Below are 128,615 nucleotides of genomic sequence, written 5' to 3' on the forward strand. Positions count from 1 at the left end.
TGGAGGTGGGGCGGGAGGGGGGGATGTGGGGCAGGGGGGGACGGAGGCGGGTTAGGGGGATGGAGGTGGGGCGGGAGGGGGGATGTGGAGCAGGGGGGGACGGAGGAGGGTTAGGGGGATGGGGGTGGGGCAGGCGGGGGGGATGTGGGGCAGAGGGGGGACGGAGGCGGGTTGGGGGATGGAGGTGGGGCGGGAGGGGGATGTGGGGCAGAGGGGGGACGGAGGCGGGTTAGGGGGATGGAGGTGGGGCGGGAGGGGGATGTGGGGCAGGGGGGGACGGAGGAGGGTTAGGGGGATGGAGGTGGGGCGGGAGGGGGGTGTGGAGCAGAGGGGGACGGAGGCGGGTTAGGGGGATGGGGGTGGGGCAGGAGGGGGGGATGTGGGGCAGAGGGGGGACGGAGGCGGGTTAGGGGGATGGAGGTGGAGTGGGAGGGGGGATGTGGGGCAGAGGGGGACGGAGGCGGGTTAGGGGGATGGAGGTGGGGCGGGAGGGGGATGTGGGGCAGAGGGGGGACGGAGGTGGGTTAGGGGGATGGAGGTGGGGCGGGAGGGGGGATGTGGGGCAGAGGGGGGACGGAGGAGGGTTGGGGGATGGAGGTGTGGGAGGGGGGATGTGGAGCAGAGGGGGACGGAGGCGGGTTAGGGGGATGGAGGTGGGGCGGGAGGGGGGATGTGGAGCAGGGGGGGACGGAGGAGGGTTAGGGGGATGGAGGTGAGGCGGGAGGGGGGTGTGGAGCAGAGGGGGATGGAGGCGGGTTAGGGGGATGGGGGTGGGGCAGGAGGGGGGGATGTGGGGCAGAGGGGGACGGAGGTGGGTTAGGGGGATAGAGGTGGGGCGGGAGGGGGGATGTGGGGCAGAGGGGGGACGGAGGTGGGTTAGGGGGATGGAGGTGGGGCGGGAGGGGGATGTGGGGCAGAGGAGGGACGGAGGCGGGTTAGGGGGATGGAGGTGGGGCGGGAGGGGGGGATGTGGGGCAGAGGGGGGACGGAGGAGGGTTAGGGGGATGGAGGTGTGGTGGGAGGGGGGATGTGGAGCAGAGGGGGGACGGAGGAGGGTTGGGGGATGGAGGTGTGGCGGGAGGGGGGATGTGGAGCAGAGGGGGACGGAGGCGGGTTAGGGGGATGGAGGTGGGGCGGGAGGGGGGATGTGGAGCAGAGGGGGACGGAGGCGGGTTAGGGGGATGGAGGTGGGGCGGGAGGGGGGATGTGGGGCAGAGGGGGGACGGAGGCGAGTTAGGGGGATGGAGGTGGGGCGGGAGGGGGGGATTTGGAGCAGAGGGGGGACGGAGGCGGGTTAGGGAGATGGAGGTGGGGCGGGAGGGGGGATGTGGAGCAGAGGGGGGACGGAGGCGGGTTAGGGCAATAGAGGTGGGGCAGGAGGAGGCTGTGGGGCAGAGCGGGGGTGGAGGTAATGGATGGAGATGTCTGGCTTCTCCCTTAGCCTAATGGACATGGCTGGGGGTGTCTGGTTCCCCCTTTAACCTGATGGATGCGGCCGGGGGTGTCCGGCTCCCCCTTAGCCCAGTGGACGAGGCCGGGGGGATCTGGGCTCCACCATTGGAGTCAGCCCAAGTCGCGTGTTCAGCGGCTGTTCACACTTGGCCCAAGTGGAGCAGTCACAGCTGGGGCAGGCTGGTTTGGCCTTGCTGGGACTCAGGAGGCCTGAGCTCTGCCCCCAGCTCTACCTCAGCGCCCCGCCTGGGCCCATGATCCTCCTGGGGAGTCCCAGCTGTGTCCCTAAGTCCGTTTCATGAAGCGGGGGGGGGGGGGTTTGAGGCGGAATGTGGGGTGATGAGGTCACAGGCTAAGGTCATAGATGTCACCGAGGTGTGGGGGAGTCCCTGGGCCCTGCCCCCCACCCGCAGCCAGAGGGGACCCCCAGCCGGCAGGGCGCACAAGAGAGTTCTTGGGACCCAGCGCAGCACAGACTGGTCAGCGCAGGGACTGGAAGCAGCCAGGCCAGCCCAGCCTGGGGGAGGGAATTCACAGCCAGGGCTCTGGGCCCCTCCCTGCATCATTAAACCAGCTGAGACCCCCTCACACAGCGAGCGTCGGCCCCAGCCCTGCAGGCAGCCCCGCTGTGACAGGGTGAGGTCACAGACGCCCTGAGGGTGATTCCCGGGGTGCTGACAGCCACTGCCACTGGCAGGCGTGCTCTCTGGGGCTCCGCACCGCCCGGTCCTGCTGGGCAGCTCCCTGATCTCCCCCAGCCGAAGCCTGAGCCGAGGTCCCTGCCCCCACCGAGGAGCAACAGAGACACTGAACCTCCTCAGGTCCAAGGAGAGGACAGTTTGGGGCCCAGCCCCCTGGGTTCCCCTCCCTGGATGGGATCAAGCCCCAAAGAATTAGGTGAGCCCTGTTAGCAGGGAAGGGGGAGTGTGCCCCCAGGTAACAATTATTGACACTGGCATTGACAGAAAGTACCGGTGGTTTTATTCCGCCCAAGCGGGATGATTGACGTGGGGATGGGCGCGAACAGGCGGAGCAAAGTCAGTTACAAATCAAAAGACACAAAACACTTGGCTACTTCCACACTGAAATCCCAGCACAGACTTACTCAGACTCACCCTAAAACCTCCTTCCGGCCGCCCCTCCAAACCAGGGCCCCCCTTCCCTCAAGTGCAGTCCAGACAAAAGACTCCGGCCCCCACTTCCCTATCTGTTTTAAGGAATTCAGGCCACACCCCACCACACCCTGCTCAGACTTAGGGACAAAAGAGATTGTTTAACTGTCGAGGGTAACACCCTCCATGCCTCATTCGCGCATGTAAACCCCCAAAGTATCCCCCACTCCACGTGGCTAATGGCACACACGATACACACATCAGCGTAGGATCAGCAAGGCCAGCGGATCACGACAGGGACTTGATGGGTTACATGAAATAATTCATTCACAGCACCTTTGCGTGATGTATATTCCTGTCCATATGCCCATCTCATAAAGGGGGGGGGGATCCGTCACACCCACCTCCTCCTTTGTCCTGCACCCTGAATTCCCATCTCCATCTAGGTACTGGTGCAGTGCTCAGGGAAACTGAGGCACACAGATGGGGCTACTGCAGGACAGTAGAAATCACAGTAACATACTGAGAACAGAGTGAATACAATCCCCACTTCTCACAATAGGGCACTGGGGCGAGGCCCTGGGGCCAGAGTGCGAGGCTGAACTCTGAGTGCGAGGGATGTGCACAGCATGTGTCCGTGGCTGCAGTGTCCATCAGGCTCACTGCCCAGGGCCTGACCCCTCGGGGCCCCACTAAGCCCAGTGGCTGGCACAAGGACTGACCCCCGGCCCTGCCAGCCCTTCCTACTGCTCTGGGCGGTGCCCTGTAGCAGGGCCCGAGGTGCTGATGGGGGCACATCCCAGTGCTGCCCTGGGGCCAGCCGGGCGAGAGGGACACGCTGCAGCCAGCCCAGCCCGCTGCAGAGAGGCAGAGAACAAACATCCCGGCTGCGGCTAGGCCCTCGCTCTCTATGGGGCTCCCCGGTGGGAGGAAGGGGCAGCCGGGGGGCTCCTGCTCTCCCGGGACAGAGGGCCCCTGTAGAAGCCCTGTGGGGAGGGATAGGAGGCGGGTCAGATGGTGTTGGAAGCCAGGGGTGGGCAGCTGAGGTTGGTGTGGGTTTGAAGGAGAGGTGTGTGTGTAGGGGGGGTGAGACACACACACACACACACACACACACACACACACACACACACAGAGCGTATGTGCAGCTCATCTCTGTGCACTGGCTGGCTGGGTTGTGGAGCAGCCCTGCTATCTGGGCGGGTTACTGTGGAGCACGTCTGGGTCCACCCTACCCCCGTCCTTCCCCAGAGCCACGTGTGCAGGGTCGGGATTGCCCCTTCCGTGACTCTGCCGCAGGACGCGACCCAGCCAGGACCGCGCTAACTGCCTGTTCCCCTCCCCTCCCTTCCCTGCACAAAGGTGATCTGGAGAAAGGGGTAAGCAGTGAGGTGGTAAAGTTTACAGATGATACCAAACTGTTTAGGATAGTCAAGACAGAAGCAGGCTGTGAGGGACTCCAAGAAGATCTCACCAAACTGAGTGATTGGGCAACAAAATGGCAAAGGAAATTTAATGTGGATAAGTGTAAAGTAATGCACATTGGGAAAAATAACCCCAACTATACGTACAGTATGATGGGGGCTAATTTGGCTACGACAAATCAGGAAAGAGATCTTGGAGTTATCGTGGACAGTTCCCTTAAAACTTCCATGCAGTGTGCAGCAGCAATCAAAAAGGCAAATAGGATGTTAGGAATTATTAAGAAAGGGATAGAAAATAAGACCCAGAATATCTGGGCTCTGAGCCCTGGCTGCTCCAAGTTCCTGCACGGACAAGTCTGTTCTACTCTGTCCCCCTTCTGTTCTCCCTGCCGTCTGGGAGCCTGTCTGGCTGCGGGTGGGGGCAGGGCCCTGTGACTCCCTGCACCTCAGCAACACTGGTGGCAGGAGTGGGATGGCTGCACCCCGTGGATAGAACATCCAGCAGTAAGTGACGGGGCGCAGTAGAAAGCAGGGGGACGAGCAAGAGCCAGCTGTGCTGGAGGCCAGGAGGAGCAGTTCCAGGAAGCACAGGGGCGTGCAGTCTGGCCAGAGTTTGATCCGCGACAAGGGCAGCAGCCAACAGGGAAATGTCCGAGAGGAGCTCAGGTAGGTGTGGCTTTTGGGAGGCGGAGTTGGGAGCTGGGGGGGTGAGTATCAAAGTGTTTGTCTGTCTGTGAGCATTTGTTTGCCTGTGCGTTTGGGGACTGGAAAGGAGCGGCAGCTGGAAAAGTGTGAATCAGGAGTGCTTTGTTCCAGGAGAGCCCTCGGGACGATTGGATTAGAGGCAAGGCTTTGAGATAGGCCTAGCCAGCAGACTTACAAGAAAGCAGCCAGAGCAAATGCAGTGAGCAGCCAACAGGGGAGTTCGCCCTGGGGGGAGCCCCATAGGGTATGTCTAGGATACATGGCTCTGTCGACGGAGCCATGTAGATGAGTTTACTAGACATAGGGAACTGAAGCAGCGATTTAAATAATCGCCGCTTCATTTACATCAAAATGACCGCCGCGCTGTGCCGATCAGCTGTTTGGCGGCACACCGTGGTCGACAAGGGAAGCCTTTGTCAATCGCCCCAGTATGCCTCGTGAAATGAGGTTTACTAGGACGGTCAACAAAGGCTTCCCTTGTCAACCGCGGCACGTCCAGACTGCCCCGCTGTGCCGCCAAACAGCTGATTGGCACAGTGCGGCAGCCATTTTAATGTAAATGAAGCGGCGATTATTTAAATTGCCGCTTCAGTTCCTTATGTCTAGTAAACTCATCTACATGGCTCCGTCGACAGAGCCATGTAGTGTAGACGTACCCACAGTGTTTGGTGGGTTTTTTCTTCTTCTGCCCTTCTGAGGAATCTCTCCGAAGGCAGGCAGGGATAGATGGTGATAGATGGTGATCGCTCTGCTGTTGGGCCCTCACAGCATGCATGATGTTTGTCTTCCTCCTGGAAGATAGAAGGGATTTCGTCTGCACTAAGTGCAAGCTGCTCGCCATTTTGGAAGAAAAAATGAGAGGACTTGAGAGCCAAGTATCAACCCTACGTTCCATCAGAGAGGATGCAGACTTCCTTGAGAGAAGGCAGCGTTTAATCCTGCAGGCACAGCAGGCTGAACAGCCAGGGAGGGCAGTGCAGGACAGGGAAGAGAACTGGCAGCATGTAACCTCCAGGAGGAGAAAGCCAGTTCAAGTATCCCCCGTTCCTGTAGGGGTAAGTAACCGCTTTCAGGATCTCTCCACAGGCACTGCAGTGGAGAATGCTTTGGCAGGGACCTCTCAGGGAAGAAATCAGAAGGGAACACCATCCACTGGAAGGCATGGGGTGTGTAGTCCTAGGGATGGGGGTTCCACAACCACCACCCCCAAAAGAAGACGATGGGTAGTGGTGGTCGGGGAGCTCTCCTAAGAGGGACAAAGTCATCCATCTGCCGCCCAGACCTGCAATCTCTAGAGGTGCGCTGCTTACCAGGAGCTCGCATTCAGGATGTGATTGAGACTCTTCCAGAACTGATCAAAGCTTCGGATCGCTGCCCCTTCCTGCTTCTCCATATAGGAACTAACGATACGGCCAAGAATGACCTTGAGCGGGTCACAGTGGATTATGTAGCACTGGGAAAGAAGGAGCAAGGAATTTGAAGCGCGAGTGGGGTTCTCGTCCATCCTCCCTGTTGAGGGAAAAGGTCAAGGTAGAGATTGATGAATCGTAGAAGTAAATGCGTGGGTGCGCAGATGGTGTCACAGAGAGGACTTTGGTTTCTTCGACCATGGGACTCTGTTCTGGGCACAAGGATTGTTAGGAAGATGGGATCCACCTAACCAAGGGTATGTCTACACTACCACCCTAGTTCGAACTAGGGTGGTTAATGTAGTCATACGGAGTTGCAAATGAAGCCCGGGATTTGAATTTCCCGGGCTTCATTTGCATAAAGCCGGGCGCCGCCATTTCACGAGGAGTAACGGTAGTTCAGACTAGGAAGCCTAGTCCGAACTACCTAGTCCGTGCTGCGTGTAGCCGCATGGCACGGAGTCCGCACTAGCGGACATTTAAAAATGGCAGCGCCCGGCTTTATGCAAATGAAGCCCGGGAAATTCAAATCCCGGGCTTCATTTGCAACTCCGTATGACTACATTAACCACCCTAGTTCAAACTAGGGTGGTAGTGTAGACAGACCCCAAGAGAGGAAGGAGCATCTTTGCAGGCAGGCTTGCAAACCTAGTGAGGAGGCTTTAAACTAGGTTCATTGGGGGACGGTGACCTAAGCCCTGAGGTAAGTGGGGAGGTCGGATACTGGGAAGAAACACAAGGAGGAACGAGCAACAAAGGAGGACCCCTGATCTGAATGGAGAAGGCAGGGCAATCAAATCAAATCTCTGAGGTATTTGAAGGGTAACAAGAAAGGTTTCTACAGCCATATTAGCAAGAAGAGGGTGATCAGAGAGGGGGTGGGGGCCTTACTGGATGGGGGAGGTAACTTAGGGTGTGTCTACACTACGTGCCTCTGGCAACAGAGCCATGTAGATTTGTTTACTCACCATAGGGAAATGAAGCGGAAATGATTTAAATAATCGCCGCTTCATTTCAATTTACATGGCTGCCGCCCTGTGCCGATTTGGGCTTGTTCTGCAGAAGAGAAGAGTGGGGGGGGGATTTGAGAGCAGCCTTCAACTTCCTGAAGGGGGGGGTTCCAAAGAGGCTGGAGAGAGGCTGTTCTCAGTGGGGGCAGAACAAGGAGCAATGGGCTCAAGTTGTGGTGGGAGAGGTCCAGGTTGGATATTAGGAAAAACTCTTTCCCTAGGTGGGTGGGGAAGCGCTGGGCTGGGCTCCCTGGGGTGGGGGGGGGGGGGAATCTCCGTCCCTAGAGGTGTTTAAGTCCTTGCTCGACACAGCCCTGGCTGGGATCTAAGCAGGGGGTCGTGGTGCTCAGGGAGGCTGGTGCAGCACGGCCTGTGAGTCCGCGCTCCGGGAACAGCGGGGAGCTGGCCGAGCCCCATCTCCCGAGGGGCCGTGGTCGAGCTGGGCAAGGAGAGAGGCTGCAGACGGGGAAGTTCAGCAAAGCCCCGCGAATCGCCCGGCTGGAAGGGAATGGTCCCTCTGCGCCCGGGCTGGGTCCCGTCCCCGCTGGGAGCAGCCAGACAGCCCGGTGGGTTTTATTGTTTTATCTAAACTCCCCCCCCCCCCCTCACAGAAAGTGAAGAATTGTTCCCTGGAGAGAGACGGGTCTGTCTGCCTCAGGAGCTGGAGGGAACGGCCCAGGGAAAAGGGAGAGGGAACAAACAAAACGTCCTTTGTCCCAGTTTGAAATTCCTACCTCCATTCCTATTGGCCAGCTCTACCCGAGTTAGGTCTAGTTAACCCCTTAGTCCCCAGGCTGCTGGACAGCTCTCTGATCCTGCCAGACGCCTTCCCCATGGCTAGGCCTGACGAGCTCCTGGACAAACTGGGGGGAGCTCGCTACCTCACCACCCTGCACTGCACCAAGGGCTGTTGGCAGGTGCCCTGGACCCTGAGGCCCGGCTGAAATCTGCATTTATCACCCTGGTGGGGCTCTATGAGTTCCTGGTCCTGCCGTTCGGCCTCCAGGGGGCACTGGCCACCTTCCAGTGGGATGGAGAGCTTTGCCCTGGCTCACATCCACGATATTTGTGTCTTCAGCCAGTCCTGGGAGGAGCAGGGGTCCCAGGTCAGCCGGGTGCTGGACCAGCTGCGGGAGGCTGGCTGACTGTAAAGCCTGGGAAGTGCAAAGTCGGGATGGCCGAGGTGCCCTACCTGGGCCATAAGCTGGGGGCGGCTGCTTGAAGCCAGAACCAGCCAAGGTGGAGGCCATCTGAGACTGGGCTGTTCCCCAGACCAAGAAGCAGGTCCAGGCTTTCATTGGGCTGGGGGGTATGACCAGAGGTTTGAGCCCCACGTCAGCTCCATCGCTGCCCCGATCACAGAGCTGTGCAGGAAGGGGAGGCCAGACGGGGGTATCTGGATGGAGCACTGCCAGAGGGCTCTCTGTGCACTGACGGAGGCCCTGGCCAGAGCCCCAGTGCTGAGAAATCCAGACTGGGACAAGCCCTTTGAGGGTCTGTAACAAACACACACGGCACAGGCCTGAAACTTAACGAGCAAGACTTCTGCTCAGTGAAACTGCAAACACGGAGCATGCAGCTGCCCCTCTGGTCGGCAGGAAGCCTCACAAGCAAATCCCCTCAGACACCCCTGTGCCCCCCAGCCCCCTTACACAGGGGAGAGGTTATAACCCATCCCCCCCCCTCCCCTCACACACCCCAGTGCTCCCTGTGCCCCCCAGCCCCTCTTACACAGGGGAGAGGTTATAACCCATCCCCCCACCTCCCCTCACACACCCCAGTGCTCCCTGTGCCCCCCCAGCCCCCCTTACACAGGGGAGAGGTTATAACCCATCCCCCACCTCCCCTCAGACACCCCAGTGCTCCCTATGCCCCCCAGCCCCCCCTTACACAGGGGAGAGGTTATAACCCATCCCCCACCTCCCCTCAGACACCCCAGTGCTCCCTATGCCCCCCCAGCCCCCCTTACACAGGGGAGAGGTTCTAACCCATCCCCCACCTCCCCTCAGACACCCCAGTGCTCCCTGTGCCCCCCCCCCAGCCCCCCTCACACAGGGGAGAGGTTATAACCCATCTCCCACCTCCCCTCAGACACCCCAGTGCTCCCTGTGCCCCCCCCCCCCAGCCCCTCTTACACAGGGGAGAGGTTATAACCCATCCCTTCCCCCCCCCCCCCCCATCTCCAGACAAGTTCTCTCAGTCCCAAAGGACCAGCCACAGTCCTGGGGCAATAGATACCTTGGATCTCACCCACACAAGCTCGCTGGGCCAGCCCTTTAGCATCTGCCATTGGAGGGGTTATTGACAGAGGAAGGACAATTTAGGTGAGGCAGGTAATTTATTCGCTTCAACAGTCTCCAAGTTCCTGGTGCGCGCTCTCAGCGGAGCTGGAGCCAACTGCCGGCTTACCAGTCACTGTGGCCTGGTCTGTGGAGCTGGGCACGTTTCTGCCCGGCCTTGCGGTGGACAGTGAGGAAGTCTCCTTTCCTTCCCCTCCAGCAGATCCCTGGGCACTGGCTGTCAGCGTGGGGAGCGGCTGGCACTTCAGACAATTGCTTAAATGGAGGGAGAGCTCCAGTGGGGGACGGCTCCCTCACCCGCCTGGTGGCTCCCCTCGTGGTGCCGGCCGGCTCCAGTCCCATGACCGGGGGCTCCGACTACCTTGCTAAGGCCAGACACGTGCCGACGGGTGAACCCTTCGCTGCTGGAACCCGCCCAGCTCAGAGGGGCCTGTCAAGTGCCCAGGCTGAGTTTTCCTCGCTCCCCCTGGGGCCAATGTCGCCTGCAGCTGATGGGAACGGGTCTGTGGATTTCCTGGGCAGGCTGAGACCAACAGCTCATTGCCAAGTTATCTGCAGCCCCTTCTAGAGCTTCCAGGTGCCTCAAAGCCCCCTCTGGGGGGGCCATGGGCTCTGGCAAGATGCTGCTCCCGTGTGCCAGCGTGAAGCCCCACCAGCCCCAGCACCGATGTGAGGGGGCAATGCAGGCTTGTGAGGAAGTGGGGAATTTGGAGGTTCAAAGGGGGGCTGCATGCAGGGGGCGCTCAGTGCCCCTGGGGGTTACTGGGTTAATGTGGCAATGGGAGAGGGAGCTTGTCACTGCAGGGAACAGTCCAGAACTGGATCCAGGCGCCTGGTGCCCAGCAGATCCAGCTCGGAGGACACGGCCGGGTCTGCCCAGAGGGAGGCCAAGGGGATGCAGAGAGGAGACCCCGGTGCCCAACTGGTTCCACCCAGGGGAGAACATTGGGTGGAGGAAAGGAGAGGAGAGGGAGCAGGCGATCCTGTTACCTGGAGAGTCGCTGGCCGGGGAGGGGCTGTTGTCGGGGGCTTCTGAAGGGGACAGGGAGGGAGCAGGCAGAGCCCACCCAGCTGCAGAGGAAGCTCAGACGTGCGGGGCTGGGGGGAGCCAGGCCGAGAAGCCTGAGGGATCCTTCGCTGGGTTCAAAGCTCCATAAACTCTTCTGTCTGGTGCTGACAGGGAATCGCTCTGGGCAGGATCACAGGGCTGCGCTGTTCCCTCTGGAGAAGGGGGCCTGTAACGTAGTGGGAGGTACCTTGCTGGTTGCTATGCTGGGCAGTGGGTTGTGAGTGACCTCCACTGGCTGCAGCCCGGCCCAGCAGGGCAGGGGATGAGTCATTATGCAAGGGGGCTTCGAACCTGTCTGACCAGTGATCTCCCAGGGAGCGGATCAATGAGAAGAAGGGGAGTGGAGCCCTGGCTGGGGGCAGGGCTGGAAGTGAGGGAGTTTGGTTTCTGGCTGGGATCATGGAGGAAGCAGCCTAGACAATGGGCTGGGATTTAGGGGCCCAGGATCCCCCATTTCAAGGGGGGCTAAGGCATCCTAGGCCTGCCCTGTAACCAGATTACATCTGTGCTGTATCCTGGAGGAGCAATAAACTCCCTCTAGTCTACTGGCTGATGGAGTCTGTCCGTGCCATTACAGGGGTGCAGGAGGCAGGGGAACCCCAACGCGCCATCACACTGGTGTCAGAAGTGGGATGCACTGCACCCCGTGGATGGAGCTTCCAGCGGCGAGCGACAAGGCGCAGTAGAAGCAAGAGCCGTGGAGCCAGGCATGCTGGAGACAGAGTGAAGCGGTTCCTGGGAATCGTGGGGCGCTGCAGCACTAGACTGGCGAGTCTGCACCGAGGGGCCCAGCGGGCAGATGGCCTACGCCCGACTCTTGAAGGCAGAGCTGGTAGAGCTGTGCAGAGAGAGGGGCTTGCCTGTGCAGAAAGCAACCAAGGCCCAGCTGATTGTCCAACTGGAAGAGAATGACCAGCCACAGGGCTGGGATCCTGTCCCAGTGGAGAGCAGCCAGACCCCTCCTGGGAGCGTGTCAGGCGCTGAGAGGGGGCAGAGTACTGGAACCCGCCGGAGAGACGGGACAGCCTCCCAGGGGAACCCTGCAGGCTGTAGTCCTTGTAGGGCAGGGGCCAACTCAGCAGAGCTGCGGCGGCTGGAGATCCAGCTACGGATGAAGGAATTGGAAGTAGAGGACAGAGAGAAGGAGCGCCAAGATTGAGAAAGGGACCTCCAGGACCAAGAGAAGCAGCAACAGCATGAGCTGGCCATGGCAGAGCGGAGAAGCGGCGGGGCCCTGGCTGCGCCAAGTACAGATGGGCCCCAAGGGCCCAGGGCTGCCAGAGGCTTGGAGAGGCTCGTGGTGGCCCAATTGAAGGACGTGGGCGACATAGACGGGTTCCTCAGCTACTTTGAGAGGGCCTGTGGACTGCAACGGGTCCCCCCAGCTGACTGGCTGCAGGAGCTCGTCCCCGCACTGAACCAGGAGGCGGCCGGAGTGCTCAGTCAGCTGGAGGACCTACAGCCAGGGGATTACAACCGAGTCAAGGAGGCCCTGCTGCACAAGTTCGGGCTGACCCCCGAGATGTACAGGAAGAAGTTCCGGGGGGTACAGAAAGGGCCACGGGAGACCTATGTGGATCTGGCCGCCCGCCTGGCGCAATACTGCCGCAAGTGGGTGTCTGGAGTCGGAGCCCAGACCGCAGAGGAGCTGCTCAAGCTGGTCATGATGGAGCAGTTCTATGAAGCGTGCCCACCCAGACTGATGCTGTGGCTCAAGGACTGGAGACCAGAGACCCCCCAGGAGGCCGGGAGGCTGGCGGATGAGTTCACGGAGAGCCGGTCCGGGTGTGAACGGGAGTCCCGGAGAGAAAGGGAATCGCGCAGAGGCCGGATCTCGGCTGAGCGACAGCGGGAGTCAACTACGAGGCGAGCCCAAGAGACAAGTCGTCTGCGCCCCAGAGAACCAGCCATGGCCTGGACAGAGACAGCCCAAAGGGGCCCACAGGACCTAACTTGCCAGAAGCTGAGGGACCAGGCTGGCCTCCATGCAGCTCAGCCCCTGGGGAGAGTTGGCCAGGAGAGATCCCTGTGGAAGCATGGGTCCCTGTTCCGGGAATGGCTTCCCCCCAGGAAGGTGAGGGCATGGGGGGGTCCAGTGGCAGCCGGTAGTCCCTCAAGAGTATTGCCTCAAGCTGCTGTATTTGGCCCACGACGTCCCCGTTGCGGGCCACCGGGGGATCCGGAGCACCCTGCTGAGGCTGCTCCAACACTTCTACTGGCCGGGAATGTTTGCAGCCATGCAGCAGTACTGCCGGTCCTGTCACTCCTGCCAGAGGGGCGGGAAGGCCCAAGATAGGAGGAAAGCTGCTAGAGGGTCTCTACCCCAGATAGAGGACCCTCTGGGCTTGCTGAGAGAGTTATGGGAGGGGAAGACCCCCCTGGATGGAGCGTCGGGGGTGGAAGACGCCCTGGCTTTCCTGGAAAAGCTCGCTGGACTCTTGGGCCCAGCCAGAGAGACCCGGGACAGAGATCAAGAGTAGTGGAAGGGCTGGTACAGCCACCGAAGACGGGCCCGTGCCAGCCCTCAGGGAGCTGTGCAGCAACGGGACAGGGGAGAGCTGGCCCCTGCAGGGCATCACCGCAGCCAACCCGAGCCAAGGGGTGTGCCAATGTCACCACAGAGGCTTTCCCGTGCAGAGGACCCGAACTTCCCTAGGTCACGAGTGGAGTGACCCTGCTCAGTTCGCTCTCGGAGGAGGGAGAACTGTGACGTAGTGGGGGTACCTTGCTGGTTGCTATGCTGGGCAGTGGGTTGTAAGTGACCTCCACTGGCTGCTGGCTGCAGCCCGGCCCAGCAGGGCAGGGGATGAGTCATTATGCGAGGGGGCTTCGAACCTGTCTGACCAGTTATCTCCCAGGGAGCGGAACAATGGGAAGAAGGGGAGTGGAGCCCTGGCTGGGGGCAGGGCTGGAAGTGAGGGAGTTTCTGGCTGGGATCATGGAGGAAACAGCCTAGGCAACGGGCTGGGATTTAGGGTCCCAGTCTCCCCCATCTCAAGGGGGGCTGAGGCATCCTAGGCCTGCCCTGGAACCAGATTACATCTGTGCTGTGCTGTGTCCTGGAGAAGCAATAAACTCCCTCTGTTCTACTGGCTGGGGGAGTCTGTCCATGCCACTACGGGGGTGCAGGAGGTGGGAAAACCCCAACGCACCGTCACAGGGCCCAGGGGGCCAGAGGAGTGCTCATGAATGAGACGTGCTGAAGGCCCTCAAAGGTGCCAGCCTGAGGCAGAGGGGTGACCCCCAAGTGAGGGTGGCCCCCCCAAGAAGGGGCCGTTGCACTGGAGGGGCGCTCCACCCAGGACCGATGGGCTAAGGGCGGGCAGGGCCTGTGAGCCGGGCCACCCTGCCATCTGTGCTGCTGGTCTCAGAGCTGGGCGCTGGCCAGTGCTCACTGGCACCAGGTCGCCGTGCCAGGGCTGAGCTCCAGCAGCGCTTTCCAAATGAATGTAACACGGAGGGAGGCAGCAGGGCCCAGGGGCCTGGGGCAGGGTACCCAGGGGGCCCATGGCTGTTGCCTTTGGGCAGTGCCCTCTCTAAGTTCACCAAGGGGGCCGTGTTCCCTATGGCCGGCCCTATGCCCACAGAGGCAGTGACCCAGGCGCAGAGTGAGGCTGGGGGCCGTGTTATGGGGCTGGAGTTGGGGGTCTCACGGGGTGGCTTGGGGTCCCTGGATTGGGCGCTGGGGCTGCCTGGCCAGGCTGCACGGAGGCCAGTGGGGCTGGAGAGTGGGGCAAAGCGAGAGGCTGGGGCTGGGCCAGAGAGGAGCAGCAGTTCTGGGCCCTGTCGCTGTGGGGGAAGGCTGCTACCATGGGGCTGTGAGAGGCACCATTGCCCCATAGCCTCCTCCATTACACAATCCCTGCCACAGCAGATGGGAACCAGGGGCCAGACAGATAAACAAGAGAGAAGTGGGGAGCACAAAGGCACCGCAGCAAGGAAATGAGGGTTTCACAACCCCAACGACAGGAGGGTCCTTGCCAGACACGCAGCTGCCAGCCCTGGGACCGTGGCAGGTGGCCGCTCTCACAGCCCCAAATGGCCACGTGTCACCGTGACTGGCTTGGGTCAGCCCAGGACAGCAGGTCCCAGCTCGTGGCTGCCCCGTGGCTCAGCCCAAGGCCCTCAGCCTGTCCCCTGCACACACGCAGGCTCCGTGCGACCGTCCTCGTGCCCCTGCAAGTTGCTAGCTGGTAAGAACACACCTGCCTTCGCTCTCCCGACCCCGACACCCCATCTCGCTCCATCAACCTGTGACAGCGCGTTGGGGGTCCCCTGTCCCCCCGGAATGGCACGAACAGACTCCCCCAGCCAGTAGAACAGAGGTGGTTTATTGCTTCTCCAGGATACAGCCCAGCACAGATGTCATCAGGTTACAGGGCAGGCCTAGGATGCCTCAGCCCCCCTTGATATGGGGCAGGGGTCTCGGCTTCTAAACCCCCCAGCCTGTAGCTGAGGCTGCTTCCTCCATGCTCCCAGCCAGCAACTAACCCACCCTCTTCCAGCCCTGCCCCCCAGCCAGGGCAGCATCCACCTTCCTTTGTTCCTCTCCATGGGGGGTAGCTGGTCGGACCGGTTGAGAGATCCCTTTGCATAATGACCCATCCCTGTCCTTCTGGGCTGTGGTACCGGCGGCAGCCAGTGGGGTTACCACAGACCCATAGAAACCAGTAAATTCCCCCCCACTAAGTCACACCCCCCTTCGGCAGCACTTCCCCCGCGAGTCAGGCCGGTGCCAGCCAGGTGCTTCCCAGTGCTCAGCCAGCGCCACAGGGCTTGACATGAGCTGGCACCTGGTTTGAGAGCGCCACGGGGCGCTCGCTCCCACACTGCACCGTGGCTCTGAGCTCCACAGAGACAGGCTCAAAGGGGAACGGGCTGCGACGGACTGGGCCGTGTCTGGGCACGGCTGAGGGCGTCCACTCAGGGCAAATTGCTCAAATCCAGGGCTCCTTACAGCCCCCAGACTGGTGACCTCTCCAAACCGGCCACAAACCAGTCCCACAGAGCGCTTCAGCTGCCTGCCTGAAGCCTCACGAGCAAAACCCCTCTGGCACCCCAGCAATATCCGTGCCCCAGATGGCTCCGGGCCTCATACACAGGTGGGGGGTTCTAGCACCCAATCCCACCTACCCCGAACAAGTTCTGTCTGGTTCCAAGAAACCAGCCACAGATCCCTGGTCAATTTACCCTCCGGATCTTACCCACAAATCATGCTGGGCCAATCCTTTAGCATCTAACAACTAAAGGTTTATTATCACAAGCAAGAAAAGCCTGAGAGTAAGGTTATTAAAGTACAGTACGTTACATGCACCGAATCTCCCAGTTCTCGATGCAGGCTCTAGCAGAGATGTCACAGCTGCTGGTTTAAAAGTTCTTGTTGCACATCCTAGCATCAGGATGGGTTCACAGGTCTTCCGGGCTCTTCAATCCCTGCAGTGCTGCCTCTGGGATGAAGTGCTGAGCTGAGAACAAAATGGAGTCCCCCACATGGCCTCTTTATCCCTCCTTCCTCGTCTCTCCTTGGCCGCAGCTGGTCACCTGGCCATCAGCCTCTCTCTGCTGCAGCTCTTAGGCCTCCGCCCTCATGCTTTAGGTGTGTCCTTGGCCCATCGAGTATCATTGTCCCACAGAGCCTCACTAATTAGCATGTTCATAGGTCAAGCTCTGTCCAATGCTCAGCCACATTCAGAGAAATATTCAGTTTCCACACAGATTACAGATTCCTACCCACACACACAGACATTAAACACTCACATAAATAGCGTACACAGGATCAGCAGACAATAAGCTTCTATTCAATACCTCACATGGCCCCCTTCTATACCATTTTTGGGGCCAACACCCCCACCTATGGGTGCATCAGTGATCTGGCTGCTCCCCTCAAGATCCAGTAACGTGACACCCCCAACGCAAAATTGATGCAGGAAGTGATGCCAGTAACATCACTGAGGGCATCACAGGCCTCCCCATGCTTTGGCTCTGTGTCATCACATGTTCTAACCCAATGTTAGAAACAACAGTACAGAGCTGGATCAGTGTATGAGAACCCAGTTCGCCAAAAATAGGCTTCATTACTGCCAGGTCTGTCATAGCGACAACCACGTCCTTGCATTGTCTTAGAATCCCAAGGTAAAACTTGGTAAGACCCAGAACTAATTGGATCTGCCTTTGTAGCATGATCCTCATGTATGTCAGGTGATTTTGCCCAGAGCTAAATAAATTCACTACTTTCTTCTGACCAGCTCTGGCAACTCTCTGAACCACAATTAACATTGTGTGAATGCAGGTATTCTCATCCCAAATAGTGTAGGCATTTTTGCACTTATCCATGAAAACAAGATGGTGGCGTGCCTCAGTTTCCCTTTTCACACAGGACCTTTTGGCTGGATCCTTTTTTGTCCTGTAAGAAGTTCCTGGATCAGTTACAAGCATTAACCATGAAATATCAACATCACAATGTCCTTTTACGTACAGTCTGTCACTGGACACATGCCCTGACAAGTTACAAGGTGTTTCCATAAGATCAGGCACATCATACATCCTTACAATTCTCTGCAACAATAATCCATTGGTTACAAGAATTAACATCAGTAACAAGAACAATCCTATACCCGGTGTATACTGAAATTCTCCGTCAGGCCCCTTCTCTGGCCCCACACCATTGCAGTTTTGGCCCTTCAGGCTTAAACTGCAAATCTTCTTGGCCAAAGCAAGTCCTGCCCCTCCCCCTTGTCCTCTGGGCTCCAGGCCTGAAACCTCTGGCCAGACCAAGACAATGGGCTGGCTGGGTGTGACTCCCTGGCTCACAATGGCCCTGGAATTCTCCCCCTTCCCCCACTCAGTGGGGTAACAGCAGTAAGCTGTAGACCTCCAAGTCTCTCCTCTGGCCACCTCCAACCTCTGTTTCCACATGGAACCAGATATCAACCTCCCTGATTGATTATGAGTGTCCACCGTGTCCAGAGATGGGAGCATAACTGCCATGTCCTGCATCCTAGGGAGAGTGACCACACAGCTGTTCTGCTCTGCACACTTAGCTACCCAGCCCTTCTCCTGAATCTGAGACACTAACTTCCCACTCTCCTCATTCACCTGGGAACAATCCTGTCCCACACACACTGACTTCCCAGCAAGCTGGTCACACACAGTCACTGGGTTAGCAGCCTGCTCCAGTTCTCTGGATGTTCCTGCCTCATCTGGAACAACCCTCAGTCCCTCCGAGACTTCCCCACAACCCTCCACACTGGATTTGTCTACATCCAAGTGGAGTCACTGCTAATGGACAAATTCTGTCTGTCAGGCACTGCAACAAGTGCCTCACACACCAAGCTGCTGCCGTTTACAGGCAGAGCTTTCTCCTGAATGCCTTCTCCCAGCAAGGCATCGTCACCTCTCTCAGTTACTGCAAACTGCTTGCTACAAGCACTGCCAGGACTCTCCTCCCTATGAGCTTCCTTAAGCAGCAGTTCACCCTTCCCTGGCTCTGCAGCAGCATTGCCCTGCTGAGCCACAACCAACTCCTCCTGCAATTCCCTTACTCCCTGAGTTATCTCTGGCCCCTCAGGTGGATTCACAGACAATCCCCTCTCAGGCACACACACAGACTCACAAGATACAAGGTCAGAGGCACCTTTTCTCGCTTTGCAGCTGTCTAGATGGCTGTAAACTGCCACCATCATTAGGCTCCAGAGTTAACATGCTCTGATTCCCTCCTTGTGCCTGGGCTAAGGGGTCACCCTGGTCCCACAGAGTCACTCCCCCCTCTTCCAGCCACACAGCAGCATCAAGCACACCATCGGGGTCCCCACTGTCTGGTCTCTGGGGTTCTGGCAAGACACTGCCTAGATCTACCCAAGTCACAGCATCCTCCTCCCCAGCAGACACAAACTTATAGACACCTCCTTTCTGGGCCTTCTTTGTATCCAGACCCAACGCTGGGACAGCAGCCCTGCTCTCAGCCAACACAGGCCATGGGGCACCTTCCTCAGACAAAGGAAGAAACTCTTCCCCACACACAGACAGACAACCAGAGACAGTTTCTCCCTTGTCCCAACACCCCTGGCTAATTTCAGGCATACAGCTAGCCACTGGGACAGCTTCCTTCACTTCCCCATAGCTACTTCCACCAGCCATATTGCCAGCTTGCACACACTGTGCTTCTCCACACAACTCAATTTCAGCTTGTGCAGGTTCAATTTCACAAACCTCACCAGCCACCAACTCCTCAACTAAAACTTCACTCTGGCCAGCCCCTCCAGACTGCCCCAGAGAAACATTTCCCTGACTTCTGGGCTCTTCCTGCCCTGGTTCTGATTCCAGCCTCACCTCTGAGGCAGCAGATGGGCCCTCACCCACAGGCTCACTGCCCCCCTGCACAGACACACAGCCATCTGCCACAGGCACACATGTAGAGACACTTTCCCCTTGGTTACAGGGAGACTGACCAGCTCCAGGAAACTTTCCATACCCACATGCACCCCCTTCCCAAACCTCCCTGTTAGCTACAGGTAACACAAAAGGTTTGCATTCACACATGCTTTGGGGTTGGGTTCTCACATCAGCTGGGCAAAATACGTCTGCCATATCATAAGCACACCGCATACCCACAGAGTTATACATTGAACCTTCAGGAGGATACAGTCTCTCTTGCTCTTTTAGTCTCTTACGCTGGAGGTCAAGCCTAGCATGTTCCTCCTTGGCTAGGGCCATCTTCTTTGCATGCTCTGCCCTTCTCTCTGCATGTTCTGCCATTCTCATCTCAAGTTTCCGATCCATCTCCTGCTTTCTCTTAGCAATTTCTTCATCTGCCTTCTGTCAGCAGTTTCCTTGGCTTGCTTCTGCTCCCTTTTAGCCACATCTCTGGTTAGTAACAACACTACCAGATCTAGTTTAGAGGCCCTTTTCCTAAAGGCAATGCCTCTCCCCAAGCACAAATCCTTCAGAGCCTCTCTACTTCGGCTCTCATACTGGTGCTGACTCATTTCAGCTGCCCTTTAACCAACCGCACTCTCAGTACCACAAATCAAATTTACACAGCGTGGGGTCGTGATCCCAAAGCTCAATTGACCAAGATCTGTGGATCCTGCCGACTACACCACTGTGACGGACCGCGCCGTGTCTGGGCACAACTGCGGGCATCCGCTCAGGGCGAATTGCTCAACTTCGGGGCTCCTTACAGCCCCAAACTGGTGACTTCCCCACACAGGCCACAAACCAGTCCCACAGAGCGCTTCAGCTGCCTGCCTGAAGCCTCCCGAGCAAAACCCCTCCGACACCCCAGCAATATCCGTGCCCCAGATGGCCCCGGGCCTCATACACAGGTGGGGGGTCCTAGCACCCAATCCCACCTACCCCGAACAAGTTCTGTCTGGTTCCAAGAAACCAGCCACAGATCCCTGGTCAATTTACCCTCTGGACCTTACCCACAAATCACGCTGGGCCAATCCCTTAGCATCTAACAACTAAAGGTTTATTATCACAAGCAAGAAAAGCCTGAGAGTGAGGTTGTTAAAGGATAGTACGTTACATGCACCGAATCTCCCAGTTCTCGATGCAGGCTCTAGCAGAGATGTTGCAGCTGCTGGTTAAAAGTTCTTATTGCACATCCTACGATCAGGATGGGTTCACAGGTCTTCCGGGCTCTTCAATCCCTGCAATGCTGCCTCTGGGATGAAGTGCTGAGCTGAGAACAAGATGGAGTCCCCCACATGGCCTCTTTATCCCTCCTTCCTGGCCTCTCCTTGGCCGCAGCCGGTCACCTGGTCCTCAGCCTCTCTCTGCTGCAGCTCTTAGGCCTCCGCCCTCCTGCTTTAGGTGTGTCCTTGGGCCATCAAGTGTCATTGTCCCACAGGGCCTCACTAAGTAGCCTGTCCATAGATCAGGCTCTGCCCAATGCTCAACCACATACAGAGAAATATTCAATTTCCACACAGATTACAGATTCCTACCCACACACAGACATTCTACACTCACATAAATAGCGTACACAGGATCAGCAGACAGTAGCTTCTATTCAATACCCCACATGGCCCCCTTCTATACCATTCTTGGGGCCAACACCCCCACCTAGGGGTGCAGCAGTGATCTGGCTGCTCCCCTCAAGATCCAGTAACGTGACACTGGCTCAGAGCAACAATCAGACCATGGGGGAACCTTTGCTGGGTCAGGGCCCGTAACCCACACAAATATTTGTCAGGGGCCATGCACAAGTGAGAAGCAAAAACCAAAACCCACCCAGGTGCGGCCCCCAGGCGAGATGTGGAAGAAGAGACGCTCACCTGGCTCAGGCAACTTGGGGCGCCTGGGTCCCCTCGATCTCCAGGTCTGTTGGAGAGGTGGGAGCCAAGGCTCAGGACTTGGCCCAGGGCTGGTAGATTTTGTGGGCTCTGAGGTGGGGGCAGAATTGAGGGGCTCAGTGTGCAGGCAGGGGCTGCTGGGGAGCAGGGCTTGGGAGGGGGAGGGGTATTGAGCAGTGTTGCCTGTAAGCAGCGTGGCCACGCCAACCCACAGCTGTTCAATCAGCCCCGTCCGCTCAGGGCTGGTGCAGGGAACTGCCTGGCTGGGTGGGGCCACGCAGCTTAGAGCAGGGTCACCAGCCAGGAGCTTGGGGTCTCTGGCTGGGATCCTGGCTGGTTTGGACAAGAGGTACCAAGTGCAGCACGTCAGCTGCTCCCCCCCCCCCCCCCCGCTGCACCCGCCTGCCCTTTGCCTTGGGGCTGCCCTTCCCCCACCCCTGGGAGCCTCTTGCTTGCTGGGCTGAGCTGGGGAGGGTGCTGCTGTCAGGGTGCCCCCTCCCACCCTGTATCCTGGCACAGCAGGAGTTGGGAGGGAGTTTGCTGGCTGCTTTTGGGAGTGGTTCAGGGCCAGGGCAGGGGTCAGCCTGCCTCAGCCCCACTGCACCCCACCCAGGAGCCAACAGCAGGGCCCAGCTGGAGCCCACATCCTGAAGCCCTACCCCAGTCATGAACCCCTCCTGCCCCCCAAGTCCCTGCCCAAGCACCCTGCATCCAAACACCCTCCCAGAGCCTGCACCTAGACCCGCTCTGCCACCCCAACTGCCTGCCCCAAGCTCAGCTCAGAGCCCCTCCCGCACTACAAAGCCCTTAATCCAAGAGCAGAGCCTGCACCCCACCCCTCTGCCCAGCCTGGTGAAAGGGAGGGAGGGGGAAGGAGTGAGCAGGGGCGGGGCCTCGGAGAAGGGGCGGGAAGAAGGCGGGGCAAGGGGATTTGGGTTTGAGGTAGATCTTGGATCGCACGTCAATTCAAACAGTGACCTCATTCGTAAAAAGCTTGGAGCCCCCTGGCTTAGCGGGACGCTGGTCGTAAGGGAGGCTGGGTGCAGGGACATCAGAGCGGCCAGCCTGGCTCAGAGCAAAGGCCCATCCAGCCCAGTTGGCCAGCAGCAGCCAGTGCCAGATCCCCCAGAGGGAGGGAACAGAGCAGGGAACCATCCAGCGATCCCTCCCCCTGTTGCCTGTTCCCAGCCCCTGAGCCACGGACACCAGGGACACCAGCCCCACCCACCTGGCTAATAGCCACTGATGGACCCAGCCTCCATGGATCTGTAAGCAGGGTCTGACCCACTGCTTCCAGTGCAGCCAGCTGGAAGGGGGGAGGGATCCAGGCTGTGGTTATGCTCACCCAGTTGTTTAGCCCCGCAGGTTAACCAACCGTTGCAGTGTAAATACAGCTCCTGCGGGAAGGGGGAAGGGTCCAGGGTGCGGCTCTAACTCCAGCTCAGCCAGTGGGATGGCCAGTTGTTGGAATGGAATGTGGGGTCTTGTAACTCAGGTGGCTGTTGTGGGGTCACAGACCTTGTTAACCCTAACTGTAGGAATTGTAAAATATGACCCCAGCGCTTTTAGGAGTCTCGGCTGCACACGCCTGCCCCTTCCAGACTCACGTGGACTGGATTGAGTGCGGGGGGAGCTGGAGCCGGAGCCAGCAGGCTACATGTCCTCCTGGTGTGAGCTGTGAGACTGGTTCAACCTGTCTCTCCTCCCCCCCATTCTAAGGACAGACCTGAAACAGACTCCGTAAGGGGTCTCTTGGTCTCTTTGTTATTTGGAAATATTATTCCAAGAGCTGGAATCTTTTGGCCAGCCTAGGTGGTGGGCCATGAGCTGAAATCACTGAGGGGACGTCTACACTAGCCCCCTAGATCGATCTAGGAAGGCTAATGAGGGCAACCAGAATTGCAAATCAAGCCCAGGATTTATCCTACTCTTGATTTGCATGTTCCTGGCCGGTCGCCATTTTAGAAATTGACTAGCCCAGAGTAACTGCCCGCGTCTACACGTGGCAGTAAAATGGGATTCCGATTTAAAGCCCGAACTCGAATTAGCTCGTATTCCTCCTGCAATGAGGAGTAACGGTAGTCTGAATTAGGGGCTTCAGTTCGAACTACCTAGCCCGTACCGTGCGTAGCCGCGGGCAGGGAGTCCAAACTACCGGGCATTTAAAAATGGCAGCACCCAGGAACACGCAAGTGTGACGGCGCGTTGGGGTCCCCCGTCTCCTGCACCCCGAAATGGCACAGACAGACTCCACCAGCCAGTAGAATTGAGGGTGGTTTATTGCTCCTCCAGGATACAGCGCAGCACAGATGTAATCTGGTTACAGGAACTGGGACTAAGAGGCCTCAGTGCCCCCTTTGAGATGGGGGGATCCCAGCCCCCTCCCCAGTTCCTTCTTCCCTGCTTTCCAGCCAGGAACTAACCCACACTTCTCCAGCCCTGTCCCCCAGCCAGGGCAGCATCCACCTCCCTTTGTTCCTCTCCATGGGGGTCAGCTGGCCAAACCAGTCAGGATACCCTCTTTGCATAGTAACTCATCGCTTGTCTGCTCGGTGGTGCTACAGACAGCAGCCAGAGAGTTACCAGGTTACCCCCCACTACGTCACAGCAAGTAAAGCATGTTTGAATGACATTTGCAAGTTTGAATGACTATATTAGCCACCTTAGTTCGAACTAGGGAGCTAGTATAGACAGACCCTGAATCTCCCCTGCAGCCCGGGGGCTCTTGTGACAGACCGGGAGAGATCTGGGCGGTGCTGAGGGTGTCTGCTCAGGGTGAATTGCTCAGAACCAGGGCTGTTCACAGCCCCAGACTGGAGACCTTCCCCAACAGGCCACAAACCAGTTGCACCGAGTGCTCCAGCTGCCAGCAGGAAGCCTCACGAGCAAAACCCCTCGGGCACCCCTGTGACGGACCGGGCCGTGTCTGGGCACAGCTGAGAGCATCCGCTCAGGGCGAATTGCTCAAATCCGGGGCTTTTTACAGCCCCCGACTGGTGACCTCTCCAAATAGGCCACAAACCAGTCCCACAGAGCGCTTCAGCTGCGTGCCTGAAGCCTCCCGAGCAAAACCCCTCCGACACCCCAGCAATATCCGTGCCCCAGATGGCTCCGGGCCTCATACACCAGTGGGGGTCCTAGCACCCAATCCCACCTACCCCGAACAAGTCCTGTCCAGTTCCAAGAAACCAGCCACAGATCCCTGGTCAATTTACCCTCTGGACCTTACCCACAAATCACGCTGGGCCAATCCTTTAGAATCTATATCTAAAGGTTTATTACCACAAGAAAGAAAAGCCTGAGAGTAAGGTTGTTAAAGTACAGTACGTTACATGCACCGAATCTCCCAGTTCTCGATGCAGGCTCTAGCAGAGATGTTACAGCTGCTGGTTTAAAAGTTCTTATTGCACATCCTACGATCAGGATGGGTTCACAGGTCTTCCGGGCTCTTCAATCCCTGCAGTGCTGCCTCTGGGATGAAGTGCTGAGCTGAGAACAAAATGGCATCGACCACATGGCCTCTTTATACCCCCTTCCTGGCCTCTTCTGGTATGCAGCAGGTCACCTGGTCAGAGGCCAATCTCTGTGTTTCCTGCTGGCTGCTCTCAGGTAACAGCCCCCATTCTTTGGGTGTGTCCTTGGGCCATCGAGTGCCATTGTCCCACAGGGCCTGGCTACTCAGCCTGTCCATAGCAATGCTTAACCACATTCATAGAAATATTCAGTTTCCACACAGATTACAGATTCCTACCTACACACACAGACATTATACACTCACATAAACAGTGTACACAGGATCAGAAAACAACAAGCTCCCATTCAATACCCCACATGGCTCCCTTTCATACAGATTTCTGGGGCCAACACCCCCACCTAGGGGTGCAGCAGCGATCTGGCTGCTTCCCTTCATTTCGGTAATGTGACAACCCCAGCTCTCCCTGTGCCCCAATCAGCCCCGGGCCTAACACACAGGTGAGGGGTTCTAGACCCGATCCCAACTACCCCGAACGGGTCCTCCCGGTCCCAAAGAACCAGCCACAGATTCCAGTCAATTTACACTTTTGATCTTACCCACAAGATCACGCTGGGCCGATCCTTTAGTATGTAAAATCAAAGGCTACACTGGCCGCGAGTTCTTGTGCAAGTGCACTGACATTCTAATATAAAAATCAGGGCTTCTTGTGCAAGAACTGTGATGCTCCCGCTCAGGAATAAGCCCTCTTGCACAACTGTTCTTGCACAAGAGGCCAGTGTAGACAGGCAAGATGAATTTCTTGCACAAGAAAGCCCAATGGCTAAAATGGCCATCAGAGCTTTCTTGCACAAGAGAGCATCTACACTGGCATGGATGCTCTTGTGCAAAAGCACATCTGATGTGCAAACGCACATGCCAGTGTAGACGCTCTCTTCTAGAAGAACTTTTGCACAAGAGCTCTTCCGCAAAAGAGTTCTTGCACAAGATCATGCCAGTGTAGACGTAGCCTAAAGGTTTATTAACAAAAGAAGGAAAAGATGGAGAGTGGGGTTGTCAAGGAGAATACATCACATGTACCAGTCAGTCCCCAAGTTCTCGCTGCAGGCTCTTAGCAGAGAAGTTCCAAAGTGCTAGCTTAGAAGTCTCTGGTGTCCATCCCATGTCTGGACGGGTCGGCCTCCTTTCCGGCCTCTGTCCCTCGCAAGGCTGCATCTGGGATCAGGAGCAGAACTGAAGACAAGATGGAGTCTGCCTCATGGCACTTTCTATCCATCCCTGGTACCTTTCAAGCTGGAGCAGGTCACATGGCCCAGTGACCTGTCCCTGTGCCCCTGCCAGCAGCCTTTAGATACTGACTGGTCTGCAGGTTTCCAGACACATGCCTCAGGTGTGTGCTGGGCACCTTGAGAGCCACTGTCCTTGGGGCCGTGCTAGTTAGCATAGCCACCGACTGAACGACCCTTCTTTACAACAGGCACTGCAGGCCCATGGCCCTTCTTTGCAACCTCCTTGCAGGGGGAATAACGGTAGTGCGAATTAGTCCCTGCCACGTGTAGCCGCGGGTAGTTATTCCGGACTAGTGGCATTTAAAAATGGAGACCGGACGGAAAGATGCAAATCAAGCCGGGGATATTTAAACCCCGGGCTTTGTTTGCAACTTCGAATGCCCACGTTAGCCTCCCTAGTCCGAACTAGGGGGCTAGTGTAGACGTACCCAGACCGAGAACATTCCCAGTATCAGCACAGAGTCCATGTCCATAACTCCACACACAGACTCACACACGGACACGAGTATCACACATAGAATCAGTAGAACAGAAGCTTTCATGCGACACCTCACATGGCCCCTTTGTACAGACTTTGGGGCAACTCCCCTCCCCCGTGGGTGCAGCAGTGAGCTGGCTGCTCCCCTTAAAATTCAGTAACATGACAGCTTTGCCTGCTCCCTGCCTGTCCCGTGCAACAGCCCCCTCCTTCCAGCCAAGCCTCCAATATCCCCCAGAATCAGTCCCTCCCCGGCCATTGTGTTACCAGATTTGCCCAATACTCTGGGGTATGCTCATTTATCAGGGTTACCCTTATGGGACTGGGGGAAAGTTAACAGTTCTATCAGTGTGCTGTTGGTGCTTGCTGGGGCTCTCATATGGAGCTGAATTCTCCCTGCTGCCAATTCCCCCTCCCACTGGAGCTCTCCTGCAGGAACTAGGTTCCTCAGGATGGGGTTCTTCCCACCTTAGCAACACACACAGACACTCACACACACTAGTCAGAGCACGTCTGAGAGGACTGGGTACTCAGCACTCACAAGCTGACCCCCTCATATGTCCCTGGACTCAGCTGGCTGGGTTTCACAGCAATGCCACACTGCACCCTCATGTGCCTTTGGACTCCGTGGGCTGGATTAAACAGCACTTTAAGCTGCCATCCTCATAAGCCCCCAGGTTCAGCACCCCCTATCCCCACTTTCACACCACAGTCATTCCCTGGTAAACCACACGATGAGCAAACCCCACAGGATTTTGGGCACTACAGGGATCTTTTGCTTGGGTACAAGAAGCGTTGTTGCAGAGCGAATGGGGAAGCCAAAACCACACCCCTTAAGGAAGAGTGAGCAAAAGAGAAAGAAAGAGAGAGAAGCAACCAGCTTAACAATGAAAGTGATTTATTTCTGAGTAGTGAATAGATATCAAACAGTTACAATATTAAATCTAACAATTACAATATTAAATCTAAATTGAAGCTGCTTACAAATGTTAGGTAACCATATAACAGTTTACACAGGGCAGGGTCAGGAGGCTATGCTCAGAGAGATAGTTGAGAGAGAGAGAGAGAAAGAGAGAGAGAGAGAGAGACCTCACCACTCCACGGAGCTTGCACTGATCGGGGTTCCCAGATGATGATGGTAGCCGGGGGTCCAGAGGGCAGGAGAAAAGCAGGACAGAGCCCCCAGCACGATCAGACAGGAGATGAAGAAGTCTCAGTGGAACTGATGCAGTTTAAGTCCAGGTATCAGAACAGTTTTCTTGGGGCAAGGAGAGGAGTTTTTATAGGGATAGTTCAAAGAGAAAGAGGAGAGACAATAGAGACTGATCACACCTGGTTATGGGTGATGTTCCTTGAACGAGCTCACAATGCAACTTGGCAGTTTCAGTATTTTAGATGTCAATAGGATCGTTACTAGAATTGGTCTGATAATGACTAATTTGGGTGTGAGCAGGCCTAGGTTCATTAGCATCTGGAGCAGGGATTTCCCATCAGGCAGTGCTTCTCTGCTTTCGGTTTCCCATAGTTCAGTGCGGTTCCTGCCTTGGAAGAGCTGCTCTCCATTCTGTATGCTAATGAGATGTCCCTCTGTTCCATCTTTAATGCAAATGAGGCTGGGGTGTTTCCTTAATTGTATCACCCTTGTCTGAAGCAGTTTAGGTGTGTCTTCCCTGGCCTTTTCTTTGCTTTGTCTTTGATTCTAGCAGTGGCCTGAGGGAGGGGGATGGTTTTCCATGAATGTCACTCCCTGACTCCCCAAGAGCACAAGGCTGACAGGCGACCATGTTCTGGTTCCCCAAGAATCACAGAGCTGGTGGGTAACAAGTCCCGCCGTTGATGGGGTGCTTGCGCTGAGCAAGTATCCCCATCACATCCTTAGTCCATGGTAGTGAGTCTGGTCTTCAATCCATTGTAGTTATCGCATCAGTCGTTGGATCCAGCAAACCAGTAGAATCAGACCAATTACTAGTATAATTTGGAAACCAATGATCACCACAATGGGGTGAAGCATAATATTTAAAAGACCAGTTGCACTGGGGCTCCACCCAAGCAATGTCTCCCACCAGGAGTGATGGCCTGTGTCTGCAGCTGTAGCTGCTAGCCTAGAGATCTCCAGAGTTTGGAGCTTCTGAAGCTTGTGTTGTAAGGAGAGATGATTTAATAGTACCTTAATAGCATTGAGACCCATTCCCAGTGCAATGGGAGAGATCTCCTTGTATAACTCAGGGTAGGCTTTGAGATGCTGTACAGTCCATATAGGCACAGTACACTTGCTATTGCAGCTAACAATTGTGGTTACATCTAACAATTGTAGTTATATCACAGAAATGGTGATTAATGTAAGGCACCATGAGTTGGATCCAATGTCCATTAATTAATACAATAGTACAATAATTACAAATGTAATTAGTACAATCTTGTTTTTACACGCACACATGCTTTAACAATAGACAATAACAAACCCATCTTTCTAGATAACAAAGGAACAGTGAGATTTTATTTCCCAGTTGTGGGAAGAAACAATCATGTTCCTCCAATGCTTGGTCTCCACAACCCCGTTTGGGGGACCTTGCTGAATGAGGTCACGCCCCGCTACAGTCCAGTCCAGTGGTTCCCAGTTTACAAGGAACCATGTGATATTCTTGCTGGTGGGTGTGATTAGAGACAACTGCAGCTCTGCTGCGGGTAATGGAGGTGTCTGGGTGCCAGTTACAATGATGACATGCAAGGGCATGGCTGGTACCCAAACTTCTGAAGAAACCAGGATTATTCAGTACCTTTCACCACCTGGAAGGCTGTCATTAGTGGCATCAGATGGTAGGTGTCTCTTTCGAGACCACAACGGCTTACAGAGTAAGGGGATGGAGTCTGGTGTGGTCTTAGTTTCATAGCAAAACTTGAGTGACTCTCCGGTGGCAACCTGTGTACAATTGGCCACTTTCCAGGAGTACCCTGAGGAGTTGCCAATAGCATGGAATTGATAGTGACACTGCAGGGCCAGGGGGTTGCTCCCATTTCAGCAGGCAGGCACCTCCATAGGTTCAGGGGGATCACAGGTCCAGCATAGAGCTTGTGTAGCATCAGACTCCAGATACTTAGGGCCAGCAGAGTGCTGGGGCAACAGTGGGCTGTCATGGCTCTTGTTCAGGATCTGTGAAAGGGCAGAAAAGAGAAAACAAACTCCACACTCCCCCCGTATATACGGGGAGAATCGGGAATTATTATTACAGAGTGAACATGAAATAGTGGCCTATATAAGAATGGCCATAATAAGTCCAGTACTTCTTTGGCCTGTTCCTGCTTCAGCATCAGGGTAGGCACTGACAAGCCTAGCTGACATGTATTTGTTTAACAGCCCCAAGCTGTTCCTTCTTGCTAGTCAAGAAGGGTGGCTGGCAGGATGGAGAAGTCAGTTATGCTATTCCTTGCAGGTCAGGTGGTTTATCTTTCCACTCTTTGATTTGTGAAGAATGAAACCATTTCTGCCAGAGTTTCCCATTTTTCCTATTCAGGATTTCTACCTGGTCAACACTGGGGCTAGCCCAATTCACAATCATGCAGAGGGTGTGTGTCAGAGAATGCTGTTTTGCTGAAAACTTTCTGTACATTACTGGTTGGCCTAATTCCCATACTACCAGAGGTTTTCCCCAATGTACTTTTTTGTCTTGTTTCCCTTTATGTCCCTGATCATGCACAAATTGAATCAGGTCCCCCTGTATCTGGTTGGGGACTATCCAGTGCCTTTCACTGCCTGCACCCTCTGCCCACCAGACATCTTCAACCTGCTCCATCCTGGATTTTCCTGTGTGATCTTTCCTTTTCCTGGCTAAGGACTGAATTTCTGTATCCCCATCTTGAAAAGTACCTAACTCTAAGGCATCTATTCCGTGGCCTAAAGGTTTTCCCTGAGTAGTTACTGCCTCTGTTTGTTCCACCTGGTCTGTGTCTTTGGTATGGTCACTGATAGCAGCAGCTTTGGCTAAGGCATCAGCTCTGTTGTTCCAGTGTGCTTCCTCTGAGGGATTTTTCTGATGCCCCTTTGTGTGAATCACCCAAGTGTCTCCAGTTCTTTCCATGTCCTTTCCCTCCTGAGCACAGCATTCTACTTGTCCCTGTAGTCTGTCCACTAGCAAGGGACCATCCTGCCAAACAGGTGCTTCCTGGATTTCTCCCCCACACCCACTGAGCTGAGCCTGTTTAGTGGTGGGTCTCCCTCCCGAGATCCACCGAGGACTCAGAATGTTTACTGAGGCTCCTGTGTCCACTAGCAGCTGGGCTAACGTCCCTGGATTCCCCACTGTAGCCCTTACAGTTGGTCTCCCCCACCTGTCACAATGAAGTCTTGCAATCAGCTGGGGAGGCCCACGGGGAACAGGGCACCCCTATTGATCAGCTGACTCCCTTGAAAGCCTGCACTCAGAAGAGGAGGCAGGATTCTGGTTTTGACCGGGAGTGAGTGTTGGGGACTCACTCCTCACTGGAGCAGTGGGCCGAGGTGGGGCTCCCTCCATCAACTCTGTTCTTCTTGTAACCTGAGACAAAGCATTAATTAGAGTGCTGAGGGGCTGGCGATCATATTTCCTCATGTCTTCCCCTAACTTTACTAGCTCCATCCAGATCACATTCCTAAGGGTCTCCTTGGGTCGGCGCTGCCCAATACGGTGGGAAGTAGGGGGACTACCACTGGGAGTGCGACTGGCAGAATGGGGACCATTATTTGCAAAAGTAATAGCCTGTACAGGCTCACAGTTAGTCTTTTTGCTGATCTGTTTTTTTAAAACACCAGTCTCTCTTAACAAATCTCCCACCTGTTTAATTTTTGCCACTAGCTCATTCCATGTAAGGTGTTCCAAATCCACAGCCCCCATGGTCATTTTTGTCTGGGAATTCAGACCTGCATATGTGCTCTGTACCAATTCATGTCCCTGATACTGATAAGTGATAATTTCGTTCTCTTCTGTCTGGGGCAATGAATCAGAGAGAGCTGCCAGCATCTTTTTGCGAATTAGGTAAGCTTCAGGGGCCTCTCCAGGTTTCTGCTCTTCCAGAATATAGAATTTTTTAAGGGAAGAAGCTGGCAGTAATATTTTGAGAGCACTTATCATCCATTCCCGGGGCCCAGGGGCAGTCCGCTCCCACGAACCTATGCCTATGTCCAGAGCATCTGCATCACCAGGAGAAGCACATAACTGAGCCAACTGGGTAAGGTCCATGCCATCAGCAGAGGGGTACATTTGCCAAATACGAGCCATCCATGCCACAGCTGTGTCATGGTTCAGTAGTCCCAGCCTCTCAGCAATAGCCTTGGCCTGGCTAGGAGACCACCTTGTTACATCGGTGACCAGCTCTGTTGTGGGAAGGTCAGCTCCTGCAACTATGTGTTTAACTTCCCTTGTGGAAACAGGGGCAACATTGTGCCTGTGAGACCACTGGGGGTTAAATGGGGCTTGGGGTTCAGTATCAGGGAGTATTTCTATTTTTGTAGGGGGTTCCCAATCACAGTCCTCTCTTAACCTTACAGCTGCTACCACCCCCTTATGGGCACTAAGTTGGGCATGCAGTTTACTGATCTCTGCCTCACACTTCTGATGGCTGGCTGCTGCCTTAGCTGCCTTGTTTTCATCTGCTAGAAAGCGAGTTGCTGCTCGTGCTTCCTCTAACAACATTTTAGTGTGAGACAACTCTTTTCTGTACTGTTCTGCAGCCATATTGGCCTTGTCCCTTTCCTCTTGCATATTTCTAAGTAAAGTCACCATTTTAAGCTTTTCTGCTATAAATTCACATCCATCCATCTCACTTTTATCCAAACACTGTTGTAACTGCTTTTTCTCCAGCTCCAGTTCCTGCCTTCCCTTTACCATTTCGGCCATGTCCAGACATGCATAAAACAATGCCCATGCAGCAGCTGCATCTTTTGCACTACCTCGTGGTTTAATGGTTGTGCAGTATTGTTCAAAGCTCAAACTTGCTTCAAGCAGGGGATCCTCACCCTTAAAGCACCCTCTTTCCCAGGGACATTTCCCCTTCTTCATTACCCATCTCTCTAACCTATTGCTTTTCTCCTGTCTCAAGCGAGCAGCCAAAGGGGTTCTTTCAGACATCTCTACTTTCCTTATTTCACTAGTTATCTTTTACCTGCAGTCAATATAACTCTAAAACATTTACTTTCAAGCCCAATATTTAACTTTCAATTGCACAGTCCCACAATAATTCCAAGAACAATTCAGAACTTTACCACATTAATTCCTATTCGCACAGTTCTACAAAAATTCCAAGCACAATTCAGAACTGTTACCACATTAATTCCTAGTTCCAGTTCTACAAAAATTCCAAGCACAATTCAGAACCTTTACCACATTAAGTCCTATTTGCACAACTCTGCAATAATTCTACAATAATTCCAAGCACAATTCTGACTAGTTACCACATTAATTCCAAGCACAGTTCAGAACTTTACCAAGTAGTCTATAGAAATGATAGAAGCAGCTCAATAAAAGACAACAAAAAAAGCAAAGAGAAAAGAGAAAACAAACAAACAAAAAAAAAACCCTGTGCCTCAGTTTCCCCACTCTGCAGCAACTACTCAACAAGTACCCCGTGATCAGGATCACGTGCTGCCCACATTCTCCACCAATTTGTTACCAGATTTGCCCAATACTCTGGGGTATGCTCATTTATCAGGGTTACCCTTATGGGACTGGGGGAAAGTTAACAGTTCTATCAGTGTGCTGTTGGTGCTTGCTGGGGCTCTCATATGGAGCTGAATTCTCCCTGCTGCCAATTCCCCCTCCCACTGGAGCTCTCCTGCAGGAACTAGGTTCCTCAGGATGGGGTTCTTCCCACCTTAGCAACACACACAGACACTCACACACACTAGTCAGAGCACGTCTGAGAGGACTGGGTACTCAGCACTCACAAGCTGACCCCCTCATATGTCCCTGGACTCAGCTGGCTGGGTTTCACAGCAATGCCACACTGCACCCTCATGTGCCTTTGGACTCCGTGGGCTGGATTAAACAGCACTTTAAGCTGCCATCCTCATAAGCCCCCAGGTTCAGCACCCCCTATCCCCACTTTCACACCACAGTCATTCCCTGGTAAACCACACGATGAGCAAACCCCACAGGATTTTGGGCACTACAGGGATCTTTTGCTTGGGTACAAGAAGCGTTGTTGCAGAGCGAATGGGGAAGCCAAAACCACACCCCTTAAGGAAGAGTGAGCAAAAGAGAAAGAAAGAGAGAGAAGCAACCAGCTTAACAATGAAAGTGATTTATTTCTGAGTAGTGAATAGATATCAAACAGTTACAATATTAAATCTAACAATTACAATATTAAATCTAAATTGAAGCTGCTTACAAATGTTAGGTAACCATATAACAGTTTACACAGGGCAGGGTCAGGAGGCTATGCTCAGAGAGGGTATGTCTACACTAGAAAGTTAGTTCGAACTAACGGACGTTAGTTCGAACTAACTTTCCTATGCGCTACACTAGCGCTCCGCTAGTTCGAATTTGAATCGAACTAGCGGAGCGCTTAGTTCGAACTAGGAACACCTCATTTTACGAGGACTAACGCCTAGTTCGAACTAGCTAGTTCGAACTAAGGGCTGTGTAGCCCTTTAGTTCGAACTAGTGGGAGGCTAGCCCTCCCCAGGTTTCCCTGGTGGCCACTCTGGCCAACACCAGGGAAACTCTATGCCCCCCTCCCGGCCCCGGACCCCTTAAAGGGGCACGGGCTGGCTACGGTGCCCGTGCCAGGTGCAAGCCTGCCAGCACCCAGCTAGCAGACCCTGCACCTGGCACGGCACAGAGCCACCCACCCGATGCCCCCCAGCCCACCCCCTCTTGCCGGGACCAGGCTGGCGGCTCCCGGGAGCTTGCCCTGGACCGCAAGAGGCGGGCACCTTCCTGGGCTAGTGCGGACATCGTGGACCTTGTCCACGATCTCCGCACTAGGCACAGGAAAGTGGCCGTCTAGGGCAGGAGAGCTGCCAGCCTGGCCACCCAGGACCAGGTGTGCATGAAAATCAAGGGGGTCCACTGAGACCCCCGACACTGAGCCCTGAGCTTACAATGGCCGTCCTGGGTCAGACCAAAGGTCCATCTAGCCCAGTAGCCTGTCTGCCGACAGCGGCCAACCTTAGGGACCCTGGAGGGGATGGACCGAAGACAGTGACCAAGCCATTTGTCTCGTGCCATCCCTCTCCAGCCTTCCACAAACTTTGGGCAGGGACACCACTCCTACCCTCTGGCTAATAGGACTCCATGGACCCAACCTCCATGACTTGATCTCACTTCCCTTTAAACTCTGTTCTAGTTGTAGCCTTCACAGCCTCCTGCAGCAAGGAGTTCCACAGGTTAACTATTTGCTTTGTCAACAACAACAACTTTCTCTTACTAGTTTCAAGCCTGCTACCCAGTCCTTTCCTTTGGTGTCCTCTAGTCCTTCTTTATGGGATCTCAGGAAGAACTTTTCTGAATGCACCCTCTCCACCCAACCCCTGTTTTTACAGACCTCTATCCTGTCCCCCCTCCGTCTCCTCTTTTCTAAGCTGAACAGTCCCAGTCTCTGTAGCCTCTCTTCATCTGGGACCTGTTCCCAACCCCTGATCATGTTAGTTGCCCTCCCCTCTCCCAGCCTTTCTCTTCCCCTCTCCCACCTCCTTTTCCCAGTCTCCCCCAGTTTTGTTCAATAAAGACAGAGTCAATGTTGGAAGAAACGTTATCTTTATTTTGTACATCAATAAGAAGGGGGGCTAGGGAAGGGCAAGTGGAAGGAGGTGAGGGAGGAATGGGGTACGAGCCCCCGATGGGGAGGACTGGGCTGGCTCTGCGGGCTTCTGGGGGTGGAAGCTCTCCTGCAGCCCCCCAATTACTCCCTCTCCCCAGATGGCAGCCTGCGGCAAGTGCAGCCGGGCTGATGGCCGAGTGGTGTGATGTGCCCAGTGTGGGCACTCAGGGCACTCCAAGCCAGAACTTCTTTGCAAGCGGGGCACCCCTTAGAACTGTGTGTCCGGGGTGGGGGTCGGGACCCTTTAAGCGCAGCCCTCGGCTAGCCTGAGACAGTATCTCCATGCTCTAAGTCCTCCTTTTATGCCCTGCCGGCACTGCTTCCGGCCATCCTTAAGCCCTGTTCAGAGTCCACTCAATGTGGACTTACTAGTTCGAACTAGCAAAACGCTAGTTCGAACTAGTTTTTAGTTCTAGATGCGTTAGTTCGAACTAGCTTAGTTCGAATTAACTAATTCGAACTAAGTTAGTTCGAACTAGCGCTGTAGTGTAGACGTACCCAGAGATAGTTGAGAGAGAGAGAGAGAAAGAGAGAGAGAGAGAGAGAGACCTCACCACTCCACGGAGCTTGCACTGATCGGGGTTCCCAGATGATGATGGTAGCCGGGGGTCCAGAGGGCAGGAGAAAAGCAGGACAGAGCCCCCAGCACGATCAGACAGGAGATGAAGAAGTCTCAGTGGAACTGATGCAGTTTAAGTCCAGGTATCAGAACAGTTTTCTTGGGGCAAGGAGAGGAGTTTTTATAGGGATAGTTCAAAGAGAAAGAGGAGAGACAATAGAGACTGATCACCCCTGGTTATGGGTGATGTTCCTTGAACGAGCTCACAATGCAACTTGGCAGTTTCAGTATTTTAGATGTCAATAGGATCGTTACTAGAATTGGTCTGATAATGACTAATTTGGGTGTGAGCAGGCCTAGGTTCATTAGCATCTGGAGCAGGGATTTCCCATCAGGCAGTGCTTCTCTGCTTTCGGTGTCCCATAGTTCAGTGCGGTTCCTGCCTTGGAAGAGCTGCTCTCCATTCTGTATGCTAATGAGATGTCCCTCTGTTCCATCTTTAATGCAAATGAGGCTGGGGTGTTTCCTTAATTGTATCACCTCTGTCTGAAGCAGTTTAGGTGTGTCTTCCCTGGCCTTTTCTTTGCTTTGTCTTTGATTCTAGCAGAGGCCTGAGGGAGGGGGATGGTTTTCCATGAATGTCACTCCCTGACTCCCCAAGAGCACAAGGCTGACAGGCGACCATGTTCTGGTTCCCCAAGAATCACAGAGCTGGTGGGTAACAATTGTCTCTCCAGGTAACAGGGTCACCTGGGCGCCTCTCTTCTCCCCTGCCCCCCTCCCTCCAGTGTTCTCCCCTGGCTGGAACCAGCTGGGCAGGGCACTGAGGTCTCTTCTCGGCAGCCCCTCGGCCTCTCCCTGGTCAGACCCGGCCGTGCCTCCGCACTGGGTCTGCCAGGCACCAGGCACCGGGCTCCAGCTCTCTGCCGTTCCCTGTAAGAACCATTTCCCTCCCCCCCACCTCATTAACCCAGTAACCCCCAGGGCCAGCCCCCCTTTGAGCCACCCAACTGCCCACTTCCTCACACCTCTCCCCCCACGAGACCGAACTGAGCAGGGTCACCCTGCCAGTGGCCTGGGGAGCTCAGGCCCCCGCGCCGGGGCTCGCACTTCCCTTCACGTGGACGCTCCGTCGTCCTCGGGAGCCGGCTCCGTCTCGGCGGCTTGGCGCTGGCCTGTCATCTGGTGCAGCCGGGCCAGGGGGAGGGGCGGTGACACGGTGAAAAGGCTGCCGCGTTCCCAGGGCCAGGCGCCTGCCTCTGGCCGCGTCGTGCTGCTCCCGGGCAGCAGCTCCTTGCGCAGACACGCTGGGGCGTCTCCCGCTTGGGTCAGTCTGCAGCAGCCCCGCCCGGTGTCGGAGCCGGCCGTGAGCACCGCTAATGTCCAGGCTGACCAGCACCGGGCCCTGGCCGAGGGGCCCCTGCAGCGCACAGGCTGCCCGCTGCTCCCCCTCCGCCCCGAGGGAGCCGGCGCTCGCTCCCGCCACATGGGGAGACAAGCAGCCCCATCCGGGGCACCTGACCTGCCTGGGCAGAGCCTACAATGGACCCAGGCACCCTGGCCACGGGGGGGCTGCCCCCGGTATCCGATCCCCCCGAGGAGCGAGCGTTGGGGACCCCTGTGACCCGCAGCCCGGGGCCGGCAGAGCTGGGCCCGTGTGTAAGGGGAACCCCTGCAAGCCGGGGGCGCAGGACCCGCACCCCGAGTTCCAGCCCCGTTGGGCACATCCCTTGGCCCGGCCCGGAGCAACCACAGCCCCGAAGTTACCTAGCAACAGACAACAGCTGTTACCTGGCAACCAACCACAGCTGGTCCCAGGCTGGGCCACCCTGCGTCAGGGCAGAACCCGCCATGGAGGGCGAGGAGCCCAGCGCCGAGGGCATGGGGGGCCCGCCCCCCCCACCGGGAGAGGAGCCCCAGGGCCCGCCCCCCCCACCGGGGGAGGAGCCCCAGGGCCCGCCCCCCCCACCGGGAGAGGAGCCCCAGGGCCCGCCCCCCCCACCGGGGGAGGAGCCCCAGGGCCCGCCCCCCCCACCGAGTGAGGAGCCCCAGGGCCCGCCCCCCCCACCGGGAGAGGAGCCCCAGGGCCCGCCCCCCCCACCGAGTGAGGAGCCCAAGGGCCCGCCCCCCCCACTGGGACAGGAGCCCCAGGGCCCGGGCGAGGCGCCTGGGGGGGCTGTGGGGGGGGCCGAGGAGGAGGAGGACGTGGAGGTCACTGACAGCCTCACGCAGACAAAACACAAGCCCCCGGGGGCCACGAGGAAGAAAGCAGCCAAGAGAGCAGCTCTGGGTACGTTCCCTGCCCCAGTGGGCCCGATCCTCCCTCTGCTGGGGGGGGGCAGTGGGGCGGGGGCAGCTGGCCAGACAGCCCCCAGAATGAGGCCTCGCCATGCCGGGCTGCCTCTAGCCCCAGGGCCACCTCTGGGCTCTGCCCACCAGATCTGCCCCCCTGCCGTGGAACCAAAACCGGCCCCTCCCAGCCAGCCCTGTGCCCCCTCCCCCGTGGGGCAAAGGCTGAGGGGGGCAGGCCTAGGAGTGGAGGGTGTAAATGTGTTTCAGCACCAGAGACTATGGATGGGGAGTGAGGGACACTGTGAGGTGGGGTAGCAGGGCTGTGGGTCGGGAGCAGGGGGCAGTGGCAGGGCTGTGGGTTGGGAGCGGGGGGCAGTGGCAGGGCTGTGAGTCGGGGGGAGGGCACTGACAGGGCTGTGGGTTGGGAGCGGGAGGCACTGGCAGGGCTGTGGGTTGGGAGCAGGGGAGCACTGGCAGGGCTGTGGGTCGGGAGCGGGGGGCAGTGGCAGGGCTATGGGTCAGGAGCGGGAGGCACTGGCAGGGCTGTGGGTCGGGAGCGGGAGGCACTGGCAGGGATGTGGGTCGGGAGCGGGAGACACTGGCAGGGCTGTGGGTCGGGAGCAGGGGGCAGTGGCAGGGCTGTGGGTCGGGAACGGGGGGCAGTGGCAGGGCTGTGGGTCAGGAGCGGGAGGCACTGGCAGGGCTGTGGGTCGGGAGCAGGGGGCAGTGGCAGGGCTGTGGGTCGGGAGCAGGGGGCAGTGGCAGGGCTGTGGGTCGGGAACGGGGGGCAGTGGCAGGGCTGTGGGTCGGGAGCAGGGGGGCACTGGCAGGGCTGTGGGTCGGGAGCAGGGGGAGACACTGACAGGGCTGTGGGTCGGGAGCGGGGGGCAGTGGCAGGGCTGTGGGTCGGGAGCGGGGGGCACTGGCAGGGCTGTGGGTCGGGAGCGGGAGGCACTGGCAGGGCTGTGGGTCGGGAGCGGGAGACACTGGCAGGGCTGTGGGTCGGGAGCAGGGGGCAGTGGCAGGGCTGTGGGTCGGGAACGGGGGGCAGTGGCAGGGCTGTGGGTCGGGAGCAGGGGGGCACTGGCAGGGCTGTGGGTCGGGAGCAGGGGGAGACACTGACAGGGCTGTGGGTCGGGAGCGGGGGGCAGTGGCAGGGCTGTGGGTCGGGAGCGGGGGGCAGTGGCAGGGCTGTGGGGAGACAGAGCGGGGGGGACTGGCAGGGCTGTGGGTCGGGAGCGGGGGGCACTGGCAGGGCTGTGGGTCGGGAGCGGGGGGCACTGGCAGGGCTGTGGGGAGACAGAGCGGGGGGCACTGGCAGGGCTGTGGGTCGGGAGCGGGGGGCAGTGGCAGGGCTGTGGGTCGGGAGCGGGGGGCACTGGCAGGGCTGTGGGTCGGGAGCGGGGGGCAGTGGCAGGGCTGTGGGTCGGGAGCGGGAGACACTGGCAGGGCTGTGGGTTGGGAGCGGGGGGCACTGGCAGGGCTGTGGGTCGGGAGCGGGGGGCAGTGGCAGGGCTGTGGGGAGACAGAGCGGGGGACACTGGCAGGGCTGTGGGTCGGGAGCGGGGGCACTGGCAGGGCTGTGGGGAGACAGAGCGGGCTGCCCTTGTACTACCTGGAGCCGCCGGGGAGCCGAGCCAGCTGCCCGTCTCTCTCCCGGCTCACCCGCCCGTCTCTGGCCAGGGTACACGGTGCGGCCCGTGGTCCCGGCCCGCAGGGCTGAGCTGGTGGCGGTGGCCAAGGCCATGCACCGGGAGCGCTTCGGCAAGGAGGTGCAGGAGCTGTTCCACCTGGAGCGGGAGGCGGCGCTGCAGGCCATGCAGACAGGTAGGGCCCCGGGCAGGGCAGCCCTGGGCTCACGTCCCCCAACGGGGGGGTCTGTTCAGGGCAAACTGCTGAGAGACGGGGCCACTCGCAGCCAGGCCTGGGGTCCTCCCCGCACTGCTGTCCCCACGCCGGTCAGAGCCCCGTGGCACAGCTCGTGGGCCCCGCCCGCAGCCGCCGTGGGATGCGCCAGGCTCCGGGCCGGGCTCAGGCGCCTCCACAGCCGGGGCGGCTCCTTCAGGCCTTCGTCAGAGCTTCCGCTGGGGCCAGGCTCCCCCAGAGGCGAGGGGCCGGCCTGAGGATGCAGCGGAGGGTCCCCAGGGCCCTTTGTCCCCTTGCCCGCGTGGCGGGAGCGTGTCCCCTGGCCGGGGAGGGCTCGGGGGGCGCAGGTGGGCGCCCTGGCTCCCACGCTGCTGCGAACACCCACTGAGGTGCCTTGGCACCTGCCCGGCCCATTGGCAGCCAAGAGCTGCTGTTCAGCCTGCCAGTCCCTTCCCAGGGCCTGCGGGACCTCGGGGCGTCTCCCAGCAGCAAGCCCCAGGCCCAGCCTAGAACTCACGTACACACTGAGCCGGGCACGCGGTGCGCACACAGACCCCGCCGGGCCGCGCCGGGCCGGGTGCGGGGCTCACACCGAACGGGGCTGTAGCGAGGCTCGGCAGGGCCATGGGGTGCACTGGAGGAGGGCTAGGGGGGCCAGACGGGGCTGTAGCGAGGCTCGGCAGGGCCATGGGGTGCACTGGGCACTGGAGGGGGGCTAGGGGGGCCAGACGGTTTCAGAAAAATACCAAATAACAACAAAACACACCAGGAAAAGGTTTGTTGAGCAAAACAACAACCACAACGTGGCCCCTTTAAAAACCGCGGGGGAGGCTTTTGGGCCCCAACAGGCTGCCAGCAGCTGCCCCCCATCTTGCCCCCTGCGTGGGCCAGACAGCTCCCCTGCGGAAGCACTGCAGCTGCCAGGAGCTGGACAGCCCGGGACTTTCGCCTTCTGGCCGGGAAAAAATCAGAACGTAGCGTGGGGACAGCTCAGGGCAGCCCAGGTGCCCGGTGAAAATCCCGGCCTGTCTGGTTCGATACCGGACACCTGGCAGCCTTGGGGGGTGCTGGGCCCGGCTAAGCCCCTCCTGCCTGCAGGTCTCTACATCGGCTGGCGCTGCCCCGAGTACCTGTGGGACTGCTTCCGCGTGGGCAACCGCTCCAGGTGCTTCTGCGGGCACCTCCTGGGGGAGCACCAGGCCTATGTCGGTGGGTACGGGGGCGGGGCTTGGGGCCGGGCTGGCGGGACCCAGGGGGCACCAGGCCTATGTCGGTGGGTACGGGGGCGGGGCTTGGGGCCGGGCTGGCGGGACCCAGGGGGCACCAGGCCTATGTCGGTGGGGGCGGGGGCGGGGCTTGGGGCCGGGCTGGCGGGACCCAGGGGGCACCAGGCCTATGTCGGTGGGTACGGGGGCGGGGCTTGGGGCCGGGCTGGCGGGACCCAGGGGGCACCAGGCCTATGTCGGTGGGGGCGGGGGCGGGGCTTGGGGCCGGGCTGGCGGGACCCAGGGGGCACCAGGCCTATGTCGGTGGGTATGGGGGCGGGGCTTGGGGCCGGGCTGGCGGGACCCAGGGGGCACCAGGCCTATGTCGGTGGGTACGGGGGCGGGGCTTGGGGCCGGGCTGGCGGGACCCAGGGGGCACCAGGCCTATGTCGGTGGGTACGGGGGCGGGGCTTGGGGCCGGGCTGGCGGGACCCAGGGGGCACCAGGCCTATGTCGGTGGGTACGGGGGCGGGGCTTGGGGCCGGGCTGGCGGGACCCAGGGGGCACCAGGCCTATGTCGGTGGGGGTGGGGGCGGGGCTTGGGGCTGGCGGGACCCAGGGGGCACCAGGCCTATGTCGGTGGGGGCGGGGCTTGGGGCTGGCGGGACCCAGGGGACACCATGTCTCTTTCAGAGGACATGGGGGGGTTGGGGCCGGGCTGGAGGGGCAGGACAGTACCAAGGCTGTATGGGGGTAGAGGGTGGCTGGGCCCTGGGGCACCAGGTCTCTGTTGGTGGGTTTGGGGGGGCCAGGTGCCCTTGGGAGGGGCTGGCAGGGCCTGGGGTACCGGGAGCTTCCAGGCCAGTTTCCCTGCAGCTGGGCTCCCTGCCAGATGGGGGTCAGCCCCGCTCTGTCCCAAGGACCCTGTGTGCCCAACCCCCAGGGCCCGGGCAGGGGTCTCTCAGGGTATGTCTACACTACCCCCCTAGTTCGAACTAGCGGGGTAATGTATGCATACCGAACTTGCTAATGAAGCCCGGGATTTGAATTTCCCAGGCTTCATTAGCATAAAGCTGGCGCCGCCATTTTTAAAAGCCGGCTATGCGAACCCCATGCCCGCGGCTACACGCGGCTACACGCGGCACGGACTAGATAGTTCGGATTCGGCTTCTATTCCGAACTATCTGTACACCTCGTTCCACCCCTCGGACACCCCAGCTCTCCCTGTGCCCCAACCAGCCCCAGGCCTAACACAGGTGAGGGGTCTAGAACCCGATCTCACCTACCCCCAACGGGTTCTCTGGTCCCAAGACACCAGCCACAGGTCCCTGGTCAATGTGCACTCTGGCTCTTACCCACAAACCACGCTGGGCCGATCCTTTCGAATCTAAAATCTGGGGCTACATCTACACTGCGCATTCTTGTGCAAGAAGATATGCAAATGAGCCATGGCGATGAATATCGCTGCACCTCATTTGCATACCTAATGAGCGGCCATTTTGCGCAAGGGGCTTTTGCTGTCTACACTGCTCCTTCTTGTGCCCTTGTGCAAAAATGGCAGCTCATTTGCATATCTTCTTGTGCAAGAATGCGCAGTGTACACGCAGCCCCCATGTAGGACTTGTAAACTAGGAGAGACGCTGTCAGTGGAAAGAGTCTCGGCTGGACAAGCCTCCCCCTTCCAGACTCATGTGGACTGGCTTGGGGAGGGACAGGAGCTTGAACCCACAGGCTACACGCCCTCCGGTGTGAGCTGTAAGACTGTTTCTAAGGACAGACCTAAAACAGGCCCCTCGGTGCAGACTCACCAGTCTAGTGCTGCAGCGCCCCACGATTCCCAGGAACCGCTTCGCTCTGTCTCCAGCACGCCTGGCTCCAGGGCTCTTGCTTCTACTGCGCCTTGTCGCTTGCCGCTGGAAGCTCCATCCACGGGGTGCAGTGGATCCCACTCCTGACACCAGTGTGACGGCGCGTTGGGGGTTCCCCGTCTCCTGCACCCCGAAATGGCACAAACAGACTGCACCAGCCGGTAGAATAGAGGGAGTTTATTGTTTCTCTAGGATACAGCCCAGCACAGATGTCATCTGGTTCCAGGGCAGGCCTAGGATGCCTCAGCCCCCTTGAGATGGGGGAGCCTGGGCCCCTAAATCCCAGCCCCTTGCTTAGGCTGCTTCCTCCAGGATACCAGACAGAAACTGACCCTCTTCCAGCCCTGCCCCCAGCCTGGGACTGGTCGGACAGGTTGGGAGCCCCTTGCCTAGTGACTCATCCCCTGCTCTGCTGGGCCGTGCTGCAGACAGCCGCCAGTGGGGGTCACCCACAGCCCACTGCCCAGCATAGCAGCCAGCAAGGTACCAACACTACGTCACACCCCGCCCCCCAATCCCATGGGCGCAGCAGTGATCTGGCAGCTCCCCTTAAAATCCAACAACATGACAGGGGTGCAGTGGGGCAGCGTCATGGAGGGCGCTGTGGGGCAGTGTGGTGGGAGCACCTTGGGGCAGTGTGGCAAAGGGCGCTGTGGTGCAGTGTGGTGGGGGCGCTGTGGGGCAGTGTGGTGGGGGTGTCATGGGGCAGTGTGGTGGAGGGCACCGTGGGGCAGTGTGGTGGGGGGCGCCGTGGGGCAGTGTGGTGGGGGCGCCATGGGGCAGTGTGGTGGGGGGTGCCGTGTGGTGGGGGGTGCCGTGGGGCAGTGTGATGGGGGGTGCCGTGGGGCAGTGTGGTGGGGGGGTGCCATAAGGCAGTGTGGTGGGGGGCGCTGTGGGGCAGTGTGATGGGGGCACCGTGGGGCAGTGTGGTGGGGGGGTGCCATAAGGCAGTGTGGTGGGGGGCGCTGTGGGGCAGTGTGATGGGGGGCGCCGTGGGGCAGTGTGGTGGGGGGTGCCATAAGGCAGTGTGGTGGGGGGCGCCGTGGGGCAGTGTGATGGGGGGTGCCGTGGGGCAGTGTGGTGGGGGGCGCCGTGGGGCAGTGTGATGGGGGGTGCCGTGGGGCAGTGTGGTGGGGGGCGCTATGGGGCAGTGTGGTGGGGGGTGCCATAGGGCAGTGTGGTGGATGGCGCTATGGGGCAGAGCCCCTGGCAGGCAGGGTGCTCCCTGGGCAGCTGTCCCCAGGCCGGGAGGGAGCGAGTGGCCTGGGGTGACTGGCACACGCCCCACAGAGTCGCGGGCCCGGGTGCCCTGCACCGTGCCCAGCTGCAGGTGCCCGAGCTTCCTGTTCATCCCCGCCCGGCCCGAGGACGTGGGCGAGTTCTGGCTGAGGAGGAGAGTCGGCTTCGACCCGGCCACCTGGCGCGCCACGTGCCGCTGCCGCCACAGCCACGAGGACCACGAGCCCAGCGCCGGCCGGGCCTGCCGGGCCACCGGTGAGTGAGCGCAAGAGCAGCCACCCGCAACCTGTGGGGCTGGGCAGCAGAGAGCAGGGTGTCCCGGGGGGGCTCTGTGTGTGTGTGTGTGTGTGTGTGTGTGTCTGTCTATCCCGGGGGGGCTCTGTGTGTGTGTCTGTCTGTCTATCCCGGGGGGGCTCTGTGTGTGTGTGTGTCTGTCTATCCCGGGGGGGCTCTGTGTGTGTGTCTGTCTGTCTATCCCGGGGGGGCTCTGTGTGTGTCTGTCTGTCTATCCCGGGGGGGGGCTCTGTGTGTGTGTCTGTCTGTCTATCCCGGGGGGGCTCTGTGTGTGTGTCTGTCTGTCTATCCCGGGGGGGCTCTGTGTGTGTGTCTGTCTGTCTATCCCGGGGGGGGCTCTGTGTGTGTGTCTGTCTGTCTGTCTATCCCGGGGGGGCTCTGTGTGTGTGTGTGTCTGTCTATCCCGGGGTGGCTCTGTGTGTGTGTCTGTCTGTCTATCCCGGGGGGGCTCTGTGTGTGTGTCTGTCTATCCCGGGGGGGCTCTGTGTGTGTGTCTGTCTGTCTATCCCGGGGGGGGCTCTGTGTGTGTGTCTGTCTATCCCGGGGGGGCTCTGTGTGTGTGTCTGTCTGTCTATCCCGGGGGGGGCTCTGTGTGTGTGTCTGTCTGTCTGTCTATCCCGGGGGGGCTCTGTGTGTGTGTGTGTCTGTCTATCCCGGGGTGGCTCTGTGTGTGTGTCTGTCTGTCTATCCCGGGGGGGCTCTGTGTGTGTGTCTGTCTATCCCGGGGGGGCTCTGTGTGTGTGTCTGTCTGTCTATCCCGGGGGGGCTCTGTGTGTGTGGCTGTCTGTCTGTCTATCCCAGGGGGGCTCTGTGTGTGTGGCTGTCTGTCTATCCCGGGGGGGCTCTGTGTGTGTGTGTGTCTGTCTGTCTATCCTGGGGGGGCTCTGTGTGTGTGTCCCTGGGGGGGGCATCGCTCTGTGTGTGTGTGTCTGTCTGTCTATCCTGGGGAGGCTCTGTGTGTGTGTGTGTGTGTGTCTGTCTATCCTGGGGGGGCTCTGTGTGTGTGTCTGTCTGTCTATCCCGGGGGGGCTCTGTGTGTGTGTGTCTGTCTATCCCGGGGGGGCTCTGTGTGTGTGTGTCTGTCTATCCCGGGGGGGCTCTGTGTGTGTGTGTGTGTCTGTCTATCCCGGGGGGGCTCTGTGTGTGTGTGTCTGTCTGTCTATCCCAGGGGGGCTCTGTGTGTGTGTGTGTGTCTGTCTATCCTGGGGAGGCTCTGTGTATGTGTCCCTGGGGAGGGAATCGCTCTGTGTGTGTGTACATGTGTGTACAGATGTCCCAGGGGAAGCTGTCATTGTGTGTGAGAGCATGTACTAAGGGTTGGAATGTCACTGGGGGGATGAACTGTCACGCGTGCGGGTGAGTGTGTATGCGCACGTGTGGGCTGCTGCCGTGTGTTCATGTGGGTGGGAGCGAGCGCATGTGGACTGTCACTGTGTGTACTCAGGTGCGTTTGGGCTGTCGTTCTGTGTGTGTACTCGGGTGTGGGGAGAGCTGTCGCTCTGTGTGCACAGACGTGTGTGTGTGTTTGTTGGCTGCTGCTGCGTGTGTGTGTGTGTGTGTGTGTGTGTGTGTGTGTGTGTGTGTGCACGCACTGATGCTGTGTGCACAGGGGCGTGTACTCAGGTGTGGGGGGCTGTTGCTCTGTGGGGGGGGGGCTGTTGCTCCGTGTGTGGGGGGGAGGGCTGTTGCTCCGTGTGTGTATGTGAGCCGTCATGGCACATGCTCTGGACATGGGTGAATGCGCCAGCCCTCTGGCACACAAAGCGTGTCCCTGGGGCCTGTGGGGCTGGGGGGTGCAGCTCCCCAGAGGGAGGGGGAGAGCGCTGAGGTCCCGGGTCCCCAGTCCCGGCTGGGCTGAGCCCTGCCCTCCCCGACAGGCTGCAGGTGCGTCAGCTTCGAGTCCAACTTCCTGTGCGCGGCCTGCGACCGGCGCTGGGAGGAGCACGAGACCTTCTTCGAGACGGCCGAGACGCGGCGAAAGGGGGGCCGGCCCTATGGTACGCGCAGCAGGGGGTGCACACCTGGCCCTGCTGCCTCGCTGCCATGCAGTGGGGCCCCCCGCCCAGGCCCCCCAGCTCCCTCCCCTCCGCAGCCCAGGCTTGTCACCCCACAGGGACGGCCCCCTTACCCACGGGTCCTCTGGGCCAAGCCCAGCCTCCCACCATTCCCCCAGAACAGCCCCGTGGCCCCCCACGGTGACCCTGCTGCTTGCGGGCTCCCCCGGGTGTTGGCACAGCCAGTGGGGTCAGCAGCCAGTGGCCTGCCCCCCACATACACCCTAGGGTGCCTGCTCCCTGCCCGCTGCACAAACCACTCCTGACCCCAGCCTCTGGCCCCGCTGCCGGCTGCAGAGCCCATGGGGCAGGGCTACGCCCCCGTGTTTACAGTCCTAGGATCACAGAGCCCAGGGCTGCAGGGCCCTCGGCCCCATCGCATCCAGCCCCCTGCCCAGGGCAGGACCAGCCCAGCTCCAGCCCCCCAGCCAGGGCTGTGTCCAGCGGGGACACGAACGCCTCTAGGGACGGAGATCCCCCCCCCCCCCCCCCGGGAACCCTCCCAGCGCTTCCCACCCGCCTGGGGGAATCGTTTGTCCTGATCGCCACCCTAGACCTGCCCCACTGCAACTGGAGCCCATTGCTCCGTGTTCTGCCCCCACTGAGACCAGCCTCTCTGGAACCCCCCTGCAGGGAGCTGCAGGCTGCTCTCAACCCCCCCCCCCCCCACTCTGCTCTTCTGCCGACTGAACAAACCCCAATCCCTCAGCCTCTCCTCTAGGCCATGTGCTCCAGCCCCGAATCATTCTGGTCGCCTCCGCTGGCCCCTCTCCAATGCGCCCGCGTCCTTCCTGCCCGGGGGGGGGGGCAGAACTGGACACACACTCCAGATGTGGCCGCCCCAGAGCCGAATGAGGGGGAATGATCACGTCTCTGGATCCCCGAGGACCCCTCCAGTGAACCAGCCCCGCCCCCCACAGGAGTTCTGCAGCCCCATTGCCTCCTAGCCTGAGCCCCCAGCCCCGCCCGTCCACCCTCCCCGAGACCCAGAGCACAGATGGGAGCCCCTCCCATGGGCCCTTTGGTGGGGGGGCACTAGGCTGGATCAGCCCAATGATCTGATCTGGGGAGAGGGGGACACTGGGGTGGGGGGGACACTGGGCTGGTTGGGCCCATTGGTCTGAGCGGGGGGGACGACACTGGGGCTGGGTGGGTCCATTGGTCTGAGCGGGGGGGGACACTGGGGCTGGGTGGGTCCATTGGTCTGAGCGGGGGGGGGACACTGGGGCTGGGTGGGTCCATTGGTCTGAGCGGGGGGGACGACACTGGGGCTGGGTGGGTCCATTGGTCTGAGCGGGGGGGGACACTGGGGCTGGGTGGGTCCACTGGTCTGAGCGGGGGTGCGGGCAGTAGGAAATGCTGTGGATCTATTGAACTCTAGCTACTGTGCACCCCCCAGGCTAGGCTGCCTCTGCTTCCTGCCCCTGGGGCTCCCCCCCGTTACCCCTCTGCCCCGTGGCCCCCTGGCTCCCAAGGCAGGACACTGCTCAGAGACAGGCCGGCCCCCACCAGGCCTGGGGCCCCTTCGCTCTGCAGCTCCAAGCCAGCCCCACATCTGCTCACCGCTCCGGCAGCCCCCCCGGCGCTCAGCCCCCCCCGTGTCCCCAGCAGGCCGCTGCGCGGGGGGGGAACCCAGTGCCCCCAGCTGAAGGCTCTTCCAAGCCCGCAGCACACGTGGCTTAGGCGCTTCCCAGAGCTCACACTGAAGGAGGGAAGACAGAAAGATGGACAGACAGAGAGGAACAGGGCGGAGTTACAACTGCTGAAGGAACAAGAGACACCCACCCCCCATTGCGTGCGCGCCCCCCTTTGTACACACACACATCGCATGCCCCTCCCCCACACCCATCGTACACCCCCATCACACCCCCAATACGCACATGCGCGCGCGCACACACACACACACACACACTGCATACACGCACACATTGCATGCATACACCCCCCCCAATTGAGTACACACACACACACACACACATTTCATACACGCACACATTGCATGCATACACACACACCCCAATTGCGTACACACACACACACACACACATTTCATACACGCACACATTGCATGCATACACACACACCCCAATTGCGTACACACACACACACACACACACACACACTGCATACACGCACACATTGCATGCATACACCCCCCAATTGCGTACACACACACACATGCACATTGCATACACGCACACATTGCATGCATACACACACACCCCAATTGCGTACACACACACACACACACCCATCGCAAAGTTCCTAGTTCAGGTGTGTCTCAGCAATGGGGCAGAGCCGGCTCCAGTCCCGTCTCTGGTTACTTCCCAGTTCTTGGCTGGCCTCGTTAACCCTCTCACCGGAGCGAGGCGCCGCGGGGCGCAGCCACAGGGCACTCCCGGCCGGCCGGGAACAGCCGGGTTACTGGCTCCCAGGGACCCAGCGCAGCGCAGACTGGTCAGCGCAGGGAGCAGGCGCAGCTGGGGCCGCCCAGCCTGGGGAGAGGGGCCTGGGCCCCTCCCTGCACCCCAAGCCAGCGGAGCCCCCCTCACACAGCCAGCAATGGTCCCAGCCCTGCCGGCAGCCTCGCTGTCCCCACAACAGTGCTGCCTAGTGCTGCCCCAACCTCGGCGCGCCTGAGCCATTGTACACAAGCTGGGCTGGGCAGCCTCCCTCAGCGAGTCACACCCAGAACTCCCATCCCCCGCCCGGCACCAGTGCAGTGCCCAGGGAAACTGAGGCGCGCACACACCACAGGACAGCAGAACTCCCAGGCACCAGCACACGGAACAGAGTGAAAGCAATCCCTCCCTCCCGCCCCACGCCCGGCAGCTGTCCTGGGCTGCAGCAGCGGAGAGGCCAGATGGACGCGCTCCCATGGCCTTTTGCACCTTCCGCCCTGCGCAGGGACCCCCATGGCTCTCAGGCGGGCGCCGGTCACACGGGCAAGACACCCGTCCCTGCAGGGATCGCCCTGGGCCAGGTGCTGGGCCAAGGCTCGTCACACGTGGACTGGTGTCTGCCAAGGCCCAGTGAGTCAGTCTCTCCGCCCTGGGCCAGTCAACCGGAACCGGCTGTTCCCAGCTGGCCAGGCCGGCGGGTGTTGCCCCTACAATCAAACTCACTGAAATAGAAGCACAGAGACTGCACCTGTAGCCTCACACCCGCAGGGATCTGCACACACATTGGTACAGGCGTAACGAGCCACGCAGCAGCTTTCCACGGACACCTGCGTGGCCCACCCAGTACAAGGGTTGTGCAAACGTAGACCAGTGGGTCATATTGAATCACACACTCCCCACGCCCCACTTGCTACCCCTGTGTCCTACACCGCACCAGTTACTCCCACTCTCCACCCCACACCAGTGTTATGCCCACACTCCAGGGTCCCCTCCCTTCCAGGGTTACCCCCACTTGCCACAGCCCCTCCCTCTGTTACCCCCACGGCCCCTTCCCGTGTTGTCCCCACTCCCTGTGGTCCCAGCCCCCCATATTTCCTATACCCCATGTCCGCAGGTCCTCCCGTTATTGCCTGTTAATCCTCACATTACCTCATGTCCCACGGCCCCTGGTCTCCCCTGAGTTACCCCCCATCCCCTTCCCCCCAACTCACGTTATGGCCCATGGCCCCGGTCCTGTGCCCCGCCCCTCCTCACGTTTCCCCTCCCCCCACGTCCCTGGTCCCTCCCTGTGTCACCCCCATTGCCCCCATGTTACCCCCATGCCTGCAGCCCCCATCGCCTGCCTATGGCCTTCTCCAGGGCCCCCATTCTCCCTGTGGCACCCCCAGCCTGTGGCCTCTGCCCCACGCCTGCCTCTCTCTTGTGCCCCCAGGGGAGGACTACTTGCCCTTTGCCGAGATGCCTGAGCTGCGGGACACCGTCCTGATGGGACAGCTGGGGCCCTGCGCTGCCCCCCAGGCCCTGCCGGGGGAACGCCCTGGCCCGTCCTCCAACGCTCTGCCTTTTCCCTCCCCAGGACGGCGGAGCCCACCCAAGCAGAGCGGCAAGAGGGCGGGAGGCCCAGCCCCGGGCAGCCACCAATAAAGCTACACGGCCCCGCACGCGTGGAGTGTGAGCGCCAGGGCGGGGCAGGCGGGACTGCGGGCTGTGGCGTGTCACACGCGTGGGATGGACGGGGGTGGGGTGACTGACTGGGGAGGGTGTCACGAAGTGAGGGGGAGTCACTGGGCCCTGCACCCCACTTGTGCAGCCAGTCGGGACTGTCAGCCGGCAGGGAGAACAGGCGGGTTATTGGTTCCCAGGGACACAGCGTAGCTCAGACGTGTTGTTCCAGGAGCCAGGAGCCGCCGGTACAACCCATCTCGGGGGAAGGGGACCCAGAGCCAAGGCCCTGCCCAGCCCCCCAGGCCAGCTACACACCCTCTCCCCAAGCCAGCCGAAACGAACTCGCACCCCCAGCAACTGGGGCCGCCCCGCCCCCTCCACTGTCCTTCTTCCCAGGCCCCAGGTGGTATCGGACTGTCACTGGCTGCATCTTCCCCATAGGGCCAGGTGTCAGGCCGGCCTGGGCCATTCCCGACCTGCCTCCCCCAGGAGTCCTCCCCAGCGCTCCCATCCCGCGCTGGGCGCTGGGCACGCACACACACACACACGCACACGCACGCACACGCACACACACACACGCGCACACGCACGCGCACACACACGCGCACACACACGCGCACACACACACGCAGAGTCACTGCAGAGCAGCACAGGACAGCAGTCACATCCACCGCCCCAGAGCAACCGGAGTGCACACAAAACAGAGAGAGCCCTGCCCACAAGAGTGAGACAGTCCTCCTGCGTCACAGGGTGAGACGCCAGAAGCATCCCTGCATGTTGCTCCAGGCACTGCCCATTGGCACCGCCCACTCCAGGCACCACCCACTGGCACCTCCCAGTGGCACCGCCCACTCCAGGCACCGCCCACTGGCGCCTCCCATTGGCACTGCCCACTCCAAGCACCGCCCACTGGCGCCTCCCACTGGCACCTCCAACTCCAGGCACCTCCCACTCCAGGCACCGCCCACTGGCACCTCCTATCGGCCTTCCATTGGCACCACCCACTGGCAGCTCCCACTCCAGGCACCGCCCACTGGCGCCTCCCACTGGCACCTCCCACTCCAGGCACCGCCCACTGGCACCGCCCACTGGTACCTCCCATTGGCACTGCCCACTCCAAGCACCGCCCACTGGCACCTCCTATCGGCCTCCCATTGGCACCACCCACTGGCAGCTCCCACTCCAGGCACCGCCCACTGGCACCTCCCACTGGCACCTCCCACTCCAGGCACCGCCCATTGGCACCTCCCACTCCAGGCACCGCCCACTGGCACCTCCCACTCCAGGCACCGCCCATTGGCACTGCCCACTAGCACCTCCCACTCCAGGCACCACCCACTGGCACCTCCCACTGGCACCACCCACTGGCACCACCCACTGGCACCTCCCACTGGCACCACCCACTCCAGGCACCGCCCATAGGCACCGCCCACTGGCACCTCCCATAGGCACCTCCTACTGGCACGCCCATAGGCACCGCCCACTGGCACCTCCCACTCCAGGCACCGCCCACTGGCACCTCCCACTCCAGGCACCACCCACTGGCACTGCCCATTGGCGCCGCCCACCGCCGAGGCCAGGTGCTGCCAGCAGGGCCCATAGCCCCGCAGCGCGGCTTCCCCGGACACACTAACATGGCGGGTCTCACCGCCACGGCGCCTCCTGCTGGACACTCTGGGAATTAGCTTTCCAGCCCTGGAGCACCCCCCCCCCCCCGTCAGCTGGTGTCTCACCCCCTGGGACATTTTGTTGCTCCAGCGGTGCCAGCACCCGTGGGGGTCCCACGGCAGCTCTCGCTGCACCGGGGGGCAGGTGACCAGGCCCACAGCCTGGAAAGCCAACTGGCCCATGAGCTGTCAGGGCTGCCGGGGGTATCTGTCTGCAGAACAATCACAGGGGCTGATGCTGCACAAATGCCCCAGCCAGAAGCCAAGGAGCCTGGGACCTGCCCCCTCCTGAGCCAGGGGCCTGGCCTGCCCCCCTCGTGCTCACCATGATGAGGCAGCTGGGGGCACCTGTTCACCCCACAAAGAGAGGGGCCCGGGGCCGACTGGCCAGGGACACCCCCGGCTCTGCAGCTGCTGTGCGGAGCCAGGCCAGGCAGGGCAGGGTGGCCAGGCCCGGGAGGGGCAAGGCCTGGCAGGTAGCTGGGCACAGCCCTGACCGGTCGCTGGGGGAGCGAATGGGCCCTGGTGGCCCAATGCCCAATGGCCGCACTGCCTCCCACCAGGCCCGGAAGGGGCGGCCACTGGGCTCAGTCCCCGGTGGGGAAGCGCTGTGGGGCCGTGGTCCTAGCAGTGCGTGGCCCAGCCCTGCCCCTGGCCCAGTGGGGGGGCGCTCTCCTGCCGGGGGGATGGTGGCTACAGACAGGCCGCAGCAGCCATGGGGCTTGCAGGGCAGGGCAGGGGCTCGCCTGCCCCATGCATCATGCGCCTCGCGCTGCTCACGGTGCTGAGGCGAGCGGCCACGTCCTGGCTGGGACTCACCCTGGGCCTGGTGCCCTGGGCAGGGCTGGAGCCCTGGACCCAGCCGGGAGGGCTGAGTCCTCGTGGCCTCTCGTGAAGGGCGGATGGGACCTGCGGGGTCTGGCCCCCAAGGGACCCCTCCAAGGGCCTGTTCCAAGGCTGGGGGAGCCGGGTCCCAGGGCACTGGGACAGCCAACGCATCCTGTTCAGTCGCTGGCCGTGGGCAGAGCCCAGCCCCAGGGCTGCCTGGGTCCGGGGTGGGGCAGCCCCTGGCTCTGGCTGGAGTCGCTTGCTGTGCAGGGAGGGGCCCGGACTCCCTGCAGGGCTGCCCGTTGCGATGGCTGTGTCTGGCCGTGGGTGGCTGGGTCGGGGTCTGGCTGGGACGTGGGCTAGCCACAGGGCCGCGAACGCAAGGGCTGAGCTTGCGATCATTCCCGGGACTGAGGTGAGGCCTTCACGAGAGGCCACGAGGACCCAGCCCTCCCAGCCGGAGCCGGGCACCTGGCTCAGGACAAGCTCTCAGCCAGCGGGCCCCAGATCCGGAAGCAGCCCTGAGGCCCCCCGGCCAGGCAAGAAGCCGTAGGACATGGCTCCTGTCACATGGGCACGGCCGGCTGGAGAACGTTCCCAGGGAGCCGGTCTCAAGGGCTCCAGCCCCACCGGAAGGGCAGAACGAGGGGGGAGCCGCAGGGAGCAGTTCTGGGGCGGGTTCTGTTCAATATCTTCACCAATGGCTCCCAAGTTCAAATATAGAGGAAGGAGTGACAGTGACTTGGGGTATGTCTACACTGCCACCTAGTTCCAACTAGGGTGGCTAATGTGGGCATTCGAAGTAGCAAATGAAGCCTGGGATTTAAATATCCCGGGCTTCATTTGCATCTTGCCGGGCGCCACCATTTTTAAATCCCCCTTAGTGCAGACCCCGTGCCCGCGGTGGAACGAGGTGTACCGGTAGTTCGGATTAGAGAGCCTAATTCGAACTACCTACTCCGTGTGGCGTGTAGCCGCGGATACGGAGTCCGCACTAAGGGGGATTTAAAAATGGCGGCACCCGGCAAGATGCAAATGAAGCCTGAGATATTTAAATCCCAGGCTTCATTCGCAACTTCGAATGCCGACATTAGCCACCCTAGTTGGAACTAGACAGACCCTTAGAGACAGCAGATGCCTTCAGCTCCCTGGGGTCTGATGAAATGCCGCTCGGACAGTGGGCAGCTGACTGAGGAGGTATCGGCGCCAGTAGCGATTGTCTCTGAAAGTCATGGACGTCGGAAGAGATTGCAGAAGACTGGCAAAGGGCAAATCTCGGGCCCATCTATAAACAACCCAGGAAACTACAGACCAGTCAGCTCAAGTTCTGTGTCAGGAAAGATAATGGATCAAGTAATTTAGGAATTCATCTGCAAATATCTGGAAGAAAATAAGGTGCTAGGTGTGACGTAGTGGGGGGCACCTTGCTGGTTGCTATGCTGGGGCTGTGGGTAACCCCTACTGGCTGCTGGCTGTAGCACGGCCCAGCAGGGCAGGGGATTATGCAAAGAGGGTCTCTCAACCTGTCCGACCAGCTACTTCCCAGGGAGAGAAACAAAGGAAGGGGGATGCCGCCCCTGGCTGGGAGGCAGGGCTGGAAGAGAGTTTAGTTTCTGTCTGGGAAGCAGGAGAGGAGCTAGGGAGGGGGCCTGGGATTGTAGGGCCCAGCCACCCCCCATCTCAAGGGGGGGCACTGAGGCCTCCTAGCCCCACTTCCTGTAACCAGATGACATCTGTGCTGGGCTGTATCCTGGAGAAACAATAAACTCCCTCTATTCTACTGGCTGGTGGAGTCTGTCCATGCCACTACGGGGGTGCAGGAAACAGGAAAACCCCAACGCGCCGTCACACTAGGTAACAGCCAGTATGAATTAATCAAGTACATGTCAGATCAACCTGATAGCTTTCTTTGATAGAATAACAAGCCTTTTGGATAAGGGGGAAGTGGTAGATGTGGTTTACCTAGACTTTAGTAAGGGATTTGATACAGTGTCGCATGACCTTTTCATAAATAAATTAGGGAAATGCAACCTAGATGAGACTACTTATAAGGTGGGTGCAGAACTAATTGGCTAACTGTTCCTAGAGAGTAGTTAGCTATGGTTCACAGTCAGGCTGCAAGGGCAGAACAAGTGGGGATCTGCAAGGGTCTGTTTTGGGACTGGTTCTGTTCACTATCTTCATCAACGATTTAAATAATGGCACAGAGAGGACACTTATTAAGTTTGCAGATGGTACTGTGACGGACCGGGCCGTGTCTGGGCACAACTAAGGGCGTCAGCTCAGGGCGAGTTGCTCAAATCCGGGGCTCCTTACAGTCCCCCTGACTGGCGACCTCTCCAAACAGGCCACAAACCAGTCCCACAGAGCGCTTCAGCTGCCTGCCTGAAGCCTCCCGAGCAAAACCCCTCCGACACCCCAGCAATATCCGTGCCCCAGATGGCCCCGGGCCTATGCACAGGTAGGGGGTCCTAGCACCCAATCCCACCTACCCCGAACAAGTTCTGTCCAGTTCCAAGAAACCAGCCACAGATCCCTGGTCAATTTACTCTCTGGACCTTGCCCACAAATCACGCTGGGCCAATCCTTTAGAATCTATATCTAAAGGTTTATTATTACAAGAAAGAAAAGCATGAGAGTAAGGTTATTAAAGTACAGTACGTTACATGCACCGAATCTCCCAGTCCTCGATGCAGGCTCTAGCAGAGATGTTGCAGCTGCTGGTTTAAAAGTCCTTATTGCACATCCTACGATCAGGATGGGTTCACAGGTCTTCCGGGCTCTTCAATCCCTGCAGTGCTGCCTCTGGGATGAAGTGCTGAGCTGAGAACAAAATGGCCTCGACCACATGGCCCCTTTTATTCCCTTCCTGGCCTCTTCTTGTATGCAGCAAGTCACCTGGTCAGAGGCCAAACTCTATGTTTCCTGCTGGCTGCCCTCAGGTGACAAATCCCATTCTTTGGGTGTGTCCATAGCCTATTGAGAGTCATTGTTCCACAGGGCTTTGCTACTCAGCCTGTCCATAGCCATGCTTAACCACATTCACAGAAATATTCAGCTTCTACACATATTACAGATTCCTACCTACACACACAGACATTATATACTCACATAAATAGTGTACATAAGATTAACAAACAATAATCTCCCATTCAACACCCCACATGGCTCCCCCCATACCAATTTCTGGGGCCAACACCCCCACCTAGGGGTGCAGCAGCGATCTGGCTGCTTCCCTCCAATTCAGCAACGTGACACCCCCAACGCAAAATTGATGCAGGAAGTGATGCCAGTAACATCACTGAGGGCATCACAGGCCTCCCCCAACAAAATGGTGGTGTGCCTCAGTTTCCCTTCTTACACAGGACCTTCTGGCTGGAACCCTTTTTGTCCTGTAAGAAGTTCCAAGACCAGTTACAAGTGTTAACCACGAAATATCAATATCACAAGGTCCCCTTACATACCGTCTGTCATTTGGTACATCTCCAGACAGATTACATGGTATTTTCATAGGATCATGCACATTGTATACCGTTACAATTCTCTGCAACAATAATACATTGGTTACAAGAATTAACATCAGTAACAAGAACAATCCTATCTCAGGTGTATACTGAAATTCTCCGTCAGGCCCCTTCTCTGGCCCCACACCATTGCAGTTTTGGCCTCTCAGGTTTAAACTGCAAATCTTCTTGACCAAAGCAAGTCCTGCCCCTCCACCTTGTCCTCCGGGCTCCAGGCCTGAAACCTCTGGCCTGACCAAGACAAAGGGCTGGCTGGGTGTGACTCCCTGGCTCACAATGGCCCTGGAATTCTCCCCCTTCCCCCACTCAGTGGGGTAACAGCAGTGAGCTGTAGACTCCCAAGTCTCTCCTCTGTCCCTCTCTAACCTCTGTTTCCACATGGAACCAGATATTGACCTCCCTGATTGAGTATGAGTGTCCACCGTGTCCAGAGATGGGAGCGTAACTGCCATCTCCTGCATCCTAGGGAGAGTAACCACACAGCTGTTCTGCTCTGCATACTTGGCTACACTGTCCTCCTCCTGAATCTGAGACACAAACTTCCCACTCTCCTCATCCACCTGGGAACAATCCTGTCCCACACACACTGACTTCCCAGCAAGCTGGTCACCCACAGTCACTGGGTTAACCACCTGCTCCAATTCTCCGGCTGTTCCTGCCTCATCTGGAACAACCCTCAGTCCCTCTGAGACCTCTCCACCACCATCCACACTGGGTTTCCCTAAACCCAAGTCATTGGAGTCACTGCTAACAGACAAATTCTGTCTGTCAGGCACCAAAACAAGTGCCTCACACAAGAAGCTGCTGCCTTTTACAGGCAGAGCTTTCTCCTGAATGCCTTCTCCAAGCCAGGCATCGTCACCTCCCTCAGTCACAGCAAACTGCTTGCTACAAGCACTGCCAGGACTCTCCTCCCTATGAGCTTCCTTAAGCAGCAGTTCACCCTTCCCTGGCTCTGCAGTAGCATTGCCCTGCTGAGCCCCAACCAATTCCTCCTCCACTTCCCTTACTCCCTGAGTTATCTCTGGCCCCTCAGGTGGATTCACAGACAATCCCCTCTCAGGCACACAGACAGACCCACAAGAGACAGGGTCAGAGGCATCTTCACTCCCTGTGCAGCTCTCTAGATGGCTGTAAACGTCCACACCATCATTAGGCACCAGAGTTAACACACCCTCATTCTCTCCTTGTGCCCGGGCTAAGGGGTCTCCCTGCTCCCACCGAGTAGCTCCCCCCTCTGCCAGCAACACAGCAGCATCAGGCACAATATCAGGGTCACCACTGTCTGGTCTCTGGGGTTCTGGTAAAACACTGACTGACTCTACCTGAGTCACCTCATCCCTCTCCCCAGCAGACACAAACCTTGGGTCACCCCCTTCCTGGGCCTTAGCCATATCCAGACCCAACTCTGGGACAACCACACTGCTCTCAGCCTTCACAGGCTGTGGGGCACCTTCCGCAGACATAGGAAGAAACTCTTCCCCACACACAGCCAGACAACCAGAGACAGCTTCTCCCTTGTCCCAACACCCCTGGCTAATCTCAGTCATACAGCTAGCCACTGGGACAGCTTCCTTTACTGCCCCACTGCTACTTCCACCAGCCAAATTGCCAGCTTGCACACACTGTGCTTCTTCACACAAATCACTTTCAGCTTGTGCAGGTTCAATTCCACAAACCTCACCAGCCACCAGCTCCTCAACTAAAACTTCACTCTGGCCAGCCACTCCAGGCTGCCCCAGAGAAACATTTCCCTGACTTCTGGGCTCTTCCTGCCCTGGTTCTGATTCCAGCCTCACCTCTGAGGCATCAGACGGGCCCTCACCCACAGGCTTACATGTAGAGACACTTTCCCCTTGGTTACAGGGAGACTGACCAGCTCCAGGAAACTTTCCATACCCACATGCACCCCCTTCCCAAACCTCCCTGCTAGCTACAGGTAACACAAAAGGTTTGCATTCACACATGCTTTGGGGTTGGGTCATCACATCAGCTGGGTAAAATACGTCTGCCATATCATAAGCACACCGCATACCCACAGAGTTATACATTGAACCTTCAGGAGGATACAGTCTCTCTTGTTCTTTTAGTCTCTTAAGCTGGAGGTCAAGTCTAGCATTTTCCTCCCTGGCTAGGGCCATCTTCTTTGCATGCTCTGCCCTTCTCTCTGCATGTTCTGCTTTTCTCATCTCAAGTTCCCGATCCATCTCCTGCTTTCTCTTAGCAATTTCTTCATCTGCCTTCCGCCTTCTTTCAGCAGCCTCCTTGGCTTGCTTCTGCTCCTTTTCATCCACATCTCTGGTTAATAACAGCACTACCAGATCTAGTTTAGAGGCCCTTTTCCTAAAGGCAATGCCTCTCCCCAAGCACAAATCCTTCAGAGCACTTTTGCTCAGACTCTCATATAGTTCCGGGTTCATCGCAGCGGCTCTTTAATCACCCAAACTCTCAACACCAAAAATCAAATTTAGACAGCGTGGGGTCCTGATCCCAAAGCTCAATTGACCAAGATCTGTGGATCCTGCCGACTACGCCACTGTGACGGACCGGGCCGTGTCTGGGCACAACTAAGGGCGTCCGCTCAGGGCGAGTTGCTCAAATCCGGGGCTCCTTACAGTCCCCCTGACTGGCGACCTCTCCAAACAGGCCACAAACCAGTCCCACAGAGCGCTTCAGCTGCCTGCCTGAAGCCTCCCGAGCAAAACCCCTCCGACACCCCAGCAATATCCGTGCCCCAGATGGCCCCGGGCCTATACACAGGTGGGGGGGTCCTAGCACCCAATCCCACCTACCCCGAACAAGTCCTGTCCGGTTCCAAGAAACCAGCCACAGATCCCTGGTCAATTTACCCTCTGGACCTTACCCACAAATCACGCTGGGCCAATCCTTTAGAATCTATATCCAAAGGTTTATTATTACAAGAAAGAAAAGCATGAGAGTCAGGTTATGAAAGTACAGTACGTTACATGCACCGAATCTCCCAGTCCTCGATGCAGGCTCTAGCAGAGATGTCACAGCTGCTGGTTTAAAAGTTCTTATTGCACATCCTACGATCAGGATGGGTTCACAGGTCTTCCGGGCTCTTCAGTCCCTGCAGTGCTGCCTCTGGGATGAAGTGCTGAGCTGAGAACAAAATGGCCTCGACCACATGGCCCCTTTTATTCCCTTCCTGGCCTCTTCTTGTATGCAGCAAGTCACCTGGTCAGAGGCCAAACTCTATGTTTCCTGCTGGCTGCCCTCAGGTGACAAATCCCATTCTTTGGGTGTGTCCATAGCCTATTGAGAGTCATTGTTCCACAGGGCTTTGCTACTCAGCCTGTCCATAGCCATGCTTAACCACATTCACAGAAATATTCAGCTTCCACACAGATTATAGATTCCTACCTACACACACAGACATTATATACTCACGTAAATAGTGTACATAAGATTAACAAACAATAATCTCCCATTCAATACCCCACATGGCTCCCCCCATACCAATTTCTGGGGCCAACACCCCCACCTAGGGGTGCAGCAGCGATCTGGCTGCTTCCCTCCAATTCAGCAACGTGACAGGTACCAAGCTGGGAGGGGTTGCAGGTGCTTTGGAGGACAGGGTCAGAATTCAAAATGATCTGGACCCAGTAGAGAAATGTCTGAGATCAATGGAATGAAATACAGTAAGGAGACATGCAAAGTGCTCCACGTAGGAAGGACCAAAGAGTTTCATAATCCAGCATGGGAAGCGAGGGTTCATCTACACTGCGGTGCTATTTCCGTGTTACCTCAGGGACAAAGGCAACGATAAGAATGAAGCAAACTCTGAATGTGGGTTGTCCCTGTCTCAGAAGTGCAAGCCTCCTGGCCAATACCGAATCTATCACCAGCAAGGGTCTTACCCAATGAGTGTACATGAAAAACAGACACTACAATAAGTTAACACGTGTATTGAGGGATAATTAACAATCATTAGGAAAGATGGGGGACATGATTAAACAATCACTAACAAACGGCCAGCATCCATAACCCCTTAAAACAAGCGCAGGGTCTATTACTCAGCCACGAAGCCTGGCACCCACACTATCCCAGGCGGCAGAAGGAAGAAAAGGGCGCGAGTGCAGACTCCGCACAATAAGGAAGTTTAATTGAGGGTGCGGAGGGAAGTGAAGTGCGGCGTGAAGCCTGGGACCTCAGCCGCTGAGCTCTGAGAAAGCTCGTCAGGAGGAGCCAGGAAGATCCCAGCGGAAGACAGGCGACGACTATGGACCCCGTGATGGTTTATGCTCCTTCCTCCACCCCCGCGCCACTGAGATCCGTCAGAATTGGGCTTGTTTAGTTTGGAAAGGAGCAGACTGAGAAGGGCCATGAGAGCGGTTTTCAGGTACCTAAAAGGGTGTCACGGGGGAGGGGGGGGAATTATTCTCCTTGGCCTCTGAGGACAGGACAAGCAGCAAGGGGCTTAAACTGCAGCAAGGGAGGTTTAGGTTGGACATTAGGAAAAACTCCCTGCCTGTCAGGGGGTTAAACACAGGAACGAGTTGCCCCGGGGGGTTGTGGAATCCCCGTCCCTGGGGATATTGAAGAGCAGGTTGTGCACACGCCGGTCAGGGATGCTCTAGTCTAGATGATGCTTGGTACCCACCCACCGGGGGCGGGGCTCGCTGTCCCATGCGGTGGCACTGAGACCCCTGACAGCGAGAGCGAAGAGCAAGGGACCGGGCTGCCTGAGCTGGGCGCCAGCGGGCTTGCAGCTGAAGCTGTAGAGGCTCCACAGGTGCCAGGTTTGGCTCTGCCAGTGGTTACACTTGCCCTTGCAATGAGGGCAGGGGCCAGACTAGAGACCTGGCACGGCACATCCCAGGCCTAGACCTCTCTGCTTCTGTCATTTTAAGGCCAGGGGACTGGAGCCGACGGCCTCTCGAGGTCCCTGCGATGGGGGACAGCCTGGCTCTGAGACAGTCCTTGGGAGGAGACCTGGTCTCCTTCCTCTTGGCCCCGCCCATGAGTCCCACCCAGCCAGACACCAGCTCAGAGACTTCAGAGCCCAGTGAGCCTTGGCCGGCATCTGCAGCGACGCCAGGCGCCTGTGCCAGGACAGCAGAGTGGGCCGCACGCCGGCCGGCCGGCCAGCACCCGGGCACCACCAGCCCTTCTGCACGGAGCCCTCCCTGGGGGTGCGTCTACACTAGCCCCCTAGTTCCAGCGAGGGAGGCTAATGTAGGCATTCCAGGTTGCAAATGAAGCCCAGGATTTAAATATCCCACGCTTGATTTGCATGTTCCCATCCGGGCGCCATTTTGAAATTCTACTAGCCCTAAGTAACTGCCCGCGGCTGCACAATTCCTCATTCCAGGAGTACCAGTTAATTCGACCTAAGGACTTAGTTAAAATTACCGTTTCACTGCCACGTGTAGCCGCGGGCAGTTACTTCGCCCTAGTGGAATTTCAAAACGGCGACCGGACGGGAACATGCAAATCAGTCGCGGGATATTTAAATCCCGGGCTTCATTTGCAACCTGGAATGCCTACATTAGCCTCCCTCGCTGGAACTAGGGGGCTAGTGTAGACAGACCCTGGCTTCCCTCCGCCAGCTCTGCTCCTGGCACCACGTCCCTGTGGCCATGGGGCAGACGGCCCTTGTGTTCACTTCCCCATTGCTAGCCCACGTCTCCAGCAAGGCCCTGGCCAAGCTGCCCATGGGCGGGCACAGCTGCGGCTACAGGCAGCCCTGCAGGGCCCCACCCCGAGAGGGAGCGACTCCAGCCAGAGCCAGGGGCTGCCCCACCCGGGCCCAGGCAACCCTGGAGCTGGGCTCTGCCCGCGGCCTGTGACCCAGAGCCGCATGCACCTGCTGAAGAAGTGAAAAGGGGAAGCTCCCTCCTCCTCCGTCCCCCGGGGCTGCAGAGTGTAACCCCCCCTCCACCCTGCAAAACTCTGCTAGGGGGCTGGGGACCAGGCTGGGGCCAGGGCCTGCCTGTGCCCTCCTCCACCCCATGGGTCCGTGGGGCAGGGACTGGCTGGGGCTGCCTGCATTATGGTGAGGAGGGGGTGGTGCCCCTCTGTGTATGGGCCTCTGCTGGACCCCACCCCCCGGCCCAGCCTCTTTCCCACGAGGCGAGTTTGTGGTTTTGCTGTTTCATGCGGCAGGACCCAGTGAAACAGCGAGTCGGAGACTTCCCTTTCCTGCCAAGCCAGACGCCCTGTGCCCGGGAGAGGCAGCTCTCAGCTCTGCTGCAGCGATGGACCCGCGCTGCGCCTGGCTCTGGGCTGTGCTCACAGGTACGTCCCCCCCGCGCTGCGCCTGGCTCTGGGCCGTGCTCACAGGAACGTCCCCCCCCCCCCCCACCGCGCTGCGCCTGGCTCTGGGCCGCTGTGACGGCGCGTTGGGGGTTCCCCGTCTCCTGCACCCCGAAATGGCACAAACAGACTGTACCAGCCAGTGGAATTGAGGGTGGTTTATTGCTCCTCCAGCACAGCGCAGCACAGATGTAATCTGGTTACAGGAACTGGGCTAGGATGCCTCAGGCCCCCTTGAGATGGGGGAGACTGGGCCCCTAAAACTCCAGCTCCTCTCCCTAGGCTGTCTCATCCATCCTCACAGACAGCCACCAACCCACTAACCAAATTCCCTTGCAGCCCTGCCCCCCCAGTCAGGGCCGCATCCACCTTCCTTTGTTCCTCTCCATGGGGGGTGTCTGGCCACTGGTTCAACCAGTTTGGCCTTACCTCTGCCTAGCGAGGTTTTCCCTGCTGGGTCTTGCTCCAGACAGCAGAGGTCACCACAGCCCAGCAAGTACCCCCACTACGTCACAGTTCTCCCCCCTCCGAGAGCGAACTGAGCAGGGTCACTCTGCTCGTGACCTAGGGAAGTTCGGGTCCTCTGCGTGGGAACCCGCCCTGGGGACATGGGTGCTCCCCTTGACTCAGGCCGGCCGTGGCGAGGCCCCACATGAGCTGGCTTCCCTCTGTCCACTCGCCGCCCCACTCCAGGGCGACTGGCCCAGGCCTGTCCTCGGGGGTCACACCCACCCTTCCACTGGCCTTGATCTCTGGCCAGGGTCTCTCGGGCCGGGGCCATGAGCCCAGTGAGCCTTCTCTGGACAACCAGGGCGGCTTCCACCCCCGAAGCTCCATCCAGGGAGGTCTTCCCCTCCCATAACTCTCTCAGCAAGCCCAGAGGGTCTATCTGGGGTAGAGACCCCCAAGCCGCTTTCCTCCTGTCTTGGGCCTTCCCGCCCCTCTGGCAGGAGTCACAGGACCGGCAGTACCGCTGCACGGCTGTAAAGATTCCCGGCCAATAGAAGTGCTGGAGCAGCTTCAGCCGGGTGCTCCGGATCCCCCGGTGGCCCCCAACGGGGATGTCGTGGGCCAAATACAGCAGCTTGAGGCGATACTTTCGGGGGACGACCAGCTGCCGCTGGACCCCCCATACCCTCGCCTTCCTGGGGGGGAGCCACTCACGGAACAGGAGTCCACGCTCCCGCAGGAATCTCTCCTGGCCACCTCTCCCCCGGGGCTGAGCTGCATGGAGGCCAGCCTGGTCCCTCAGCCTCTGCAAGGAGGGGTCTGCCTGCACCTCAGCCTGGAATTCAGCTGCTGAGGCAGGGATCGGGACCTGTCCCCCACCTCTGCCTAGGTCCGGAGTCCCAGCCTGGCTGGACCCCGTGTCCACTGGGATGGGACCCTGAGGACGCTGCCAGGAGTCCTTCCCTGGACCCACGTTGTCAGCCCCCCGCTGGCTCTGGCTCCGGGTAGTGACTAGAGGCCGCTGGGATTCATGGGGCCACTCCTCTAGGTCATTCCCCATCAGCACCTCGGTGGGCAAGTGCGGGTGCACCCCCACTTCCTTGAGGCCTTCCTTTGCCCCCCATTTCAGATGCACCCTGGCTACAGGCACCTTAAACGGGGACCCGTCTATGCCCTTCAGGGTCAGCTGCGCGTGGGGCAGTATCCGCTCCGGGGCCACTATGTCGGATCGGGCCAGAGTCACCTCCGCCCCCGTGTCCCAGAAGCCCGTCACCTTCCTACCATCCACCTCCAGGGGTATGAGGCACTCGCTCCGCAGGGGCCGTCCTGCCCCCACCCGGTACACGGAGAAATCCGCCTCCTGAGAATCAGACCTCCCAGGGGAGGTGCACAGAGCATCCTTCCCCTCTCTCTGAGCTGAGGTTTGCCTGCCAGCCCCTGCCTCTGGGGCAGCCTGCCCTTCCTCCCGCCCCAGCCAGTTAACCCTGGAAAGTCCCCGGTCCTGGGACCTGGTGCACTGAGCCCTCTTGTGGCCTTTTTGCCCACAGCGATGGCAAGTTAGGCTTTGGGCTGTCTCTGTCCAGGCCCTGGCTGGTTCTCTGGGGCACAGACGACCTGTTCCTTGGTCTCGCCCCGTAGTTGACTCCCTCCGTCGCTCAGCCGAGATCCGGTCTCTGCGCGGTTCCCTCTCTCTCCGGGACTCCCGTTCACACCCGGACCGGCTCTCCGTGAACTCATCCGCCAGTCTCCCGGCCTCCTGGGGGTTCTCTGGTCTCCAGTCCTTGAGCCACAGCCTCAGTTTGGGTGGGCACGCTTCATAGAACTGCTCCATCATGACCAGCTTGAGCAGCTCCTCTGCGGTCTGGGCTCCGACTCCAGACACCCACTTGCGGCCATATTGCGCCAGGCGGGAGGCCAGGTCCACATAGGTCTCCCGTGGCCCTTTCTGTACCCCCCGGAACTTCTTCCTGTACATCTCGGGGGTCAGCCCGAACTTGTGCAGCAGGGCCTCCTTGACTCGGTTGTAATCCCCTGGCTGTAGGTCCTCCAGCTGACTGAGCACTCCGGCCGCCTCCTGGTTCAGTGCGGGGATGAGCTCCTGCAGCCAGTCAGCCGGGGGAACCCGTTGCAGTCCACAGGCCCTCTCAAAGGAGCTGAGGAACCCGTCTATGTCACCCACGTCCTTCAGTTGGGCCACCACGGGCCTCTCCAAGCGCCTGGCAGCCCCGGGACCCTGGGGCCCATCCGCACTTGGCGCAGCCGGGGCCCCGCAGGTTCTCCGCTCTGCCATGGCCAGCTCATGCTGTCGCTGCCTCTCTCGATCTTGGCGCTCCCTCTCTCGGTCCTGGCGGTCCTTCTCTCGATCTTGGCGCTCCTTCTCTCGGTCCTGTACTTCCAATTCCCTGATCCGCAGCTGGATCTCCAGCCGCCGCAGCTCCGCTGGGCTGGCCCCTGCCCTAGATGGGCTACGGCTTGCAGGCCTCCCGGGAGACGCTGTCTCATCTCTCCGGTGGGTTCCAGCGCTCCTCCCCCTCTCTGAGCCTGACACACTCTCCGGGGGGGGGGGTCTGGCTGCTTCCCCTGGGGACAAGATCCTGGCCCTGTGCCTGGTCATTCTCTTCCAGCTGGGTAATCAGCTGGGCCTTGGTTGCTTTCTGCACAGGCAAGCCCCTCTCTCTGCACAGCCCCACCAGCTCTGCCTTCAAGAGTCGGGCGTAGTCCATCTGCCCGCTGGGCCCCTCGGTGCAGACTCACCAGTCTAGTGCTGCAGCGCCCCACGATTCCCAGGAACCGCTTCGCTCTGTCTCCAGCACGCCTGGCTCCAGGGCTCTTGCTTCTCCTGCGCCTTGTCGCTTGCCGCTGGGAGCTTCATCCACGGGGTGCAGTGCATCCCACTTCTGACACCAGTGTGACGGCACGTTGGGGGTTCCCCGTCTCCTGCACCCCGAAATGGCACAAACAGACTGTACCAGCCAGTGGAATTGAGGGTGGTTTATTGCTCCTCCAGCACAGCGCAGCACAGATGTCATCTGGTTACAGGAACTGGGCTAGGATGCCTCAGGCCCCCTTGAGATGGGGGAGACTGGGCCCCTAAAACTCCAGCTCCTCTCCCTAGGCTGTCTCATCCATCCTCACAGACAGCCACCAACCAACTAACTAAATTCCCTTGCAGCCCTGCCCCCCCAGTCAGGGCCGCATCCACCTTCCTTTGTTCCTCTCCATGGGGGGTGTCTGGCCACTGGTTCAACCAGTTTGGCCTTACCTCTGCCTAGCGAGGTTTTCCCTGCTGGGTCTTGCTCCAGACAGCAGGGGTCACCACAGCCCAGCAAGTACCCCCACTACGTCACAGTCGCGCTCACAGGAACGTCCCCCCCGCGCTGCGCCTGGCTCTGGGCCGCGCTCACAGGAACGTCCCCCCCGCGCTGCGCCTGGCACTGGGCCGCGCTCACAGGAACGTCCCCCCCGCGCTGCGCCTGGCTCTGGGCCGCGCTCACAGGAACGTCCCCCCCGCCCTGCGCCTGGCTCTGGGCCGCGCTCACAGGAACGTCCCCCCCGCCCTGCGCCTGGCTCTGGGCTGTGCTCACAGGTACGTCCCCCCGCGCTGCGCCTGGCTCTGGGCTGTGCTCACAGGTACGTCCCCCCCGCGCTGCGCCTGGCTCTGGGCTTTGCTCACAGGTACGTCCCCCCCCCCCCGCGCTGCGCCTGGCTCTGGGCTGTGCTCACAGGTACGTCCCCCCCCCCCCCCCGCGCTGCGCCTGGCTCTGGGCTGTGCTCACAGGTACATCCCCCCCCCCCCCGCGCTGCGCCTGGCTCTGGGCCGTGCTCACAGGTACATCCCCCCCCCCCCCCCGCGCTGCGCCTGGCTCTGGGCCGTGCTCATGTGACGACGCGTTGGGGTCCCCCGCCTCCTCCACCCCCCAAATGGCACGAACAGACTCCCCCAGCCAGTAGAATAGAGGTGGTTTATTGCTTCGCCAGCATACAGCACAGCACAGATGTCATCAGGTTACAGGGCAGGCCTAGGATGCCTCAGCCCCCCTTGATATGGGGGGGTCTCGGCTTCTAAACCCCCCAGCCTGTTGCTGAGGCTGCTTCCTCCATGATCCCAGACAGACACTAACTAACTCTCCTCCAGCCCTGCCCCCAGCCAGGGCAGCATCCACCTTCCTTTGTTCCTCTCTATGGGGGTTAGCTGGTCAGATCGGTTGAGAGACCCTCTTTGCATAATGACCCATCTCTGACCTTCTGGGCTGTGGTACCAGCGGCAGCCAGTGGGGTTACCACAGACCCATAGAAAACAGCAAGTTCCTCCCCACTAGAGCGAACTGAGCAGGGTCACTCCACTCGTGACCTAGGGAAGTTCGGGTCCTCTGCGTGGGAACCCGCCCTGGGGACATGGGTGCTCCCCTTGACTCGGGCCGGCCGTGGCGAGGCCCCACATGAGCTGGCTTCCCTCTGTCCACTCACCGCCCCGCTCCAGGGCGACTGGCACAGGCCTGTCCTCGGGGGTCACACCCACCCTTCCGCTGGCCTTGATCTCTGGCCAGGGTCTCTAGGGCCGGGGCCATGAGCCCAGCGAGCCTTCTCTGGACAGCCAGGGCGGCTTCCACACCCGACGCTCCATCCAGGGGGGTCTTCCCCTCCCATAACTGTCTCAGCAAGCCCAGAGGGTCCTCTATCTGGGGTAGAGACCCCCAAGCCGCTTTCCTCCTGTCTTGGGCCTTCCCGCCCCTCTGGCAGGAGTCACAGGACCGGCAGTACCGCTGCACGGCTGTAAAGATTCCCGGCCAATAGAAGTGCTGGAGCAGCCTCAGCCGGGTGCTCCGGATCCCCCGGTGGCCCCCAACGGGGACATCGTGGGCCAAATACAGCAGCTTGAGGCGATGCTTTTGGGGGACTACCAGCTGCCGCTGGACCCCCCTGCCCTCACCTTCCTGGGGGGAAGCCATTCCCGGAACAGGAGTCCACGCTCCTGCAGGAATCTCTCCTGGCCACCTCTCCCCCGGGGCTGAGCTGCACGGAGGCCAGCCTGGTCCCTCAGCCTCTGCAAGGAGGGGTCTGCCTGCACCTCAGCCTGGAATTCAGCTGCTGAGGCAGGGATCGGGACCTGTTCCCCACCTTTGCCTAGGTCCGGAGTCCCAGCCTGGCTGGACCCCGTGTCCACTGGGATGGGACCCTGAGGCTGCTGCCAGGAGTCCTTCCCTGAACCCACGTTGTCAGCCCCCCGCTGGCTCTGGCTCCGGGTAGTGACTAGAGGCCGCTGGGATTCATGGGGCCACTCCTCTAGGTCATTCCCCATCAGCACCTCGGTGGGCAAGTGCGGGTGCACCCCCACTTCCTTGAGGCCCTCCTTGGCCCCCCATTTCAGATGCACCCGGGCTACAGGCACCTTAAACGGGGACCCGTCTATGCCCTTCAGGGTCAGCTGGGTGTGGGGTAGTATCCGGTCTGGGGCCACTATGTAGGATCGGGCCAGAGTCACCTCCGCCCCTGTGTCCCAGAAGCCCGTCACCTTCCTACCATCCACCTCCAGGGGTATGAGGCACTCGCTCCGGAGGGGCCGCCCTGCCCCCACCCGGTACACGGAGAAATCCGCCTCCTGAGAATCAGACCTCCCAGGGGAGGTGCCCTGAGCATCCTTCCCCTCTCTCTGAGCTGAGGTTTGCCTGCCAGCCCCTGCCTCTGGGGCAGCCTGCCCTTCCTCCCGCCCCAGCCAATTAACCCTGGAAAGTCCCCGGTCCTGGGACCTGGTGCACTGAGCCCTCTTGTGGCCTTTTTGCCCACAGCGCTGGCAAGTTAGGCTTTGGGCTGTCTCGGTCCAGGCCCTGGCTGGTTCTCTGGGGCACAGACGACCTGTTCCTTGGTCTCGCCCTGTAGTTGACTCCCTCCATCGCTCAGCCGAGATCCGGTCTCTGCGCGGTTCCCTTTCCCTCCGGGACTCCCGTTCACACCCAGACCGGCTCTCCGTGAACTCATCCGCCAGCCTCCCGGCCTCCTGGGGGTTCTCTGGTCTCCAGTCCTTGAGCCACAGCCTCAGTTTGGGTGGGCACGCTTCATAGAACTGCTCCATCAGGACCAGCTTGAGCAGCTCCTCTGCGGTCTGGGCTCCGACTCCAGACACCCACTTGCGGCAGTATTGCGCCAGGCGGGAGGCCAGGTCCACATAGGTCTCCCGTGGCCCTTTCTGTACCCCCTGGAACCTCTTCCTGTATATGTCGGGGGTCAGCCCGAACTTGTGCAGCAGGGCCTCCTTGACTCGGTTGTAATCCCCTGGCTGTAGGTCCTCCAGCTGACTGAGCACTCTGGCCGCCTCCTGGTTCAGTGCGGGGATGAGCTCCTGCAGCCAGTCAGCCGGGGGACCCGTTGCAGTCCACAGGCCCTCTCAAAGGAGCTGAGGAACCCGTCTATGTCGCCCACGTCCTTCAATTGGGCCACCACGAGCCTCTCCAAGCGTCTGGCAGTCCTGGGACCCTGGGGCCCATCCGCACTTGGCACAGCCGGTGCCCCGCCGGTTCTCCGCTCTGCCATGGCCAGCTCATGCTGTCGCTGCCTCTCTCGATCCTGGCGGTCCCTCTCTCGGTCTTGGCGCTCCTTCTCTCGGTCCTGTACTTCCAATTCCTTGATCCGCAGCTGGATCTCCAGCCGCCGCAGCTCCGCTGGGCTGGCCCCTGCCCTAGATGGGCTACGGCTTGCAGGCCTCCCGGGAGATGCTGTCTCATCTCTCTGGTGGGTTCCAGCGCTCCTCCCCCTCTCTGAGCCTGACACTCTCAGGGGGGGTCTGGCTGCTTCCCCTGGGGACAAGATCCTGGCCCTGTGGCTGGTCATTCTCTTCCAGCTGGGCAATCAGCTGAGCCTTGGCTGCTTTCTGCACAGGCAAGCCCCTCTCTCTGCACAGCCCCACCAGCTCTGCCTTCAAGAGTCGGGCGTAGGCCATCTGCCCGCTGGTCCCTCGGTGCAGACTCACCAGTCTAGTGCTGCAGCGCCCCACGATTCCCAGGAACCGCTTCGCTCTGTCTCCAGCACGCCTGGCTCCAGGGCTCTTGCTTCTACTGCGCCTTGTCGCTCGCCGCTGGAAGCTCCATCCACAGGGTGCAGAGCATCCCACTCCTGACACCAGTGTGACTGCGCGATGGGGTTCCCCCGTCTCCTGCACCCCGAAATGGCACGGACAGACTCCACCAGCCAGTAGAATAGAGGTGGTTTATTGCTTCTCCAGCATACAGCACAGATGTCATCAGGTTACAGGGCAGGCTCTGGGCCGTGCTCACAGGTACGTCGCCCCCGCGCTGCGCCTGGCTCTGGGCCGTGCTCACAGATACGTCGCCCCCGCGCTGCGCCTGGCTCTGGGCCGTGCTCAGAGGTACGTCCCCCCCACGCTGCGCCTGGCTCTGGGCCGTGCTCAGAGGTACGTCCCCCCCACGCTGCGCCTGGCTCTGGGCCGTGCTCAGAGGTACGTCCCCCCCACGCTGCGCCTGGCTCTGGGCCGTGCTCACAGGTACGTCGCCCCCGCGCTGCGCCTGGCTCTGGGCCGTGCTCACAGGTACTTCCCCCCCCCCGCGCCTGGCTCTGGGCTGTGCTCACAGGTACGTCCCCCCCTCTCCGCGCTGCGCCTGGCTCTGGGCCGTGCTCACAGGTACGTTCCCCCCTCTCCACGCTGCGCCTGGCTCTGGGCCGTGCTCACAGGTACGTCGTCCCCGCGCTGCGCCTGGCTCTGGGCCGTGCTCACAGATACGTCGCCCCCGCGCTGCGCCTGGCTCTGGGCCGTGCTCAGAGGTACGTCCCCCCCGCGCTGCGCCTGGCTCTGGGCCGTGCTCACAGGTACGTCCCCCCCGCGCTGCGCCTGGCTCTGGGCCGTGCTCACAGGTACGTCCCCCCCGCGCTGCGCCTGGCTCTGGGCCGTGCTCACTGGTACTTCCCCCCCCCGCGCTGCGCCTGGCTCTGGGCTGTGCTCACAGGTACGTCCCCCCCCCGCGCCTGGCTCTGGGCTGTGCTCACAGGTACGTCCCCCCCTCTCCGCGCTGCGCCTGGCTCTGGGCTGTGCTCACAGGTACGTCCCCCCCGCGCTGCGCCTGGCTCTGGGCCGTGCTCACAGGTACGTCCCCCCCGCGCTGCGCCTGGCTCTGGGCCGTGCTCACAGGTACGTCCCCCCCTCCCCGCGCTGCGCCTGGCTCTGGGCTGTGCTCACAGGTACGTCCCCCCCTCCCCGCGCTGCGCCTGGCTCTGGGCTGTGCTCACAGGTACGTCCCCCCCTCCCCGCGCTGCGCCTGGCTCTGGGCTGTGCTCACAGGTACGTCCCCCCCGCGCTGCGCTTGGCTCTGGGCTGTGTTCATAAGTGGGTCTGGCCGGTGTTCCTGTGGGCTGCAGACTGTTCTGCGCTGAAGGTGGAGCTGGCAGGGGGGCAGGCTCTGGGGGCAGGTCCCATTGCCCAAGGTACCTGGGGCAGGTGGTGCCGTTGCATGGGAGGGGTGACAGGGCCTGGTGCACGTGCAGCACAGGGGTGTGAATTCACACTCAGGGCAGGGGCAGAAGCGTGCCCAGGCCTGGCTGATACTCGCTTCCACGCCCCTCGCAATGGGGCTGGTCCCAGGCAGGGCCCTGGGTCTTGTAATGAGGCTTCTTGCTGCTTCTCTCCCCCACATCCTCCAGGCTCAGCTGCCAGCTTCCACCCAGCCCCCCACTGCCCCGAGCCCTGCCCCAGCACCACCCCCAATAGCACACTACACAGCCTCTGCCCCATAGCCCAGTGCTGCCTGGCTGGGTACCAGGCCCCCGCATGCCACAGCCCTGCACCCCATGGCACAGTGCTCCTCCTGCACCTGACAGCCCTGCTCCCACCTGCACCCCAAACCCTGCTCCCACCTGCACCCCACAACCCTGCACCCCATGGCACAGTGCCCCTCCTGCACCTGACAGCCCTGCTCCCACCTGCACCCCAAACCCTGCTCCCACCTGCACCCCAAACCCTGCACCCATGCTGTACCCCGCAGCCATGTACCCCAAGGCTCTGCACCCCACGGCCCTGTACCTGACAGCCCTGCCTCCAGTACCCTGTGCTGCCCTGGATGTCCCATGCCCCTGCACCTGTGTCCACCGTGGGGAAGTGCCCTGTGTCCTCATGTTCCTATTTACATGCAACTCTGCACAGCGCGGGCAGCACATCGGGCGGGGGGGGGCAGAGGTGAGGGGTGATCTGCTGAAGCCACTTTCCCTTCCAAATCTGCACCTCATCCACGCACATACAACTGTAACCAGTGTGCTGGGGGGGGGGGTCACTGCCGTGTGCTGGGGGGGTCGCTGCCGTGTGCTGGGGGGGTCGCTACAAAGTGCTGGGGGGGGTCACTGCCGTGGGCTGTGGGGGGTCACTACAATGTGCTGTGGGGGGGGTCGCTGCCGTGAGGGGGGTCACTGCTGTGGGCTGGGGGGGGGTCACTACAATGTGCTGTGGGGGGGGGTCGCTGCCGTGAGGGGGGTCACTGCCGTGGGCTGGGGGGGTCACTACAATGTGCTGTGGGGGGGTCGCTGCCGTGAGGGGGGTCACTGCCGTGGGCTGGGGGGGGTCACTACAATGTGCTGTGGGGGGGGTCGCTGCCGTGGGGGGGGGGGGGTCGCTGCCGTGGGCTGTGGGCGGGGAGGCGCCCAGACACCAGCTCTCCAGAGACAGCGGCAAAGGAGGTGACCACGGCCGGGGGTCTGAGCAGACATTGCCAGCCACTGTCCCGCAGAGCAGTTACAATTCAATCCTAGAGCACTAGAACTAGAAGGGACCTCGAGAGTCACCAAGTCCAGTCCTGGCCCTCACAGCAGGACCCAGCGCCGGCTAGACCAGCCCCGACCGGTGTGTGTCCAACCTGCTCTTCAGAGACGGGGATTCCACAACCCCCCGGGCAACTCATTCCAGTGTTTGACCCCCTGCCAGGCAGGAAAATTTCCCAATGTCCAACCTAAACCTCCCCTGCTGCAGTTTAAGCCCCTTGTTTCTTGTCCTGTCCTCAGAGGCCAAGGGGAACAATTTCCCCCCCTCCTCCCTGGGACACCCTTTTAGATACTTGAAAACCGCTCTCATGGCCCCTCTCAGTCTGCTCCTTTCCAAACCAAACAAGCCCAATTCCTTCAGCCTCCCTCCTAGCTCATGTTCTCTAGACCGTCCATCGTCCCTGTTGCTCTTCTCTGGACCCTCTCCAATTTCTCCACATCTTTCCTAAAATGCGGTGCCCAGAACTGGACACAATCCTCCAGCTGAGGCCTGACCAGCGCAGAGTAGAGCGGCAGAACGACTCCTCGTGTCTTGCTCACAACACGCCTGTTACTGCCTCCCAGAAGCATGTTTGACTTTTTTGCAAGTGTCACACTGTGACTCATATTCAGCTTGTGGGCCACTCTGACCCTAGATCCCTTTCTGCCGTTCTCCTTCCTAGACAGTCACTTCCCATTCTGTGTGCGTGCAATTCACTGTTCCGTTTTAGGTGGAGTACTTTGTCCCTATCAAACTTCAATCTGTTTACCTCAGACCATTTCTCCAATTTGTCCAGATCATGTTGAATTCTCACCCTCTCCTCCAGAGCAGTCGCAACCCCTCCCAGCCTGGGGTCATCTGCAAACTTAACAAGCGTCCCCTCTATGCCGATATCTAAATCGCTGCTGAAGATACTGAACAGAGCTGGTCCCAGAACAGCCCCTGCGGCTCCCCACTGGTTCTGCCCTTCCGGCAGGACTGGGAACCGTTAGTAACGACTCTGGGAACGGCTCTCCGGCCAGGCATGCACCCCGTACAGTAGCCCCACGGGGGTTGTGTTTCCCTAGCAGTTCATTGAGAAGGTCATGTGACACTATCAAATGCCTTACTAAAGTCTAGGTCAGGCGTGGGCCAAAGGGCCTCCGTGGGCCGGCTGCAGCCCACCCAGAGGGTGGATCCGGCCTGCGGAGGCCCTGCTGCTCCAGGCCAATTAGAGCTTGGGGGCGGGAGACGCGCAAAGTTTCCTCCATCCCGCACTTTGAAGTGCCGCATGCGCCTGGCAGAGCGGGGGCAGGGCGGGGGAAACTTCACGGTTTCTCCCACCCCCAAGCCCCAATTGCTCTGGGGTGGGGCAGCGTGCGAAGCCTCTGTCCGCCCTGCCGGGCCATGGGTGCTTAGTGAGACGAGGGGGCGCAAAGTGGCTCCCCCGCCTCCAGACCAATCATGGTCTATGGGCGGGGAAGCCTGGGAGCATCCTGGCCCCGCCCCCTCTGTTTTAGGCCCTGCCCCTTCCAGGGTGGCCCAGGGCCACTTCAAAAACGTTTGCCCACCTCTGGTCTAGGTATCCTACCAACGAAAGCTATCCGATTGGTCCTTTACAAATCCTCGCTGGCTGCTCCCTAGCACCTTATCTTCCAGGCGTTTGCAGATGGATTCCTTAATTCCTTGCTCCATTATCCTTCCTGGCACAGGCATTAAACTGACCGGTCTGGTTCCTGGGTTGTTCTTATCTCCCTCTGCATAGGTGGGCCCGAGATTGGCCCTTTTCCAGCTCTGGACACTCTCCTGCCCTCCATGACTTGTCAAAGAGCTAAAGGCTCCGATACCTCCTCAGTCAGCTCCTGGAGTATTCTGGGATGCGTTTCAGCAGGCCCGGGGGACGTGCAGACATCTCACTTCTCTCAGGGTATGTCGACACTTACAGCCATTTCGGAAGAGGGCTGCAAATGGAGGCATTCGGAATTGCAACTCAATCCCAGGATTTAAATATCCCGCGCTTGATTTGCATTTACCTGGCTGGTCACCATTTTTTTTTTTTTTTTTAATTGACAAGCCCGGAATAACTGCCCCCATCTACACACGGCACGGAAACGGGCGTTCGAAATAAAGCCGATTTCAAACTACCTGTTATTCCTCCTGCAATGAGGTTTAACAGGTCGTTCAAAATCAGGCTTTATTGCGAACGCCCGTTTCACTGCCGCATGTAGACACGGGCAGTTATTCCGGGCTTGTCACTTTAAAAAATGGTGACCAGCCAGGAAAATGCAAATCAAGCGCGGGATATTTAAATCCTGGGATTGAGTTGCAATTCCGAATGCCTCCATCTGCAGCCCTCTTCCGAAATGGCTGCTAGTGTCGACATACCCTGAGTGATTCTTAACTTTTCCTTTTACTGTTTTAGCTTCTACGCTCACCCCATTTCCACTGGCATTCACTGTGTCAGGCGTCCATCACCATCCACCCTCAGTGAGAACAAACCAAATGTCACCCCAGGGTACAGCCAGGCCCTCCCCCCCCAGCCCGGGCCTGTGTTCTCTGAGCACATGGGCTGAGGGTATAAAACAGACCCGGGCCACAGGGTCCACCTTTCCCCTGCCCCCACCTGTCCACAAGCAACAGGGACCCAAGAAAATTCTAGTCTCCAACAGAGGAGCCTGGCTCAGGTTTCAGGGGTCTCTCTCTCTCGGTCGGTCTGTCTCTGTCCCTGTCTCTCTCTGTCGGTCAGTCGGTCTGTCTGTCTCTGTCCCTGTCTCTCTGTTGGTCAGTCGGTCGGTCTGTCTCGCTCCCCGTGTGTTTGCCTGAAGTGTTAGTAAATCTGCAGAGGGCTACAGAGGCTGGTGCTGTCCATGTTCCCGGGACGAGGTGGTGAGCCAGCTAATAAATGTGTGGTGCTCGTGCTGAGCAGTGCAGGATGGCATGTCCCCGGAGTACCGTACTGGGTGCTGGGGGATCTGGCTGGTGCCCCTGTGTGATCCGAGTGTGGCGCCAGGCGTGGGGCTCCCCGGGGGGCCGTGCTGAGTGACCAGAGCGCCTGGCGTGATTTGCCGCTGGTCCCTAGCAAGGCACCGAGAGACAGAGCCGGGGCTGGGGAGTTCAGGGGGCGCAGGGGTCCCACATTCCCAGGCTGCAGCCCGGGGCTCCTGTCAGACACCCACACGCCTCCCCCAGCAGCTCCACACAGCCACAGCCACGTGGAGCGAACCGGCCCCTCCCCGCACGGGTGGGTGACGCGGCGGCTCGTAACGGGCCCCGCTCTGGCCTCGTTCCCAGAGACTGGCCCTGCCGCAGGGAGCTGTGGCCCCTTGTCCGTCCCCAGCTGCTCTGCAATGCAAGGGGAGGGCGAGTGCGGGTTGGTGGCCCTGTGCCATGCGGGGCCCTCCCAGCAGGGCAGTGCGGGCCCGGAAAGCCAGCAAGTGACCGGGCAGGGACGTCCTCTGGGCTGGCACCTCCTGGCCGGGCGCCTGTGGCGAGGTCGCTGGTGGGGATGAGCCCTCGAGTTCAGCCTTGTCCCTGGTTTCCCTCGACCGCCTCTCGCAAGGGCTCCGAGCTCCACCAGGTCCCGGCGCCGCTCTCGCGAGGCCCGGCCTGGCTGCACGAGCAGCTCGCTGGCCCGCTCTGAGCGCAACGTCGGCCGCAACGCACCCCTGCCCATGCAGCATGGCCGCCCCGGGCCCCAAGGCCTGGAAATCCCTTCCCCCAGCCACAGCCAGCGTGGTGCTCAGACAGCCCGTGGACAGACGCACGGCACAGGGGGGTGCTTAGCACGGATGTCTGTGATGTTCAGCCTCGCCCACCCTGGGGACACCCCGGGACAGACACCCTGGGCTCCTTTGAGCCCCCAACAGCAGACTGCCTGGCCTCTGACAGGCCTGCGCCCTCCCCTGCTCTTGGCCTGGCTTCCCGGGCAACGTGGCAGCCGGTTGCATCACCCCCCTGAGACATGCAGGCACCCGGGGCCTCAGCTTATGAACATAGAACAGCCAGACTGTGTCAGACCAAAGGACCATCCAGCTCAGTGTCCTGTTGGCCAACAGTGGCTAATACCATGTGCCCCAGAGGGAGGGGACACAACAGGGAATCATCAAGCAATGGCTCTCTCATCACCTATTCCCAGCACCAGCCCTGCCCAGCCTGTCTAATAGCCATTGATGGACCTGTACTCCATGAATCTATCTAGTTCTTTCTTGAACCATTAAAGTCCTAGTCTTCACAACATCCTCTGGCAAGGAGTTCCACAGGTTGACTGCACTGAGTGAAGAAATACTTTTTTGTTTGTTATAAACTTGATGCCTATTAATTTCATTGGGTGACCCCTAGTTCTTATATTGTGGGAATAAGTAAATAACTTCCTTATTCACTTTTTCCAAACCAGTCATGACTTTATAGACTTCTGTCATATCCCCCCTTAGTTTCCTCTTTTCTAAACTGAAAGTCCCAGTCTCTTTAATCTCTGTTGATATGGGACCCGTTCCAAACCCCTCATCATTTTTATTGCCTTTTTCTGAACCCTTTTCAATGCCAATAGATGTGAGATGAGGCGACCACAGCTGTGCGCAGTATTCAAGATGTGGGTGTCCCATGGTTTTATATAGAGGCAAAAAGATATTTTTTGTCTTATTCTCAATCCCTTTTTAAATGACTCCTAATGTTCTGTTTGCTTTTTTGACTGCTGCTGCGCACTGAGTGGATGTTTTCAGAGAACTCTCCACAGTGACTCCAAGATCTCCCTCTGAGTAGTTGTAGCCAAATTAGTCCCCATCAATCTGTATGTAGAGTTGGGATGTGTTCCAATGTGCATTACTTTATATTTATCAACATTACATTTAATTTGCATTTTATTGTCCAATCACTTAGTTTGGTGAGATCCTTTTGAATCTCTTCACGGTCTGCTTTCGTCTTAACTATCTTGAGCAGTTTGGGATCATCTGCAAATGTTGCCACCTCCCTGTTTACCTTTCTCAAGATTATTTATAAATAAGTTGAATAGGATGGGTCCCAGGACAGACCCTTAGGGGACCCCACTAGGTACCTCTCTCCACTAGGAAAACTGACCATTTATTCCTACCTTTTGGTACCTGTCTTAACTAGTTACCAATCCCCGAAAGGACTTTCCTCTTATCCCATGACAACTTACTATATTTAAGAGCCTTTGGTGAGGGACCTTATCAAAGGCTGTCTGGAAATCTAAGTACACATCCCCTGTATCCCCCTTGTCCACATGTTTGTTGACCCCCTCAGAGAATTCTGGTAAATTAGTAAGGCAGGATTTCCCTTTGCAGAAACCATGTTGATTTTCCCCCAACAAATTACATTCATCCATGTGTCTGACAATTGTATTCTTTACTATAGTTTCAACAAATTTACCTGGTACTGATGTTAGACTTACTGGTTTGTAATTGCCAGGATCGCCACAAGAGCCCTTTTAAATATTGGCATGACGTTAGCTATGTTCCAGTCATTAGATAGGGAAGCTGCTTTAAAGGATAGGTTACAAACCACAGTTAATAGTTCTGCAATTTCCCATTTGAGTTTTCAGAACTCTTGGGTGAATGCCACCTGGGCCCGGTGACTTGTTACCGTTCAGTTTAACAATTTGTTCCAAAACTACCTCTTAATGAAACCTCGATCTGGGACAATTCCTCAGATTTGTCACCTAAAAAGAATGGTTCATGTTTGGGAATCTCCCCAACATCCTCAGCCGTGAGGACTGAAGCAGAGACTTCATTTAGCTTCTCTGCTATGACTTTATCATCTTTGAGTGCTCCTTTAGCACCTCGATCGTCCAGGGGCCCCACGGTTGTTTAGCCGGCTTCCTGCTTCTGATGTACTTAAACATTTTGCTGTTACTTTGAGTTTTTGGCGAGCTGCTCTTCAGCCTTCTTTTTGGCTTCTCTTATATTTTTACAGTTAATTTGACAAAGTTTATGCTCCTTTCTATTTTCCTCACTAGGACTTCCACTTTAACAGATGTCTTTTTATTGGTCACTGCTTCTTACACCTGGTTGTTAAGCTACGGTGGCACTTTGTTCTCTTACTGTGTTTAATTTGGGGTATACATTTACGTTGGACCTCTATTGTGTCTTTGAAAAGTTTCCATGAAGCCTACAGAGATTTTACTTTTGTCACTGCACCTTTTAATTTCTGTTTAACTTCCTCATTGCGTAGTTCCCCTTTCTGAGATTAAATACCACCGTGTTGGGCTGCTGAGGTGTTTTTCCCACCACAGTTATGTTAAAATCGTATTACATTATGCTCACTAGTCCAGTTATATTTACTTCTTGAACTAGATCCTGTGCTCCATTTAGGATTAAATCAAGAATAGCCTGCCCCCTTGTGGGTTCCAGAACCAGCTGCTCCAAGAAGCAGTTATTTAAGGTACCAAGAAATTTGATCTCCGCATTTCGTCCCTAGGTGACGTGTACCCAGTCAATATGAGGATAGTTGAAATCCCCCACTGTTAGAGTTTTAAAAATTGTTAGCCTCTCTAATCTCCCTTAGCATTTCACAGTCACTATCACTGTCCTGATCAGATGGTTGATAATATATCCCAACTGCTCTATTATTGGAGCATGGAATTACTATCCACAGAGATTCTATGGAACATTTTGGCTCATTTAAGATTTTTACTTCATTTGATCCTACATTTTCTTTCACGTAAAGTGCCCCTCCCCCACCAGCACCACCTGTTCTGTCCTTCCGATATATTTTGTACCCTGGTATGCCTGTGTCCCGTTGATTGTCCTCATTCCACCAAGTTTCTGTGATGCCAATTATATCAGGATCCTTCTTTAAAACTAGGCACTCTAGTTCACCCATTTTACTATTTAGACTTCTAACATTTGTGTACAAGCACTTTAATAATTTGTCACTATTTATCTGGCTGCTGTTCCCTGGTGTGTTAGACTCTTTCATTTGATTGTGTCTCATCTGATCTGACTCATACTTCCATCTTCTCCTCCTCACTAGAACACAGAGCATCTCTATTAATAGACCCTCCCCAATAGATGTCTCTATCTGATCCTTGTGCTCCTCCACACCCGTCGGCTTTCCCCAGCCCTTAGTTTAAAAACTTCTCTACGATCTTTTCAACGTTCAGTGCCAGCAGTCTGGATCCATTGTGGTTTAGGTGGAGCCCATCCTTCCTGTATAGGCTCCTCCTATCCCAAAAGGATCTCCAGCACCTAATAAATCTAAATCCCTCCTCCCTACACCATCGTCTCATCCACGCATTGAGACTCTGAAGCTCTGCCTGCCTGCCTGGCCCTGCGCATGGAACTGGAAGCATTTCCGAGAATGCCACCAGAGAGTTCAGTCCTGGATTTCAGTCTCTTTCCTAGCAGCCTAAATTTGGCCTCCAGAACCTCTCTCTCCCCTACCCTTCCTCATGTCATTGGTACCTACATGTACCACGACCACTGGCTCCTCCCCAGCACTACACATAAGTCTATCTAGATGTCTTGAGAGATCCGCAACCTTCACACCAGGCAGGTGTCAAAGTCAGACAAGACACACAGATTTGTCAGACCGCTCTGTTTATTAGCAAAGCCGCTCTGCTAAATGCACCCAGAAAATGTGAGTGCCATACAAGGCTCAAACCCCTTGATTTATACAGTCAAAAGAAAGCCAAAATTAACAGGATTAAAAGAGGAGCAAAACTTCACGTGATTAGTGTGAGACTAGTCAAGTATCTTCATTTCCACACCAAGCACACAGCAATCTCCTGTCCATATCTCCTTGGTTATCTCAATTGCTTTCTCCCTAACACCTAATGTTCCTTTTCCTATTAACTCAGGCCCACCCGGCTAGCACTCTGATCTGCATCCCTACAAACAACATCAACATACTTTTCTTCTTCCTGTTCAGAGACAAACAGTATTCCTTCAATTTATTCAATTATTACAGCATAATTCATCTCTCTTACAGTATAATTCTACTTTCACAATCCCTCCTTTTGGTCAAGCCACGCCTATGACCAACAATTACTGGGTTCCACACATTAACCGTTCTTTGTCTCTGTTCATCAGTGATATTTAAAATCATCAGATTAGCACTCTGGTTAGGGGTAGCTAGCTGTGTGACATGTCTTGCACAGTTTTGGATACAACAGGAGAACATACAAAAATCATTAAGATCCCAAATAGGATAGTCAGGGCTCGCTGAAACAACCAGTTTCCTATGCCAGGGAAATTGGACAAGTTACTTAGCCATTTCCACAGGGAACTTGGCCCTTCATTGGGAAGGTATACAATCTGTTCCAAGTGGCTAGCACAATCTATCACATCGCTCCTGTTTCTTTGGCCAGGGCCCTTAAACTTTCTCCAGTTTCATTTGCCATGATTTCAACTACTGCTTGTAACCTCAGGAGCCTTTTTGCATGATGTATTACTCCCCCAAATGGGATAAAGGAACCACCAATAGCCTCTTCCCAAGTTAAGGGGCTTATGTGATTCACATGCCATTGGGCATCTGACAAGTCCCTTTTTTCACCTAAAATTACGGAGGTGTTCTCATGGGAAGGACTCTAACACTCGGAATTGTGGGAAGAGTTGGGTGGGATAATAGATACCTGACCAGTTAACCGGTAATGCAGTATAGGCCTTTGTCCCGCAGACCTAATGATGCCCTATCAAAGCCGGGAAGGGTCGGTTGCACCCATTTGCCATATAGGTGTCTACAAAGGAGGAGTAATATCCCCCGAAGGGCACACGGTGATTCTCCTTACAGGGAGTGGCGTTATTTGCATGGCATTGAAAGATTGTACTGTTCTCACTAGGGTGGCTATAGGGGGAGCATGAGAGTGATTTCCCATTTGATCCCAGGTTGAGAAAAAGATTCATATCCTCATACCCAGTCCACCATTCTCCAATCTTGTTTGAATAATCCCACACACCGTTGGTTACAATACGCTGGAGACAACTGCTCCTCCCCAGATTCAGCCCCGTCCCATTACACACCCAACACCAGTGACCTTTTTCCTCCTCCACACTTATCCATTTAGATACATTTATTCCCCCTGCTTCCCAAGTGTCATTACTGTTCCATGTCTTGTTAAACGGATGAGGTCCTCCGGTGAGGCCTGGGGAATTAAGTGGGATTGCCAAGACAGGAACCAGCTTGTGAGTGGGCTGGGATGTGGCTGCAGACCCAGCAATTAGAGATATTAAGGGTCTGAGCGATCCATACTTGCTGGTGGATAAAAGAATTGTCATTGTGGATTCCACAGACCTTAAGACACCAGTAGCCGAGGAACAGGCCCCACCAGAGGCACATGTTGGAGGCAAGACCCTTTTGGTTCTGGCAACCTCAGCTGAGGGAACCGCAGTCACGGTTTTGTCCACCAGGCAGCAGGCGCTAGGCTCACTACTGCTTCTTCTTGGGCCTTGCTTTTGGTCCTCGTCTGCTTCAGGCAACCTTTATACGAACGTAGGTTGTAAGGTATCGCAGGCTGTTCCTCTACGTCTTCTTCTGGAGTCAAAATTGACTCTGCGTGGTCCTGAGGCGATGATTGGTCCGCAGGGGGTGGTGCCTTCTTACACTGTGAAGCTTGTATCCGTGCTGCGATGCCGGATAGCTTAACAGCCATCTGGCTAGTGAGCAGCACCTGATGCGGGCCCTTCCACCGGGGTTCCAAGGCGTGTTTCATGGTGATGTCGTACGTAGACCCAATCATCTGTCTCGAGAGCGTGGCAGGCTTCAGAGGTGGGTTCCCTCAGCTAGGCAGCTTGAACCTGTGAATGGAAGTGACTTACATCTTGCATTAATCCTTTGCAGTACTGAAGGAGTATATTGCGAGTCAAGTTCAAGTCTGAGACTGGAGTAATGGTAGCCATTGTTCTCAATTTCAAAAGGACTTAATGTATGTCTTTGGGATGGTAGGGACAGTGCAGCAGGTGTGTGACATGTAACACACGAGCCAGGTGCTGAACAAGTTGTCCAGTAAAATGTGGACCCCGGTCACTGGACAGAGTGGCAGGAATTCCTTTGGCAGGCATAATATGATTTAACAAACATTTGGCAACAGACCATGAATCAGCTTTGCGACAAGGAAAGGCTTCAATCCAACCCGAAAATAAACATACCAGAACCAAAATGACTTAGGTATTTGTACCAAATCAAGCTGCCAATGCAAGAACGGTGCTTGGGGCAGGTCCCAGAACCCTGAGCTACCTTTACAGGTTTGCCAACATTGTAGCTTTGGCAAGTGGTACAGGCGGCACAGTGGCGAGCTGCAAAACAGCTGAAATGGGGGGCTCACCATCCTGCCTTAGTTACAGCAGAGACCATCCCCTCCTTTCCGACATGCGAAACACTGTGAAGCAGGGTGGCCAGAGATGGGTAGAGTGAAAAGGGGGTCACAAAGGTACCAGTAGGCGAGCACCAACGGGAATCGGGGTATAGAGAGCAACCCGGGGCGACCCAGGAGTCTTTTTCTGCTTCTGGGGCAGAGTCTTGGAGCAGGGTGAGGTCAGAAAGGGACGGCGGTGGTACAGAAACAGACAGGGAACCGAGAAACGCACCGGGGGAAGGTTCTATGGCAGCATTACCCTTAGCAACATCAGTATCTGCTGTGGAGTGGCCAGGGCACTTAATAGCTAATGCAGATGGGAGTAAAACTGCATACAGGAGAGCAGCAATGTAGGGGCCATTCTTGATAGGGGCACCAGCAGAGGTAAGGAAACCCTGAGCTTGCCAGAGGGTGCCAACCCCAAAAGCATATCGAGAATCAGTATAAATGGTGGCGGAGCATCCCTCAGCCAGAAAGCAAGCGCGGGTTAGGGCAACTAGTTCAGCGACTTGCGCTGTCACAGAAGGTAACGGCGCAGCTTCTAGGGTTTCAGAGAGCGATACCGCAGCATATCCTGCAAGGAGACGACCTTGTCTATCTCGAAAGCAGGAACCGTCAGTGACTAACACAAGGTCGGAGTTAGAGAGAGGGACATCAGAAAGGTCGGGGCGCGGCACGGTGACAGCAGAGACAGCTGCAAGGCAGTCGTGGGGTTCACCGTCATCAGACAGAGGAAGGAGAGTGGCAGGGTTCAACTGAGAACAGCGCTTTATGGTGATATGCGAAGCCGAAAGCAGGAAAAGTTCGTACCTAGTGAGGCGGGCGGAGGAAAGGTGAGCTGTATTACGTTGTAGCAGGAGAGTTTCTATAGAGCGGGGGACCATGAGAGAAAGAGGAGAGCAGAGGACAAGGGACTCAGCCATTTCGACTAGGCGTGCCGCAGCAGCCACAGCACGCAGGCAGGGGGGTAAACCCTGGGCAACAGGGTCCAAGGTGGCAGAGAAATAGGCCACTGGATGATTTTTGTCACCATGCTCCTGAGTAAGAGCCCCAAGTGCACAACCAGATTGCTCGTGGCAGAAAAGAGTAAAAGGCTTACAGTAGTTAGGTAACCCTAAGGTGGGGGCAGTGAGAAGCACTAGAGAGCCGGTTTCTGAGGCCGATAATGAAGGGGAACAGAGGAGTAGATCATTTACATATTGGACCAATGTGGACCCAGAGGGGAAGACCAGGTCAGTGAGGTATCTGGCTAATGCTTGGGAAAAGTAAGACGGGCTTTCTGTGTACCCCTAGGGAAGCATGGTCCATGTGTACTGCTGCCCCTTGTAAGAAAAGGCAAAAAGATACTGGGACTTAGGGTGAACCGGGACAGAAAAGAAAGCAGAACACAGATCAACAACAGTAAAATGAGTTGCATCTGGCAGGATAGAAGCCAGAATAGTTGCTGGGTTAGGGACTGTGACGGCGCGTTGGGGGTCCCCCGTCTCCTGCACCCCGAAATGGCACAAACAGACTGCACCAGCCGGTGGAATAGAGGAAGTTCATTGCCTCTCCAGGATACAGCCCAGCACAGATGGAATCTGGTCCCAGAGCTGGGCTAGGATGCCTCAGCCCCCCTTGAGATGGGGGGAGACTGGGCCCCTAAACTCCAGCTCCTCTCCCTAGGCTGTCTCCTCCATACTCACACACAGCCAGCAACCAACTAACTAACTTCCAGCCCTGCCCCCCAGCCAGGGCAGCATCCACCTTCCTTTGTTCCTCTCCATGGGGGGTGTCTGGCCACTGGTTCAACAAGTTTGGCATCACCTTGGTCTAGTGAGGTTTTCCCTGCTGGGTCTTGCTCCAGACAGCAGGGGTCACCACAGCCCAGCAAGTACCCCCACTACGTCACAGGGACTACAGGAAAGGTGGGTACAACAATGCAGTTAATGGCTTGAAGATCCTGAACAAACAGCCATGATTTCCCAACAGCCTTTCGAACTGGGAGGATAGGGGCGTTACGGCACTGGAACACGGGACAATAATGCCTTGTTCCCGCAGGGTGGATATGACCGGAGCTGAAACCTCTAAATCCCAAAAACCCAGTCCCACGACCCCTTCTCCGACCTCATCCCCGTTCTTGGTACCCTCCCCGTTCCCGGTACTGTCTGCCCTGCCCTGAATAATGCTGTATTTGCAGAGCCATTAACTTTTGTGAGGACTGCTCCTCTTTCCCTTTTAGAGTGCGGTGGCAATGCTCTGCCACTGCTTGCAATTTGTCCATGGTCTTGGCCTCCCATCCAACACTTATTTGCTTTAACATACTGCTAATGGCAGGTAGGAGGCCATTAACAAACGCATGCGCCAGGACGCCCTGTCCATTTTCACCCGGTCGCTGTATACCAGAATGTTGCAGAAAAAAACCCCAAAAACCATCAGTCTGTGTGATAGTTCCCCGGGTTTTCTCTGTTGCTGTTTACAGCAATGTATGGCCACCCAGTTATTTTTTTTTTTTAAGGTCCATACTTGGGGAATGGCCTCATGCAGGGGCTTAGCTGGATTCTTACATTTGTTCCAGTAGGCAGCATCAGGACCAGTGTCTGGTAAATTAGAAGGATGCTCAGTGGTGGGCCAATTTGCTATCAGGAGCCTTTTTTTTTTTTCTTGCTCGCTAGGGTTATAAGTAGCTTACACTGTTCCAGGAGGTCTGCTTCAGAGGGTTCATAGGCATTGCACACTAGCAAAAATTCCTCTGCAAATTTGGTAGGGTTTTCCTGGGGCTTTGGAAAACCTTTTACAATTGAGTGGAGCTCCCTGTGGGTCCACGGTTTATAGCTCCAAGTGGGACGGGTCTGAGTCTTCTTGGAGGACGGGGTAAAGGGAAGCGCTCGGTCTGGTGGTGGGAGAGGAGGTTTCCAATAAAGCTTTTTACTTAAAATTCTAATTGTAAGGGAGGCGAGCTTCGATTCAGTCCATCTAAGATTTGCCTCATTCCACCACTGCATGAAGCAATCTACCTCTCCTCTAGCCAATTCAGCTTTGGGAAGGCCAAGTTTGTCTTTTAAGACGTCCACTTGGTCTTTGTTCCAAGATCCTAACAGTGGCCACTGAGTTTTGGGATCCCCAGAGTCAATCTAGATCATTTTTCCAGAAATGTACAGGGATCTGGACCCTTTCTAAAATATATAAACTGAGCCGGGGTCGCTTTAGGGAACTATCCCTGCTTAGACGTCTGCTTACCCATACAGGAGGACTTCATACACCAATCACACAAGGAGGAAATTCGGGTTCGTCAGAGCGGTGCCCAGTGCAACACACAGAAGAAGCCCACAGGCTACTGCCTCAATCGCCCTTGCGTTCACTCCAAGGATTTTATCCAAGGTGCGGTGCGGCTGCGATTGTGCAGATTCCAGTCACACAGACCGCGGGGACAGGAGCCCCTTGGTCAGCCAGTCCCCGGACAGGGATGGCTCCCAGACTCACTCACACCACAGGGAAGACGGATAGACACAGAGACAAGACAGTCCTCAGTCCGGACAAAACAATTACCTGACCAGAGTCCTGATGTTAGATCCCGGGATCCCTACCAGAACAGAGCGGGAACCAACAGGTTCGATGGCGTAGACCTCGCTGTGGCTGTGCACCTTTCCATTCTGGCAGAGAACCGCTCCGGCCAAATGCCCAGGTGCCGGCTACCACGGTCATCCTGCAAGTCAGTCAGGGATCACACAGCCTCAGCGAAGACGGTTGCCATCTCGGTGGGACCTCCAAATTGTCAAAGGTAGACAGGACTCACAGATTTGTCAGACCGCTCTGTTTATTAGCAAAGCCGCTCTGCTAAATGCACCCAGAAAATGTGAGTCCCATTCAAGGTTCAAACCCCTTGATTTATACAGTCAAAAGAAAGTCAAGTTAACAGGATTAAAAGAGGAGCAAAACTTCACATGATTAGCGTGAGGCTAGTCAAGTATCTTCATTTCCACATCAAGCACACAGTCCATACCTTCTGTCCATGTCTCCTTGCTTTCTCCCTAACACCTAATGTTCCTTTTCCTATTAACTCAGGCCCACCCGGCTAGCACTCTGATCTGCATACCTACAAACAACATTCACATACTTTTCTTCTTCCTGTTCAGAGACAAACAGTATTCCTTCAATTTATTCAATTATTACAGCATAATTCATCTCTCTCTTACAGTATAATTCTTTCTACTTTCACACAGGCAAGTCACCATACGGTTCTCCCAGTCATCACAAACTAAGCTCTCTATGTTTCTAATGATCAAATGCCCCGCTACTAACACCTACCTTTCCCTAATGACTGGCATTCCCTCCCCCAGAGAGGTAGCCTCAGTGCAAGAGGATACCCCAACACCCTTTGGAAGGAGGGTCCCGACTATGGGAAGGTTTCCCTCTGCTCCCGTTGACTGTTCTCCTTCCCTGCGCCTTTCACCCTCCTTAACAGCGCAGGGGCTGTCTGACCAGAGGTGGGACAATTCTACAGTGTCCCAGGAAGCCTCATCTACGCACCTCTCAGCCTCCCTCAGCTCCTCTAGTTCAGCCACCCTGCCCTCCAAAGCCTATACATGCCTCTGAGGGCCAGGAGCTCCTTGCACCAAATGACCACACAGGGCAGGTAATCAGACATGCTGTTTCCTGCGCCCAGTGTAGAACAGCCCCCACTCTGCTGCTGGGCTGCTGCCTGCATTCTCCCCTGCACTACCTAGGCTATCAAGAGGGGTTTTCCTTCAGTCAGGAAGTCTTGGTTTAGTTTTAAAGAATGGCAAGTGCAGCTCAGCCCCTCCCAGTTAGCTGCTCCTCTTTGCAGAGCACCCTGGTCACTTACTCACAGGCTTTATTAAGCCCTGGGCTTCCTGATAGTCCCGCCCCAGCTAAGGCTCGACCAATGAACAGAGGGCTCTAGATTTCAAAGCCTCGTTAAGAAGCTCACAACTTCCAGCTGCCAGCCACAGTGCACAGCCTTTCAAACAGACCGCTCAGCGCTTGAATCTCCAAACAAACAAACAAACAGCCAGCCAGACAGACACAAGCTCAGCACAGTTTCTTTCAGGCAACTAGCAAGTAACCCCCCCACACAGACACACACACACTACAGGCATCCATTTACCTCGAGGGTCCTGTATTAGCTCCTCCTCCACCTGGAGAACTCCCTCAGGGAACTCCGTTAGCCGCCCCTGGTCGCAAAGCTGCTTGGAACAACGACTTCTTGTACTTGCTTGTGAAGCTACGGTAGCACTTTCGATTCTCTCTTGGTGAAGAAAAACTTCTGTTTGTTTTGAACCTGCTACCTATTGATTTCCCTAGGTGACCCCTAGTCCCTGTATTAGTCACTTATTCGCTTTCTGCAGGCCACTCGTGATTGTATAGATCTCTGTCCTCTCCCCCCTCAGTCCCCTCTCTTCTAAGCTGAACAGTCCCAGTCGCTTTAATCTCTCCACATGGGACCCATCAAACCCCTCCTCAGTTTTGTTGCCCTTTTCTGAACCTTTCCCACTGCCGACAGATGGCAATCACATCTGTGCGCAGTATTCAAGGTGTGGGCGTCCCATGTGCCACGGAGTGTGGGGGAGCCACCAGGGCCTGCACCCCCATCCGCAGTCACATGGGGCTCTCAGGTGGCAGGTAGAACAGGAGGTTCACTGGTTCCCAGGGACACAGCGTAGCTCAGACTCGTTGTTACAGGAACCAGGAGCCGTCAGTACAACCCAGCTTGGGGATGGGGGCCCAGAGCCCCAGCTCCCACTACGTCACACTATGGTCTTATACAGAGGCAATAGTCTCAGTTTTATTCTCTGTTCCTTTTGTAATGACTCCCAGCACTCTGTTTGCTTTTTCACTGCCGCTGCACCTGAGTGGATGTTTGCAGAGAACGCTCCACAGTGACTCCAAATCTCTCTCTTGAGTAGTTGTAGCTAAATTAGTCCCCATCATATTGTATGTATATGCAAATTGGGGGCATATGGCCTATCACTGGAAAACTGATAATCCCCCAGATGTGTATATTCTATTTGTGTGCACGTATCTTTCTTAATGTTAGAAATATGAATGTAAATCTGGTTATTAATCTAGGTCTTCTAGCAAAAGCCATTCATGGTGCTTCAAGAACTTAATGGCCCAGTGCTCAAGACAAGAATCTGTGACTAGCCTTGTTTTTTCTGTGAGTCTGGACTATGGTTGGTCCAGTCCAGTCATGTGACCAGGTCATCCGGTGCCAGAATCCTAATGGAACGCAGTCCTTTTCCAAGGGCGGACGGGGGGGGGGGGGGGGAGGGATTGAAGCTGAACATGAAGGATTCCCACCTTGGGCAAAATTGAGTTATAGGGAGGGAACCAGACAATGAGGAGCTGGCAGTTGGCAGACACCCAGACACTCCCTGCTCACCATCAAGATACCTGCTGGAACCAGCTGGGACTGAACGAGCGGCAGTTCAAGGCCAAGCGAGGAGCTTGCCTCCCTTGTGAGGAAAGATCATTGAAAGGACCCTGGGGCTCAGAGGGTCCCACTTGGCTGGCGTCTTGTGCTTTACTGTAGCCAGTAACTTGGATCCGTCTTCACTCGCAGCCACTTCAGTCCTGCCCCTCACACTGCGTAAATGGCTCTTTGTCAGCAGAGCCAGTGGGCAGACCCGTCCCGGGGGAGGGGTAACAGCTGTGCGTCCCGCGCTCTGGAAGGGAGCAACCGTCAGGCGCTGTCTCTGTGCAAGTGTCATGCAGAGTGAGGGGGATTGATGTGGGGTCTGAGCCCGCTGGCCGTGCCCAGGGGCAGTGACAAGCCCCAGCGCTGAGCTGTTCTGTGTCCGTGTTACTCTACCGGGGGCTGTGTCCCCAACTGGTGCCTTTGCTGAGGGAGACCAGAGGTTCTGGCTCAGCAGGACAGGGTGGTGGGGTGCTCCAGAGCGCAGACAGGCAGGCTCTGTGGTGTGATCAGCCCATCAGGTGACAGTCCCAAGGGGATCTCTGTGACACAACCCAACACGGCCATCGACATCCCCCACCCCAGAGCTCTCTGGTGACACACGCTCCTTCCCAGCGCGTTTCTCCTCTGCAGAGCAAAGTGCGACCCGGCAGAGCCCGAGCCTCCCTCACCCGTGTGACTCTTCAGTAACGTCCCAGGCTTAGGGCCTGCTCTGCCGGCTACCCGTGGTACCGTCCAGCTGGCCCCTGGGCGTGGCCAGTGTCCCTGGGCAGTTGGTTTGCAGGTCGACACCGTGTCCAACACGGCCTCCCGTCTGTGCAGCGGGCAGCTTCCCCGCAGCTGCAGCTCTTGGGGCACCGGAGAGAGGCAGGTGGAACAGACCCGGCAGCTTTTACTGCTCTGTCCCTCCTGTTTGCAACTTCTGCTGTTTTCTCTCCATCACAGTGCTTGGTTTGCTGCTGACGCTGTGGGCGAGTCAGGGTCGTGTTCACTCTGTTCTGTTGCATGGGATTCCACTGTCCTGTAAGACCCCTGTGTGTGAGTGCCTCCGGTTCCCAGGGCATTGCACCCACAGTGAGCCGGGGTGGGAAATTCAGTGTGATGGCCTCCGGCATGGACACTATGGCTGATGCTGTCATAGAATCATAGGATCACAGCTCCCAGGGCTGGCGGAGCCCTCAGGAGTCACCGAGTCCAGCCCCCTGCCCAAGGCAGGACCAGCCCCGACTCCATCAACCCAGCCAGGGCTTGGCCAAGCCGGGACTTAAACATCTCAGAAGAACATAAGAATGGCCAGACGGAGTCAGACCAAAGGCCCATCTAGCCCAGTGTCCTGTTTGCCAACAGCGGCCAATGCCAGGGGCCCAGAGGGAGGGGACAGAACAGGGAACCATCCAGTGACCCCTCTCCATCACGCACCTCCAGAGGAACAGATGTCAAGGGACACCATGCCTACCCATCGCCTCCAGGAATGGAGATTCCACCCCCCCCCCTCGGGAACCCAGCCCAGCGCTTCCCCACCCGCCTTCTAGCCGGGCCCGGCCTTCTAGCCATCTTTCTATCCATCTTACCGTCCATTTATCCAATCCACAGTCCCTTAACTTGCTGGCAAGAATATTGTGGGAGACGTATCAAAAGCCTTGCTAAAGTCGAGGTATATCACATCCACTGACTTCCCCACGTCCACAGAGCCAGCTACATGTAAGCGGGGGAATGATTCCGCTATTGTGGGGAACTTTCCTGGCTTCTATACACCCCGGTGAAATGAACCAGTGAAAGGATCCGAGTCCCCGCTCCCACTTCCTTTACCCCACGGCTCCCTGATCCTGAGGGCTCCCCCTCCACTCTCCTGAGTAGCAGAGCCCTCGAAACCCCAACAAGGCTGGGCCCAGGTTTCCTGGGGCTTAATCCCTGACCCTGTGGTCACTAGGGGCAGGAGTGAGGGTGTCCCCACTCCAAGGTGCTCTCTTTACACTGCAGGCCTTCTTGGCCCAGTGATCACTTCATAAGGTTCAAAGCAAATACAATTTATTAAACAACAACGGATTAAAGAGAAAAGAATAAGAAACAATGGTTAACAAGGTTAAATGAGAACACACAGCCCTGCTCTGTAGCACAGGGACATCAAAACAGCAGCCTGCAGAGTGTAAGGACAGTCCACAGTCTCTTCCTTAGAGGTCTTGGATGTGCTGAAGGGGAGGGGGCTGCAGGCTGGACACGCTAGCTCTGGCAGTGACCACACCGCCTCAAGCTCTAAGTGGCCAGACCCCTCTCCCAGTCCAGAGCCTCTCCCCACACTTTGCTGGTCCCAGGTGCTCACTACATCCAGCTGCAGGCTGTGCTGCTTGGCCAGTTCCAGCTCCTTGTGTTGCTTCTCTGTTCCTTTTGGCTCTCTGGGCACTGCCAGTCTGCTGCTCAACACAGGGTCAGCACTCCCTGTGCTGTGTATGCCTGGCTCTGCTGTTGCAAGACAGTCTCTCCACACAGCTTGTACTCCTGGCCTGTCTGTGTCTGGTTCTGTCGCTGCAGGACTTCTGCACACAGCTTGCACTACCCTTTCAGCTCCCTGTTTGCCCAGAGAGAGCCAGAACAATCCCCACTTACAACCTGTCAGTCAGGCTGAGCTGGAGTGTTGGCTGCTTTCCATTGTCTCTGGGGTCTGTCAGTCTCATGAACTTTTCCCCTTCTGAAGCTGGGAGCTGGCAAACCAAAAAACTCCCACGGAGTTTTAGTGAGGGGTAACAGTCCCCTTACATACATCATCATAGAAGCTAATCAGATTGGTCAGGCACAACTTGCCCTTTGTGAATCCATGTTGACTATTCCTGATCCCTTTCCCCTCTTCCAAGTGCCTCAAAATGGATTCCTTGAGAATCCCCTCCATGATTTTTCCGTGTACTGAGGTGAGGCTGATGGGTCTGTAGTTCCCTGGATCGTCCTTCCCTTTTGTAACGATGGGCACTACATTTGCCTCTTTCCAGTCATCCAGGATCTCTCCCAATCCCCACGCGTTTTCAAAGCTAATGGCCAAAGGCTCCTCAATGACATTTGCCAACTCCCTCAGTCCCCTCGTGTCAAGGCTCTTTCCCCACTCCAGCGTGATCAATGCAGAAGTGGGGCCCACAAAATACCCCAAAACCTTATCTTTCCAGGCTCTGGTGTAAAATGTCCCCCCAAAATCATAAAAACCTAGATCTTGGGAATAAAATCCGCTGCCACCACCCAAGTACTGATAAGAAAATCAGGGGAGAGATCACTTGGGAAATCTCACCCCTAAAGTAGAAACCAGGACACACAAATTAACCAACACCAGGTTAAGAAAAGAAAAGAGAAAGAACTTTTATCCCCACCACAATAGCCCTGTTCAAGCGTAATGACCCGATGGAAATGAATATACTCCTGGGGGACCCACCATGGGCCAAGACTTAATTTCAAAGGGGAGCAAAACCCATTTTTAAAAATGCACAGACATCAGGTCCCATTTCCCAAACAGATTCACCTACCCCTCACCCTGCCTACAGAGAGTGAAGAGTCTCTTGGAGGGAGACGTCCTGTCTGACCCCTCACTACCCGGAGAGCAAAGGGCTCAGACCAAAGGAGGGAAAACCTACAAATCCCTTTGTCCCAGTTTGAAATTCCTACCTGCATTCCTATTGGCTGAATCTACCTGGCTAGGTAAGGAACATAGTTAACCCCTTAGTCCCCGGCTGCTGGCCATCCCTCATTGTCATGACACCTCAGATGTATTAAATCCAGGCCTATGGATCTGTGTACGTTTAGCTTTTCTAAATAGTCCTAACCTGTTCTTCCTCTGCCGAAGGCTTTCTGTAACCTGAGCCTGGGCAGGGGGGTGACCTGGTGACACCTCCCCGCCCCCCCCCCCAAATGGAGGCAGGGCTGGTTGCAGGGGGAGCTGGGTGGCTGGGTGTGGGGGGGGTCTGGCTGGCTTGGGGTACAGAGATGAGGGGCAGGGCCTTGGCTCTGGGCCCCTCCCCCAGGCTGGGCTGCCCTGGCTGCTCCCGGTCCCCGCGCTGGCCAGTCTGCTCTGCGCTGGGTCCTGGGAACCAGTAACCCGGCTGTTCTCCCGGCCGGCTGGGAGCCCCCTGGCTCAGGGGGGGCGGGCTCTAGGCCTGGTGGCTCCCCACCCCTCGGTGACAGACGCCGTGTTCTCACGTCCCAGATGGGGGCTGGCTGCAGAGCTTCCCCCCAGGGACCCAGGGGTGTTGCCGTGGGCGCTGTAACGCTGGGGGGGGGGGGTTGGCGCAGGCAGCGTGGGGGTGACACTCAGCGCCCCAAGGGATTCACTGGTGCAAAACGCTCACGTCCCCCCCCCCCCCCCGTCTGTCTCTAGGGGCCTCGCTGCAGGGCGGCTCGGCACAGGGCAGCTGGGTAAATGGCTGCTGGACAGGGGCCGGCTGGTCCATGTGTGTCCCCCGACAGATAACGGGGCTGAGAGGAGAGTCCGTCGTGCTGCCCTGCAACTTCACACACCCGAACCCCGACTACTCCGGGCCCATCCAGGTGATCTGGAACCATGGTGTGTTCCAGTGCCAGGTGCACAACGGAAGCACCGGGACCGACAGCTCCGACAACTGCACGGCGGGGGCTGGGCGCTATCGCCTGGCTGGGGACCCCCGGCGGGGCGACCTCTCCCTGAGCATCACGGGGCTGCGCTTCGACGACAATAGAACGTACCGGTGCCGCGTGGAGCTCACAGACATACCGGGACAGAACTGGGAGATGCCAGACGGGACAGTGCTCACCGTGGCAGGTACCTCGCCCAGGGCCAGGGTGCGCTGCCCTCAGACCCCCCCCCCCCAATCCCGGGTCACACTCCCTGGAGCCAGGGCCCTGCTGCTGGCCGTGGCCTGGTGCCGGCGGGGAGGCCGCAGGTGCTGGGGGAGCCTGGGCCCTTCTGCTCCCAGCGCTGGGCTGCTCCTCCTGAGAGCCCCAGGCAGAGCCCCGGCCCCTGGAGCCGCCTGTGGGCAGAGCACAGCTGGCAGGGAGCCCGCGCCAGGCGCCCACGATCCTGTGCCCGGCTGCTGTGGCCTCTGGACACCTGCCCCCGGGCCCCTGGGCCGCCTGCCTGGGCAGTGCCTGTCGGGCCAGCTCTCTGCCGCGGGGCAGCACCCGGCCATGCCCCTGCTCCACTGGGGGGGGTCTCAGCAGAGCCCAGCCCCGGCGCATGGGGGGGCCTGACCCCAGCCCCCCCCCAGGACTGCCGGCTCCCCTGGCAGCGCCTCCTCTCCTCTCCTCACAGCCCGACCCAGTATCCAGAACCTCTCGCTGCTCCCCGAGTCCCGCCCCACGCGGCTGAGCTGCACGGCCGAGGGGAGGCCGGCGCCCAACGTCACGGTGCTGGGGCCGGCGGGGGACCTGGTGGCAGTGCGGGCGCCGAACGCCACGGAGCCCACGGACCAGACGACGCTGGAGGTGGCCCTGAGCCAGAACGGGCTCTACACCTGCCGGGCGGAGAACGCGCACGGCTGGGCTAAGAGCTCCATGTCCCTGGGCCCCCAGGGATCGTCCCTGCTGCCCATCATCCTCCCACTAGTCCTGCTGCTCCTGCTCGGCCTCCTGCTGCTCGGCCTTTACTGCAGATTGCGAGGTGGGGGCCAGGGGCTCCTGGGTCACCCCCAGCCGCCTGCACCGCAGCCTCCCCCCCCCCCCCCGCCAAGGGGCCCAGGCCAGGGCCGGTCTCAGCGCCAGCCCCAGGGCCCCAGCAAACCCAGGAGGGGCTTCCCCACAGAGCACGGCCCCCGCCCCAGCCGCCCCCACGCACAGAGCCCCAGGCCCTGCAGGTGCTGGGGGCTGGGAGAGGAGGGATCTCAATGGGCCCTGCCGGCGGTGGGGGGTCTGGGAGGGGAAGGAGTCCAGGGCACCCGGTCCCTGCCGGCTCCAGAATGGGGGGCTGGGCCGGGGGTGCAGGGAGGGGCCCGGCTGGCCCAGCCCCACTCTGACGTCTCCCTTGTTCTCTGACAGGCCGGTGCCGGGTCCCGGGGAGGTGAGTGTCCGTGCGGGGCCGGCGAGGGCGGCAGGCGAGGGCCCGGCTGGGGAGCTCTGGGGGGGGGGGGGGCACCCACCGGCAGCCCAGCTCCCCCCCTGATTTGTGGCACGCAGGGCGCTCCAGGGGCAAGAGGGCAGAGCGGGGCTGGGGGCACTTGGGGAGGAGGCGAGGAAAAGGTGGGGGAGGGGCCTGGTGTGCAGGGGGAGTTGAACACCCACCAGATGGAGGGGAAGGTGGCACCTCGGTGGTGGTGTCCTGGTGGGTGTGCAAGGCCCCTGCGTGTGGCTGGGCTGCTGTGTGAGACCGGGGTGTGCGAGGGCCTGAGCTGTCTGGTCAGTGTGCAAAGCAGGATTGGGGGCAGTGGTGGTGTGGGGGGTGCACAGTACACAGGTGTGCCAGGCCTGGGCGTCAGTGTCAGCAGGCGGGTGTGCAAAGGCAGGAGGGGTGTGACGGGGCGTCGGGGACCCCCGACCCTGCACCCCCGTAGCAGCCAGATGTGAGCCCTCCAGCCAGTAGAACAGGGGGTTATTGCTTCTCCGAGATCCAGCCCAGCCCCGGCTCTGTGTGGGTATTGGAGTGAGGGGCCGGCAGCCTCAGCCCCTTGGGGCGGGTCCACAGGCCCCCGAACCCCCCGCACTCGGCTCAGTCCCTTCTCCTCTGTGTCCCAGCCCAGCCTGCCCCTCCCAAACCGCCGAACACTCCTCCCCCCTGCAGCCCCCCCTTGCCGAACCCCTTCCCCAGCCAGGGGAGAACCGGTCGGGCCATTGTCTACGTGGGGTCACTCACCAGTCGATCGGGATCTCCCGGGAGATCTTGGGGCTCTGGCGGGATCCTGGCTGGTTTGGACAAGAGGCACCAAGTGCAGTACGTCGGCTGCCCCCCCCCCCCCCCCGCTGCACCCGCCTGCCCTTTGCCTTGGGGCTGCCCCCTCCCCGGGGAGCCTCCTGCTTGCTGTGGCGGGCGGGGGAGGGAGAGGAGGGGGCTGCTGTCAAGGTGCCCCCTCCCCCACTCAGTATCCTTTCTCCGCGGAGCAGAGGGGGCACAGCAGGACTTGGGGGGAGGGAGTTTGCTGGCTGCTTTAGGGAGTGGGGCAGGGCCAGGGCAGGGGGGAGCCTGCCTCAGCCCCACTGCACCAGCCGATAGGCAGGACCCCGCTGGAGCCCCCAGCCTGAACTCTGCCCCAGTCACGCATCCCCTCCTGCACCCTGAACCCCGAGCACCCTGCATCCAAACGCTGTCCCAGAGCTTGCGCCTAGAACCCCCCCATCCCAACGGCCTGCCCCACGCTCCGCTCAGAGCCCCCCTCGCTCCAGATCCCTCCATCCAGCACCAGAGCCTGCGCCCCACCCTCCGCCCCAGCCTGGCGGAAGGGAGGGAGGGTGGAGTGAGCGGGGCGGGGCCTCGGAGAAGGGGCGGGAAGGAGGCGGGGCCAGGGGATTTACATCACTTGAATTCAAAAAGTGACCCGGTGCTTTAAAAGGTTGGCGACCCCTGGGCTACGTGAGGGATGGCCTGCAGGGGCAATCCCCCCCCCCCCCCCCCCCGGGCAGTGCTACAGACACCGGCCAGTAGGGGTCACCCCCCACCCACAGAGCACCAGTGACTGCCCAGCAGAGCGACCCAGGGCCACGAGAGTAGACAGCCCCCCCCGCTACATCCCAAGGTGTGTCTAGGCAGGAGTGTGAGGGAAGTGTGCACAGCGTGAGCAGGTGGGTGAGGCCTGAATGTGCCTTTTACTGGGAAGATTTATCTGGGCAGGGCTAGCTGGGCGGGTGTGCGAGGGCGGGGGTGTATTTGGGTGGGTGTGCGAGGGCAGGGGGTGTGTCTGGGTGGGTGTGCAAGGGCAGGGGTGTATTTGGGTGGGTGTGCGAGGGCAGGGGGTGTGTCCGGGCAGGTGTGCAAGGGTAGGGGTGTATTTGGGTGGATGTGCGAGGGCAGGAGATGTGTCTGGACAGGTGTGCGAGGGCAGGGGTGTATTTGGGTGAGTGTGCGAGGGCAGGGGTTGTGTCTGCGCAGGTGGGCGAGGGCAGGGGTGTATTTGGGTGGGTGTGCAAGGGCAGGAGGTGTGTCTGGGCAGGTGTGCAAGGACAGGTGGGCGAGGGCAGGGGTGTATTTGGGTGAGTGTGCAAGGGCAGGAGATGTGTCTGGGCAGGTGTGTGAGGGCGGGGGTGTATTTGGGTGAGTGTGCGAGGGCAGGAGGTGTGTCTGGGCAGGTGTGTGAGAGCAGGGGTATATTTGGGTGGGCGTGTGAGGGCGGGAGGTGTGTCTGGGCAGATGTGCGAGGGCAGGGGTGTATTTGGGTGGGTGTGCAAGGGCAGGAGGTGTGTCTGGGTGGGTGTGAGAGCAGGGGTGTATTTGGGTGGGTGTGCGAGGGCAGGAGTGTATTTGGGTGGGTGTGCGAAGGCAGGGGGTATGTGAGACACTGTGCCCCTCACCCACATGTTGTGTCCCAGACTGGTGCCCCTCTACACCCCACAGACCGATCCCCCTCCCCCGATCAGAGCAGGGTGTGGGGCTCTGCTGGGGGTTGGCTCCATGGCTGGAATGAAGCTAACCCCCCCTCCCAGCTTGTGGGGCCCTGGGGGCTGGGCTGCGTGTGTCCCTGGGCTGTCACTAGCCCCGTGTCTAACCCACTTGCTTCTCACAGGCAGCCAGCGGCCCCGGCCGGCCTCACCCGGGGTGCACCCGACACAGGTAGGAGCCGCAGGGATCTCAAGGGGTGGGGGGTGCTCAGGTAGAAGCAGCACAGGCCACGTTCCCAGCCAGGGGCACCGCGCTGCGCTTCTCGTGTGGGGCGGGGGGGGTGCAGAGGGCGTGGGGGGCCGGGGGAGGGTGCACAGGACATTGGAGGTGTTGGGGGCGTGTGGGGCAGTGGAGGTGGTGGGGGGCCCTTTTCTGGGGGCTATTTCAAGCTATTCCCCTCCTGACACAAGCGCCACACGATCAGTATCTCTAACACAAGGGATTTTGGCCTCCGGCAGCCCCCACCAGTTTAAACGAGAACGGGGCCTTCGCCGGACCCTGCCCAGCGCCACGCGTGTCGTGCATCCCGGGGGCTGAACAGAGCCTGGGGTCACCTCCCTGCCCCCCCCGGGCTCAAGGGCACTGAGGGCTGCCCTGCCCCCCCTTCCTGCCCATGGTCCCTGTGACGGCGCGTTGGGGTTCCCCCGCCTCCTGCACCCCCGGAATGGCACGGACAGACTCCCCCAGCCAGTAGAACAGAGGTGGTTTATTGCTTCGCCAGCATACAGCACAGCACAGATGTCATCAGGCTACAGGGCAGGCCTAGGATGCCTCAGCCCCCCTTGACATGGGGCAGGGGTCTCGGCTTCTAAACCCCCCAGCCTGTAGCTGAGGCTGCTTCCTCCATGCTCCCAGACAGAAACTAACTCACTCTCCTCCAGCCCTGCCCCCAGCCAGGGCAGCATCCACCTTCCTTTGTTCCTCTCCATGGGGGGTGGCTGGTCAGACCGGTTGAGACACCCTCTTTGCATAGTGACTCATCATCTGTCTTGCTCCGTGGTGCTACAGACAGCGGCCAGCGAGTTAGCAAGTTCCCCCCCACTACGGCACAGACTCTCTACCCCGCGTCCCGTTTTGCACCAGTGGCAGTGCAGGTGCCCCAGAGGGAAGGCGCAGAACCGGGCGATTGTCACGTGACCCCTCCCGCCGCCCGGTTTCACGGCAGTCAGAGACTGGCACAACCAGAATGTGGGCTTGCATTCCTGACTCGCCAGGTGGCCACTGAAGGGCCTCCCCGCCCCTAGCGTGTTCTTTTATGAACCCAGTATTTGGCCTTCACAGCATCCCCTGGCGGTGAGTTCCACAGGTTGGCTGGGTGAAGTAGGGCATTGCCTTTTGTTTGCTCTAAATCCGCCACCTGTTGATCTCATCGGGTGAGCCTGGCTGTGGCACGCTGAGGAGGAAATAACACTTCCCTGGCCGCCTCTCTGCCCCAGCGTGGCTCTGTGGCCCTTTACCCTCCCGTTCCCCTCAGGCTGAGCTTGAATTTCACCTCATGTGATCTGTCCACCCCTCCCCCATTTCTGTGGCCCTTTGCTCCCCATTTCCCAGGTCCAACAGACCTCGGGTGCCCACGTCTGCGCGCAGCGTGCAGGGTGTGGGCTGATACAGGCAATACTAGAGTCTCTGTCGCTCTGCACCCCACCTCTCTGCTCCCCCCTTCTCCGGGTCATTCCTGGGCGCTAGACGGCTCAGTCCCCATGCGCATCCCGCGCGGCCCTGCGAGTTCTCGCGCCAGCCTGACAACCGGCTGCTCCCTTCCCTTTGTCTCCCACGAACCAGCCACCGATCGGGGGTCCCTGCCCTCATCCCACGAACCAGCCACCGATCGGGGGGCCCTGCCCTCATCCCACGAACCAGCCATCGATCGGGGGGCCCTGCCCTCATCCCACGAACCAGCCACCGATTGGGGGGCCCTGCCCTCATCCCACGAACCAGCCATCGATCGGGGGGCCCTTCCCTCATCCCACGAACCAGCCACCGATCGGGGGGGCCCTTCCCTCATCCCATGAACCAGCCATTGATCGGGGGGCCCTGCCCTCATCCCACGAACTAGCCACCCATCGGGGGGGCCTGCCCTCATCCCACGAACCAGCCACCGATTGGGGGGCCCTTCCCTCATCCCACGAACCAGCCACCGATCGGGGGGCCCTTCCCTCATCCCACGAACCAGCCACCGATCGGGGGGGCCTGCCCTCATCTCACGAACCAGCCACCGATCGGGGGGGCCTGCCCTCATCCCACGAACCAGCCACCGATTGGGGGGGGCCCTGCCCTCATCCCACGAACCAGCCACTGATTGGGGGGCCCTTCCCTCATCCCACGAACCAGCCATCGATCGGGGGGCCCTTCCCTCATCCCACGAACCAGCCATCGATCGGGGGGCCCTTCCCTCATCCCACGAACCAGCCATCGATCGGGGGGCCCTGCCCCTCATCCCACGAACCAGCCACCGATCGGGGGGCCCTGCCCCTCATCTCACGAACCAGCCACCGATCGGGGGGGCCTGCCCTCATCCCACGAACCAGCCACCGATTGGGGGGGGGCCCCTGCCCTCATCCCACGAACCAGCCACTGATTGGGGGGGGGCCCTGCCCTCATCCCACGAACCAGCCATCGATCGGGGGGCCCTGCCCTCATCCCACGAACCAGCCACCGATCGGGGGGGGCCCTGCCCTCATCCCACGAACCAGCCATCGATCGGGGGGCCCTGCCCTCATCCCACGAACCAGCCACCGATCGGGGGGGCCTGCCCTCATCCCACGAACCAGCCATCGATCGGGGGGCCCTTCCCTCATCCCACGAACCAGCCATCGATCGGGGGGCCCTGCCCCTCATCCCACGAACCAGCCACCGATCGGGGGTGCCCTGCCCTCATCCCACGAATCAGCCACCGATCGGGGGGCCCTGCCCCTCATCCCACGAACCAGCCACCAATCGGGGGGCCCTGCCCTCATTCCACGCCAGCTGCCTCGGGGGGGGCCTGCCCCATATCCGACACCAGCCACCTCGGTGGGGCCCTGCCCTCATTCCACGCCAGCCACCTCGGTGGGGCCCTGCCCTCATAGCACGAACCAGCCACCGATCAGTGGGGGGGCCCTGTCTGAGGTTCTCTCAAAGCCCAAGTATCCTGGATCCACTGGCTCCCCCTCGGCCGCATGCTTGGCCCCAGAAAGCCCTGCCCACGTGGGGAGGCCGGGTCTCCCGTGGCAGCTGTGCGGACTGCTCCAGATAACCGCGCCTGTCCATGTGGCTGCTCATCGGCTTTTACCCACGTTTCCACCCGTTTGCCCAGCCCCACGTGGGGCTCAATGGCCTGGGCCTGCTGGGATCCCCCGGCACGGGGTCCCTTCGCTTTCCAGGGGCGTCGGGCCCAGGGGCCGAGGGAGGCAGGGGCCAGGGGACACAGCCCGTGGCTCCGCCATGTCTCTGAGTCCCTCCAGCGCTCTCGGGGGGACCAGCTGGGCCGGGGAGTTTCTCGGTTTGTTCCCAGCCCTCCTCTCCTGGCCCCTCGGGGTGGGGGGCAGCGCCTCAGGCCTGTGCCCGAGAAGGTGGCGGGTGCGGGACCCCCCCGTTCTGCACGAAGGGCGATGCGGCGAATTGGCCCAGGTTGTCCGGGGGCGCCCGGCTCGCTCCAGTCCCGGGCGTGTCTGCGGCTGGCGGCTCCTCGCCCCCCTGCCACTCCCCAGGGCTCAGGCCCTTCTCTCCTTTCCCCGCCAGGAGGAAAGGGGAGCCCAGGCAGAGCCCAGCCGGGCAAGGCGGGCGGCTGCTCCCCCTGCCAGCCAGCTGCCCACACCCAGGGGCTGCCTCCTGGCCAGACGCTGCCCCAGCCTGGGCTCGGCCCCCATGCGGGGCAGCCACCGGCGTCTCCGGCCCAGAACCCGGACAGCTGCACCTACGCGGATCTGAACTTCCCCGGCGCCACGGCCGCCAGCAGAGGTGAGTGGCCGAGCCAGGCTGGGGGGATCCCTGACCCAGGCACCCTGCCCCGAGCCAGGCTGGGGGGATCCCTGACCCAGGCACCCTGCCCCGAGCCTGGCTGGGGGGGGGATCCCCGACCCAGGCACCCTGCCCCGTGCCACGCTGGGGGGATCCCTGAGCCAGGCACCCTGTCCCGAGCCAGGCTGGGGGGGATCCCCGACCCAGGCACCCTGCCCCGAGCCAGGCTGGGGGGATCCCCGAGCCAGGCACCCTGCCCCGAGCCAGGCTGGGGGGATCCCCGACCCAGGCACCCTGCCCCGAGCCAGGCTGGGGGGGGATCCCCGACCCAGGCATCCTGCCCCGAGCCAGGCTGGGGGGATCCCCGAGCCAGGCATCCTGCCCCGAGCCAGGCTGGGGGGGGATCCCCGAGCCAGGCATCCTGCCCCGAGCCAGGCTGGGGGGGGATCCCCGAGCCAGGCACCCTGCCCCGAGCCAGGCTGGGGGGGGATCCCCGATCCAGGCACCCTGCCCCGAGCCAGGCTGGGGGGGGATCCCCGATCCAGGCACCCTGCCCCGTGCCAGGCTGGGGGGGGATCCCCGAGCCAGGCACCCTGCCCCGAGCCAGGCTGGGGGGGATCCCCGACCCAGGCACCCTGCCCCGTGCCAGGCTGGGGGGGGATCCCCGAGCCAGGCACCCTGCCCCGAGCCAGGCTGGGGGGGGATCCCCGAGCCAGGCACCCTGCCCCGAGCCAGGCTGGGGGGGGATCCCCGAGCCAGGCACCCTGCCCCGAGCCAGGCTGGGGGGGGATCCCCGACCCAGGCACCCTGCCCCGAGCCAGGCTGGGGGGGGATCCCCGACCCAGGCACCCTGCCCCGAGCCAGGCTGCAGGGGACGGGCCCCCACCCAGGGCAACAGCCCCGTGCTCCCCAGGACACAGGCCCCTGCACCCAGCCCGCTCCCCTCCAGCCCAGCACGGGGCCTGTGGCAGCTCTGCTGGCCTGGCACAGCCCACGGCCCCCCCCCCCCCCCGGGCTGTACCCGCTGCCCTCCTGGCCCACCAGACGCCTACGCCGGGGCAGATCCCCCCAGGCAGGGCGGGGCCGGCAGATGCAGCCTGGAGCTGAGTGTCAGCGCCTGGGCACCGGGCCGAGGGAGCTGCTGGTGCAGAGGGATCCCCCTGCGCGGGGCTGGGCCAGGCCCTGTGAACACGCGGGGGGGGGGGGGGGAGGGAGCAGCAGACAGGGAGTGTTTGTTGCTCCTGCAGAGCAGGGGGGCGTGTTGGGGCAGCACCCGAGGGGGCAGGGTGTGGGGGGGCCACTCCCCTGCTAACCATGGCTGCCCGCCTGCAGGTCCCCAGCCCGGAGCCAAGAGCCCCCCAGCTCCAGAGGAAGGTGAGTGGGGCTCATAGACTCCTAGACTTTAAGGTCAGAAGGGACCGATATGATCATCTAGTCTGACCCCCTGCACAGTGCAGGCCACAGAATCTCGCCCACCCCTCGTCTGCCCTTGGGCGTCTGGTGGGGGGGGAGGGACAAGCACCCCCGGGGCAGGGCCCGGCCCGTGGTCTGGGTGATGCTGAGCCCCGGGGCCCCACTGTGAGGCCCCCAGGACACACCAGTGAGCAAGGGGCTCTGGGAATGGTTATGGGGAGCTGAGGGGCCTGGTCTGGGGCTTCCCGGGGCCCACGCTGGACCAGCCCGTGGGGTCCTCGCCTGCCCGGCCAGGCACCGCCCCAGGCCCATTACCCCCAACGCCCCTTTCTCCCGGCCTGCTGCACCCCCCCAGGGCCTGAGCCCCCCAGCCCCGCGTGAACCCCGCCCCGCCAGGCCCCCCCAATCCCTGTGCGAGCCCCCGCCAGCCGCTGCCCTTAACCGGCGGGTCCCTCCGCAGAGGTCACCTACTCTGAGCTGGCGCCGCAAAGGAAACCCAGGTGAGCTGGGCCCCGCGGCCCCCAGCGCACACGGCACCGGACTCCGCCGCGCACGACGCCCGCAGCATCCCCGGCTGGGAGCGCAGCCCCCCCCCTCGCCGCCGCCCCTGCTCCTGGACCGGCAGCCGCAGCATCGCCCCAGGGGGTGCCACGCCGCCTGTGACAGCGCCCCCTGCTGGGGGGGCAGCGCCTGCAGTTCAGCTGCCCGGCTCCTCTGCCTGTCTCGCTCTGCGTCCCTCCCGCTGTCGCTGTCTGTGCGGGCCGGCGCGGAGCAGCCCGTCCAGCGTCGCTCCCTCTCCGGTTGCTAACGGCTCAGCGCGCCCGGTTCCAGGAGTCCAGCGAGCGGCTGGGGCCGGGGAGTCCCTGAGCCGCGTCCGTCGCCCCGGCGGCTGCTCCGAGGGTCGCTGTCTCCGAGGGACGCGCTGCAGCGCCCGGTGGTTTCCGTCAAAGGCGGCATCGTGAGGCGCCCGGGCCCCGGGCTGGTGGCCATGAGGATGCCCGCCCGGGTTCGACGCTCGCGGCTCACTGACCCCTGCTGCACCAGGCCCCCGCGGCCTGGCCGGGGTAGCGACGTGGCCGCTCTCTGCCCGTCCGGTCGCTCGGGGACGGAGCCCGCCGCGCCCAACAGTCGCTCCCGGCCGTGGTCCCGCCCGCGGCAGGTCCGGAGCCGGGAGCTGCGCCTGGTGCTCCCAGAGCACAGAACAGAGCGTCCTGCGGGAGGGTTTTCACGGCTGCCCGGGCTTCTCGGCCCCTCCCCTCCCGCCAGCCCAGCCAGTGCCCCCGAGGTCGGACCCACTGGATGTAAGGCCCCGAGGGGCACGACAGCCCCTCCCCCGACTGCCGAAAGGGGCAGCCCAGGAAAGGCCCCGGGGTACAGCGGCCCTAGCGCTATCTCGGGGGACCCTGCAGGTCACTGGGCTTGCCAGGCAGCGGGGGGGGGGGAGGGTGACCTACAGGAGAGCGGGGTGAGGAGTGGGATGGCCGGGCAGTGGGGGGGGGGAGCGACCTACAGGAGAGCGGGGGTGAGGAGTGGGGTTGCCAGGCAGCGGGGGGGGGGTGACCTACAGGGGAGGGGGTGAGGAGTGGGATGGCCGGGCAGTGGGGGGGGCGACCTACAGGGGAGGGGGGTGAGGAGTGGGGTTGCCGGGCAGTGGGGGGGGGGCGACCTACAGGGGAGGGGGTGAGGAGTGGGGTTGCCGGGCAGCGGGGGGGGGGGCGACCTACAGGGGAGGGGGTGAGGAGTGGGGTTGCCGGGCAGCGGGGGGGGGCGACCTACAGGGGAGGGGGGTGAGGAGTGGGGTTGCCGGGCAGCGGGGGAGGGCGACCTACAGGGGAGGGGGTGAGGAGTGGGATGGCCGGGCAGCGGGGGGGGGGCGACCTACAGGGGAGGGGGTGAGGAGTGGGATGGCCAGGCAGCGGGGGGGGGCGACCTACAGGGGAGGGGGGTGAGGAGTGGGATGGCCTGGCAGTGGGGGGGGGGGGCGACCTACAGGGGAGGGGGTGAGGAGTGGGATGGCCGGGCAGCGGGGGGGGGTGACCTACAGGGGAGGGGTGAGGAGTGGGAATGGCCGGGCAGTGGGGGGGGGGGGTGACCTACAGGGGAGGGGGTGAGGAGTGGGATGGCCGGGCAGCGGGGGAGGGCGACCTACAGGGGAGGGGGGTGAGGAGTGGGGTTGCCGGGCAGCGGGGGAGGGCGACCTACAGGGGAGGGGGGTGAGGAGTGGGGTTGCCGGGCAGCGGGGGGGGGGTGATCTACAGGGGAGGGGGTGAGGAGTGGGGTTGCCGGGCAGCGGGGGGGGCGACCTACAGGGGAGGGGGGTGAGGAGTGGGGTTGCCGGCAGCGGGGGAGGGCGACCTACAGGGGAGGGGGTGAGGAGTGGGATGGCCGGGCAGCGGGGGGGGGGCGACCTACAGGGGAGGGGGTGAGGAGTGGGATGGCCGGGCAGCGGGGGGGGGCAACCTACAGGGGAGGGGGGTGAGGAGTGGGATGGCCTGGCAGTGGGGGGGGGGGGGGCGACCTACAGGGGAGGGGGTGAGGAGTGGGATGGCCGGGCAGCGGGGGGGGGGGTGACCTACAGGGGAGGGGGTGAGGAGTGGGATGGCCGGGCAGCGGGGGGGGGTGACCTACAGGGGAGGGGGTGAGGAGTGGGATGGCCGGGCAGCGGGGGGGGCGACCTACAGGGGAGGGGGGTGAGGAGTGGGGTTGCCGGGCAGCGGGGGGGGGTGACCCACAGGGGAGGGGGTGAGGAGTGGGATGGCCGGGCAGCGGGGGGGGTGACCTACAGAGGAGGGGGGTGAGGAGTGGATGGCCGGGCAGCGGGGGGGTGACCTACAGGGGAGGGGGTGAGGAGTGGGATGGCCGGGCAGCGGGGGGGGGGTGACCCACAGGGGAGGGGGGTGAGGAGTGGGATGGCCGGGCAGCGGGGGGGGGTGACCTACAGGGGAGGGGGTGAGGAGTGGGATGGCCGGGCAGCGGGAGGGTGACCTACAGGGGAGGGGGTGAGGAGTGGGGTTGCCAGGCAGTGGGGGGGGCGACCTACAGGGGAGGGGGTGAGGAGTGGGATGGCCGGGCAGTGGGGGGGGCGACCTACAGGGGAGGGGGTGAGGAGTGGGGTTGCCAGGCAGCGGGGGGGTGACCTACAGGGGAGGGGGTGAGGAGTGGGGTTGCCAGGCAGTGGGGGGGCGACCTACAGGGGAGGGGGTGAGGAGTGGGGTTGCCAGGCAGCGGGGGGGGTGACCTACAGGGAGGGGGGTGAGGAGTGGGGTTGCCGGGCAGTGGGGGGGGCGACCTACAGGGGAGGGGGTGAGGAGTGGGATGGCCGGGCAGCGGGGGGGGGTGACCTACAGGGAGGGGGTGAGGAGTGGGATGGCCGGGCAGCGGGGGGGGCGACCTACAGGGGAGGGGGGTGAGGAGTGGGGTTGCCGGGCAGCGGGGGGGGGTGACCCACAGGGGAGGGGGTGAGGAGTGGGATGGCCGGGCAGCGGGGGGGGTGACCTACAGAGGAGGGGGGTGAGGAGTGGGATGGCCGGGCAGCGGGGGGGTGACCTACAGGGGAGGGGGTGAGGAGTGGGGTTGCCGGGCAGCGGGGGGGGGTGACCTACAGGGGAGGGGGTGAGGAGTGGGATGGCCGGGCAGCGGGGGGGGGTGACCCACAGGGGAGGGGGTGAGGAGTGGGATGGCCGGGCAGCGGGGGGGGTGACCTACAGGGGAGGGGGTGAGGAGTGGGATGGCCGGGCAGCGGGGGGGGTGACCTACAGGGGAGGGGGTGAGGAGTGGGATGGCCGGGCAGCGGGGGGGGTGACCCACAGGGGAGGGGGTGAGGAGTGGGATGGCCGGGCAGCGGGGGGGGTGACCTACAGGGGAGGGGGTGAGGAGTGGGATGGCCGGGCAGCGGGGGGGGTGACCTACAGGGGAGGGGGTGAGGAGTGGGGTTGCCAGGCAGCGGGGGGGGTGACCCACAGGGGAGGGGGTGAGGAGTGGGATGGCCGGGCAGCGGGGGGGGTGACCCACAGGGGAGGGGGGTGAGGAGTGGGATGGCCGGGCAGCAGGGGGGGGTGACCCACAGGGGAGGGGGTGAGGAGTGGGATGGCCGGGCAGCGGGGGGGGTGACCCACAGGGGAGGGGGTGAGGAGTGGGGTTGCCGGGCAGCGGGGGGGGTGACCCACAGGGGAGGGGGTGAGGAGTGGGATGGCCGGGCAGAGCGTGGGAACCACTCCGGCGTGTTGCAGCCGGGACTCGAGGGGGGCCACAGGGCTCCTTGTCTCGCTAGACACGGGGCAGCGCCATTCCCTGGGGTGCAGCCAGCAGGGACTGGGGTCAACACGGGGAAGCGAGTCCCCAGCGCAGACCAGGAAATACACCGGCAGCTGGGCCCCCAAGTTCCGCGGGAGGCCTTGGCAGACGAGCCGCAGCCCTGCTCCCGAGCCGGGCACTGTGGGAGCCCAGCAGACCAGCAGCGGGGCTGCCGCGCGGTCCGGGCCCCTCGCAACGCGCCTGGTCAGACAGTGAAACCAGCCGGGACCCCGGCCCGTGAAAAGCTGGGATTCGCCTGCGAGGATCGACGGGCGCAGGAAGGGACGGGCGTTTCCAAGAGCCAGGGATGTGGGTTCGCTCCGGCCGCGGAAGCGGAGCCGGCTGCTGGGTGCGGAGGGGCCGGCCCCGCGTTCGGCCTCGCTGTGCGGGTGTAGCGGGAGGGGGAACCGCATTTTACGACGTGTTGTCAATAAATGTTTCTGCGAGACCCCAGAGCTGGGGGGCTGTGACTGGGAATCCAGGGGCCATGTGCACGGCAGCAGTGGCCGATGAAGCCACAGCGGTTCCCGAGGCAGCCTGTAGCCCTCGGCCAGGGACGCCAAGCCCCGTTTCATTAGCCAACCGCTCGCACGTTAACGAGCCTGGGCTGGCGAGAGCGGCTTGAAGGGGGCGGGAGGCTGCCTGCAAAGTCAAGCCGGGCCCGGGTTAATAACCAGGGGACAGGCCGAGCCCCGCAGCCGTAACGGCGGCTTCAGTGACGCGTCGTTCCGGGGGAGGCGCGAGGATTCGGCCTGCCCCGCAGCCGGCAGCCGGAGCAGCGACTCGCAGGCTCCTCCCCAGGAGCGGGCTGTGCCCCCGCGCTCGTCGTTGTCTCTCGGGCTCGTTGCGCCTCAAGGGCAGTACGCCGGTCGCACCGGGCTGCCCAGGGCCCGCTCACCGACAGAGACAGCGCAAGAACCGTGGCCCCCCCGCTCCCTTCATTGCGCTGGCCCCCCTGTCCGAGGGCCGGCCGCACAGTCTGCGGGGCAGGGGTGTAATTAACGTGGCTGGGTGTGAATGGGCCGGGGCGGGGGTGTGATTAGCTGGGTCTGTTACCGGAGGCCAGGGCTGCCTAGGGGATGTTGGTGCAATCGTTGGCTAAGGCAGGGCCCAAAGGGAAGGTCTCTGGGAAGCGCCGCCAGACGCAGCCACCAGGCCCCACCCCGCGCCGGAGACACCGCGCAGAGACCCAGTGCCCAGCTGGGCCTGACGCCGATGCCCGGCTGGCCTCGCTCACCGGGGCGCTGCTCTGGGGCCGTTACCGAATAGCGACTGAAGGGGCGCTCACCGGGTAAAAGAGCCGCACGCCTGCGGAGCGAAGGGTCCCGCCCGAGCCCCGAGAACAGGCGAGGGGGGTGTCCCAGAGAGTGTGACTGAGGAACAGCCGCAAGTCCGGTGACTTCAGAGAGGGATTCCCTCCGCCCCACCCCCTCCAGGGCGGGAACAGGCGCTCCGAGCTGTCCTCCCACCCGGGGCGGGGCTGCACACTCGCCTGTAGCGGCTCCTGGGGTGTAGCTGTAACCAGAGGAGCAGGAACGGCGCCTCCCGCGGTAGGACCCCGGCTGCCTGTGCGCTCGCTCGGCCTCGCCCTTCGCTGTGGGCTGTGGGTGAGAGCCCCACGCCCCTCTCTTGTTGCAAACGGCCTCAACGGCGCCGCACCGAGCGGGGGCCCATTCGCCACACGTGGGTCTGGAATGCGGACTGAGCCCCCGTGGGTAGCCCTGGGACGTGGCCGGTCCCTCATGTACCCTCTCCCACAGGCCGGGGAACAGGCCACTGCGACCGCCAGCGGGCGATGCCTCCGGCCGGGCACCAGCCTGCAGCGCGTCTGCCCAGCTCTGTCTGCTAGGGGGTGTTTGCACCGCACCTCGCCGGGGCAGCGACCCCTCACGCTCACAGTCTGCAGGGACAGGCCCCTCGCCTACAGGCAGCCCCCGGATCCCCTCCAGCAGCCACACGTCACTCCCCCAGGAACCCTCCCCGGAAACAAACCCCTCTGGCAGCCCCGTCCACACAGCTACACACGTGACACCGTCACGGCACCGAACCACACCGGCCACCGCGCCGGGGCTCTGACACCTGCACACCCTCCATGGGGGCTGTGCCATCCAGGGCCAGCAGCACCCCTCTGCCAGGGCACCGGCCACACCAGCCACCGCGCTGGGGCTCTGACACCTGCACACCCTCCATGGGGTCTGTGCCATCCAGGGCCAGCAGCGCCCCTCTGCCAGGGCACCGGCCACACCAGAGGCTCTGGGACACGGGATACAGGGCACGAGTCAGACCCAGACGTGGTCTCACACATACGCCTGCAGGGGAACATTTTAACCTGCCGGGCCCCCAGCCCTGGGTTTACAAGCAGCCGTTCCCCTGCACAGGAATTTCACCCGCCAATTGCAGAGTCTGCAGAACTGGAATTCATCCCCAGTCCCTCGCCGGTACCCTGGGCTGGAACAGGCAGGGACTGGCTGGTGCATTACAAAGTGACTTTCCCCGGCCGTTCACACCCCACTTTCACACCCATTAACACAGCTGCTGTGAGTCTCTCTTGGTTTCTGTTATTTGCCTCCAACTCACCTGAGAAGTGGGTTTTGCCCGCGAGAGCTCGTGATCTGTCGATTTGTGTTAGTGGCGAAGGCGCCCCAGGACGACGCGTCGGTTTTAACAGGCCCCGAGACTTTCGTACGCTGCAGCTGCAGCCTGGTCTGCGAAGGTGCTTTGTGCGGGATCTCCTCTGACGACTCCCTGTCATCCAGTCCTCCCTCGGGCCCCCCGTCCTTCCTGCCAGGCCCGGCACGGCTAGAGAGGCTCCGTGCTGGTCCCTGGCCCACTCGCACGGCGTCAGTCGCTACGTCGAACTGGAGCGTCCAGCCACCGCCGGGGCTGGTCAGGGCTGGGCCTGGGCTGGCGGCTCTGGGCTGGCTGCAGGCAATTGTGAGTCCCTTGTGCGAGAACCGTGACATCAGCTCAAGCGTCAGCTCCCGCGCTGTGTGGCTCTGGCGGGGCACGCGGCCCCCGCTCCTTGTGCGCTGGAAATGCCCCTCTGGGCCAGGGAGGTCTCCCTCCTCGCCCAGGGGCTGAGCCGCCACTTGTCACACGCAGCGCCTGTCACCGCTGCTCCCTGGCGTCGCCAGGCTGCTCCGCCTGTTGTGCGGCTGCTGCGCATCTCGGGGGCTTTGCTCCGCACGGCTGGGCCTGGGCTCGGCTGTGGCTGCGCCGAACGGCTTTACCTGGGAGCTCAGTGCCCAGCCTGCCCCGAGCAGGCTCCAGCCAGCGTGTGCAGCGCTCAGAAACCAGCCGCCAGCCCGCCCCAGCCCCGAGCTCTGCAGGGACAATACGCTCTGTCCCGTTCTCCGGGTGCCAGGTGTGACCGCCCCACGGCCAGAACCCCCCGCCAGCCCGCCCCAGCCCCGAGCTCTGCGGGGACAATACGCTCTGTCCCGTTCTCCGGGTGCCAGGTGTGACCGCCCCACGGCCAGAACCCCCCGCCAGCCCGCCCCAGCCCCGAGCTCTGCAGGGACAATACGCTCTGTCCCGTTCTCTGGGTGCCAGGTGTGACCGCCCCACGGCCAGAACCCCCCGCCAGCCCGCCCCAGCCCCGAGCTCTGCGGGGACAATACGCTCTGTCCCGTTCTCCGGGTGCCAGGTGTGACCGCCCCACGGCCAGAACCCCCCGCCAGCCCGCCCCAGCCCCGAGCGCTGCGGGGACAATACGCTCTGTCCCGTTCTCCGGGAGCCAGGTGTGACCGCCTGTGAGGGGTTCAGGGTGCAATCACCCCCTCTCAGCCCGAGAGGGGGGGGGGTCTGCGGACCCTCTTGTTCTCTCTTGGTCCCTCGTTGTACCCTGGGTTCCTGCTATGGGGCCTGAGTTCTTGGGTGCGATCACCCCCTCCCAGATGGAAGGGGGGCCAGCGAACCCTAAAATAGTTACCCGTCCCTGCGGGGTGGGGCCGAAGCCCCTAGTCTGGGTTTTCCCCCTCGCGGGGTTCCGACTTGTACTTTGCTATCGCTATGGTCGTTGGGAGCGGGGTGCTCCTCTAGGGGAGGGAGGGGGACCCGGTCCCACCTCTCTCCGGGTCCCAGCCCGGGGCCCTGTGTGACGGCGCGTTGGGGGTCCCCCGTCTCCTGCACCCCGAAATGGCACAAACAGACTGCACCAGCCGGTGGAATAGAGGAAGTTTATTGCCTCTCCAGGATACAGCACAGCACAGATGGAATCTGGTCACAGAGCTGGGCTAGGATGCCTCAGTGCCCCCCTTGAGATGGGGGAGACTGGGCCCCTAAACTCCAGCCCCTTCTCCTAGGCTCTCCTCCATGCTCTCCCACAGTAACCAACTAAATTCCCTTCAAGCCCTGCCCCCCAGCCAGGGCCGCATTCCACCTTCCTTTGTTCCTCTCCATGGGGGGTGTCTGGCCACTGGTTCAACAAGTTTGGCCTTACCTCTGCCTAGCGAGGTTTTCCCTGCTGGGTCTTGCTCCAGACAGCAGGGGTCACCACAGCCCAGCAAGTACCCCCACTACGTCACACCCTGACTGTCGGGGCTTGCTAGTGCCCCGGCGCGGTGGACGGGGGGTCACTCCCTCTGTAACCCGTCCACCCATGGACGCCAGAAGTGTCCTGCCCCGGGCTCCTTCCTCCCTCCTGGCGGCGCCGCCTCAACCCCCAGAACTTACCGCGGCTCGGTCGCTCGGCTCCGGGGTCGTCCGGGTGAAGTCGCCGGGGAGGGCTCCCTTGGCCGGGTCCGCTCTCGGCTTGGCCGTTCCCTCCGGGTCTGGCGCGGTGGGGTCCGGCCCTCGTCGGAGGAGGAACTGGCCGCCCACCGGTGGCGCTCGGGGTCCGTCCTCGGGGTAATGCCGGGGGGCTCGGGGCTGGCCGCCGGTTCCCGGTGGGGGGTGGCTCCAGCCGGCCTCCCCCCGGGGCAGTGACGGCCCGTCACTCCGCCCCACGGCCAGAACCCCCCGCCAGCTCGGAAAGGCAAAGGGTGTCGACGCCCGGCCTGCTCCCCGCAGCACACGGGCTGTGTCCCCAGGGCTTGTGGCGCTCGGGTGCCAGTCACTCTTGCAGCGCCCTGCCTCCGCCCTGCCCGCTGGGAAGGTTTGTCACAGCTGGGTTCTCTGGAGCCCGGGAAAGGCGCACGGGGTGAGATCCTGCAGCCCTCGTGTCTCTCCCTGTCTCCGTCCTCAGCTGGCTCCCGACACCTTGCCCCGCTGCTCTGCCCAAGGCAGGGCCGGGCACAGAGCTCACAGACCGGCTGGGGCGGCAGTGTTGGGCCCCGTGAGGGGTCTGGGACGGGGGTAGGGATTCAGCCACAGTCGGCACTGCCCGGAACACGCGCATCCCTTGGGTTTGCAGCCTAGGGAAACAGATAAGAGTCCGGCTGCTCTGCTGTGCGGGGTCTTCTGGTCATCACGAGCCCCTTCCATGCCCACCAGGGCTGGCGAAGGATCAGTGCAATAAGTATTATAGACACAGCCCCAGCCGGGGCTGAGCAGTATAACAGTTAGCCTCCCATTTCACTCCTGTGACCCAGAACACCCCCGTATTCACACCCCTGCACTCACCCTCCCCCGTATTCACACCCCTGCACTCACCCCCCCGTATTCACACCCCTGCACTCACCCCCCATATTCACACCCCTGCACTCACCCTCCCCCCGTATTCACACCCCTGCACTCACCCTCCCCCCCGTATTCACACCCCTGCACTCACCCTCCCCCCGTATTCACACTCCTGCACTCACCCTCCCCCCCGTACTCACACCCCTGCACACACACCCGTATTCACACCCCTGCACTCACCCTCCCCCCGTATTCACACCCCTGCACTCACCCCCCCCCGTATTCACACCCCTGCACTCACCCTTCCCCCGTATTCACACCCTGGGAACCATCTGTGTGTGCAATTTACCTTCAGGTACCATGTGAAAACCAGTAACGCGCTGCCCCATCAGCGGCGGAGCAACGTGCGCAGCCCCGGTCCATGTCCGGTTATACTCTCCCCCCCTCCCCCCCGCTTCTCTCCACACCTGTCCCAAACCCGGCACGGCCCGTTTTCCAGCAGGCCTGGCCTCACGCAGGAGCGAGTGTTTCCCGCCCTCTCCGCAGGCCTGACCAGGGCCTGCCAGGCAGCCGAGGGGGTGGCTGGGAAGGGAACAATCTGCATTTCGGTAAACTGAGGCGAGGGAAGGAATCTACGGCGCTGCCTCCCCCAGGACCGACCCGCTGAGTGCTCGGGCAGCCTGGGCCGTGCTCAGCGAGGACAGCGTCCCCCTTCCTCCCCACCCCCGGCCTCTGCTTGAACCAAAGCCAAAGCTGGGGGGGGGGCTGTCTGCTCTGTGACCCGGGTCCCCTGCGCGGCGAGGGGCCATTCCCACTGACTCCCCCACACGGTGTGATGTGGTGTCAGCACCTGGCCGGTCGCTTGGGCTGTGACTGACCCCTACTGGCCTCTGCCTGTGAGCACGGCCCAGCGGGGGGCTGCCTAAGTCCCGTAGACAAAGACCCGACCGGCCAGAGGAGTGGGGGCAGCGAGGGACCTCGGGGAGTGAGTGTTCGGGGGAGGGGCAGTCTGGGGCTGGAATCACGGAGGAACCAGGCTAGGGAGGGGCTGGAATCGAGGGGCCCAGGGACCCATCTCAAGGGGGCTGAGGCGTCCTGGCCCTGGCTCCTGTAGCCACGTCCCACCTGGGCTGTACCCTGGAGCAGCAATAACCCCCCCCCCCCCCGTTCTACCGGCCGGCAGAGTCTGTTCTCGCTGCTACGGGGGTGCAGGGTCAGAGGGGAACCCGACACGTCAGCGAAAACCACGCCAAGGCAGGGACCCCCCAGCCTCATCTGCATGGCAGACAGGCCAGCCCGCCCGCCTGGAGACTGGCACTGCCCCAGCAGGAGCTCGCTGCAGCCTGGGCAGTGAACGCAGGTCGCACGGCCCGTTGGGGAACCCGCTGGGCCCGGCCCCCTCCAGATCAGTGGGTCTGGGCCTTGCAGCAACAGCCCCTCTGCCCGTCTCCAGCCCTGGCACAGCGCCTGCAAACGCGCCCCCAGGGCCCCACGCAGCAAGGCCAGGGACCACCGTCTAGCCCAGGTGGGCAATTCGCTTAGAAGGGGGCGTGGCCTCGGGTGAGAGGGGCGGGGCCTTTAAATAGCAGGCATTGAAGGCGCTCCCATTAGCAGGGCGGGAGCCAGACCTGCTGTTAAAGGGCTCCCGGCCTCGCTGCTGGCGGGCGCGTTGTCTGGCAGCCACGGGGAAGGCGAGAGCCCTTTAAATAGAAGCAGTTGTCTCCAAGGCAACACGTTAGGGGCGGGGCTCGGAACTGCTGCATGGCCAATCAAAGAGCTAGGAGCTGGATGCAGCCCAGCCCTGGTCCAGCCTGACCCAAACCTCAGACCACGCCCCCGAACCACATTGACCCATAAACAGCCCAGCGCCCCAACTCCCGCCCTGGCTCGGGGGCGTTCCGGTGCCCGGGTCTGAAGCCTGCGTCAGGCGCGTGGCAAGCCGGACACGAGGAGTCGTTCTTTCCGCCGCGCTGCTCAGGCCTCCGCTGGAGCCTTGTCCGGTTCCGGGCGCCGCATTGCCGGAAAGATGGGGAGAAATCGGAGGGTCCAGAGAAAACGAGGCCGACGAAAGGTCGAGAACGTGAGCTCTGGGGGGAGGCTGGAGGAACTGGGCTGGTTTAGTCTGGAAAGGGGAAGACGGGGGGGACCGACAGCGGCTTTCAAGTCTCTACAAGGGTGTCACGCGGAGGAGGCGGGAAAATCGTTCCCCTTGGCCTCTGAGGGCAGGAGGAGAAGCAGCAAGGGGCTGAAACTGCAGCCGGGGAGGTTTAGGTTGGACATTAGGAAAAAGTTCCTGCCTGGCAGGGGGTCAAACACTGGAATAAACTGCCCAGGGGGTTGTGGAATCCCCGTCTCTGGAGCGACTGAGGAGCAGGTTGGACAGACACCGGCCTGGGCTGGTCTAGCCGGTGCTGGGCCCTGCCGTGAGGGCCGGGACTGGACTCGCTGACTCTCCAGGGCCCTGCCGGTCCCCGTGCGCTGGGATTCTATGATCAGTCCCGTTGGGCTTCATGTGCCCCGGTGGGTCGTTCCGGGGGCTCTGCCGCTCTCCAACGCTCGGGACCCCGTTACCTGAACCCCCAGGAACCCCAACCGAGCGCCCCACGTGGGGAGAGCTCACCCCGCCCCCCCCCCCGCCTGCCCCCTGTGAGCAGGCCTGGCCGGGCAGCCCCGACCTTTGCAGTCAGACGTCAGGTTTCATGCTGGACCTGGAGTGGTTGGCCATGGGGCCGGCTGGGCACAAACAGCCACTTCCACTGCGCAGCCGGCTGCTTCTCGCTCCTTGGGTCCCGGCAGCGCCCCACATCCTGGGGGTTTGCCCACCAGCAGACTGGCTGTGGGGTGACACTGGGGGAGGGGCGCTGAACCCGGGGGCACAAGGGAGGCAGCGTAAAGGGCTGGTGAACCAGCCTGCTGAGTCCAAGGGCACGAGGGGCCCAGCGTGGGCGGGACTGCAAGTGTCTGTGTGCGCCTGACTCTGGGGTGGGAAGAACCCGGCCCTGGGGGGGCAAAGCCCCGGGGGAGGGCTCCGTGGGGACATGGCAGGGGGGAGGGCACAGCCCCGGGGGAGGGCTCCGTGGGGACGTGGCGGGGGGAGGGCACAGCCCCGGGGGAGAGCTCCGTGGGGACGCGGCAGCGGGGAGGGCACAGCCCCGGGGGAGGGCTCCGTGGGGACGCGGCAGCGGGGAGGGCACAGCCCGGGGGAGAGCTCCGTGGGGACGTGGCGGGGGGAGGGCACAGCCCCGGGGGAGAGCTCCGTGGGGACGCGGCAGCGGGGAGGGCACAGCCCCGGGGGAGGGCTCCGTGGGGACGCGGCAGCGGGGAGGGCACAGCCCCGGGGGAGGGCTCCGTGGGGACGCGGCAGCGGGGAGGGCACAGCCCGGGGGAGAGCTCCGTGGGGACGTGGCGGGGGGAGGGCACAGCCCCGGGGGAGAGCTCCGTGGGGACGCGGCAGCGGGGAGGGCACAGCCCCGGGGGAGGGCTCCGTGGGGACGCGGCAGCGGGGAGGGCACAGCCCCGGGGGAGGGCTCCGTGGGGACGCGGCAGCGGGGAGGGCACAGCCCCGGGGGAGAGCTCCGTGGGGACGTGGCGGGGGGAGGGCACAGCCCCGGGGGAGGGCTCCGTGGGGACGCGGCAGCGGGGAGGGCACAGCCATGGGGGAGAGCTCCGTGGGGACGCGGCAGCGGGGAGGGCACAGCCATGGGGGAGAGCTCCGTGGGGACGCGGCAGCGGGGAGGGCACAGCCATGGGGGAGAGCTCCGTGGGGACGTGGCAGCGGGGAGGGCACAGCCCCAGGGAAGGGCACAGCCCCGGGGGAGAGCTCCCTGGGGACGTGGCAGCGGGGAGGGCACAGCCCCGGGGGAGGGCTCCGTGGGGACGTGGCAGCGGGGAGGGCACAGCCCCGGGGGAGAGCTCCGTGGGGACGTGGCAGCGGGGAGGGCACAGCCCCGGGGGAGGGCTCCGTGGGGACGCGGCAGCGGGGAGGGCACAGCCCCGGGGGAGGGCTCCGTGGGGACGTGGCAGCGGGGAGGGCACAGCCCCGGGGGAGGGCTCCGTGGGGACGCGGCAGCGGGGAGGGCACAGCCCCGGGGGAGGGCTCCGTGGGGACGTGGCGGGGGGAGGGCACAGCCCCGGGGGAGAGCTCCGTGGGGACGTGGCAGCGGGGAGGGCACAGCCCCGGGGGAGGGCTCCGTGGGGACGCGGCAGCGGGGAGGGCACAGCCCCGGGGGAGGGCTCCGTGGGGACGTGGCGGGGGGAGGGCACAGCCCCGGGGGAGGGCTCCGTGGGGACGCGGCAGCGGGGAGGGCACAGCCATGGGGGAGGGCTCCCTGGGGACGTGGCAGCGGGGAGGGCACAGCCCCGGGGGAGGGCTCCGTGGGGACGTGGCAGCGGGGAGGGCACAGCCCCGGGGGAGAGCTCCGTGGGGACGTGGCAGCGGGGAGGGCACAGCCCCGGGGGAGGGCTCCGTGGGGACGCGGCAGCGGGGAGGGCACAGCCCCGGGGGAGGGCTCCGTGGGGACGTGGCAGCGGGGAGGGCACAGCCCCGGGGGAGGGCTCCGTGGGGACGCGGCAGCGGGGAGGGCACAGCCCCGGGGGAGGGCTCCGTGGGGACGCGGCAGCGGGGAGGGCACAGCCCCGGGGGAGGGCTCCGTGGGGACGCGGCGGGGGGAGGGCACAGCCCCGGGGGAGAGCTCCGTGGGGACGTGGCAGCGGGGAGGGCACAGCCCCGGGGGAGGGCTCCGTGGGGACGCGGCAGCGGGGAGGGCACAGCCCCGGGGGAGGGCTCCGTGGGGACGTGGCGGGGGGAGGGCACAGCCCCGGGGGAGGGCTCCGTGGGGACGCGGCAGCGGGGAGGGCACAGCCCCGGGGCAGAGCTCCGTGGGGACGCGGCAGCGGGGAGGGCACAGCCATGGGGGAGAGCTCCGTGGGGACGCGGCAGCGGGGAGGGCACAGCCCCAGGGAAGGGCACAGCCCCGGGGGAGAGCTCCGTGGGGACGTGGCAGCGGGGAGGGCACGGCCACGGGGGAGAGCTCCGTGGGGACGTGGCAGCGGGGAGGGCACAGCCCCAGGGGAGGGCACAGCCCCGGGGGAGAGCTCTGTGGGGACGCGGCAGCGGGGAGGGCACAGCCCCAGGGAAGGGCACAGCCCCGGGGGAGAGCTCCGTGGGGACGTGGCAGCGGGGAGGGCACGGCCACGGGGGAGAGCTCTGTGGGGACGTGGCAGCGCTACTGCCCGGGCCGCTCCGGGGGGGGGGGGTAGTTCAGCCGGGCGTGCGCCCTGCAACTCCTCCTCCTCCACAGATCGGCCCCAAACACGGCCAGGGCCCCCGGCCGCTGCCCCTGCGAGCTGGGCTGGGACCAGGCCGTGGCTCACCCAGCGTCTCCACGTGGAGCGGCGCCCGGTGAGACTCCTGGCCCATCCCTGCAGGCGGAGGGGTGGGCGGCTCAGGGCGCTGACAGGGCCGGGGGGCTGGGCGCACCTCCCCCCCACATGCCTGGCCCGGGCACGGCCCCTTGCGGCCAGGTGGGGCGCGAAGCAGCCAACAGCACCGTGACCGAGCGCCTGCTGGGAGCACGTCCCACCCGCGTGGCTTGACACGGCGACGCGCCCCACGCGGGGCCACGGCCTAGGACGGATGGGGAGCAGCCTCAGCCTGTGCTTCTCCTGCTTCCCTGGCCCAGGCATCCCACAGTCCCCTGACTCCGCCCTCCCCCCCCCCCCGGCCTGGGCATCCCACAGTCCCCTGCTCCCCCACCCCAGGGCAACCCCCCTCCCCCGGCCTGGGCATCCCACGGTCCCCTGCTCCCCCGCCCCAGGTACCCCCCCTCCCGGCCTGGGCATCCCACGGTCCCCTGCTCCCCTGCCCCAGGGCACCCCCCCTCCCGGCCTGGGCATCCCACGGTCCCCTGCTCCCCCGCCCCAGGTACCCCCCCCTCCCGGCCTGGGCATCCCACGGTCCCCTGCTCCCCTGCCCCAGGGCACCCCTCCCCCCGGCCTGGGCATCACAAGGTTCCCCCCAGTTTGGGTACCAGTCTCCTCCCCTCTCCCTGGGTCTGGGCATCGCAGGCTCCCCCGTCACCTCCCTCACCCCCCCGCTGGCCTGGGCGTTGTGGGCCCCCTCCTGGCGGGCGCCGGGACAGAGGGAGCCAGGGCACGGGCGTGTCTCAGCGTTTAATGGGGACGGCTCTACCCCGCGGACCGGCGCTGCCTCGGTTTCCCCGTCGCTCCGCCGCTCAGCCTGGGGGCCAGCCCATCTGGCGCCCGCCCAGCACGTGCAGGTGCAGGTGGTAGACGGACTGAGCCCCGTGCTGCCCGTCATTGATCACTGCAAGGCAGAGAACAGGGTGAGTGCGCCAGGTGGGGCCAACGGGCGGGGCAGCCCCTCCCCCAGAGCAGGAACACCCGGGCAGTGGGGGGCAAGGGCTGGTCCATGTGGGTGCCCGCAGGGAGCGCCACGGGGAGACGCCCCAGGGCAGCGAGGCAGGGAAGGGCTGGGGGGCTCCAGTGGCCCCACACGTCTGGGACCAGAGCTGGCAGCCTGGCCCGGGACCCCCGCGACTCACCCACTCGGTAGCCGTCCGCCAGCCCCTCCGCCTTCGCCGTCTGGCTGGCCACCACCAGCAGGTGCCCCAGCAGCTGGGACGGAGCAGAGGGGCAGGGTCAGGGAGAAACGGGGGGCAGGGCAGGAAAACCCAATACAGCAGGCCCGGACCTCGGCCAGGGGAGCGATGGCACCGCGCCCCCATGCACCCTCCGCACGCCCTGGGACCCGCAGCACCCCGCCCCCACGCACCCCCCGCACGCCCTGGGACCCGCAGCACCCCGCCCCCACGCACCTCCCGCACGCCCTGGGACCCGCAGCACCCCGCCCCCACGCACCCCCCGCACGCCCTGGGACCCGCAGCACCCCGCCCCCACGCACCCCCCGCACGCCCTGGGACCCGCAGCACCCCGCCCCCACGCACCCCCCGCACGCCCTGGGACCCGCAGCACCCCGCCCCCACGCACCCCCCGCACGCCCTGGGACCCGCAGCACCCCGCCCCCACGCACCTCCCGCACGCCCTGGGACCCGCAGCACCCCGCCCCCACGCACCCCCCGCACGCCCTGGGACCCGCAGCACCCCGCCCCCACGCACCCTCCGCACGCCCTGGGACCCGCAGCACCCCGCCCCCACGCACCCCCCGCACGCCCTGGGACCCGCAGCACCCCGCCCCCACGCACCCCCCGCACGCCCTGGGACCCGCAGCACCCCGCCCCCACGCACCCCCCGCACGCCCTGGGACCCGCAGCACCCCGCCCCCACGCACCCCCCACACGCCCTGGGACCCGCAGCACCCCGCCCCCCCGCACGCCCTGGGACCCGCAGCACCCCGCCCCCACGCACCCCCCGCACGCCCTGGGACCCGCAGCACCCCGCCCCCACGCACCCCCCGCACGCCCTGGGACCCGCAGCACCCCGCCCCCACGCACCCCCCGCACGCCCTGGGACCCGCAGCACCCCGCCCCCACGCACCCCCCGCACGCCCTGGGACCCGCAGCACCCCGCCCCCACGCACCTCCCGCACGCCCTGGGACCCGCAGCACCCCGCCCCCACGCACCTCCCGCACGCCCTGGGACCCGCAGCACCCCGCCCCCACGCACCTCCCGCACGCCCTGGGACCCGCAGCACCCCGCCCCCACGCACCCCCGCACGCCCTGGGACCCGCAGCACCCCGCCCCCACGCACCCCCCGCACGCCCTGGGACCCGCAGCACCCCGCCCCCACGCACGCCCTGGGACCCGCAGCACCCCGCCCCCACGCACCCCCCGCACGCCCTGGGACCCGCAGCACCCGCCCCCACGCACCCCCCGCACGCCCTGGGACCCGCAGCACCCCGCCCCCACGCACCCTCCGCACGCCCTGGGACCCGCAGCACCCCGCCCCCACGCACCCCCCGCACGCCCTGGGACCCGCAGCACCCCGCCCCCACGCACCCCCCGCACGCCCTGGGACCCGCAGCACCCGCCCCCACGCACCTCCCGCACGCCCTGGGACCCGCAGCACCCCGCCCCCACACACCCCCCGCACGCCCTGGGACCCGCAGCACCCCGCCCCCACGCACCTCCCGCACGCCCTGGGACCCGCAGCACCCCGCCCCCACGCACCCCCCGCACGCCCTGGGACCCGCAGCACCCCGCCCCCACGCACCCCCCGCACGCCCTGGGACCCGCAGCACCCCACCCCCCCTCTCTGGAACCTCTCCACCAGAGAGACCAGTGGCTCCCAGGTGACCTGGAGCCCCTCTGCCTGGGGGGCCACCCCTCCACCGAGGGGTCCCCAGTGCTGGACTGCCAGGTGGGGGCAGCGGGGGAGGGCGTCCTGCCAAGGTGAGACCCAGCCTGTCCCAGAGCCCTTCCCGTGGCCGGCCCCTGCTCCCCAGGGCCCTGCTCCGCTCACCTCCGTGTCCCCCACTGCCACTCGGCTCAGCCGGGGGATGGGGCGCTTGGGGATCACCAGGAAGTGCACCGGGGCCTGCGGGGCCACGTCCCGGAAGGCGAGGCACTGTGGGGAGAGACCACAACACTGCCGCCGGGGCGCCCCTGGCCCCGCTCCGCCTGGCGGGGCCCACGTGGTCCCCGGCCCCTCCCCCGCCAAGCCTCCCCCCAGGGTCCCCGGGCCCTCCCCCGCCAAGCCTCCCCCCAGGGTCCTCGGCCCCTCCCCCGCCAAGCCTCCCCCCAGGGTCCCCGGGCCCTCCCCCGCCAAGCCTCCCCCCGAGGGTCCCCGGGCCCTCCCCCGCCAAGCCTCCCCCCGAGGGTCCCCGGCCCCTCCCCCGCCAAGCCTCCCCCCGAGGGTCCCCGGCCCCTCCCCCGCCAAGCCTCCCCCCCAGGGTCCCCGGCCCCTCCCCCGCCAAGCCTCCCCCCAGGGTCCCCAGCCCCTCCCCCACTCTGCCCTCCCCCTGGTGGGTCACTGACACGTTCCTAGTACAGCCATTGCCTCCCCCTCCCCAGTGTCACGTCACCAGCTCGGGGGCAGGGGGCACATGGGTGAGCTGGGGGGGGGGGGACACACGTTCTGGGGAACACACACAGGGGAAGCTGGAGGAGGGCTGCACACACACACACACACACACACACACACACAGACAGGGGAGCTGGGGGAGGGCTGCACACACACACACACACACACAGGGGAGCTGGGGGAGGGATGCACACACACACACACACACACACACACACAGGGGAGCTGGGGGAGGGCTGCACACACACACAGAGACGGGAGCTGGGGGAGGGCTGCACACACACACACACACACACACACACACACAGGGGAGCTGGGGGAGGGATGTACACACACACACACACACACACAGGGGAGCTGGGGGAGGGATGCACACACACACAGGGGAGCTGGGGGAGGGATGCGCACACACACACAGGGGAGCTGGGGGAGGGATACGCACACACACACAGGGGAGCTGGGGGAGGGATGCGCACACACACACAGGGGAGCTGGGGGAGGGATGCGCACACACACACAGGGGAGCTGGGGGAGGGATGCGCACACACACACAGGGGAGCTGGGGGAGGGATGCGCACACACACACAGGGGAGCTGGGGGAGGGATGCGCACACACACACACAGGGGAGCTGCGGGGGGGGATGCACACACACACAGGGGAGCTGCGGGGGGGATGCACACACACACAGGGGAGCTGCGGGGGGGATGCACACACACACAGGGGAGCTGCGGGGGGGGATGCACACACACACACACAGGGGAGCTGGGGGAGGGATGCACACACACACAGGGGAGCTGGGGGAGGGATGCACACACACACACACAGGGGAGCTGGGGGAGGGATGCGCACACACACACAGGGGAGCTGGGGGAGGGATACACACACACACACAGGGGAGCTGCGGGGGGGGATGCACACACACACAGGGGAGCTGCGGGGGGGATGCACACACACACAGGGGAGCTGCGGGGGGGATGCACACACACACAGGGGAGCTGCGGGGGGGATGCACACACACACAGGGGAGCTGCGGGGGGGGATGCACACACACACACACACAGGGGAGCTGGGGGAGGGATGCACACACACACAGGGGAGCTGGGGGAGGGATGCACACACACACAGGGGAGCTGGGGGAGGGATGCGCACACACACACAGGGGAGCTGGGGGAGGGATGCGCACACACACACAGGGGAGCTGGGGGAGGGATGCGCACACACACACAGGGGAGCTGGGGGAGGGATGCGCACACACACACAGGGGAGCTGGGGGAGGGATGCGCACACACACACAGGGGAGCTGGGGGAGGGATGCGCACACACACACAGGGGAGCTGGGGGAGGGATGCGCACACACACACAGGGGAGCTGGGGGAGGGATACGCACACACACACAGGGGAGCTGGGGGAGGGATACGCACACACACACAGGGGAGCTGGGGGAGGGATGCGCACACACACAGGGGAGCTGGGGGAGGGATGCGCACACACACACAGGGTTGCTGGGGGAGGGATGCGCACACACACACAGGGGAGCTGCGGGGGGGGATGCGCACACACACACAGGGGAGCTGCGGGGGGGGATGCGCACACACACACACAGGGGAGCTGCGGGGGGGGATGCGCACACACACACAGGGGAGCTGCGGGGGGGGAGGGATGCGCACACACACACAGGGGAGCTGGGGGAGGGATACACACACACACAGGGGAGCTGGGGGAGGGATGCGCACACACACACAGGGGAGCTGGGGGAGGGATGCGCACACACACACACACAGGGGAGCTGGGGGAGGGATGTGCACACACACACAGGGGAAGCTGGGGGAGGGATGCACACACACACACACACACACACACACAGACAGGGGAGCTGGGGGAGGGCTGCACACACACACACACACAGACAGGGGAGCTGGGGGAGGGCTGCACACACACACACACACACACACACACACAGACAGGGGAGCTGGGGGAGGGCTGCACACACACACACACACAGACAGGGGAGCTGGGGGAGGGCTGCACACACACACACACACACACAGGGGAGCTGGGGGAGGGATGCGCACACACACACAGGGGAGCTGGGGGAGGGCTGCACACACACACACACACACACACACACACAGGGGAGCTGGGGGAGGGATGCGCACACACACACAGGGGAGCTGGGGGAGGGATGCGCACACACACACAGGGGAGCTGGGGGAGGGATGCACACACACACAGGGGAGCTGGGGGAGGGATACGCACACACACACAGGGGAGCTGGGGGAGGGATGCACACACACACAGGGGAGCTGGGGGAGGGATACACACACACACACAGGGGAGCTGGGGGAGGGATACACACACACACACAGGGGAGCTGGGGGAGGGATGCACACACACACAGGGGAGCTGGGGGAGGGATACACACACACACACAGGGGAGCTGGGGGAGGGATACACACACACACACAGGGGAGCTGGGGGAGGGATGCGCACACACACAGGGGAGCTGGGGGAGGGATGCGCACACACACAGGGGAGCTGGGGGAGGGATGCGCACACACACACAGGGGAGCTGGGGGAGGGATACACACACACACAGGGGAGCTGGGGGAGGGATGCACACACACACAGGGGAGCTGGGGGAGGGATACACACACACACACAGGGGAGCTGGGGGAGGGATGCACACACACACAGGGGAGCTGGGGGAGGGATACACACACACACACAGGGGAGCTGGGGGAGGGATACACACACACACAGGGGAGCTGGGGGAGGGATGCACACACACACAGGGGAGCTGGGGGAGGGATACACACACACACACAGGGGAGCTGGGGGAGGGATACACACACACACACAGGGGAGCTGGGGGAGGGATGCGCACACACACAGGGGAGCTGGGGGAGGGATGCGCACACACACACAGGGGAGCTGGGGGAGGGATGCGCACACACACACAGGGGAGCTGGGGGAGGGATGCGCACACACACACAGGGGAGCTGGGGGAGGGATGCGCACACACACACAGGGGAGCTGGGGGAGGGATGCGCACACACACACAGGGGAGCTGGGGGAGGGATGCGCACACACACAGGGGAGCTGGGGGAGGGATGCGCACACACACACAGGGGAGCTGCGGGGGGGGATGCGCACACACACACAGGGGAGCTGGGGGAGGGATACACACACACACACAGGGGAGCTGGGGGAGGGATACACACACACACAGGGGAGCTGGGGGAGGGATGCACACACACACAGGGGAGCTGGGGGAGGGATACACACACACACACAGGGGAGCTGGGGGAGGGATACACACACACACACAGGGGAGCTGGGGGAGGGATGCGCACACACACAGGGGAGCTGGGGGAGGGATGCGCACACACACACAGGGGAGCTGGGGGAGGGATGCGCACACACACACAGGGGAGCTGGGGGAGGGATGCGCACACACACACAGGGGAGCTGGGGGAGGGATGCGCACACACACACAGGGGAGCTGGGGGAGGGATGCGCACACACACACAGGGGAGCTGGGGGAGGGATGCGCACACACACACAGGGGAGCTGGGGGAGGGATGCGCACACACACACAGGGGAGCTGCGGGGGGGGATGCGCACACACACACAGGGGAGCTGGGGGAGGGATGCGCACACACACACAGGGGAACTGGGGGAGGGATGCGCACACACACACAGGGGAGCTGGGGGAGGGATACACGCACACACACACAGGGGAGCTGGGGGAGGGATACACGCACACACACACAGGGGAGCTGGGGGAGGGGGGACACACGGGAGCAGGTGAGGCAGCAATTGAGGATTTGGGGATTGCATTCGCTTTGCTACTGTCCTATAGTAACCCCAGGTTAGTGCCTCAGTTTCCCTGGACACTGCACCAGGCCCTAGCTGGGGGCCGGTGCCCTGCCCGCCTGAGCCCAGGAGGGGTGTGGCCAGGGCAGGGGGGACACAAGGCAGAGCAGGGCTTGGGGGCTGGGTAGGGAGCCAGGCTTGGCTGCCTTGGGGTGCAGGGAGGCCCCAGGCTGGGCTGCTCCCGGTCCCTGCGCTGGGTCTCTGGGACCCAAGAACCCTGGTGCGCCCTGCCGGCCGGGAGCCCCACTGGGGTGGGGGGCGGGGGGGGCCAGTGGCTCCCTGTCCCTGGTGACACCCCGTGTCTCTGGGCACCCACCTCTGAGCCACCGTCCCGCCCCCCCCCCCCCCCCCCCAGCCGGGTCCCTGCGCCCAGCCAGGGGCCAAGGTGACAGAGGACTCTGCAGCGGCTCAAATCCGCCGAGGGAGACCCGGGCCTGCCCCTGCCACCCCCGGGGACCCGCCTTCCCGGGAGGGGAGCCGGGCCCCGTCCCCCGCTGCACGGGCCGACCAGGGCAGGTAGCTCCCAGGCCCCGCAGGCCCCCTCAGCCCCACGGGGGGCGGGGCACGACTCCAGCATGGAGCGAGCTGGGGGAGCAGCCCTGGGCTGGGGGAGAAGGGAGCTGGCAGGGCCCGGGGCGGCCCCTCCCCACAGCCCCAGCGGGCTCAGGGCCAGGGGATCGCGTCCGGCAGGCCCATGAGGGGAGACAGGGCTCCGGGAGGGGGGGGGGATCCCAGCGGGGCCGCAGGAGCAGTGGGGGCGCTGGGGCTGCAGGAGCAGTGGGGCTGCAGGGGCAGTGGGGCGCTGGGGCCGCAGGAGCAGTGGGGTGCTGGGGCTGCAGGGGCGGGGACAGTGGGGCTGGCAGGAGCAGTGGGGCGCTGGGGCAGTGGGGCTGCAGGAGTAGTGGGGCGCTGGGGCTGCAGGGGCAGTGGGGCGCTGGGGCTGCAGGGAGCAGTGGGGCGCTGGGGCTGCAGGGGCGGGGGCAGTGGGGCTGCAGGGGCAGTGGGCGCTGGGGCTGCAGGGGCGGGAGCATTGGGGCTGCAGGAGCAGTGGGGCGCTGGGGCAGTGGGGCTGCAGGGGCGGGAGCATTGGGGCTGCAGGAGCAGTGGGGGCGCTGGGGCAGTGGGGCTGCAGGAGCAGTGGGGCGCTGGGGCAGTGGGGCTGCAGGAGCAGTGGGGCGCTGGGGCTGCAGGGGCGGGAGCATTGGGGCTGCAGGAGCAGTGGGGCAGTGGGGCTGCAGGGGCGGGAGCATTGGGGCTGCAGGAGCAGTGGGGCGTCTGGGGGCAGTGGGGCTGCAGGAGCAGTGGGGCGCTGGGGCAGTGGGGCTGCAGGAGCAGTGGGGCGCTGGGGCAGTGGGGCTGCAGGAGCAGTGGGGCGCTGGGGGCAGTGGGGCTGCAGGAGCAGTGGGGCGCTGGGGCTGCAGGGGCGGGAGCATTGGGGCTGCAGGAGCAGTGGGGGCAGTGGGGGCTGCAGGGGCGGGAGCATTGGGGCTGCAGGAGCAGTGGGGCGCTGGGGCAGTGGGGCTGCAGGAGCAGTGGGGCGCTGGGGCAGTGGGGCTGCAGGAGCAATGGGGCGCTGGGGCAGTGGGGCTGCAGGAGCAATGGGGCGCTGGGACAGTGGGGCTGCAGGGGCAGTGGGGCGCTGGGACAGTGGGGCTGCAGGAGCAGTGGGGCGCTGGGGCAGTGGGGCTGCAGAGCAGTGGGGCGCTGGGCAGTGGGGCGCTGGGCTGCAGGACATGCGGGTCCCCAGGGAAGCCCCCGGCCGGGCCTGCCCCCCTGGTGCGGCGGGGGGGGGGGGGGGGGCACCTTGTCGTCTTCGTAGAGCAGCTCGGCGGGACGCTGCGGTCGATGATCCTGCTGAAGACGGTGGGGGCCGGGCCGGGGTCCCCGTCCTGCCCCCCGCGGGCCGCGCAGCGTCTCTGGGGGAGGCAAGCAGCTCAGCCCGACGCGGGCACCGCGAGCGCCCATCGCCCCGCCCCGGGGCCGCCCCAGCGCGCCCCCCCGGTATGACCCCCCCCGGACCGCGCCCCACGGAGCCGGGGGGGGGGGGCTGAGCTCTGCCCAGAGTCGCTCCCTGGCCGGGGCCGCCCCGCTCCCGCCCCCCGGGGGGGGTCCCGCTCTCACCCCGCCCCCGGCCCGGGTACCTGCCCCCAGCGGGCCCCCAGCGCCCAGCCCGGGCCCCGCGCAGCACCGCCGCCGCCATGCTGCTCCCGCCGCCTCTGGCCGCCGCGGGCGGGGGCCGCTCCCCCATTGGCTGCCGCCCCGCCCCCCACGGGTCTGGGCCCGCCCCCCTCGCGTCTGGCCTTCGTGCCTCAGTTTCCCTGCCCGTGCCAGTGACCCCCCCCCCGCGGGAGGGCAGGCGGGGCGCGCACGTGCCCGGAACACGGGCGGGGGGCACAGTGCACGGGGCGTGTGGGGCGGGGGGACAGTGCACGGGGCGTGTGCGCGGGGGGGGGCACAGTGCCACGGGCGGGGGGGGTGCGCGTGCACAAAGCGCAGGGGCTCACGCAGCGACACGCACTGTGGGGCCAGCGCTGGCATCGCTATGAGGTGGGGGCGGGGCTGCTCTG

At 61.5% G+C, this 128,615-nt stretch overlaps 3 protein-coding genes and 1 long non-coding RNA gene across 7 annotated transcripts; 2 read left to right on the forward strand and 2 right to left on the reverse strand.

Moving 5' to 3' along the window:
- Positions 1-37,171: 37,171 nt before the first annotated feature.
- On the forward strand, positions 37,172-50,251 carry LOC142824336 (protein FAM221B-like). Of its 3 annotated transcripts, none has more exons than XM_075916215.1 (6): positions 37,180-37,660; positions 39,346-39,489; positions 40,627-40,737; positions 43,892-44,095; positions 46,012-46,131; positions 50,023-50,251. In XM_075916215.1, the coding sequence occupies exons 1-6, from the start codon at positions 37,222-37,224 to the stop codon at positions 50,232-50,234; spliced, it is 1,230 nt and encodes a 409-aa protein (XP_075772330.1). In that variant the 5' UTR covers positions 37,180-37,221; the 3' UTR covers positions 50,235-50,251. The 3 variants fall into 3 exon arrangements, with proteins under 3 accessions (XP_075772331.1, XP_075772330.1, XP_075772332.1); XM_075916217.1 differs by having other exon boundaries at positions 37,181-37,660; positions 50,167-50,251; XM_075916216.1 differs by lacking the exon at positions 40,627-40,737 and having other exon boundaries at positions 37,172-37,660.
- Positions 50,252-59,897: 9,646 nt separating this feature from the next.
- Positions 59,898-104,754, forward strand: LOC142824334 (sialic acid-binding Ig-like lectin 15). Of its 2 annotated transcripts, XM_075916213.1 has the most exons (9): positions 59,898-60,637; positions 62,404-62,535; positions 93,788-94,207; positions 94,697-95,044; positions 95,419-95,440; positions 98,091-98,137; positions 101,687-101,905; positions 103,238-103,279; positions 103,779-104,754. In XM_075916213.1, exons 2-9 carry the CDS (start codon positions 62,496-62,498, stop codon positions 103,820-103,822), a joined length of 1,182 nt encoding a protein of 393 aa, XP_075772328.1. In that variant the 5' UTR covers positions 59,898-60,637; positions 62,404-62,495; the 3' UTR covers positions 103,823-104,754. The 2 variants fall into 2 exon arrangements, with proteins under 2 accessions (XP_075772328.1, XP_075772327.1); XM_075916212.1 differs by lacking the exon at positions 59,898-60,637 and having other exon boundaries at positions 62,265-62,535.
- Positions 80,895-88,588, reverse strand: LOC142824333 (uncharacterized). The gene is made up of 3 exons (XR_012899242.1): positions 88,129-88,588; positions 86,550-86,765; positions 80,895-82,464 (listed from the first exon to the last, which is right to left on the reverse strand). It is a non-coding gene; the product is annotated as an uncharacterized LOC142824333 (long non-coding RNA).
- Positions 104,755-119,328: 14,574 nt separating the features above from the next.
- Positions 119,329-128,263, reverse strand: LOC142824337 (adenosine 5'-monophosphoramidase HINT2-like). Its single transcript, XM_075916218.1, is given in 6 exon segments — positions 119,329-119,495; positions 119,734-119,806; positions 121,611-121,715; positions 127,852-127,880; positions 127,883-127,962; positions 128,190-128,263. Coding segments are annotated over 6 exon segments (438 nt in total). The 5' UTR covers positions 128,249-128,263; the 3' UTR covers positions 119,329-119,403.
- Between the last annotated feature and the right edge of the window lie 352 nt (positions 128,264-128,615).

This window comes from Pelodiscus sinensis, unplaced genomic scaffold (genome assembly GCF_049634645.1).
Source record: "Pelodiscus sinensis isolate JC-2024 unplaced genomic scaffold, ASM4963464v1 ctg180, whole genome shotgun sequence".
Lineage (NCBI taxonomy): Eukaryota > Metazoa > Chordata > Testudines > Trionychidae > Pelodiscus > Pelodiscus sinensis.

What these genes read in the sequence shown, in the direction of transcription:
- LOC142824334 (XM_075916212.1), top strand. Translation starts at nt 62,322, where the DNA reads ATGGGCCTCTGCTGGACCCCACCCCCCGGCCCAGCCTCTTTCCCACGA. An exon ending in GCTCTGGGCTGTGCTCACAG is followed by an intron (nt 62,536 to 93,787) that starts GTACGTCCCCCC and finishes GTCTGTCTCTAG; the next exon opens with GGGCCTCGCTGCAGGGCGGC. An exon ending in CCGGGGTGCACCCGACACAG is followed by an intron (nt 98,138 to 101,686) that starts GTAGGAGCCGCA and finishes TTTCCCCGCCAG; the next exon opens with GAGGAAAGGGGAGCCCAGGC.
- LOC142824336 (XM_075916215.1), top strand. Translation starts at nt 37,222, where the DNA reads ATGGAGGGCGAGGAGCCCAGCGCCGAGGGCATGGGGGGCCCGCCCCCC. An exon ending in AGCCAAGAGAGCAGCTCTGG is followed by an intron (nt 37,661 to 39,345) that starts GTACGTTCCCTG and finishes GTCTCTGGCCAG; the next exon opens with GGTACACGGTGCGGCCCGTG. An exon ending in AAAGGGGGGCCGGCCCTATG is followed by an intron (nt 46,132 to 50,022) that starts GTACGCGCAGCA and finishes TTGTGCCCCCAG; the next exon opens with GGGAGGACTACTTGCCCTTT.